This window comes from Sphaeramia orbicularis, chromosome 20, assembly GCF_902148855.1.
Source record: "Sphaeramia orbicularis chromosome 20, fSphaOr1.1, whole genome shotgun sequence".
NCBI classification, from domain to species: Eukaryota; Metazoa; Chordata; class Actinopteri; order Kurtiformes; family Apogonidae; genus Sphaeramia; species Sphaeramia orbicularis.
The window spans coordinates 44457574-44570597 of NC_043976.1; the positions used below are offsets into that span (position 1 = coordinate 44457574).

Sequence of the window (113024 nt, forward strand, 5' to 3'; positions counted from 1 at the left end):
TACATCAGTGTCTCCTGTGGATTCTAAATGTAGAATCTGTGGCAGTGGAATCTCATGCTTTTACAGTGTTCTGTGTGCTCCACTTAGGTTGATACTTTTTTTCACTCAGTTTGAATCATCTCATAATAATCAGATCAGATGTCATAAAGCAGGTGTTCCAGGTCTAAAGCTTCTACTCCACTGTGGTCTGAGTCTGTAAAAAGTACCAGGCCTTTAACTGTGGGAGGATTCTATTCGAACTAAGCCTTTACTTCTGATTTTCTCTATTTTATATGAAACAGTTGGAAGCTCTATGAAACCTATGACGGCGTATTAGGGCCACATAATAAAATAAAACACCTGTCACTACAGGAAGAAAGTCGTAAAATATCAAGATAAAACCCATAATTTTATGAAAATAAAGTCAAATACAAATAGAGTCCAAATTTTATGAGAAAAAAAGTCATAATTTAAAATAATGTTGTAGTTTTAAAGTTGATTGAAGTTGTAATATTTTGAAAATAAATCCGCAATAGTTCGATGAAAAGTCATACTTTAAAAATTGAAAGCCTTAAGTAAGTTCAGTAATTTGTTCCAAATTCGTTCAGTTCATACGATGAAACAAACCCAAACGTGTGTGTGAACTGTCTTCAAAGTCCTTCGACTAATGCTAATGTGTTGATGATGGGCGGGGCTAACAGTCTCAGTATTTGGTGGGCGGGGCTAATAGTCTCAGTATTTGTCCTGTGTGCATAAACCCCAAATGACAGTAGAACGTCACAGAATGTTCCAGTTCTACATTATCAGACCAGTGGGTGTGACTGCATTCTGGAAATTCTGATATTTTTTACACGTTTTTAAATTGTGATATTATTCCCATAATATTATGGCTTTGTTCTCATAAAAGTACAACGTTACCTTCATTAAATTATGATTTTTTTTTTTTAACTAGGAGTTTATTCTCATAAAATTACAGGTTTTATCTCAATATTTTACCACTTCATTCTTGTAGTAACAGGTGTTTTTATTTCCTCATATGGCTTAATACGCCGTCATAGTGGGAGGAGTGTATGTGAAGTAAGCCTTTACTTCTGATTTTCTCTCTTTAATATGAAATGATCGTATTTAGTCACAGCTTCCACTGTGTGATGTTCTAGACACTGGACTGAACGTTCCACCAGCACTTCCTTAACCTCCTAAGACCCAGGAAATGTCAGCAAAGTACCAGCTTTTTTGTTTTGTATTAAATAAGTGCCTCTATTGGAAACATCATGATGCAGCAGTTTTTTCAGATGCAGTTTTTAAAGTTTTTATGGAATGTCCTTTGTGGTGGACAGTTTTCTTTTCTTTTTTTGTATAAAGTTGTGAAACTCTTGTCCACAAATGTGGACAGAAAACCCATAGCTGGGTCTGAGGAGGTTAAATAAAATGCAAATAACTGCTCATCAACCCCTTTTACTGTGAAAACCCTGACTTCCTGTTTGTTAGACGCACACACACACCTGCAGTGACTGAAGTGCTGCTGCAGATTTACAATAACAGACATACAGCTGTTGAAAACAACTGGATTATATGGTTGAATGTTTGTGACTCCTGGTGTTTATTTAAGGAAATACAGTAATTCAACAATAATTCAAAGTCATGTTTTTGTAACTTCACAGTCATAATATTTTGTGAAAAAAGGCCATAATATTGCAATATTTTAGAAAAACTAAAATGAACTTTATTCATATACAATAATACCATTTATTACATATACAATTACAATTAGATTCTTGAATTTGGAGGTTTTATTATGACTTTATTCTTCAAACATGATAGTTTTATTCTCCCAAATATCGTCTGTTTCTTGATTCAGTCTAATTCATGTATAAATGTGTTAAAACCATAATAAATGTGATACATACTGTCCAACAGATCCTTGATTTTGTCCAAATAAATTTCAAAATAAGACACCTGCAAAGTAAAAGCACTAATGAGACCGACTGGGACTGAAATATGTGAGTGGACCATGTGATCAGCTGGGACGGAGGCGGACCTACTTTAATATGAAACTCCAGGTTCTCATCCATGGAATAAATATAGTTAAAGATGTCCTGGACGATCCTGGGGATGATTCCCATCATGTCTTGGTCATGAAGTTTCCCCTGTAGGATACAGACACACTGTAAAAAAAATCTGTAATTTAACAGAATTTTCACTGTTTATTTTACAGATTTTTCCTGTATTTTTAAGATACAGGAAAATATCAATGAAATTACAAAAATAGGCTTTGATTTTACACATGAAATATAAAATAACACCAAAAAAAACCCTGTAACTGTGAATAACCATAAAATTTCCATTTTTTAAAAGAATTTTTTTCTTTTTTCACAGAAGACAACAGTTAAAATACATTTGCAAATGTATCATAATTTCACAAATATTTCTTTTCTATTTATGAGATTAAACTGTTAATTTAAAGTTTAATACTGTAAAAATAAATAAATAAATAAATAAATAAATAAATAAAATTACTGACAGTTAACCATAAAAGAAGTATTTGTTCTGTCAGTTGAACCAGACTTGTTTGTTAATTGACAAATATCTTGTGTAATTACAGGAGGTTTCAAAACAAAAATGTTGAATTAATGTATTTTTGTGAATGTATAACATGTATAAGCACTGATAAACTGTCCAAATACAGTTTTTATCAGTGGATTGTACAACTGAGTCTCATTGAAAATTATTTTTATATATATTTATCAGTAATTTGATTGTTTTAATACAAGTAAATATTCTTTATTAAACATTAAAAAGTCAAAAAAAATATGCAAAATGTCACGTAAAGTTAGGGCAAAAAACCCTGTATTTTAATTATGTAAAATGACCGTATTTTTATGAGATGGTTATTTTCCGTTATTTTACAGTATTTTTTTGGCACCCCTGCCGCCGGAATATTACCATTTTTTTACGGATTCTTTTTCTTTTTACAGTGTGTATGAATGACTCATCCACTGAATGTTCTGGTGGCAGATCAGCTGATGCTTCATATTACCTCCATTGTGTGGGTCTTCCCTGAGGACGTTTGCCCGTAGGCGAATATGGTCCCGTTGTAGCCCTCTAGAACATCTGCGGACAAAGCAGCATAAAGACACAGCACAGATGGGCGGGGCTTGGACGGGCGCTCCACATGTCACTCACTGAACTCTGCTTACCCCTGACGATCTTCTGGGCCACGGCGTTGTAGAACTGCTCCTGGGTGGTGTTGGACTGGAACACCTGGTCAAAGTAGTATGGTTTACCCTGACAACAACAAGAAGAACAAGAAGAACAGGTGGGACACGTCAGTCACAGGATGCCAGGACAACACCCCCCCCATCACTCTGAAACTGTCCTTGTACACGTTCGTTTCCAGAAATACTGAAACCACTCACGCACAACTACATATTTACACACTAGTTTATCTACATTTAAACAGATTAATCATATTTGTCCAGGACATATTGGAGAAATTACTCTTCTAAGTGTGATTAATACAATGTTTAATATGTAGATTTAGTATAAATAAATAAATAAATAAATAAATAAATAAATATTAGTGCTTTCAAACGATTATAATTTTTAATCAGATTAATCACAGAGTTGCTGTGGATTCATTTCAATTAATCACGATTAAATTTCATTAATTTTTAATCTATATTAATAGCGTTTCATTTTGCATGAACAAACAGACTCAAGAAAGAAGGGATTAAATATGTGTTTCTTAAACACCTTCAACTGTTTCAACTAAACAACTGGAACCAACTGTTCTGTCTTGGTTTTATATATATATATATACACACACATATACACACACACACACATATATATATATATATATATATATATATATATATATATATATATATATATATATATATATATACACACACACACACACACACACACACACACACACGCTACCGGTCAAAAGTTTTAGGAAACCCCAATTTTTCCAGTTTTGTATTGAAATTGAAGCAGTTCCAGTCCGATTAACAGCTTGAAATGGTACAAAGGTAAGCGGTGAACCGCCAGATGTTAAAAAAAAAAAAGGTAAGGTTAAACAAAACTAAAAAATAATGTACATTTCAGAATTATACAAAAAGGTGAACAAGAAATGGGTTAACAACTTAAAGCAGTTCTGCAGCAATGGAGGTTGATCAAGTCTGGAAAGTTGGTGCTACCAGTTCCTGCAGGTGTCCCAACGTTTCTTAATTACTTAACACCCCCTGTGTCTGCAGAAAAGTAGTATTGGAACACACTTTGGTACCACACCATTGGAGCATTATTTGAACAGTATTGGACTGCAGAAAGGAGTGTGTTACTATAAAAATGGAAAAGAGGAAAAGGCAATTAACCATAGAAGAGAGACAGAGCATCAGAAGAGTGAAAAATGGAGGTGTGCCCTCCAGAGAAATGTCCAAGAAAGTCCAGGTGTCAGGAAGTCCAGTTTCCTTCAGCATCCAAAGCCACTCAGAAACTGGACTGGAAATGCAGACAGAAGAGGTCTGGAAGAAGCAAAGACACAACAGAAGAAGAAGAAGAGTTTCTGACAGAAAACAGCTGGAGTGAGAGGAGACTGACAGGACAACAGCTGAAAGAAGAGAGAAGAGAGAGGAGGAGGAAGAGAGGAAGAGCTTACACTGGGAACAGACTGAGCAGTTGCAGGTCTGATGGGTCCAGTTGCAGCAAGAAAGCCATTGCTGAGACTTCAGAATAAGAAAAAGAGGCTTGTTTGTCTGTTTATTTGTTTGTTTGTTTATCTGTTTGTTTGTCTGCTAGCAAGATAACTCAAAAAATTATGGATGGATTTGGATGAAAATTTCAGGAAATGCTGACACTGGCACAAGAAACAAATGATTACATTTTGGTGGTGATGGGGGGGGGGGCTGATCTGCCTGGGCAGAGGTCTGCGCTCTCTGAGTGCTTTTCTAGTTTCCAATGTGACTTCTGTCTGAATGCCCAGGTTGCATTTATCCAACGTTTACGTCATTGAAATGCGACAAACATCCCAGTTCTTCGTCCTCCATATTTCCTTCTGTAAACACAGTGTGTGTCTGCGTGGTCTGGTATTCCATCAGGACCTCTTTAATGCATGTGGGTCACTTCAGGACCTCTTTAGTGCATGTGGGTCACTTCAGTTTCACATTCAGTTCAGACTCAAAACTGATAGAAGTCGCATGTAATGTAGAATATGAACCAACACACACAGAAAAAAGAAGTTGGGGTTAGTGTAGTGCTGATGGTGGGCTGACAGTATTTAGACCAAATGCATTTACACAGTGATGTTAAAAATACTGCAGTACACTGTTCCACAAATAAAATACTTCCTTTCACATTTGAAAATAAAACCCCTCAAGCGGATAAAAGACAGACAGAGCTGTAAGCGTACAAAGGAGTGTCTGTGTGTGGTTCATGTGCACAAAGTTGAAAATAACTGGATTCTACTGTTGGAATAAAACACTGTTCTCATGAAATGATTGGGACCAAGGTTATTATCGCTAATGAAAAATAACAAAATGACAAAAACTAGAACTGTAAAAACATTTTCATTGACTGAAATAAATAAAAATAGGACCAATGGCCCTGTACCTTACCGGCCAAATTCAAAGCTTTGGGAAATGTATCCAGATGCCATTTATTCTCACCCAGTTGTGTGTATTTATTCTATTACAGAAATAGCCCATGTTTTGGTCATATTCCAATCAGATCTGTAAAAAATTCAAATTCCAACTTGATATCATTGGTACTTACTGATTTATTGGATCAATCCACTTCCTATCTGTTATAATGGGGAAATTTTTCAAAGTGGCACCAAATCCAGAATCAGATCCAGATGGAAATAATTTCATTAACTTTTATTGACATCATCATAAAGAAGCTGTATACCAAGTTTGAAGTCAATCGGAATTGTAGACGATTGAAAGTTTTGTAACAGATGATGACGACAACAACGACGGATGCTACATGACGTCGGCCGGTAAGCTAAAAACAGACAACAGCCCAAAAAATTATCCACTATAAGAAAAAAAAGAGAACAGCCCAAAAAATTATCCACTATAAGAAAAAAAAGAGAACAGCCCCAAAAAATTATCCATTATAAGAAAAAAAAGAGAACAGGCCAAAACAATTATCCACAGTAAGAAAAAAAAGAAGAGCCCAAAAAATTATCCACTATAAGAAAAAAAAGAGAACAGCCCAAAAAATTATCCACAGTAAGAAAAAAAAGAGAACAGCCCAAAAAATTATCCACTATAAGAAAAAAAGAGAACAGCCCAAAAAAATTATCCACTATAAGAAAAAAAAGAGAACAGCCCAAAAAATCATCTTACAAATTTTCAGCCTATGCTTTTATTTTTTGTGGTGGCCTTAATTATAACGCAAGAGACCATTTGGGTAAACAGCGCCCCCTTAATTGAAAAGGTGGATGATGTTTTTTTTTTTCTTACAGTGGATAATTATTGGGGCTGTTGTCCGTTTTTTCTCATAGTGGATAATTTTTTTGGGCTGTTACACCTCTCGGCCACCGCAGTATTGTGATATATCGCGATATATCGTATTGTGATTTGTATTGTATCACCAGAGTCTTGCCGATACACAACCCTAGTCGAGGCTGACATTACGCACACTGAACTTTGTGTCATTAAACTTCACAGACTGACGCTGCTTTTACCTCAGGCTTGAATGGGACCCGAACTCACCGCGATCTGTACACAGTCGTCGCCCTTAAACTTGGGGATGTACTTGTCTCCTCGCGCCACCTCAGCGCTGTTGAGCGGCCGGAAGCGGCACACCACCCTGATACTGGTCTGGGCCGCGTCAGCCATGGTCTGCGCCGCTGAGGGTGGACGGAGCTCTGCGTCCTCCCGTTACCTCCACACAGAGGACAGAAGACACCAAACCCACCAAAGGGGACCGAGATCCAGAGCAAAGCCGCACCCCCTAATGCAGAAGGTCCACCTCCACAGTAAGTCCACCAAGAAGAACCAGAACCGGGTCCGAACCTACAGGACTTCTACTGAACCTGGGTTTGTCGGCGGAACTCAGGAGACGAGATGTGCAAACATGGACAGAGTTCAAGCAGAGTGATCCTTCAAACAACTGACACGTCCAACTGTACAAGACATTTAAATAAAAAAAAAAAACTAAAGGTAGTCAACAGTGAGGTAGAGTTAAAACAAACTAAAGTGAGCTCAGACTGCAGACAGAGCCAGGAGGAACGGAAGGACTGGTTTACAGCTCAGATCATATGAGAAGAACAAGAACAGTCACATGGGACGATGAATGAAGACACTCTGACGTCAGCTCAGTGGGTTTGGGGTTTTCTTATTTCCTACTGAAGGCAGAACACTACGGAAGTAAATCTGTCTCATCAGACTTTGAATTATAAAAGCCACTGAATGTCTTGCACTGATTTTTTTTTGCACTGAAATTAAGTATCTGAATTTTTTGTCTCTGAATTCAACTATGTTCATAAATTTAGAATAATCTTTTTTACATCTGATTTTTTTGCTTTTGAAATTTTTTTATCTGAATTTTTTAAATTCTAAATTTATGAACATAGTTGAATTCAGAGACAAAAAATTCAGATACTTAATTTCAGTGCAAAAAAATTCAGTGCTAGAAATTCAATAGCTTTTATAATTCTAAATCTGATGAGACAGCTTTACTTCCATAGAACACACTCTAAAAAAAAATAAGTTGGCTCAACGTAAATAATTGATGTAACAGTTTCCATTCATCTTTTTAAGTTATTTCAACTTGGCCATAATTGCTTAAATGTCACAAGACTTCTCTAGTTCTGTAAACTCTATTACTTTAGTACAAACAACATGATTTGCTTTTTATTCTATAAACTTAATTAAGTCGAACCGACTTAATTTTAATTGTGTAAAAACTACTCCATTTAGTTATACTGACTTATTGTTTTACTTTATTTCACTCAAAAATGTCCATACAAGTAGTTGCCTTAATTTTTTGAGTTGGCCTAATTTATTTCTGTCCATCAGAACAAATTCCACATGGAAATTCCAGTCATATGATCATGCTGCTTATTATTTCTCTATGCATCTTAATTATTAAATCTGTCTGCATATTGATATCTCAGCTGTACACAATGCTGTTGTCCCCATTCTATTAAGAACAGGAAATGACATTTGTCATGCAGTGAAGAGTTGCATTGAACAATATAATTACAGTTGTCAATAAACAGGAAAGGCATGGTTGGCTCTGACTCATGGTCAGTTCAAAGAAAATGTGAAATGGTCAGATTATGGAATCGAATTATTAATATGCCAGATAATCGAATACCCAAAAAAGTATTTGGCTGGAGTAGGACAAGGTCCCCTTGGGCGGCAGAGGTCAGAGGTGTCTTTGCGGAAGCGCAACTTAAATATATATTTCACAACAACCTTTCATGTAGCATTAACAGGTCAGAGCTAACCTAATGTCTGCTTTTGAAGAAAACTGGGTGAATGGGATCCAGACTAAACTGAAGCTGCGGACATACGTTCAACTAAAAAACACAAACAAAACAGAGTTTTATGTCAGCGCAAACTGGACCAGGAACCAAAGGTCCCTGACTGCTCAGTTGTGTACAGCAATCCTTCCCTTGGCTTTAGAAACTGGAAGCTTCACCCAAACCCCAGAAGAAAACAGACTTTGTGGACTGTGTGATTTGGGGAAAGTGGAAAATGAATCCCATGTTCTTTTGTATTGTCCTCTGTATGATGAACTGAGAGCCTCTGTGTTTGATGACATGTTTATCTGAAATCCTGATCTGTTCTGGAGCACTGATGATGACCAGATGAAATGGTTGTTTAGTTCAAATGTATTTAAATTAGCATTATTTGTTTGTAAAGCCTGGAAAAAGCAGCAGATATGTTTGTTTAAATAGGTCAGTATTTGGTTTTGTTGATGCACTGTGCCTATTGTCTGGTTTTTGATCTTTGGTCTGTATTTATGGTGTCTTATAAGTCCAGGTAAGGGCTGGGCATGTCTGTGTGCAAGACACAATAATAAAAACATTCATTCATTCATTCATTCATTCATTCATTCATTCATGGTGCAGTGCTATAAAATACAAAAATAAACTCAAAAAGGACAATAAACATTAGCATGCACACATTAACTCCAAATTAACACCAACACCACAACACTGCTGAACCCCTGCAAATAAAATAACACGTTTTCAATAATATACCCAATACCCACAATGCACTGCTGCAAACACACCACACTATGTACTACAATTTTAAATTAGAAAGGAGCAAAATGTGTATTATTCAGTCCTTGAATTATTAAAACTACTGTTGCAGAAATTCAGTACCAATTAATAACCATAACACCATTCATCTTCCATAAAACCAGATCTAACCAGACTAATGTTATGGTCGAATTCCTACATCACCTAGCTAAAAGTCTTACGTTACTAGCTTAAACGTTACCACCTCTAGCTAAGGAAAAGACTTTAGTGTGGTGTAAAAATGATTTCTTGTCATGTGTGTTGATAGTTATTAGCTGAATTAAACAAAGCTAAATTCTATCAAGCCTTAAAGTTTAGTACAGTTCTGTGTAAAATCGTGTTTCTCCTTACTTTTTTTTTCTGTGTTTCCCTCCATTTCTGGTGGTGGGCGTGGTCTGTCAGTAAAACATGTCCAGGCACGTCAGCTTTATACTCAGCTTTTAGAGGGAGATTACAAGATTTTTAAGTTGTACTAACTTAATATACTTCTTTGTTAAATTAAAGGCAGAAATGTCTGTTCAAAATCGATATGTTACTAAGTTAAGACGGTTTCACTTATTTTTCATTTAGACCAGGGGTCTCAAACATGCGGCCCGGGGGCCATATGCGTCCCGCCAAAGGTTCCAATCTGGCCCGTGGGATATTTTTGCAAAAATTCCACAGTCTTGAACTGAATAAAACTAAAAAAAAATTAGCTTGAATTAAGGAAAAAATGTTGAATTAAGCCAAAAAAAAAAATCTTCAATTAAGTAAAAAAATCTTCAATTAAACAAAAAAAAATCTTAAATTAAGTAAAAAACAATCTTAAATTTAGCCAAAAAATCTTGAATCCAAACTAATCCAATCCAACTTTATTTATAAAGCACTTTAAAACAACCAAAGTGGACCAAAGTGCTGTACAGAAGAATAAAAGTACAATACAAATTAATCAAATTGAATTAAGCAAAAAATCTTTAATTAACAACTTCAATTTTTTTGTCTCAGTTTTAGTGAAAAAAAATAACATTAAATTAAGAGAATATTTACATTTACAAACTATCCTGCAACAATAAAATGTGAATTACCTGAACAAATATGAACAAACTGAAATTTCTAAAGAAAATTACAAAGTGTTTAGTGTCGTAGCTCTGATCCATAATGTACATGTATAAATGATAAGTTGAGGCAGAATACTGTTAAAATTACACTTATCTTTCTTAAGAAATTTCATTTTTTTCAGGTTATTCACGTCTTTTTTGTTTGGATAGTTGATAAAAGTAAGTATTTTCATAATTTAATGTTTGTTTGTTTTTTTGCACTAAAACAAAGACAAAAAATTTGAGTTGTCATTATTTATATGTTATTCTGTTCTTATTTTACTGGTTCGGCCCACTGCAGATCAAATCGGGCTGAATGTGGAACCTGAAAGGAAATGAGTTTGAGAGCCCTGGTTTAGACCAACTTCATAAAATAACTTATCAACTGATTACAATGTGTACATGTAACAAACTTAATTTTTTAAGCAGAAAAAGCTCTTGATTTTGAGCTTAATTTACTAACCCCATGAATCATTTGTTAGAGAGCAGAGTCCACGGTCTGATGGAGATTTCACAGCACTGAATGGATCAATGGAGAGGATGAAGATGCTGTCCTTCATCATCACTGAGCAGAGGCCTGGCATGTTTTCTCCTGCTGAGTGGGTCTGTGGCGCCCCCCTGTGAAAAACGATCCTTTGTTTATTAATCAGTCCTCTTTGCTCATGAGTTGAAAACTTTTGCTAGGCAGGAAGTTAGCTCAGTGTAATTAGTCAGTACAGGAAGTGCTTTTAATTTGGCAAGACATAAAAATTTACATTAAATAAGAAAATCCCAGATGAACAGTAAATCCACAGTTCTTCCTCTGGCTCTGACTCATGGTGCAGCTGTACAAAAATACAAAAACAAACACAAAAAGGCCAATAAACACTGACATACACATAGGGATGTAACGATTACAGTATGACGATAAACCACAGTAAAATTGCAGACAGTTAGTATTACCATTTAAATTCTAATTCTCATGATAACCGTGTTAGATTTCCGCACTTTTAGGGGAAAAAAACGTATGTAAAGATCTGCTTTTATGTCAAATATTTGAGCATAGTTTCAATTTATTACAATTTTGATTTTATATAAGTAATATTTAGAATCAATATTCACTTTTAAAGTCTTTGAAAAGGTTCGTTAAACATCTGTGTGTTATTTATGCAATAAATTATATACATTTTTCAAATCGGATTTTTTTATTTTTTGTGTGTTTTTTGTCCTTTTATGTTTTTATAGTAGGTTAAAGTGAAAAAATAATAGACAGATGATATAGATGAAGTTGTGCTGAAAAAACAGATCCCAAACATGGGTATAGTAAACATTTGTTTATATAGTATATAAAGGCAAAATCAAAAGGACTGAAAAACAGACAAAATAGACTCAGACCACTAAGGGTTAATATTTGAATGTTTCTGACACAGAAGGGACATTGTGCCCATTATTTTATTTGTTTTTGGGTTTGTTTGTTTTTTTCAAAATACACCTTGGTTAAATTATTTCAGTGTGTGTGTTAGTACTTTTTGAACATTTTGAGCACAATTTCAACAATACCGCGATAATAATGACAACCCTTATAATTTTGGTCACAGTAACTGTGATGTGAAATTTTCGTATCGTTACATCCTACATACACACATTCAGTCCAAATGAACACTAACAGCACAACCCCACTGAACCCCTGCACAGAAAAAGAACACATGTTCAACAACATGAACACTACCCACGATGCAATGCACAGATAAAAAGGTGTGGTCAGGACTAAAACTGAGTGATTTAAATCCATTCAACTGAAACTTTTTCATACTTTCGACTATGTCGACAAATTAGTAGAATGTACTGAACATTTTATAGTAACGGAATAAAACTGAAATCATTGAAGTACATTGGAATGAACCCTTTCATGCATAGTGGTCACTACAGTGTACAGCTGTTCTACAGCTGTTCTCTTGTATATTCATGGGTTTTGTTGCTTCACTTGCATGTCAGCCAACACAGTGGACGCTTACTGGTCAAAACACAGTAATGTCCCGTCAGACAGCGAACTTCAGTTGATTGCCATTCCAACATTTATTTCAATATAAAGTAGCTCCTTGTTTGAGGTAATCCCTTATGATCCAACTAAAGCAAAAATTAATTTAAAAGTAAAACTGTGGGTCATTTAGCAACACTACTCTGTCAAATTGTCCCTAAAATGTCATGTCAGAGAGATTTTGAATACTGTGTTTTGAGCCTTATGCACCATCCTATACACTGCAATTCATACCATGACTGTAACTTTCCTGTTCTTGATAAACCTCATCTGCAGTAAAATATTTGAGTGCAAATAAATTGCTAATTGTTATTAGTCTGTAATTAACCCATTTTTTAAAAACAAAAAGTTTTGTTTTTGTTGCATATTATCTGAGTGAGTAACAGCTAGTATCATAGTATGTTAAAAATGTGAGAAAACATCAGATTAGCAGCATTAAAAAAATTAATTTCATACTTTCAGTCAGTAAATACATGTTTCTTTACTTCAAAAATTAAATGCATGGTGTCCAGCTGAGTGGATTTTTTTGTAACTCCATGAAAAATAGGTTCATAAAAAAAAAAAAAATTCAATCTTATTGTTTTTGTCCATGCATAAAGAGGAATAAAAACACTCAGAAAAAAAAATCTTGACTAAGGTTCTCATAATTCAAACATGAAAGGGTTAAAGCATTTTAGTAAATACAAAGTCCGGTCTCACAGTCTATGCAGAATAGTCATGTTATGTAACCTGAACCATGTTAGTTATCTTGACACTGTTGATCGTTTCATGATTATTATATTACTAAGTAGACCCAACCTGTTGACACAGAGCTTAGTGTGTGGTTGTTTCCACTGTTTCTGTTTTTATACTGAGCAAAGCCGTGTGAACGCCTAAAAAACAGACTTATTTATTTATATTTGCAGTATTCAGACGGTGAACTCCACCGAACTGTGGTCATTCCAAAAACAGCTCAGAATGTTGTGTTACTCATCTCACAGTCACAGTATTAAAGATTCCTGAACCAGCGGTCACATAATAATGACCAGACTGAAGATCACATGTCCGCTGGTGTCCCACATGTATGACATCATCACTGACACAAAGACAGTGAGTCCACGATGATCTGTGACGGCTCAGGTCAGTGTTCCACAGTGGATACAGTCTGTAAAAGGCTGCGTCGTCCTGCTTTATTTAACATCAGTGTGTTGGTGTCAGATCTGAACTGTGCATCCTGTCCACCAGGTGGCGCTGCTGACCAGTGAACACAGCTGATGTCTTTTTTCCCAGCATGCACCACCTTCAGATGGAAAAGTAAACCTGGTTTCAAAAAAGAATGACTCCAGATTTTCTCTCAGTTTGATGTGGATAAAAATATTACATTATGTCTATAAATAATGACAACTTCAATTTTTTGTTTTTATTTTAGTGCAAAAATAACATTAAATGATGAAAATATTTACGTTTACAAACTATCCTGTAACAATAAAATGTGAATAACCTGAACAAATATGAACAACCTGAAATGTCTAAGAAAAATTCAGCCCAGTTTGAACTCTTTTCTTCCTGTTCCTCAGTGTTTAGTGTCTTTGTAGATCTGATCCAGAATGCACATGGACTAATGATTCAGATTCAGATTTATTAATTGTCATTCAGTAAAAACATCCCAGACGCTTTTACAGAATGAAATGGCAAAATGTGCAGCACGAAATAAATGGTTGGTTGGATGTTACCAAAGACTCCATGGTCGGAGGGGAATTCTGTGTTCTGAACTCCCATTCACTTTATGTGGACAATCTGTGTGTCACAGTTTGACATCTGACAGATGTCACCATTAGCTGATGCTGATCAGCTGAGCTCCACCTGTCTGTTCTATCATCTGTCTGCAGCTGAGAACTGAAGAGCTGTGTGTGTGTGTGTGTGTGTGTGTGTGTGAGAGAGAGAGAGAGAGAGAGAGAGAGAGAACCAGTTTATTCTATCAGGAATAGGAGGAGAAGTAGGCTATCTGTCTGTCTGTCTGTCTGTCTGTCGTTCGTTCGTTCGTTCTGTCGTTCGTTCGTTCGTTCTGTCATTTTATCTATCGTTCTACCTATCTATCCTTCTATCTATCATTGTATCGTTCTGTCATTCTATAACCTTCTAAAATGTTAACCACAGTTAACCTAAAGTGTATTTTATTGCTGTATTTTTTGAACTGTGCCTTGAACTTCAGGGCTCCTTTTGGATGTTCTTCTGTGGATTGAACTGGACTGTGGGTCAAACTGGACCCCAGCTTCATCCTCAGTGGTCCAGCGTCTGTGGGACTCTTTCTCTGATGGTCTAATCAGCTGTTGTGACCCTAGTGAGGACAGGACGTCCACCTTCAAAGCTCCTTTTCCTGTAGTTCCTGGTTTTCCTCTTCATCCTCCTCCACAAATGTATTTATTATTTATTTATTGTTCGGTCCATTTCAATAAAACTGAACCTTCTCAGGGTGAAAATGCCTCACGTCCATGTATTCACTTTATTTTTCTGCTTTTAGTGTTTTGTTTTGGTTTTTTTTGTGGTTCCGATCCGTGCAATCCCGTTTTATTGACCCTGATGCGTCTGTTTCTTTTATTCCCATAAAAGAAGAAATAAATCTGTAACAGCTAATGTAGGACGAGGCACACTGCACCTTTAAATAATTTGTCATGGCTTTGGTCCCTTTGAAAGACACAGCTTAGCATTTCCACTGTGTATTATTGAATTATTGATTGAAGCAATTTGAATTATTTACTGTTAAGTTGACATGACAGTGAGGTTTGAAGAAGTGGAGGTTACGACTGTGGATCTGAAGAACAGCCCATCCATGTGCATGTGGATGTGAAGGCAACGCTGGGATAGGTTTTATCTAGAATTATTTCAACATCCAACAACAGTATTATATTCATTTGGATTTGTGTTTGAAGACTCCAATTCTAAGTCCAGTAATCCCTCAGACAGCAGTAACTGGCTCTGGTTGGGTTTCCATCAGCTCTGTGGATCCAGATCCAAACCACACACTTTAAATACAGAATCAAGCAATAACAAATCGACTTAAACCATGGATTTTACTGAGAAAATGGGGTTTTCTTTTGCTTTTTCTTTTAGGCTCCGCCCACATATCAGGGCTTAATGTGCAGTTCAGATTTTTAGGTGAAATCTGATTTTTCTGTGTGTTGGTTCTTACTCCACATTAAATGCGAATTCTATCAGTTTTGAGTCTGAACTGAATGTGGCCCTGAAGTGACCCACATGCACTAAAGAGGTCCTGAAGTGACCCACATGCACTAAAGAGGTCCTGATGGAATACCAGACCACGCAGACACACACTGTGTTTACAAAAGGAAATATGGTTTTCCTCCGCTCCGACCAACAACTGGGACGTTTGTCGCATTTCAATGACGTAAAGGTCAGATAAATGTGACCTGGACGTTCAGACTGAAGTCACTTCAGAAAATATCAGATCTGGATCAGATTTAGGACCACATATGAAAGTGGTCTGGGTCACATTTAGGACCGCATATGAAAGTGGTCCAGGTCAGATTTAGGACCGCATATAAAAGTGGTCCGGGTCAGATTTAGGACCACATATGAAAGTGGTCCGGGTCAGATTAGTGCTGTTCAGACTGTCTGTAACAGATCAGATCCAGATGCAGCATCCTCTGCAGAACCTCCAGATTCGCAGACAGTTTTTCCCCCTGGCCATAAGACTGTTGAACAGCCAAAGAAAACAGGACCTGTTCCAGACCTGCTGCTGCCCCGTTAGTGCAATAATTTGAAGCACTTTATTGCACTATGCACTTTAGTTTTTAGTGTTTTAGTCTTTTACATTTTTATACATATACATATATATTTTAAATGTTTACAGTATTTTAGGCTACTTTTATATTTTGCGAGGTGTGTTTTTATTTATTTTTTTATAAACTGACACTGTGGTGAGCCAAGCACCGATATTTCGTTTAATAAGGAACTGATGGTGCATTTATTGAATGATAATAAAGCAAGTCTGAAGTCTCTTAGCCGATACCCCATGACTAGGAGGGGCGAAGTTTGATCATTGATTATCAGATCATAACAGCAGAACAGGTTTAACTTTGTTAAAGTACCAAAGCTACTTAAAGCTCTTTTAACTGCTGTCCTTGTCTTACAACCCAAACTGTGGTTAAATCTATTATGCACGTATTTAAGCGGATGCGCATGCTTTTAAAAGTCTGTCTTCCATGTGAGGATATGTCCGTGTAGAGGACCAAACATAAGGACCAGGACAAAGATGGTAAAATTAGGAAAAATTATAATTTAATAAAGTCAGAAAATGTTAACACAAGCTCCAAAAAAATGTCAGTTAACAAAATTTACAAAAATGGGCCCCAACTGAGTTCAACTAAACCAAATGGCAACAGAACAAAAACTGACCGAACCAGACAAAGAACCAAGGTGGGCTTAAATGGAAAGGGACTAACCCAAGTCAAACACAACGGGGGGCATTACACTATGAAATTAAACCAAACCATTAACTTTGTCAAAATAACAAAAACAAATAATCATAACTAGACACAAAATACTAACTGTGTGAAACCAATGTGATTTAAACCAAGAATTTAAACATCTAAATTAACACAAAGAAACAAACGGTGTTTCCCCCCTTCAGTCTTTTGGTATTAGTTCCTTCCCCCGTCTTAAATGCTTAGCCAAGCCCCTTTTTCTGGGCTTTTGTCTGCGAAATGACGAAAAATGTGAGTAAATAATTCAAACATAACTAATATGTGTGCACCCCAAGGTTATTATCGTTAACAAAAACTAATGAAATGATGAAAACTAGAAATGAAAAAACATTTTGTTAACTGAAATAAATAAAAACTATAATTAAAAGAACAAAACAATAACTAATTGAAACTGTAATGTGTGTTTACAAAACTAACTAAAACGGATAAAAATTATGGATAAAATTCCCTTCGTTTCCGTTTTTGTCAATGTCAATTGATATGAAATTGATTTATTTAACTTGAGCAATTTTAGCTGCTGTCTCCATACGACACTTTTTGCTCCGTCACTTGTGTTCACTTGTGGTTTCCAGTCGTCTTCTGGTCCCCACTCTACCTGGAAACATGGAGACTAAAGTTGGGAGAAAGCAGCAGAGTCCTGTCTGGGATTTATTTGAATACGACGACAGAGAAGAAGAGAAAAGAGACGACTGAACTAAAACTAAACTAAAACTAAGCATTTAGAAAATAACAAAAACTAATAAAAACTATCAAACCTGCTGTAAAAACAAATTAAAACTAACTGAATTACAGAAAAAAAAGTCAAAACTAAATAAAACTAAACTAGAATGAAAAATCCAAAACTATTAGAACCTTGGTGCACCCACATTAGAATGTTTAAATAAAATACTTCAACTAAACTGTGTCATGTAATCATTAACTGTAACTGAACAAAAACACATGAAACAAATCAATCAATCTTTATTTATATAGCACTTTTCATACAGAAAGGATGTAGCACAAAGTGCTTTACATATAAGTTTAAAAATCAGTACAACCCCCCCCCCCCCCACACACACACACACACACACACGCACACATATGCACACCTACAAACTCACACATACTTAAAAAGACTAACTGAGCACGGGAGGACCAGAAAGAAAAAGTAAAAGTAAAAGAGGAGGTGCTGTCTTAGGGAGCCATCCGCACCAGGAGGCAGCCGCCGACCCCGGCAACCAGGCGCCAGCGCCGCATCCCAACCAGTGGGAGAGGGCCAACTGGGACCCCCACCCACCAGAAAGCCGCCCCCTGGCATGGAGGGCTCCCTCTGATGAAACACTGGAGAATATAGATAAGAAACATTAAAAAGATATAAAAGAATTGATTAAAAGAAGCTAAATGTAAGACATATATAAATATAAATATTAAACATTAAAATGATAAAACAGAAGCACTGGTTAAAAGAATGTTAAGATATATATATATATATATATATATATATATATATGTATATATATATATATATATATATATATATATATATATATATATATATATATATATATATATATATGAAAATATAACTATAAAACATCAAAAACTCCTCACATAAGATGGTGGTGGGTTAGGGATCCACCACAGTCCATGTATGCTCTGAGACGGTGTGTATGTGTGTTGGTCCGTTCTCCCACAGCTCTTCCACATCCTGCTTAAGCTCTGTTAGTTCTGCCTTCAGATTCCACTGGAGCAGAGATAAGCTCCCACAAAGTCAACGCCTCCATTTAGGTCACTTCATTGACCTACTTTTAACCCAAATGATGCTAATAACACTTGGCAATGCTAACAAGTTTGGTTACACTTCAACAGAAACAAAGCAATTGACAATGATGGGGAAAATCGGAGGTTTTAGGGGGGAATAGAGACAAGAATTTCTGGAAAGGGAGACAAAAAAGTGTATAAATATGTGTGAAATTAAAGCTGTATGAGAAAGCTTTCATCTCAACAAATACATCTACATAATGACAGAGCCGGATGTGGAGTCACAGAGAAGTAGGAACTCCAGCTGAAACCGACACACATCCGCTTGAATCCACTAAAAACTAATGATTCCATGACACTTTTCCTGAATCGAAGCTTCGTTTATCGACTTTTTCTGCTGTTAAACATTGGTTCCACTGTTGCGTTTCACACGGACGCTTATTGTGACGCACACGACGCCAGGATCAACACAAACAGCAGAAGAGACGAGGACAAAAAGAGCACATATTGTTTGTACATGTCATTTTAATTAATTGTATAGAAATATTTGGAAGGAGCCATTAAATGTGCATCACTAGTGGCTTTTCCATCAGATATCTGCGCAAAACTTTACCCATATTTACCAAATGTGTAAAAAAAACAGAAGTGCGTAATGTCGGTTTTTCCATTAAATCATAAATGCGATGACTTATTTATTTATTATCACGAGATGACACGAGAAGTCATTCCATAAACATGGAGACGAATGTAAATCTGGTGTTGATTTACAGATATATTCATTATTATTTTATATTCCCCCTCTACCTCCTACTAAATTCTAAAATGATGTGGTTTCCTGGTGTGTCCACACATACACACGTTTCTTCTTCTTCGCTTGATGTAACGTACATCAACATCCGTTTTTTTAATTCACCTGACTCTAGTTGCGAAAAAGGTCTTTCCATTGCAGTTTTGCGTGATATACCATTTGTGCTCCGCCCGAAAAACCACCTCTTGCCAGCTCAAAACATTTTAATCGAAAAATGAGACTTCTGGCGAAATAGTTGTTTTCCATTAGGTCAATTTTTATGCACAAGTTATATTTGCACAATTTGTGGATCAATGGAAAAGCGACTAATGTCAGGTTTCCACCGTCTCAGAATTGTCAAACTTTACTAATGCTGGTTTATAATCACTGACAACTAATTATTAATAATTATCAATATTATGGTCATTATGTAACAATTATCAGTCGTGATTTTTAGGTTTATTTTTTGGAAGGAGCCATTAAATGTGCATCACTAGTGGCTTTTCCATCGGACATCTGCGCAAAACTTTACCCGTATTTACTAAATGTGGAAAAAACAGAAGTGTGTAATGCCGGTTTTTCCATTAAATCACAAATACGACGACTTTATTTATTATCGCGAGATGACACGAAAAGTCATTCCATAAACATGACAACGAACATAAATCTGGTGTTGATTTACAGATATATTCATTATTATTCTATATTCCCCCTTTATCTTGTACTAAATTCTAAAATGATGTGGTTTCCTGGTGTGTCCACACATACACACGTTTCTTCTTCTTCTTCACTTGTTGTAATGTCCGTCAACATCCGTTTTTTTAATTCACCTGACTCTAGTTACGGAAAAAGGTCTTTCTATTGCAGTTTTGTGTGATATACCATTTGCGCTACGCCCGAAAAACCACCTCTTGCCAGCGCAACAAGTTTTAATCGAAAATGAGACTTTTGGCGAAATTGTTACCTCCGCCAGGAGGTATTGTGATCACTTTGCTTTGTGTGTTTGTTTGTTTGTTCAACTTTAGTGGAAAACTCTTCCACCCATCTTTCCCAAATCTTCCCCACAGATAGGCCTAGGCCCTGGGACCAACCCAGTACATTTTGGTCCCAGTAGGACAAAGTTCAAGGTCACAGCAAGGTCACAACATCTACAATTTTCCTATCTGTCATCATTGACAATTTTCCAAAATTCATCAAAAATTCAAAACAACTCTGATTAGCCTCCAGTTTGATCCACCTGTAGCTTAGAACAATCTCTTGTATCTGGCACAAAATTGTCCACATCCACTGTGGAATGTGGACTCTGTGGACAATTCCATTGAACATTGAAAATCCCATTTACCACACATTTAAAATTAGAACTCAACAAATATTGATTGGAATTTAATATAATTTGACAGACACATGACTGGTACCAAGCTTCAACTTTGTACAAAATATCGTTCTTCTTTCTGCACCAACTGACATAAAAGCAGTCGTTTAACCCTTTATAGTTCACTCATAGACAAATGCTGAAATTCAACATTTCAACCTTAATGTGTTTTTGGAGGAAACAACAAGACTGTATTTACCTCCAACGACAAGAAGGTTATGTTTTCATCTGGGTTTGTCTGTTTGTTTGTTTGTTTGTTAGCAAGATAACTCAAAAAGTTATGGACGGATTTGGATGAAATTTTCAACAAATGATACTGGCACAAGGAAGAAATGATTACATTTTGGTGGTGATGGGTGGGGGGTGGGGTGGACTGATCTGCCTTGGCAGAGGTCTGCGCTCTCCGAGTGCTTTTCTAGTTATAATATTTTCCTCAAATATTGATTGGAATTTAATATAATTGGACATACACATGACTGGTACCAAGCTTCAACTGTTTCTGCTGTATGGAACAACCTGGAAACTGTTGGATTTAAACAGAAATAGTTGATCCACACATGCACACCGCTCGGGGTGCTTGGCGGAGGTTTGCGTTCTCTGAACACTTGTTTTTCCATTAGGTCAATTTTTATGCATAAGTTATATTTGCGCAATTTGAGGGTCGATGGTAAAGAGACTGTTGTTCAATGTGGTCAGTTGGTATTTACGTCAGTGACACCGACATTTACTGCCACATATCCTACAGACAGCAGTGCATGGGACAGAAGAGGCAGCTGACATTTGGTGCTCAGTGACTTTCTAACGGTCGTTAAATGAATGGACTGGGCTGATTGGTCGTCTGGGTGAAGACTCAACAGAACCAATGAGGACGACGCGCTGTAATAAGATACATGTGGTTCAGAGGCCGGTGCTTTGGATCTGTCACCAGATAAAGGTTACGCTGCTGTGGGTTCTTCTTCAGCTCGTGTAAATGTGTCTGCGCTAAATGACCGTCGACGATCGGTGTCCTAAAGGTTAAAGGAAGTGATTGTGTCTCCATATCCGTCCTAATTGTGTCAGGGTTAATGTTGGCTTCGAAAGGGCACTGGTAGAAAGACCCAAACGTCCGCCTTTAACCCTTACAGACCCAAACGTCCACCTTTAACCCTTAAAGACCCAAACGTCCACCTTTAACCCTTAAAGACTCAAACGTCCACCTTTAACCCTTAAAGACCCAAACGTCCGCCTTTAACCCTTAAAGACCCAAATGTCCGCCTTTAACCCTTAAAGACCCAAACGTCCACCTTTAACCCTTACAGACCCAAACGTCCACCTTTAACCCTTAAAGACCCAAACGTCCACCTTCAACCCTTAAAGACCCAAACACCCGCCTTTAACCCTTAAAGACCCAAACGTCCACCTTTAACCCTTAAAGACCCAAATGTCCACCTTTAACCCTTACAGACCCAAACGTCCGCCTTTAACCCTTACAGACCCAAACGTCCGCCTTTAACCCTTAAAGACCCAAACGTCCGCCTTTAACCCTTACAGACCCAAACGTCCACCTTTAACCCTTACAGACCCAAACGTCCACCTTTAACCCTTACAGACCCAAACGTCCACCTTTAACCCTTACAGACCCAAACGTCCACCTTTAACCCTTAAAGACCCAAACGTCCACCTTTAACCCTTAAAGACCCAAACGTCCGCCTTTAACCCTTAAAGACCCAAACGTCCACCTTTAACCCTTACAGACCCAAACGTCCACCTTTAACCCTTAAAGACCCAAACACCCACCTTTAACCCTTAAAGACCCAAACGTCCACCTTTAACCCTTAAAGACCCAAACGTCCGCCTTTAACCCTTACAGACCCAAACGTCCACCTTTAACCCTTAAAGACCCAAACGTCCGCCTTTAACCCTTACAGACCCAAATGTCCACCTTTAACCCTTACAGACCCAAACGTCCGCCTTTAACCCTTACAGACCCAAACGTCCGCCTTTAACCCTTACAGACCCAAACGTCCACCTTTAACCCTTAAAGACCCAAACGTCCGCCTTTAACCCTTACAGACCCAAACGTCCGCCTTTAACCCTTACAGACCCAAATGTCCACCTTTAACCCTTAAAGACCCAAACGTCCACCTTTAACCCTTACAGACCCAAACGTCCGCCTTTAACCCTTACAGACCCAAATGTCCACCTTTAACCCTTAAAGACCCAAACGTCCACCTTTAACCCTTACAGACCCAAACGTCCGCCTTTAACCCTTAAACACCCAAACGTCCACCTTTAACTCATGCAAACTCCACATGGAATGGTCCCACCCCCATGGACTGGTGTTGGAATCAAACCCAGGACCTTCTGTCTGCGAGGAACGAACGCTATCTACTGAACCACTGTGTCACCCAATGAACATGATCAGTGAATTAAATATAGATGTGTGAAAAAGATGTGATTTTCACTGAAAAAAACACACCAAATACAGAGGATAATATTATAACAAATGGTGATAAATCACTTAAGAAAATTCATTTGGAACCTGCCACTAAAGTAGCTCTGGGTGTTTATGGGTTAATGGAACAGCTGCTTTAATCGTACACCCACCAAATCAGGTCTCAGATCAGCTTTATGTGTGTCCTCCTACTATAGTCAGTCTGCCTGGATGGGACATACTGTGTTCTGGTGTTCTGTTCGTCCATTTGAAAAGTGTGTTTATATCAGGTGTCGGCAACCTTTGCCGCCTAAAGAGCCATTTTTGTCTCCAAAAAAAGAAAGAAATCTGACCGAAGCCATGAACAAAAAATGTAAACCCATCTACATTTGACCATGAGGTGGCTGCTCTGCTGTAGCCTATTTGGGATTAGTTTGCTTTTTAACTTTGTATTTCCATGACAATAATGCCATGTCTGGTGCATTTATGACATTATACAACTACAAGAAAGAAAACATTCAAGATTTGTACAATTTTTTAATGATGGACACTATTTCCAGAACATAATTAAGTAGTGCAATGGAGAAAAAGCGCAACTTTCATGTATAGTGGCTTACTTACAAATAATAATAATAATAATAATAATAATAATAATAATGGACTGGATTTATACAGTGCTTTTCTAGACACCCAAAGCGCTTTACATTATTGACCCATTATTCATTCGCTCTCACATTCACAAACTATGAACAAATGCAAATTGAACATCTTGTATTGAATTTGGGAAGAAACTAATCCCTTTTGGTTTTTATGCTGTCAAAAAATGATTTTATTCCATGTGAAGCCTTTGCATTTTTGCAGATGGACAAAGTTAGAATAGATTTAGGCCGATAACAATGTGAAAAAGTAATGACTCATTCAGTTCATTTCAAAATGTTCCTTATGTATTTTGGTCAAAGGAGCCATAGACAGATGCTAAAGAGCCATATGTGGCCCTGGAGCCACAGGCTGCAGATCCCTGGTTTATATGGATGTATGTGTGGGGATGCCACCTGGAAGGGGGGGGGGGGGGGCGGGGGGGGGGGGGGGTACAAGTTCACAAATTGTATAAGAAATGCCTTAATGATGTAAAGGTTATGGAAAAATGATAAAAGTTGTTTAATTAAATAAATAAATAAATAAATAAATAAACACACAGACTTTATGTCCGCTCCAGTGGAACCGTCCTCATGAATGGAAGTGTGTTTGTCGTCGTCCGTTGTCACGTGCACATGTTTAAACACACTCTACCTCGGGTCCAAACCTGTGTGTATCTGCTGTCGCTCTGTGCTAACCACAAAGCTAAGCTGAAATTTGGCCTTGCTGTGACCCTGCTGTAGAACCCCCCCCCCACACACACACACATGCAGTTGTTTGCAGACGTGTTTGTCCAGAAAATGAAGGAAACTGTTGGTTGGACAGATGACACCAGGACACAAAGGCCTCATTCATCCCCAGTTCAAGCTCTATATTAATTACCCACACTTCTCATCCTCTCTTGCCGTCTCCATCTTCCTTCCCCCAGGTTGCCATAGCAACAGGGTCCCTGTCTCAGTGTATATTGTCTCAAAATGAAAAAGCAAAAGCTCTGTGCCTTGAGCTGGAAGCACAGTGAGATGACCGAAGCCCCCCCCCAAATATTACAGTTATTGGGTCATGAAGCTCCATTTGGAAACCATGCTAATGACAGGACACGAAGAAAAGGAAAACTGGATTTTTTTTCTCAAGAACAGCCTCAGTTTATGCATAAGTCATACAGAGAGTGAACAGGGAGGGAATGCCCCCCCCCCCGTGGGTTTTACAGCTGCTCCCCTCGTCCTACTTTCTATTACTGAAATGTTCAAAAGCAAAGCAGGAGACAGAGAAGCCCTAATGAAAACACCAGAGATCCTGTGAAGCACCCAGGCCTGTCGGAGATGCCTCAACAACAAACCCCGCCCACTCCTGTTATTGACACTTCAGTCATGAGTAGGGATGGGAATCGACAAGAATTTAACGATTCTGATTCCATTATCGATTTTGCTTATCGATCTGATTCTCTTATCGATTCTCATTGGGTGAGGGAATAAAAGACTACAAACGGGGGTGTTTGCATTAACTGTCTTTTATATTTCCATCTGCACAGAAAATAGAACATATACAGTATATACAAATAATAACAGATGACGCCGGGCCTGGTTTGGGGGGAGGGGGGGGCGTACAGTGAAAGTGAAACTACAGACTCTTTACTAATTCCTGTATTGCTGCATTTCCACTATTCAGCTAATAACTGGTTCGACTCTGCTCGTCTCCTGTTGTTGTGCACCTCATTTCCTTTCCCCTACCTTTGGAAACTTGTATTTAAGGGGGTATGACGTTTGTTCCCCGCACCGGAACCAGAACTGGGCCCAGAAGACGGCCTGGTGTTCACTCTGCCACTAGATTCACAAGCAGCGCTGAGTAGAGAATCAAATGAATCACATGTTGTGGACAAATGTTTGAACAGATTGAAAGGATTCCACCTTTAGAAGAAATGGAAGCTTTGACAGAGTTCAACTGGACCTGGTGTGGTCTGTTTGGACCTGGTGTGGTCTGTTTAGACCTGGTGTGGTCTGTTGGGACCTGGTGTGGTCTGTTTGGACCTGGTGTGGTCTGTTGGGACCTGGTGTGGTCTGTTTGGACCTGGTGTGGTCTGTTTAGACCTGGTGTGGTCTGTTTGGACCTGGTGTGGTCTGTATAGACCTGGTGCGGTCTGTATAGACCTGGTGCGGTCTGTATAGACCTGGTGTGGTCTGTTTGGACCTGGTGTGGTCTGTATAGACCTGGTGTGGTCTGTTTGGACCTGGTGCGGTCTGTTTAGACCTGGTGTGGTCTGTTTAGACCTGGTGTGGTCTGTTTGGACCTGGTGTGGTCTGTTTGGACCTGGTGCGGTCTGTTTGGACCTGGTGTGGTCTGTTTAGACCTGGTGTGGTCTGTTTGGACCTGGTGTGGTCTGTTTGGACCTGGTGTGGTCTGTTTAGACCTGGTGTGGTCTGTTGGGACCTGGTGTGGTCTGTTGGGACCTGGTGTGGTCTGTTTGGACCTGGTGTGGTCTGTTTGGACCTGGTGTGGTCTGTTTGGACCTGGTGTCATCTTTTCAGACCGTTTCTGCCTCAACACCATGTTGACCACGTTCTGACCAAAACAATGCAGCATATGTGTGACATCATCACGCATGCACAATGAAGGCGGAATCAATAAGCAGAATCGTTAAGCAGGCAAACAATTCCAAGGAATCGAGCTACTGGGATCCGGTTCTCAAAAAGAACCAGTTCTTGATTCCCATCCCTATTTAGGTCTGAGTGGAATCCGCCACAGGTCTGAAATGACAACAGTCATAAAGAAACAACACCAACTGGTTTCAATAGCAAACATTTATTCCAATCATTTAGACAATTTGCACAATTTGTCGTCTCCCCTGATCGATGTGCTCTCAGAACTGTGTGTTCGCTGGGATCAGCTGTCTTTAGTCTTATCGGTTCTTCACTATATTTAACATTACACAAAAACAGAACTTTGGAGCCTTTCCTCTGTTTGAACTCAACTGATTGACTTGATGGTAAATCCATTTCAACAGGTTTATTTATTTATTTATTTTTCTTGCTGCATAGGATTCATACAGCTGATCACAGTATCAGAAAACATGTATTATTCATCCAGGGACAAACACAGGAGGCTACACATGCAGAGAGCATCCATTCACAGTTCTACCCATTTGATCTACATTTTCTACCCAAGTGTCACATGATCACACTCTTTGATTCCACAGGCCGTTGGGACGGACGATAAATCAGACAAATCATTTTAAACAATGTCACAGAAATATTCGTGTTACAGCTTTGTTTTACTTTAGAGCCAATCTGTGTGTATGTGTGTGTGTGTGTGTGTGTGTCATCCTAAAGGGATTAGGAACAATGGTAAGGCTTTGATCTGACACTGTAACTTGACATGTTGCACTCTTATTGAGTTATAATTTGTAACCAGTCGTACAGACGTTTTTTTTTTTTTTTTACAGATAGGAACTGTGTATGTACAAACAAACAAACAAAAAAACCCCAGCATGAATGCAACATCCTTTCAGTTTGCAGCTGCACTGTGAGAAAGGCTTGAGTGCAATTTATTTAGTTTAGTGTTAAGTCTTAAATATGAGTCTGTATTCGCTTTTGTTAACGGTTCCATATGTTCTTACTAGGAGTGTAAGAAAATATCGGTTCTGCAATATATCACGATATTTCATTTCACAATACTGTATCAATATTAAAAAGTACTGTATGGATATTTTTAGGTATTTATTCAAATGCAGATATGGTGGCGGTTCATTTTTTTTTTTTTTTTTTTCTTTATTGTTTATATTTTATTTATTATTTAAGACTGTTTTATTAAATAATAGCTATTTGAAGCATCTTAAAAGCACTTTTTACTGTCTGAGAGGCAGATGGGAGTTCCTTTGTTGGGACTGAACAAAAATACTGTTCTGATCTGACTGTTAGTTGTGAACTAATAGAATCTGAACATTTGAACAGGATCTGAAACTGTAATGTCTGTAAAACAGAATTTCAGTTTGAACACAGGAACATTCTGTGATAAAACATTAGATCCTGTTGGGATCAAATAAAAATGTGTTTAGTATTTGTGCAGATTTATGGTGTAATTCAATCATTAAAAAAAAAAAAAAAAAGAAAAAGAAAAAAAATTGCTTTTTTAACAGTATCGTGATATATCGTGATATATCGTATTGGGATCCTAGTATTGTGATTTGTATCGTATCGCCAGATTCTTACCAATACACAGCCCTAGTTCTTACTAGTCACTTTTCCATTGAGCCTTGAATTGCGCGAATATAACTTACACATAAAAATGTGTCTAATGGAAAAACTACAATTTCACCAAAACTCTTGTTTTTCGATGAAAAGTTTTTGTATTTGTTCCAGGTGTTTTTTCGTAGTTAAATTGTTCTTTGACCCAAAACTGTACGGCAAAGACCTTTGAGTCCAACTAGAGTCACATGACCAAAACAAACAGATGTGGATGGATGTTAGAACAAGAGAAGAAGAGCTTTTCCCAAACATGTGTGTGTATGTGTGGACACAGCAGGAAACCACATCAGTTTAGAATTTAGGAGGAGATAGAGGAGGAACCAGCATTGTAGATTCAAACCAACACAGATTTCTGTTCCTGTTTATGGAAGGACTGACACTGACATCTACCACAAGAAAGAAACTCAGCAGCACAGCAGGGACTGAATAGACAAACCAACAGTACACACTTGTGTTTGGAACACATTTATAGAAATATGGGGACAGCTGAGCTCAGATGGACCATGGACCAAAGAGACTAGTGCCTGTGTTGTGCTGAGCGCTGCCTATTTTTTTCATGTTGCCAAACTCCATTTCTGTCGTCTCAGCCTACATCCATGACAATAACCACAAAACACTGTTTTATAAAATAAGGACTTAAGCCAGATTTTACAAAAATCCATGAAAATCCTTGTGTTTGCTACCAAATTCTTCATTTCAATTCGTTTCATTTCTTGTTTGCAGATAAATGACAGTAGTCAACACACTAGTCTCTTTTCCAGTGACCCTTAAATTATGTGAATATAACTTAAACATAAAAATCTGGCTAATGGAAAAATGACAATTTCGCCAAAACTCTTGTTTTTCGATGAAAAGTTTTTGCGCTTACAAGAGGTGGTTTTTGGGGCGTAGCGCAACTGGTATATTGCGCAAACCTGCAATGAAATGATCTTTTTGTGCAACTAGAGTCACATGAACAAAAAAAAAAAAAACAGATGATGGATGTTAATGAGGTGGGTAACGAGTATTCTAGATTCAAACCAACACAAATTTATGTTCCCGTTCATGGAAGGACTTCTACTGACATCCACCACAAGAAAGAAACTAATCAGCACATTTGGGATTGAATGTGATTTTCGACATTTAGAAAAATATTAGTAAAGTTTTTGCTCATATGTCCAATGGAAAAGCCACTAGTGTCCCCTCCAAACACAGATCTTTGTCCTTTAGATCATTACATTTCTTTCTAAAATGTTGCCACTGAAACATGTCAGCGTTGTCAAATGTTATGTGATAGCTTCACATTAAACGTTCCTTTCCATCCAACATCTAATGTTGAGAGTTTAAAGCTAAATGTACCCACTCCTGTTTAAACACTGGAACACTCAAAGACTGAACTGTGAAATTTTCCTCATGTCTGTATTTAAAATACTTTATGCACCTGGAGTCATGTAAAAATACATCTTTTTCACCACATTATTTAAGAGTTTTACTCATTTCTAATCTCAAACTTGGATATATTTACCGGTGTCTGTAAAATTATACCACACATACACACACACACACACACACACACACACACACACACACACACACACACACACACACACACACAAAAACAAAGATTTTCATTGAACTCTTATGAGACATAGAATTAGATCCTCAACCAAACACCTCAGAAAGCTCATAAATAAATTAAATGCATGATAAAAAATGCAGTGGTATGCAATATAGAAGTGGCCATGCAAATGTTACTGGGTTATAGAATAAATCATGTACAATATAATGCAGGCTTTTGCTGTACATTACTGAACATTTACGTCTGAACATTTATCATTTACCTCATAAAAATGCTTACTTTGGCAAATCTCATACTGAAAAGTCACTCTAGCAAAATACTTTGATAGACCTATGTGTGCCAGCACCAGGGCAGTAGTATCAAATTCATTTAATATCCAGTGGGTGCTTCACTAACCACTGAGATCGACACTGATATGCATTAAATTGTAAACTGCTGTACAATATTTTTGTAATTCTATGGATGACATGCTGTCGTCTGTCAGCGTTCACCATCTGTCGTGTACGTACGAAGTGTAAATCGAGACAAAAATGGTCACCGTAAAGAAAGAGGACCGAAGACAGGACTGAAAACCTCTACTGGCCTGAACAGGGTATTTGATGCACCGGGTTCGATTTGGCAAAGATATCTGCTGGTTGCTTCATGGCACAAAGGTAGATTTCACATACAGCACAGAACCGGACCAAGGTCTGGTTCTTCAACACACGACAACTGATGGAAACTCTGCACGGAAATAATGAATGACTTGTTTTCAGTGCTTAGTCTATTCAGCAATATGCAAACATGTCTTCATTCCAGAGGCGATTTCTCTCAGACTGCAGTGGAAGCTCAGCTTCCCCTAAAACTACACAAATTAAATGCTCAAATCTGTTCAGTTGTGTTGACATTTCATTGACTACAAATGTGTTAGAACATGTTCATCTCACAGACCAGTTGGTTCAGAATCAACTTTTTCCCAAATCAGTGGACTGGATGTTGTTCACTTCTCCTCCATTCCCGTGTCTGTGTTTTCTCCTCCATCTCTGCTCAGTGCATTTGTCCGTAGACGCTCAGCGTCCATGCACTTCAATGGGACTGAGTGGAACTGGTTTTTTCATTGCCTCAAAACTGGACGGTAATTGGATAAATGCCATGTTGTTGATGTTGTCCCGCCCCCGGACGCTCAGCGTCTCTGGGGGTGAATGGAGCTGTGGGCGGAGCTTGGCTGGGCTGTACGCTGAGCTTCCACGTGCTGATTGGAGGATCGGTCTAAAGGCTGAATCCCATTTGATTGACAGCTGTTCTCAGATCTGCTCCTTCACTGACACAGTTCAGTTTAATACCGTCACACATTCTGCTGTGGAATCGATAGAGAAACCACTACGAAATTATTTGTTCATTTCTTGCACTGTAAATAAAACACACTCATTGTACTTCCTTGTTTCAATTTAACATAATTGCAACATTTCCTTGTTTCAGTTACATAATGTAATCATTTTTTGTTCCAGTTTAATATCATTGCCTGTTGTCACTAGTGTCAACAGTGTCAGCTCCATGTGCAGGAGTAAAAGGAGCTTCTCTAGTTTCAAAGGCTCCAGTCCTACGCCTACTACACACTGGGCCAAGGCCGTCTAAGCAGCCGAGCTCTGCTGGACATTCAGAGGACACTGGTCCAGTCCCTGGAAAAGACGCCTACTTGGTACGATATAAGGTCACTGACCATTTTCCTATAAAGGAATGGAGAGCCGAATTTCTGTTTAAATAACTTGACAATTTTTTTGATGTAAGCCGACAATGAGCTTCCCCTGTCTGAAAGACGAGCAGCCGCCACTGCTTCATTCAAAACGATCATTACAGTGAAGTACCATTTAGTAGTAGTGCCAGGTTTTTTTTGTTAAAAACTGCTACATATAACACCTGCAAATGCAGGCTTCAACAAATCAAGTCAAATTTTTGCTTCGATGAACCATCTATTAGTGTGCTCGCTGCTTTGAAGAGCATTTTACTGTTAATAAACCGCTAACATTCAGACTGCAGACAAATGGGGCCCAAATCTGATTTTTCTGCCTATATGTGACCTGGATCTGATCTATTACAGACAGTCTGAACAGCACTAATCTGACCCAGACCACTTTCATATGTGGTCCTAAATCTGACCCGGACCACTTTCATATGTGGTCCTGAATCTGACCCGGACCACTTTCATATGTGGTCCTAAATCTGACCCGGACCACTTTCATATGTGGTCCTAAATCTGACCCAGACCACTTTCATATGTGGTCCTGAATCTGATTCGGACCATTTTCATATGCGGTCCTAAATCTGATCCAGACCTCATATTTTCTGATATGACTTCAGTCTGAACAAAGCCTTGGATGTTTGGCGAGTACAGCGCTATAATAACCATTACTGTTCACTGTCACTGATTTAGAGACGACTGACAAGAACTTGAACATACTAATAATGGTCTGCAGCTGTAATTAAAATGTTGGAACAAATGCTACATTTACCCAGAATGGATCTAAGTTTCTAATCTTGTCAGAGTAGATTTTAACTTCTGCATGTTTGAGGTGGACAGAACATCCTTTTTATATAAATGACTGGATGATTCTTTTTGGAAATACACCTTTGGAATAACTGAAGAAAAAGAAGTGACATCTACAGTCACAGGATATTGTCTATGCAAAACATAAAGGACCCTTGAATGGCTTTTGGTCTGGACACCTTTTATTCTACACTACCGGTCAAAAGTTTTAGAACACCCCAATTTTTCCAGTTTCGTATTGAAATTCAAGCCGTTCTAGTCCAATGAACAGCTTGAAATGGTACAAAGGTAAGCGGTGAACTGCCAGAGGTAAAAAAAACAAAACAAAGGTAAGGTTAAACAAAACTGAAAAATAATGTATATTTCAGAATTCTACAAAAAGGCGAACAAGAAATGGGTTAACAACTTAAAGCAGTTCTGCAGCAATGGAGGCTGATGAAGCCTGGAAAGTTGGTGCTACCAATTCCTTTCAGTTTCTCCTCAACTGCGAAGAGAAGACTTCCAGTTGCAGGTTTGATCAGTCTAGAACACCTTCTTCCAGTCTTCAGTAGTCCACTGGCGCTGTTTCATGGTCCAGCCAAGCCTCTTTTTCTTATTCTGAAGTCTCAGCAATGGCTTTAGCTGCAACTGGACCCATCAGACCTGCAACTGGAAGTCTTGTGTTCACAGTTGAAACTGAGACTGTGCTTTCAGCTGTTGTCCTGTCAGTCTCCTCTCCTCCTCCTCTATGACCTCCTCTCTTCCTCCTCCTCTCTCTTCTCTCTTCTTTCAGCTGTTGTCCTGTCAGTCTCCTCTCACTCCAGCTGTTTTCTGTCAGAAACTCTTCTTCTGCTTCTGTTGTGTCTTTGCTTCTTCCAGACCTCTTCTGTCTGCATTTCCAGTCCAGTTTCAGTGCCTTTGGATGCTGAAGGAAAGTGGACTTCCTGACACCTGGACTTTCTTGGACATTTCTCTGGAGGACACACCTCCATTTTTCACTCTTCTGATGCTCTGTCTCTCTTCTATGGTTAATTGCCCTTTCCTCTTTTCCATTTTTATAGTAACACACTCCTTTCTTCAGTCCAATCGTGTTCCAATAATGCTCCATGGGTCTGGTTCCAAAGTGTGTTCAACACTCCTTTTCTGCAGACACAGGGGGTTGAAGGAATTCACCAACATTGGGACACCTGCAGGAATTGAACCACCAACTTTCCAGACTTGATCAACCTCCGTTGCTGCAGAACTGCTTTAAGTTGTTAACCCATTTCTTGTTCGCCTTTTTGTAGAATTCTGAAATGTACATTATTTTTTAGTTTTGTTTAACCTAACCTTTTTTTTTTTTTTACCTCTGGCAGTTCACCGCTTACCTTTGTACCATTTCAAGCTGTTCATTGGACTGGAACTGCTTCAATTTCAATACAAAACTGGAAAAACTGGGGTGTTCTAAAACTTTTGACCGGTAGTGTATGTCCCTGATACTTACTCTGTGATTCTCCTCACATTTGGCAGTGTCTTTGAGAGCAACAAACCTACTTTAAGTATTCCTTTAAAAAATGAGACTAACTTAAACCAGCTAATTTTAGTAGGAACGCTCAAATTCCCGTATTGAATTTTGGCAGTATGTCGGATGTAATACCTTATGGTATGAAAAGCAAAACCTATGAAACCAGATCTCTACTTCTTGTGCTGTAGATATAGGACTGACATAAACATCCAAATGTAAGTACATGATACGATTAAAGATAAGGTCAAGGTTTACAGTATACAAGGTACAGTAAACGCATGTTTCAGTGCAAGTCACAGCATATTTGACTTTGTAGCTACAGAAGGAATGCTAAGCACACTTATGGTTCAAAACAGTATTCTGTTGAGTATGTGGTATCTGTACAGAAAAAGAGACAAAATACAAAACATATCTCTGCCACATATTAATGTCATAGTTGTTCACTCTTGGTAAAATAATTTATCCTTTATCTCTATAGTAAATAGTATTTTTCTGGTGTTAGCACCTTTTCAAACATACACAGTATTTACAGTTTCGGGAAGTAAACATTGGTTTCACAGCTATGATACAGTTATTTTGCAGTAATTTGCTACAGTTTGAATGTTTCTGTGCTACTTGTTTTTTTCTTTTCTTCATATATGCTGCATTTCCACTACGTGGTACCGGCACCGGTACCGGTACTCGACTCGACTCGACTCGACTCGGCCTTTTTGTGTTTCCATTACGAAAAAGGGCCTGGAATCTGGTACCCGGTACTAGTTTTTTGGTATCACCTCTGTTGAGGTTCCAGGACTGGGGATCTAGAGCCCGACCTATTAATTGGCTGGCAGATTAATCGGTCTGATTATAGCTCATCACCGATTAATCAACATCGGCCAATATGTAGCTGATGTATTAACTTTTTTGCTGCGGACATTCTGTCGTTCACTGCTCCTGTGTGTGTGTGTGTGTGTGTGTGTGTGTGTGTGCTGCCCGGAGAGTTAGAGGAACAGTAAAGCTTGTCAGTTTCACTTTCACTTCTGCTCGGACAATCACGCTATCACCCCCCCACACAAGCACACACACAATCATGGAATTACAGACCGATACCCCCCGGTTCCGACAAGAATGGACCACTAATCTCTCTCCCCCTACCCCCACCCGCTTCGACCCCCCCCGTCCGAAAATCACGGACCCCCCCCCCCCCCCCCCCCCCGAGTCTTATGAACTATTCATCCTGTTAATTTTTTATTCACCCTGCAACTGTTAATCCACCTGTCCACAATTATCTAAGATAAGATTATTAAATCCTGTGTAGATCAATGTTCTTATTTCATATATCGGCCAATTTATCGGTTATCGGCCAATATCGGATATCGGCCATTATAATGGACATCGGCTTTTTTTAGCCCCAATATCGGTATTGGCATTGGCCCCAAAAATCCCATATCAGTCGGCTCTATGGGGACCAGATACTAAAAGGTGACATGTAAACACTGCAGACCACTGATTGGTCAGAGTTGTGTCTGTGACCTGCCCTTTTACAAAAAAACAGATGCAGAGGTTTACAGTAAATATGTCGGTAGGTTAATCCACATGATGACAGCCCAGAAAACTACACTATGGTTTGTTGAGGAGGTTCAGACGTAAAAATTCATCATGAGCTTGATGAGACAACTCGCAACGAGCAAGTTTATCTGCAACTCTGAGCAGATGACACAGAAGTAACGCGCCGCATCGCTACGATGACCAGGTACTGTAAAGTTGGTAGTATCCTGTGATGGAAATGGTCTGGAGTAGGACCTGGTACCAGAGTCGAGTCGAGCCGAGTCAAGCCGGTACCACGAAGTGGAAACGCAGCAATAGATAACCAAACAAACAGAACTGTTTTAAAAAAGGTTCCCCTGTTCCAAAAACCACCGGCAGAGCATCGACATTACAACAGGTATCCTTCGGAGTGACCACAAAAGAACACAGTGATTCCTACAACACGTCAAAGGTTGTGCTTTAGTGTAAACACGTACAAAAATGTCATGCTGAATAAAACCTTTTTCTTTTAAAGTTAGAATGATATATATATATATACAACGAATGATAATACTGACTTTTGTTAGAGATATGGAAAATCTGCTTAAGATACATTTTTTTTTGTGTGTAATTGTCTGTTACTCCTTGAAAGTCGGTGTTATCGACGTCCCCTTGTAGAAAATATTCCGTGTGTTATCTGGACTGTTGGCTCTCTCTGGAATCAGGATGACATTATTGCCCTTCCGCCGTAGTGTCGACTCGCGGCTGGAGGCGACCGACGGGGTGTCCGACGTGGTCTCTCCGCCCGCACCTCCTGCTACTCCGCCCCCCCCAGACCCAGAAGTGCAGCTGTCTCCTGGAGTGACCCGGATGGTGGACAGGCCCTGTGGGTGGAGCCTCTGCTCGTACTGGCCGGTGTTCTGCGTGTGGACGGTAACTATGGGCGGGGTGCTGACGGTGGCGGTGGTGGTAACAATGTGATTGGCACGTTTTCGATCGATGGACCCTTCACGTACTGAGTCTGAGCTTTCGGAGTCTCTGTTGAGATCATTGAGCTCAAACGACTGCCTCAAGTTTCCGCCTCCTGCACTCCCTGTACCCCCACTACCACCACCACCAGCTCCAGTGCCGTGATCCAGAGACCGCCACCTCCACGACCCGCTTCCGTCTGTGGATGGAGGTTGGATCACTGGCTTGTTGTTCTCAGGGTGGGCTTCGACTCTGACGATGGCTCCAGTACTCCCGCAGATACTGCCCACAGAGCTGGCTCCTGTGGTGCTGGCGCCATCTTGATCGGTCAGAGCTTTGAAGCGAGCGGAAGTCTGACAGCTGGCGGTTGTACCGCAGCCGATGCTGCTCTCATCTAAGCTCTTGGAGTGGGTTTGGAGTAGGCCCTGCTGCTTGGACATTGCGATCACCTGCATGATGCGTGGCTGTGGGACTGGAATGCCGTCATTAGTCCTGCAGGCGGCGCTCTTCTCTGCCGCCCTTTGCCAGTTCGCCTGGACTGTGCTGTTTACTGTGGATATGGTGTCGCCTCCCATTGTCCTCGGTGATGCGGCGTTGTAATTCTCATGAGCTTCTTCTGGTATGTGAACTAACTGTGAGGACCCAGGTCTGGACTGCATGGCTATCCGGGCCCCTCCTGTGATGCCGCTACAGTTACTGGGTAAGGTGGTGCTGGCACCTGTCGGCAGCTTGGACATGTATGCATGACCGTCGAAGCCTCCGTTCAGACCCATCGCTGACGGCTCAGAGCTGGACCGGAGTTCCATGCTCCCGTGGTGGTGCGGGTGCTGCGAGGACTGGCCCGAGGACGAATCTACAGAGGAGGAAAAGGAGTCGGGCACCTGGAGGGAACATTTATGGTTATTATTTTTGCTTTTCCACTGAGAAAGAAGCTGCTTGGAGCGGCTGGAGTCCATGGAGGCGTGGTGGAGGGTGGCGGCGTGGCGTCTGGCCGCTTCCTCGTATGCCGCCATGGCCTGGGGGGTGTGGACTCGTGGAAGAGTGTGACTGAAGGTGGCGAAGGCGTCTTTGTTCTGCGGGCTACGGGGGGAGATGGCGTCGGCGTCAGCGCCGGGGCGTTTCAAAGTGTCCTCGGGTCTCTGCTGCTGCAGGCCGCGGTGGAGGAGGCCTTCGGAGTGGGAGGTGGGAAGGCCCGGCTCTGCGGCCATGCTGGCTTTCATCTGCAGGTGGTGGAGGACGGCCTCCTGGCTGATGTGAGGCAAAGAGCAGGGGGGTCGGTGGAGCTGTGGGGGGGGGCTGGTGCTGGCGTCCTCACTAGGCTGAAAGTTTCCGAACTGCGTACAGACCCTGGCAACACAGATCAGACAAGATTCAGACCAAGGTTATTATTGTTAATGAAAACTAAAGAAATGACCAAAACTAGAACTGTAAAAACATTTTTGTTAACTGAAATAAATAAAAACTATAATTAAAAGAAAAAATGATAACTTCACTGTAAAAAAAAACAAAACAAAACATAAAAAAACCATAATATTCCAGCAGCAGGGGTGCCGAAAAAATACTGTTAAATAACGGAAAATAACCATCTCATAAAAATACGGTAATTTTCCATAATTAAAATACAGTTTTTTGCCCTAACTTTACATGAGATTTAACAAATTCTTTCGACTTTTTAATGTTTAATAAAGAATATTTACATGCATTAAAACTATCAAATTACCGATAAATATATATATATAAATAATTTTCAATGAGACTCCGTTGTCCAATCCACTGATAAAAACTGTATTTGGACAGTTTATCAGTGCTTATACATGTTATACATTCACAAAAATACATTTATTCAACATTTTTGTTGTGAAACCTCCTGTAATTACACAAGATATTTGTCAATTAACAAACAAGTCTGGTTCAACTGACAGAACAAATGCTTCTTTTACAGTTAATTGTCAGTAATTTTATCTGGTTACTGGTACAGTATTAAACTTTAAATTAACAGTTTAATCTCATAAATAGAAAAGAAATATTTGCGAAAAATCGATAAATTTGCAAATGTATTTTAACTATTTTTCTGTGAAGAAAGAAAAAAGTCTCTTACAAAATGGAAATTTTTTGGTTATTCAGTTACAGTTTTTTCATGTTATTTTACATTTAGCATGTAAAATCACAGTCTATTTGTGGAATTTCATTGACATTTTCCTGTGTCTTAAAAATAAAGGAACAATCTGTAAAATAAACAGTGAAAATTCTGTTAAATTACAGATTTTTTTTTTAAAGTGTACTATATAAACAAATGTTCACTATACCCATGTTTGGGATCTTTTTTTTTCAGCAAAACTTCATCTAGCTCATCTGTCTATTATTTTTTCACTTTAACCTACTATAAAAACATAAAAGGACAAAAAACACAAAAAATATATAAAATCCAATTTGAAAAATGTATATACTTTATTGCATAAATAACACACAGATGCTTAACGAAACCTTTTCAAAGACTTTAAAAGTGAATATTGCTTCCAAATATTAGGTATAGAAAATAAAAATTGTAATAAATTAAAACTATACTCAAATATTTGACATAAAAGCAGATCTTTCCATAGGGTTTTTTCCCCTAAAAGTGCGGTAATCAAACACGGTTATCATGAGAATTAGAATTTAAACGATAATACCGTCTGCAATTTTACCGCAGTTTATCGTTATACCAGTAATCATTACATCCCTAGTTGTGATGTGCATTTACTCTGAGAAGTAGATACTGTACCAGATAAACAGCGATGGCGCCTCCAAGCAGAAAGCCCAGGTAGACGTCAATGGCGTGGTTCTTATACTGAATGATCCTGGTCAAACCACAAATGATGGCACAGATGATGAACGAGAAGACCAGCAGGGGTTTGAGCAGTTTGGACGAGTCTGTCAGCGTGCTGTTGAAATACATCTGTGGACACACGGGACATTCACACAGTTATTCTGCTGCAGATACTAGGGCTGTGTATCAGCAAGAACCTGGCCATACGATTCAAATCAGAACATTAGGATCATGATGCGATATATCACGATACACTATAAAAAAAAAACCATAAAAAAACCTGTATTATTCCGGCAGCAAGGGTGCCGAAAAATACTGTAAAATAACGGAAAATGTAGAAATGATAAGTTACTACTCAAAATCACCTAAATTCACAAAAAAAGTACCTGAAAAACCACCTAAAAATTACTCAAAAAACACCTACAAATCACCCAAAAATCCCCCAAAAAACACCTAACATGATGCCTGTAAATAATGACAACTTCAAATTTTAGTGCAAAAAATAACATTAAATTACGAAAATATTGACATTTACAACTCTCCTGTAACAATAAAATGTGAATAACCTGAACAAATATGAACAACCTGAAATGTCTAAAGAAAATTCAGCCCAGTTTGAACTCTTTTCTTCCTGTTCCTCAGTGTTTAGTGTCTTTGTAGATCTGATCCAGAATGCACATGGACTAATGAGAAGTTGACTCAGAATATTGTTAAAATTGCACTTATTTTTCTAAAGAAATTTCATTTTTTTCAGGTTATTCACATCTTTTTTGTTTGGATAGTTTGTAAAAGTAAGTATTTTCATAATTTAATGGGTTTTTTTTGCACTAAAACAAAGACAAAATTTGTAGTTGTCATTATTTATCGGTTATTGTGTTCTTATTTGACTGGTTCGGTCCACTGCAGATCAAATCAGGCTGAATGTGGAACCTGAAAGAACATGAGTTTGAGAGCCCTGCTTTAAGCAATTTCAGCATTTGATTGAATGTAACTACTACTATAAAAGAATTCAAAGTTCTTACACTAATACCGAGTGTAGGTCATTATTTTTTTACAGAGTTTCTTTATGTGATGTCAAGCTTCTGCCAAACTACAAATCTCTACTTGCAATGGAATAAATACCGGTCCTTGTGTGCGGAGATTATGCATAATTTATTAAAAAAAAAAAAAAAAAAAGATCAAAAAGATGAACAAAAGAAGAACAAAACCTTTAAATATTCATCATGATCCATGTTAAGGTTAGGGTTACGTTTGAGCTCCATTTAAACGGATGCAGTTAGGTTGTGTTTCAGCCAACTGTTAAGACACTACATGATTTTCCTTGTCAAACAAAGTGTAATAACGTTTAAAAAACCTAAAGTAAGAACAACAATGCAAAGTATGTGCATATAACAAGCTGTGGAGTGACTTTGTGGAAGAATCTAGAACAGGAGATAAAGGAAAGTACAAACATAAATATATTTAAAAAGAGGTATAAAGAATTGTTTCTAAATAGGTATATGGAGCATGAGGGATAAAAATAGTATTGTCTCAAATACCAGTCGTGGTTCTTGGAATTAAGACGAATACGAATATAATAATAGTAATACGAATTTCAGAGATTTTTAAATGTGTGAGTGGATTAAAGTGAGGACAAATGTGAAGTCTAGATGAACTGGGAGTGTGGGTGTGAAATTATGGGATGGACCTTATGATGCATTTAAGTTATTCACTCCTTTGGCAAAGTTTAAAAAAAATAAAAAATTAAATTAAATAATCGGTACAATGTCCCTTCTGTTGCAGAAACATTCAAATATTAACCCTTAGTGGTCTGAGCCTATTTTGTCTGTTTTTCAGTCCTTTTGATTTTGCCTTTATATACTATATAAACAAATGTTTACTATACCCATGTTTGGGATCTGTTTTTTCAGCACAACTTCATCTATATCATCTGTCTATTAATTTTTTCACTTTAACCTACTATAAAAACACAAAAGGACAAAAAACACACAAAAAATATAAAATCTGATTTGAAAAATGTATATAATTTATTGCATAAATAACACACAGATGTTTAACGAACCTTTTCAAAGACTTTAAAAGTGAATATTGGTTCCAAATATTAGGTATAGAAAATTAAAATTGTAATAAATTAAAACTATACTCAAATATTTGACATAAAAGCAGATCTTTACATAGAGTTTTCTCCCCTAAAAGTGCGGTAATCAAATACGGTTATCATGATAATTAGAATTTAAATGGTAATACTAACCGTCTGCAATTTTACCGCAGTTTATCGTTATATTGGTAATCATTATATCCCTAGTTGTGATGTGCAAAAAAAAAAAAAGTACCTTGAGTTTAAAATTATTCAGAAATATTGAACTGAGATGGTAGATATGTTTTTGTTATTATTATTATTATTATTATTATTATGGTATGAATGATCGATGCTGTACACATTTAAGTTGATGTATGCAGTGTATTAGTTGAAAAGGATAGGCAAAAAATAAGCTTTTGCTTCTAGCCTGTTTGTTTTTTGTTTTTTATGTTTATTACGATTAATGTACTGAGTACAATGATTGATGTAAAACCAAAAATGAATTCATTCATTTATGATATCTACATTTTGTCTATACAGTTGTTGTGATAAAAGCCTTTTCCAAACCCTATATTAGAGTTAGGAAAAAGAGTGGACGTTAAAAGATGGAACACTCCTTTAGCTTTGAGGCTTCTGAGTGTACAGACTGGTGTTGAAGCAAACGGAGCAGCTGTAAACAGATGTTAGCAGGACTGTTGTTCCGGCAGATGGTTCTGTTCATCGAGTTAAAAACAGGAGACGTGCCCATGGGTGAGACCATCAGACCACGGACGAAGTGTGTCAGAAAAGTTCCAGGACTGGAGTCACGAAAGATAGACTTCAAATCCAAACTACCAACCAAGGTTATTATCGTTAACGAAAACTAATGAAATGACCAAAATTAGAACTGTAAAAACATTTTCGTTAACTGAAATACATAAAAACTATAATTAAAAGAAAAAACAACAGCTAACTGAAACTGTGTTGTGTGCTTACAAAACTAGAACGGATAAAAATTATGGATAAAATTCTCTTCGTTTTCATCTTTGTTAATGTTGGATTGGATACGAAAGTGATTTATTTTGCTCTAGTAATTTTATCTGCTGTCACCATATGATATTTAAGGGTCCGTCAGTTGTGTTCACTTGTGGTTTCCAGTCGTCTTCTGGTCCCCACTCTACCTGGAAACATGGAGACTAAAGCAGCAGAGTCCTGTCTGGGATTGATTTGAATACGACGACAGAGAAGAAGAGAAAAGAGACGATTAAACTACAACTAAACTACAACTAAACTACAACTAATACTAAAACTATGAAATGAAATGGTTGTTTAGTTCAAATGTATTTAAATTAGCATTACTAGCGGCATTGTACCCGTGGTGCCATTGTATGACAGCATGAGAGGCTAAAATCACCCAGCATACCTCACAACATTTGAATATGGACATAAAATTGTGTCTAGTAGATCGTCAGGTAATGTTTGTATTCATTTGGTGAGTGTGGCGGTGATCGGGCCTGTGAAGGCTGAGGAAAACCTGGACAAACGCCCTCCTGTGCTGCAACATCGATCACACAACGATCCCACATTGATGGGACACGGGGCAGGGCCAGAACATGCATATATAGTAGGATTTGTTTGTAAAGCCTGGAAAAAGCATCAGAAATGTTTGTTTCAACAGGTCAGTGCTTTGTTACCTCCTCCAGGAGGTAGTGGGATCACTGTGCTTTGTGCGTGTGCATGTGTGTTTGGGTTTTTGTTTGTCTGTTAGCAAGATAACTCCAAAAGTTATGGACGGATTTTCATGAAATTTTCAGGAAATGTTGATACTGGCACAAGGAAGAAATGATTAAATTTTGGTGGTGATTGGGGGGGGGGGGGGCACAGATCTGTCTTGGCGTAGGTCTGCGCTTTCCGAGTGCTTTTCTTGTTCTGTTCATGTCTATGGTGTCTGTTGTCTGGCATTTGATTTCTGCTTTGTGTTTTTGGTGTCTTATAAGCCCATGTAAGGACTGGGCATGTTTTTTTTAATGAAAGACACTAATAAAACATATTCATTCATTCATTCATTCATTCAACTAAACTAAAACTAAGCATTTAGAAAAAAAATGAAAACTAATAAAAACTATCAAACCTGCTCTAAAAACGAATTAAAACGAACTGAATTAGAGAAAAAAAAAAAAAGTCAAAACTAAATAAAACTAAACTATAATGAAAAATCCAAAACTATTAGAACCTTGGCTTGTAGTTTGGATTTGAAGTCTATTTTTTGTGAGACCAGTCCTGGAACATTTGTGACACACCTCGTATGTCAAAGAACAAGCCAAGACTGAGCGTATTTCTGTTTAAAACAGGAATATATGCTGATTAAGTCTGTTTTTCATATTAGTTTGGACAGAAAAACCTTTTTAAATCCTTCAGAAGTGCTTTAGAATTTCACTTTGATAAGAACTCTCCTAAAACGCTGACAGTTTGGACAAGACCAGCTCTTACAGTGTAAAGCAAAAATAAGCTAATATTAAAAAAAGAGCATGCGAACGGTTAATCTGGACTAATTCCACCATCAAACACCCACTACTTTGCTGTGTTCACTTCCTACTGTATCATCGAGTGCTTGATGGGCAGGGGGGGGTTAAGTGTTAGCTCGAACTGTTACTTACCGAAACATAGACAGCGGCGAAAGATGCTAGCGTGGCGTGCTGCGATGGGAAGGATTTTCTGCAAGAAATGAAGGAACAGAAATAGACTGCACTGTAAAAAAAAATCTGTAATTGAACAGAATTTTCACTGTTTATTTTACAGATTTTTCCTGTATTTTAAGATACAGGAAAATATCAATGAAATGACAAAAACAGACTGTGATTTTATACGTCAAATGTAAAATAACACGAAAAAACTGTAACTGTGAAAAACCATAAAATTTCTGTTTTTTTAAAAGAATTTTTTCTTTTTTCACAGAAAAATACAGCGGCGAAAGATCCTAGCATAATTTCACAAATATTTTTCGTAATTTCACAAACATTTCTTTTCTATTTATGAGCTTTAACTGTTTATTTAAAATTTAATCCTGTAAAAAAAAAATAAAACGAGATAAAATTACTGACAATTAACCGTAACAGAAGTATTAGTTCTGTCAGTTGAACCAGACTTGTTTGTTAATTGACAAATATCTTGTGTAATTACAGGAGGTTTCACAACAAAAATGTTGAATAAATGTATTTTTGTGAATGTATAACATGTATAAGCACTGATAAACTGTCCAAATACAGTTTTTATCAGTGGATTGGACAACTGAGTCTCATTGAAAATTATTTATATATATATTTATAGGTAATTTGATTGTTTTAATGCATGTAAATATTTTTTATTAAACAATAAAAAGTAAAAAAAATATGCAAAATCTCATGCAAAGTTAGGGCAAAAAACTGTATTTTAATTATGGAAAATTACTGTATTTTTATGAGACGGTTATTTTCCGTTATTTAACAGTATTTTTTTGGCACCCCTGCTGCTGGAATATTACTGGTTTTTTACAGGTGTTTTTTTTTTTTTTTTTTTTTTTTTTTTACAGTGTGAGTGAATACATGTTTAGAAATACATGTTTCTTTACTTCAAAAATAAAAAAACGCATGGTGTAGCTGAGTGGACATTTTTGTAACTACATGAAAAAAAAACTCGATCACATTGTTTTTTCATGCCTAAGGGGAATAAAAACACTCAAGAAAAAAAATCTTCATGAATGTTCTCATAATTCATGCATGAAAGGGTTAATATAACAACATGAACAGAACAGTATCGGTTATGAGAAGCAGGAAGTTATCGGTATCGGTTATAAAAACTGCTATCGTCCATCCCAACATAAAACCATAAATGACGATGCTGTAAAGGCTGTTTGGTTTGTGGAGGTGTGAACATTTCCTGTCTGGGTTAGACTTAGCCCTAACCCCAGCCTAAACAGTGGTAGAACACCCTCCCCCCCCAGTGTGTTAGATATCTGTGCTACAGGCTGATCTCCAGTGTTTGTGCAGCTGCAGCAGAGGTGAACCCCCCCCCCCCCCGTTTGTGCAGCAGCAGCTTCTTCCCTCTGTGCTCCAGAATGAAAGTGAACCTGTGGCCCAGTTTCTCACTCAGCTCCATCCCAATGACCTATTTCTGACGACTGATACTTCAGCCCTGAGCCTTCCTCCTGACTCTGCATATGTGTGTGTGTGTGTGTGTGTGTGCGCGCTCTTTGTAAGTAACATATACAACATCTGTGAAATCAGAAACATTTTAGATGCAACTGAATTCTGGAAACGTGTGAATGAACTGACCCACTTCAGCACTGAAACTGCCAAACACAAACACACATGCAAACATTATTACATTATTAGTAGTGCTGGGCAGCGACTATAGTTTTTAATCGTAATTAATCGCGTGAATTTCTGCGATTAATCACGATTTATTGCATAGTTCTGTGGGGGGGGGGGGGGGGGGGGGGATCAACAGTGTGTATTTCCTTTCAGTGATATTTCAGACTGAAGTACTCCAGTGATTAAAACAATTGCACATGTCAGTGCTTCCAAACACCTGTGTCCTTCTCCCCCCCACCATCTGAAGACATTTAAAATGAAAATGTCGATGGAAAAGACCGGTACTTTTCTCCGTGTTTATGTCCACACCAGTTTATTTCCGGTTGTGAGTGACTGACAGGAGTCTTAGTCCCACTAATCAGTACTAATACTAATAAGCCCAATAATATGTGATGTTCAGTTGGTCAAAGTAAACAAAGGGGGCCCTCTAGTGGTGGGAGTAAGTTGCACTAACGTATGTTTTGTTCTTGCGGTGTTCCCGTAGTCAGTTCAGACATAAGAAGGAACTAACAGACACGTTTCTTTCACTCTGTTTGTATGGCCCCAAAAACGTTTGCCTGTGAGTATTTTCTGTTCAGTTGTCGTCAGAATGAATAGTATCAAATATCTCTGATGTGAACCTTTGTTGCTGGATAAAAAGACGTAAATCTTAAATTAATGTATAAATGCTAATCGTTAGCGTGTCTATGGATTTTCCCATTCAAGTTAGCATCGAGCTAGTGATCTTTTTCCCATTCATTTAAATGTATAATGCCATGTAAATGTACTAAGGCAGTGAACAGAACTCAGACATATTTTGTTTGTATGTTGCAGTTTTACAGTGAGTCTACAGGAACAGATTTGGCCACAAGTTTTGGGCGTCCGACTTTTCTTGGTAAACCTGTTGTCTATCTGCCGAGCTAATGCTACATGCACACAAGCAGAAGAATAGGAGTTAGAATAAAACGGCATTAACGTGAGATTAAAAAAATTGTCTGCATTATTTAATGAATGTGTTAACGCGGTAATAACGTGTTAATTTGCCCAGCCCTAACTAAAACAAATTCAAACAAACTGAATTAGAGAGAAAAAAAAAAGTCAAAACTAAATAAAACTAAACTAGAATGAAAAATCCAAAACTATTAGAACCTTGGTCCAGACTCATTGCTGGAGCTTCAAATAAAAGAACACGTTAGCAGTTCCATCTTTCCATCCACATGTTTTCATGTGTGTGGCAGGCTGAACTACAAAAAGGCTTAACGTGTCAAAAGATCGAAACAAAAGAATACATTCATTTAACCCATAAAAACCCAGCACTAGGTGTGATATACCAATTTAACTATGAAAAAACACCTCTAACAACAACAACTATTCAGAGAAAAACTAGAGTTCGGGTGAAACGGTCATTTTTCCACTGGACAAATTTTTATGGACAAGTTCTACTCACACAGTTTGAGGGTCACTGGAAAAGGGACTAGTGTAATTTAATGTGCAGTCACAGGTTTGAGGTCCATCTCACAGAGCTTATGTTATGGATACAATTAATTTCCCAGAGGATTAGTTTTCTACATCAGTTTAGTGAAAAGTCTGAAGCAAAACTGAAACTATTTTAACCCATAAAGACCCAAACATCCACCAAAATCATCTACTGATCTAAAGTGTTTAAGAACTTTACAACCACTAATCCTATCGATACGTTAAAATAATTGGTCTAAAATACAGTGCTTCATCTTTTCATGGTCATCAGATATGACCATATTTGGACGTTCAGAGGCCCCGTAGTTACTGTGGAAACACTGTCATCTTCTACAACATTAATTCCCCAGTAAAACCCATGTGTTTTCAGTAACGGTAGTGATTGGAGATGCTTGTTTTTACGTTCAGTCATTGATATCTTTGCTGAAAAAGTCCGTTTTTCTTCAGTTTTCTCTGTTTCTGATACAATAAACCTCAACTTTAATCTAAGCAATAATAATAATAATACTAATAATAGTAATAATAGATTAGATTTCTATAGCGCTTTACAAGGCACCCAAAGCTCTTTTACATTATTTATTTATCTTTAATAAACATCTACATGATCAGTGAATTAAATACAGGAAAATACCTGATTTATACTGAAAACATGCAAAATACAGAGGATAATATTAAAATAAATGATGATAAATCATTTAAGAAAGGTGAAATAGACCGAAATATTCATTTTGGAACTGCTCCAAAAATAGTGCTGGGTCTGTATGGGTTAAATGAATGTATTCTTTTGTTTTGATATTTTATTTCATATTTTCATAATTTAATGGGGTTTTTTGCACTAAAACGAAGACATAAATTTGTACTTGTCATTATTTCTAGGTTATTCTGTTATTATTTTACTGGTCCAGCCCACTGCAGATCAAATCAGGCTGAAAGAACATGAGTTTGAGAGCCCTGAACTACGGTATTGAAAGGACTAAACCCTGGCAAACACATGCAAAAAGATGCATCTCTGTATGAAAACTTGCATTTTTGGGTGTGTAGCTGCAGCGTGGAGGTTGTTTGACTTATCGGGGGGAGGGTTGAAGCAGAAGGGAAGGGTTGGAATGGGAAGGTTCCCCCCGTTCCTGCACAAACACACACAGGTACAGACGCTCGGAGGCTGCCTCTGCTGTTAAAATAGGTTAATAAGAACCCTGGTGCACAAGCGCAGCAGATTTTTTTTCTTTTTTTTCTTTTCTTTTTGACGCACTGGAAATGAGACTGAAGCTCATGGTGCCACTGAGAGAACAGAAGCCAGTGTTGATGCCAGGAGCACTGGGTTATATTTAGAGCACTGATCTGCAGCCAAAACTCCACGTGTCCCAGAAGCTCAGGTCAAAGCTGGCCTCGTCCCCTCGTCCACAGCTCACACCTCCATTATTATGATGGATCTTTCCGGTTTAATCAGAGGAAGTGTGGTTTACGGGTGTGGGAGGACAAAAACAGTAACATCCTAGTAGGGATGTAACGATACGAAAATTTCATATCACGGTTATTGTGACTAAAATTATCACGGTTATCATTATTATTGCGGTATTATTGAAACTGTGCTCAAAATGTTCAAAAAGTACTAATACACACACTGAAATAATTTAACCAAGTTGTATTTTGAAAAAAACAAAACAAAACAAAACAATAAAATAATCGGCACAATGTACCTTCTGTTGGCAGAAACATTCAAATATTAATCCTCACTGTAAAAAAACCCCGTAAAAAACAGTAATATCCTGGCAGCAGGGGTGCCGAAAAAATACAGTTAAATAACGGAAAATAACCGTCTCATAAAAGTACGGTAATTTTCCATAAGTAAAATACAGTTTTTTGCCCTAACTTTACATGAGATTTTGAGTATTTTTTTTTACTTTTTAATATTTAATAAAGAATATTTACATGTATTAAAACAATCAAATTCCCTATAAATACACATATATATAATTTTCAGTCAGACTCAGTTGTCCAATCTACTGATAAAAACTGTATTTGGACAGTTTATCAGTGCTTATACATGTTATACATTCAAAAAAATACATTTATTCAACATTTTTGTTGTATTCAACATTATTGACTAAAATTATTACGGTTATCATTATTATTGCGGTATTATTGAAATTGTGCTCAAAATGTTCAAAAAGTACTAACACACACACTGAAATAATTTAACCAAGTTGTATTTTGAACAAAAAAAACCCAAAACTAATAAAACAGGCAGAATGTACTTTCTGTTGCAGAAACATTCAAATACTAACATGTAAACATCAAACATACAAATGTGCACTAAAGATGGAACCTTATGGACATTTTTTGACCATTTTCCAGATCAAGTTTGAGTTGTTTTAGTTTTTCACAGATCGATAGTCTCTCTCTCTCTCTGTGCGCTTGGACTGGGTCTCTCTCTCTCTCTCTCTCTCTCTCTCTCTTTCTAAGTGCGGTAATCAAACACGGTTATCATGATAATTAGAATTTAAATGGTAATACTATCCATCTGGAATTTTACTGTGGTTTATTGTTATACTGGTAACCGTTACATACCTACATCCTATTATCGTTTTTCCAATCACTAGTCTCTTTTCCATTGGACGTATGTGCAAAACTTTACCCATATTTACTAATAAGGATGTAACGATTACCGCTATAACAATAAACAGCGTTAAAATCACAGACGGTTAGTATTACTGTTTAAATTCTAATTGTCATGATAACCGTGTTTGATTTCCGCACTTTTAGGGGAAAACCCCTATGGAAAGATCTGCTTTAATGTCAAATATTTGAGTATAGTTTTAGTTTATTACAATTTTAATTTTCTATACCTAATATTTGGAACCAATATTGACTTTTAAAGTCTTTGAAAAGGTTTGTTAAGCATCTGTGTGTTATTTATGCAATAAATTATATACATTTTTCAAATCGGATTTTATATATATATATTTTTTTGGTGTTTTTTGTCCTTTTGTGTTTTTATAGTAGGTTAAAGTGAAAAAAATAATAGACAGATGATATAGATGAAGCTGTGCTGAAAAAAAACATATCAAACATGGGTATAGTTTTCACCAAAACTATTGTTTATTGATGAAAAGTTTCTGCACTGGCAAGAGGTGTTTTTTCGTAGTTAAATTGGTCTATGACCCAAAACTGTACTGGAAAGACCTTTGAGTCCAACTAGAGTCACATGACCAAAACAAACAGATGTGGATGGATGTTAGAACAAGAGAAGAAGAAGAGTTTTTCCCAAACGTGTGTGTATGTGTGGACACAGCAGGAAACCACATCAGTTTAGAATTTAGGAGGAGATAGAGGAGGAAGCAGCATTGTAGATTCAAACCAACACAGATTTCTGTTCCTGTTTATGGAAGGACTGACACTGACATCTGCCACAAGAAAGAAACTCAGCAGCACAGCAGGGATTCAGGCAACAGTTTTGGCTTAATTCAAGATTTTTTTTTTCCTTAATTAAAGATTTTTTTTTTTTTTTTTTGGTTAACTCAAGATATTCTTTGCTTTATTCAAGATTTTTTTTGCTTAATTCAACATTTTTTGCTTAATTCAACTTTTTTTTTTTTTTTTTTGCTTAATTCACAATGTTTTTGGTCAATTCAAAAACAATTTTTTTTGCTTAATTTAAGAATTTTTTTGCTTAATTAAAGATTTTTTTTTCTCAATTCAAAATTGTTTCCTTAATTTAAGATTTTTTTTTGCCTAATTCAAAATTATTTGCTTAATTCAAGATTTTTTATTATTTTTTTTCTTAATTCAAGATTTTTTATTTTTGCTCAATTCAAGATGTTTTTGGGGGGCTTAATTCAAGCAACAAAAAAAAGGTCTGCCAATGAAACAAGTGAAAACGATCTTGTTCAGATTTGTTGGAATCAGATTTTCCAGATCTGTTGTCTATAAATCAGTTCTTATTTCTCACTGAAAAGTTCCTCTGTAGGTGATTCTGTCTGATTTTAAGTGTGATCAGATAGTTGGACTAGAAATGAAACAAATACACTTTGACAGATTTAGATTTTTTTCCAGTGGAACCAGCATTCTAGATTCAAACCAACCCAGATTCATGTTCCTGTTTATAGAAGGACTGACACTGACATCTACCACAAGAAAGAAACTCAGCAGCACAGCAGGGACTGAATGGACAAACCAACTTTACACACTTGTGTTTGGAACACATTTAGATAAATATGGGGACAGTTTAGAACAGATGGACCATGGAACAGAGACTAATGAGGAGAACTAAACTACAGACCGTCTGTTCATGGTTCCACTGCTGTTGTTCTGCACATGCTCAATCTGTCTCTCTCTCCTTATTCTGGTGAAATGCACTTGTGGTTGGTCTAGGATGTGGGGGAAGGCACCGATTTTTTCACATGCATTAGTGTAACCAAGGATGCACTGGTGGCACTGAAGTACAAGACCCAATTAGACAAATAAATAATCCATGACAGCAGTTCTCATTAATTATACAGACAGTGGAGGCCAAGGTATCTAAATGAGGCCCAACAAACTGAAAATATGTGAGGAGCAGACTCCGTCCGTCCACCGTGGTCCGTCCACATGAGGGTTTGGTCAGTTAAGATGGTCAGTCTGTTACATTAGACATGGACATATTGTTTTCTAAAGTTTTGTGACATAATTACGAAGCACATTCTGGTAACCTACTACATTATTATCCTCATATCATAACTGTCGAACTCCTAATTTAAAAACAGGTGTAAAAATATCCTAATTTCCAGAATACAGTCGTATCCACTGGTCTGATAATGAAGAACTGGAACATTCTGTGAGGTTCTACTTTCATTTGGGGTTTACGCACAAAGGCCAAATACTGAGACTATTAGCCCCGCCCACCAAATACTAAGTAAGTAAGTAAGGCTTTATTTATGTAACACTTTTTACAACATGTTACAAAGTGCTTCACATAAAGGGGAGATAGATCAAATCAAATCAAATTTTAAGCCAATTTACAGAAACCCAACAGAATCCTCCAGGAGCAAACACTTATGACTGGTGACAGTGTACTGAGCCTATTAGCCCCGCCCACCATCAACACATTAGCATTAGTCGTCCGCTCTGACAGAAGTGAAAGTTGATGCTTCGCTTGTTGCATTCGCTGTAACTGGAAACTCTGTCATCAACAAGGATTAAGGCTTAAGATTTATAAACTATGACTTTATTGTACTATTGAAAATTTATTTTCAAAATATTACAACTTTAATCTCTTAAAAGTACGACATTATTTTCTTAGAATTATAATTATTACCTCAACCAGGAGGTACTGTGATCACTTTGTGTGTTTGTTTGTGTGTTTGTGTGTTTGTTTGTTTGTTTGTTTGTTTGTTTGTTTGTTTGTTTGTTTGTTAGCAACTTTAGGGGAAAACTCTTCCACCCATCTTTCCCAAATCTTCCCCACAGATAGGCCTAGGCCCTGGGACCAACCCATTCCATTTTGGTCCCAGTAGGACAAAGTTCAAGGTCACAGCAAGGTCACAACATCTACAATTTTCCTATCTCTCATCATTGAGCAATTTTCCAAAATTCATCAAAAATTCAAAATGACTCCGATTAGCCTCCAATTTGATCCACCTGTAGCTTAGAACAATATCTTGTATCTGGCACAAAATTGTCCACATCCACTGTGGAATGTGGACTCTGTGGACATTTACATTTAACATTGAAAATCCCATTTACCACACATTTAAAATTAGAACTCAACTAATATTGATGTGAATTGAATATAATTTGACAGACACATGACTGGTACCAAGCTTCAACTGTTTCTGCTGTATGGAACAACCTGGAAACTGTGGAATTTAAACAGAAATAGTCGGTCCACACATGCACACCGTTCAGGGTGCTTGGCGGAGGTTTGCGTTCTCTGAACACTTGTGTCCTTCTGTGGCCCGTATACACCGTCGTACATCTCTATTCTGTTTGACAGTAGACATTAAAGCCATGGTCTTCTAGAGGCTGGGGGAAGCTGTGGGCGTGGCCTGTGAGTGGGTGATCAGTGCGGTCATGTGGAAGCTGTGAGTGGAGGTCTTCTCACCTGCCCTGGTTGATGGCTGCAGGGTCGGGGCCTGAGCAGATGTCCTCCATGACGTAGGGGTTCTGCTCACAGCTGACGTTCAGGGTGGTGTAGTTAGGTTTACACACAGTGAGGAAGTAGGGGGTGGGGTAGCCCGTCATCAGCTGGAGGATGTCCGTGATGAGCGCCGTCGCACACAGACCAAAGGCATGGACGCCTGCACACGGACAACACTGATGTCAACACCGTCCAACAGTCTGACTTTAGGGGGTAAAGGTGGACGTTTGGGTCTGTAAGGGTTAAAGGTGGACGTTTGGGTCTTTAAGGGTTAAAGGTGGACGTTTGGGTCTGTAAGGGTTAAAGGTGGACGTTTGGGTCTGTAAGGGTTAAAGGTGGACGTTTGGGTCTTTAAGGGTTAAAGGAGGATGTTTGGGTCTTTAAGGGTTAAAGGTGGAGGTTTGGGTCTGTAAGGGTTAAAGGTGGACGTTTGGGTCTTTAAGGGTTAAAGGTGGACGTTTGGGTCTTTAAGGGTTAAGGTGGACGTTTGGGTCTGTAAGGGTTAAAGGTGGACGTTGGGGTCTGTAAGGGTTAAAGGTGGACGTCTGGGTCTTTAAGGGTTAAAGGTGGACATTTGGGTCTTTAAGGGTTAAAGGTGGACATTTGGGTCTTTAAGGGTTAAAGGTGGACGTTTGGGTCTGTAAGGGTTAAAGGTGGACGTTTGGGTCTGTAAGGATTAAAGATGGACGTTTGGGTCTTTAAGGGTTAAAGGTGGACGTTTGGGTCTTTAAGGGTTAAAGGCGGGTGTTTGGGTCTTTAAGGGTTAAAGGTGGACGTTTGGGTCTTTAAGGGTTAAAGGTGGATGTTTGGGTCTGTAAGGGTTAAAGGTGGACGTTTGGGTCTGTAAGGATTAAAGATGGACGTTTGGGTCTTTAAGGGTTAAAGGTGGAGGTTTGGGTCTGTAAGGATTAAAGATGGACGTTTGGGTCTTTAAGGGTTAAAGGTGGACGTTTGGGTCTTTAAGGGTTATAGGAGGATGTTTGGGTCTTTAAGGGTTAAAGGTGGACATTTGGGTCTTTAAGGGTTAAAGGTGGAGGTTTGGGTCTGTAAGGGTTAAAGGTGGAGGTTTGGGTCTTTAAGGGTTAAAGGTGGACATTTGGGTCTTTAAGGGTTAAAGGTGGAGGTTTGGGTCTGTAAGGGTTAAAGGTGGAGGTTTGGGTCTGTAAGGGTTAAAGGTGGATGTTTGAGCCAGACCAGTCCAAGGCTAATAACCTATTAATAATCATCTAATTTTCTCTTTATTTTAGTGTGAAAAACATAAAATGACATTATGAAAATGTGAATAATCTGAAATTTATTAAGAAAATTAAGTTCAACTTCCACAAAACCGTACCTGAGCTCATTATTAACATAATTTGCTGATGACAGTGGAACTAAAAATTCACAAAACGTTTATTAACAGCCATTATATTGTTAACATTTTCTTAAGATGTTTCAGGTTAATATTCTTTCATGTTATTCACATTTCACTGTGAAGGGATCGTTTCTAAATGTAAATATTTTCATAACAAACATTAAACCAATAAAAATATTTGGGGTAATTCTTACTTTATATTATCGTCCTTATTTCTAGTTTATTCTTTTATTTTGAAGAGTTAGACTGAACCCTTTGGTGGGCCGGTTTTGGCCCATGGGCCACATGTTTGACACCCCTGGTCTAACCCAAAGCCACATGAGTAAAGTGTGTACCGACGAAGCGGACAGCTCTGCGGATGAACGAGTTGAAGTTACATCCAGCGGCGTTGATGTTGGCCTCGGCTCCGGCACCGCTCTTCCTCCGGGACAGACAGCAGAACAGGATGGCCTCTCCGATCATGATCTGGAAACACACAGAACACACGGAACACATGCTTAGAACCATGTGTGTCCACAGACACTGAAGGACAGACAGAATTAAGGTGGAATTGCACATCCATTCTGAGCCTAACTTCACCCACTGAATGGGTCTAAAAAAAAACTACCTCCACTAGGTTCAGCACTGGACAGCGCCATGGCTTCCTGTGCTTTATAGACAGGTTCAGCACTGGACAGCGCCATGGCTTCCTGTGCTTTATAGACAGGTTCAGCACTGGACAGCACCAATACAGCTCTGTTCAGTGCATTAGACAGAATGCAGTTGAGCAAATATATGCAGCCTGAAAAGAACAAAAAAAGAGAAAAAAATGGTTCCAACTCCCAGGTAGGAGCCAGCTCCAGTCACTCACTTGACAAAGCCAGCTCTAAGAGCTGCTGTGTTTGCGACCAGCACATCACTTATCAGAATACAGGCTTTAACCTCATCTACTAGCAAATGGAACTGACGTTTTAAACCTTTTGCCATTATTTTATTGAGCAACAAAAAATTAAACATATTTTATCTTAATGGTAAAAGATCACCATAATCTTCAAATTTAGAATTACATTTTAAAAAACTAACAAACTAAACTAAAATAAATTTAAATACTCATTATTCATATTCCCAAAACCACAGGGAGCCGCAGCAGAGGAATGAAAGAGCCACATGTTGATGACCCCTGGTCTAGATGATCCAGGGGCTCGTTTCTGCACTAGCTCGTTAAATCGTTAAGCCCAGTGCAATGCAAAATGTGTCCATTTAACGCATTTTGTGGTATCCTGTTTCTGGGCTCGCTCTTTGTTCGTTAACCCCAACACAACGCAAAATGCGCTATCCCGTTTCTGGGCTAGTTGGTTAAAAGTGTGCGCTCGCCTAGTTCCTCTTTCCAGGGCTGACTTTAACGTGGACCTCGGAGGTCTGCGTTAGAAGGAGGATGTACTCTTGTAGCGTCATTTCAGTTCATTACTGTCATGTATTACATTTGAAATATTATTTACATTTGAAAAAGAAGATTTTTAAAACAAGTTTGACAACATCTTTAATGATATCAGATTTTTTCCATGGACATTTTGCACTGATAAAAACTAATTTACCGAGTGAGGATTGATCTGCTCACTGAATTGTATTCTCTGTCAATTTATGGATAAATATAGATTAGTTCAGGACAAAGTGTGTGTGGCTTTGAGAGATGAATGAATGAATGAATGAATGAATGAATGAACGAATGAATGAATGAGAACTGTATGGGGCCAGAGCTAGTGAACTGGTGCCACACACACCAGTGTGTGTGTGTGTGTGTGTGTGTGTGGGGGGGGGGGGGGGGGGGGCACATGCAGACAGCGTAGGGGGTTCATCTATAGTCAGATGAGGGTGAGGAGGTCCGTCTAGACAGGTGAGGGTAAGGGAGGAGGTCCGAGCTCACAGATATCCTCTAATACATCTTCCTTCGAACCATAATACTGTCAGATCAGATGACTGGAAACAGCAGTAGCGGAGGCGTTCTTCTGAGTTAAATAGTGAACGCACCCGTTTTGCGCACCCTTGAAAGCAAATAGTGAGTGAACGATGGCTTAGCAAACGCAACGAGCGCAGAAAAGGATTTTGCATTCGTTAAGCCTCTGCGTTCGCCAACTCATCGTTTGCTCTCTATTTGCGCTGAAGGGCGCGCAAATGGCTGCGTTCACTATTTAACCCAGAAACAAGCCCCAGGTCTGTTGTTCCTCCATAGCAGGTAAATCTTTACACTGATGTCTTGTTCAGACCTCAGACTGGATAAAAGAACAGACTGTGTCCATTAGAACGTCCTCCATTTAGTGTCTGAACCCTTAAATGTGCAGTTTTACCGTCGGACTAACCAGATCTGACCACTTCCTGCTCCAAAAAGCATGGCTCAAATATTGTCTTTGATGGGTGACCTTCACTGGAGGTCTACAGGAACCAGTGGAGGCGGTGGTTTCATAAATGTGCAGATGTTGGCAGGTCTGTACGTATGAACACATTTTGTTCTGTGTGCGTTTGTGCTCATATTAGCAGTGGAATAGGTTCACATAGATGTAGAAGGAGGAGGAACGGGAAGGGGAGCCTCCATGATGGACAGACAGAGGGATTAGGAGTGCTTAGAGGACGGCCTCAGGGATCGGCATAATACTCCAACTGACACTCCGTCTCACTAAGCCGCACTTTCTGTGGGAAACGCAGACCATATTTTCAGTGCGGAGGTTATTCTTGTCAGTTTATACACATTACAGTTTTTTGTTCTAATATTTTACAGTATTAATAAAATCTGCTTTAATTTAGATATGATAAGTGACTGTTGTGAGCAGCCTGTTTAACATATGCTGATGTAGGACCGCCTCCTCTTTACTGCTGTCCGACTGAAATTAGCAGCTGTTTTTTAGCAGCAACTAAAGCTGCATTCAAACTGTAGGTAAATGTGTCCATATGTGACCTGGATCTGATCTGATACAGGCAGTCTGAACAGCACTAATCTGACCCAGACCACTTTCATATGTGGTCCTAAATCTGACCCAGACTATTTAACATTGGTGGCAACACCTGGGGAATCCATACCAATATTGGCACCAGCAGCCGTACGTCCGCACCTCAGACAGAGAGAGAGACCCTGTCTTATATACTATTTACTGTATGAATATTAGAACTGGGACAAATTTCCATCATTGCTGCAAGGAATGACTTTCATGGAAAACATGAGTGTTTTGGACTCGTTATGTTTATTCATCACGACCCCTGTTACATAAAGGTCTTTACACTACAAACACTGTTCAAAGATTGAATTATACAAATGTTCCGTGAGTTTACAGCTTTATTATTTCAGTAGGCTAGCATTTAGCATCAGCTCAACCATTCTTGCCTTTCCCCAACTCCTTACATGTCCAAATATGGTCATTTCTGCCTTCAATAACCTAATCCTGCCCCCCCCCAAAAGACTGTGACTGTAAACACAACTGTTTACTGGACGTTCATTCAGTCAACAATAGACTGAACAGGGACAGTGAGTGGTGAAGCACAAAAAAAAACAACAAAACCATCTTTTACTGATTGTGTCATCGCACTTTTACAGATATTCCATTTTCCACCAGAACAGAGACATTTTTCTTTTTGTTTTTTTTCTTAAGGTGGCAAGAACAAGAACAAAGTTTGTTTTGGACATTTCATACTTCAGATAAACTCCAGTGCAGAACTCCTGAGCAGTCCTGCACTTCCCTTTTATTCAGTCACACTGGAGTCTTTGTGTTGAGTTTACCGTTTGTTTCCTCTGGTCTGCCCCCCCCCCCCCCCATTAAAACAAGAACATATTAACATATTAGAGCTGCAACGACTACTCCAGTAATTCTAGTACAAAAAAATCCTCAAATCATTGTTTTTGCCTCAAGTATTCATTTAATTATTAATTTCGTTTAAGGAGCCACTTGTGTTCCGCCCTAAGGATTATGTTCTACACGGACTGTAAACAGTGACGCACGCGACTCAGATGACTCAAACTTAAAAAAACAGAGGCCGTTTCTCAACATGCGTTCTTGTCTGTTCTTCCGTTCTCATGAAACATCATCAGTCGTGGCCCAGTTACTGTTCCAACTGCAAGTTCGCATAAACCTAGAACCCATGGAATACCTGGATGTTGTTCTTGTCTGCTAGCTTAAACCAAGGATGCACTGGGTGGTGACTGGTGCAGACTGGGCTGGGAAATAATTCCCAAGATGCAGTTGATGCCGGCTTGACCTGGACCAAGGCAGCTGTGCCCGACTGAACCGACAACATGAAGTACAGTTTAGAAAAATATACAAAATGTATGAATACATGTAAATACTAGAACAAATGTATTGAAATCAAATCAGTGACACCAGTGATTTAAGGTCAATATGTTCTGGAACAGATGGAGTAAAAACAGCAGAGACAGGGAGGAAAGAACACAAGTACCAGGGATGCAAATGATTTATTAATCTACTAATCATTAGATGGCTGACCTTATCGATCGATTAACAATTATTGGATAAGCAGCGATTTTCCTGAGAACCTGAATTTCTTTTTCAATACGGCCTATAAGAATAAAAGCTAAATATTGTTTCTATACTTCATGAAAAAACCATGTCATATTCCTTAATGATTGATTTATTGAACCATTGGATACAGTCAGTGTTTCCTGTGGAATTCATCTGTTGGTGTGGCGGTGTGGAATGGGGGGGGTACATGCGAGTGCGTTTCATCGGTGTGTGTGTGTGTGTGTGTGTGGGGGGGGGGGTACTCGGCCACGTGTGCATGTGTGTTGGTTGGTAACCACGTGCGTGTGTCCCTTTCCGTCCTACTTCTAATACTATGGGGGTATGAGGCGGTGCAGTCCGTGCCCCCGCAGAAGTGAATGTGAAAGTTTTCACTCATTTATCTTTTCCTCACCTCCTGAAGCTTCGCAAACTTTAATTTGCATCACTAACAAGTACGCAACCGTTTAATTACAGATAGACTTGCATTCTTGGGAAGTACGTTCTCTGGGACCGTTCTTACCAAGACTGTACTCACCAAGTTCGCAAGACTGTACTCTGCGTTTCTTGGTCTTGAGAAACAGCCAGAGAATGGGATGTGATGTGTGAACGTCCACATCTGAAGGCAGCATGAGGGAAACACCTGTGTCTTCCACTCAACAGTACGCTAACATTAGCCCATTTAAGGTGATCACTAACTGAGAAACACAACAGCACCGGATAGAACGCAAGCTATGCATCTGTTATCGTCTGTAACACAGGTGTCAAACATGCACCCCGGGGGCCAAATCCGGCCCACCAAAGGGTCCAGTCCGGCCCTTGGGATGAATTTGTGAAATGCAAAAATTCCACTAAGACATGAACAATCCTTTTAGTTCAGGTTCCACATTCAGACCAATTCAATCTGCAGTGGGCAGGACCAGTCAAATACGATCATAATAACATAGAAATAATGACAACTCCAAACGTTTCTCTTTGTAAATGTAAATATTTTCATGTATTTACACTAAAACAAAGTATAATTTTGCAAAAAATGTGAATAACCTGAACAAATATGAACAAACTGAAATGTCATAAGAGACGTAAGTAAAATTTTAATAATATTCTGTCTGTTATTAAATGTTTTGTGTGTTTGTAGATCCACTGTGATCTGTAAGTTCTAATGAACATGTGGAAATGATAAACTGAGGCAGAATAGTGTTAAAATTACACTGATTTTTTCAGTTTGTTCATGTTATTCACATCTTCTGAAAGGATAGTTTGTAGATGGAAACCTGTTCATTATGTAAATTTACTTTTTTTGCTCTAAAACACAGAGAAAAGTTTGGAGTTGACACTATTTATATATTATTTTGTTATTATTGTACTGGTTCGGCCCACTGCAGATCAAATTTAGCTGAATGTGGAACTGAACTAAAATGAGTTTGACAGCCCTGGTCTGTAATAACGAGTCTCCATGACAGCTTTGATGATAAAATCTGGTTACTCGATTAATGGCTGAAATATGTGGTAGAATACTCGACTTCAAAAAGACTCGATAGCTGCAGCCCTAGTGCATACAGGTTCCTTCTCCTGGTGGAACCCACGACCATGGGGCTGCTGAAGATCTAGGCCCAATCCAAATTCACCCCTTGGCCCCTCCCCCTTACCCCTCCCCCTGTCCCTTGCACTTGCCCCTCCCCCTTTAACCCCAGTTCTATGGGGGCAGTGGTGTACTCATTCCTATCTGAAATGGTCCAACCCTTCCAGACCTGTTGCGTCATCATCAGTCGTCGATGTCACTATAAACAGATGTTGTAACTTTGTTTGGGACAGAATTCTCCATGTCGTCAGCAGCTGGAACCGTCTGTGTTCCACAGGCTTTGGTCATCTGTGTACCACTGTCTACCACAAACCACCGCACAAATGACATCTAAACACACTGAAATGACACTAAACAGACGAACACATTATTCAGTTATTTACGAAGTAAATCTGTTCATTTGTGTGCTTCTTTGGTCACTGCTGCTCTTTTTGACTGTGTTTACCTCCATCTGACTGATGATTGGAACTGAATTGTGGGAGATCCAACAGCGTTCGGGGTAAAACTACACTGAGATGGACTGTCAGTCTGTACCACAGGTGCCAAACATGCGGCCCAGGGGCCAAATCCGGCCCGCTAAAGGGTCCAATCTGGCCCGGAGGATGAATTTGTGAAATGCAAAAATTACACTGAAGATATTAACCATCAATAGTGTAAAAATCATTTTATTTCAGGTTCCATACATACACATATAAACCAATTAGATCTTAATTGGGTCAGACCAGAAAAAACCTGTCATAATAACCTATAAATAATGACAACTGCAGATTTTATCTTTGTTTTAGTGTAAAAAAAAAAAAAAAAAAAAAAAGAATGTTTACATTAACAAACTATCTTTTTACAAAAAATGTGAATAACCTGAAGAAATATGAACAACGTGAAATGTCTTGAGAAAAGTAAATGCAATTTTATCAATATTATGTGTATTCATCATTGTAATGTAAGTTGTAATGCACATGTGTAAACGATAAACTGATAAACTGATAAACTGATAAACTGATAAACTAAGGAAGAATAGAGTTAAAACTGCACTTGTTTTTCTTAAGACATTTCAAGTTGTTCACGTTATTCAGATTTTTAAGGAAATTATGTAGATATAAACATTATCATAAAGTAATTGTACTTTTTTCACTGGTATTATTTTACTGGTCTGGTCCACTGGAGATCATACTGGGGTGAATGTGAAACTGAACCAAAATGAGTTTGACAGCCCTGGTCTATGCAGTGTATTTAAGGAACATGATCCATATTCTGCTTTTAACTCTTACCGTCATTAATTTAAGCTGATTTAGATTCTTCAGTGCAAATAACTGTTGATGTGTTCACAGAGACTCAGTAAAAGAGAGCGCTGGCTTGCTGTCAATCGCAGTCACTAGAGACAAAGTATTGAAGGCTTTGCTTCATTTTTGTTAGCACAAAACGTGCTTGAGCCCATGGTTTTAGTGCGCTTACTGTGAACATGCCCTACAATTTGAATATGGAAATGAAGCGGTGCTGGGCTTCAGACAAGCTGCTCCGGTCCAGATGGGACACCGAGAACGCCTGAACACGGTTTAGAGTTAACCCACTGATGCTGATCTCCTGTGTTTACGGCCAGACTTCTGAAGGAGGCAGAGTGTGTGTGAAGTGACGGAGCAGAGCTACAGTGGTACACACACACACACACACACACACACACACACACACACACACACAAACACACACACACACACACACACACACACGGTATGAGGCTGTGCACTATTACTGTTCATTAGGGTGTTTTGTTTACTATCTCCCTGCGTCAATTAAAAATCTCAGTGCTTGTGTAATTACTTGCGGCAGCTTTCATGGTGTGCCAATAAGTCTGAAATATCTTCAAATAAAGATGCTTCTGGAATTCCATCTTTTGCAGGGGTGTCAAACATGCATCCCGGGGGTCAAATGCGTCCCGCCAAAGGTTCCAATCCGACCCCTGGGATGAATTTACAAAGTGTCAAAATTCCACAGTCCAGGCTGTGGAACTCATTTTAGTTCAGGTTCCACATACAGACCAATCTGATCTACAGTCAAATAAGAACAGAATAATGTATAAAAAATAATGACTATATTTTCTTCTGGGTTTGATGTGAAAAAAATATTATTACATTATGTCTATAAATAATGACAACTTCAAATTTTTGCCTTTGTTTTAGTGCAAAAAATAACATTAAATTATGAAAATATTTCCATTTACAAACGATACTGTAAGAATAAAATGTGAATAACCTGAACAAATATGAACAACCTGAAATGTCTAAAGAAAATTCAGCCCAATTTGAACTCTTTTCTTCCTGTTCCTCAGTGTTTAGTGTCTTTGTAGATCTGATCCAGAATGCACATGAAGAAATGAGAAGTTACTACTCAAAAATCACCCAAATTCCCCCCAAAATTACCCCAAAACCACCTAAAAATTACTCAAAAAAACACCAAAAAACCAACCAAAAATCACCCAAAAAAAACATCTAACATTATGCCTATAAATAATGACAACTTCAAATTTTAGTGCAAAAAAATGACATTCAACTATGAAAATATTTACATTTCCAAACTCTCCTGTAGCAATAAAATGTGAATAACCTGAACAAATATGCCCAACCTGAAATGTCTGTATTAAATTCAGTCCAGTTTGAACTCTTTTCTTCCTGTTCCTCAGTGTTTAGTGTCTTTGGAGATCTGATCCAGAATGCACATGGACTAATGAGAAGTGGAGGCAGAAGATTGTTAAAACTGCACTGATTTTTCTGAAGAAATGTCAGTTTTTTCAGGTTATTCACATCTTTTTTGTTTGGATAGTTTATAAAAATAAGTATTTTCATAATTTAATGGTTTCTTTTGCACTAAAACAAAGAAAAATTTGGAGTTGTCATTATTTCTAGGTTATTCTGTTCTGATTTTACTGGTCCAGTCCACTGCAGATCAAATCAGGCTGAATGTGGAACCTGAAAAAAAATGAGTTCGAGAGTCCTGATCTATTGGAAAATGCTCGACTGTATTTTGTCACAAAACCAACAGAACCGTGATTCCTGTCTAATGAAACGATCACTGGGGATGTCAGAAAATACCGTTTTCACAATATATCGTGATATTTCCTTTCACAATACTGTGTCGATATTAAAAAGTACTGTATTGATATTTTTAGGTATTTATTCAAATGCAGATATTGTGGAGGTTCATTTCTGTTTTTTGGTTTTCTTTATTGTTTATATTTTATTTATTATTATTATTTAACACTGTTTTATTAAATAATGGTTATGTGAAGCATCCTTAAAGCACTTTTTACTGTCTGAGAGGCAGATGGTAGTTCCTGTGGAAACTAGGAGAATTAGAAACATTTTGTGATATAACATTAGTTCCTGTTCTGATCAAATATAAATGTGTTTAGTATCTGTACGTATTTCTGATGTAATTCAATTTTTACAGGAAAACAAACAAACAAACAAACAAACAAACAAACAAGAAACTGCCTTTTTAACAGTATCATGATATATGGTGATATATCGTATCATAATCCTAGTATTGTGATTTGTATCGTACCGCCAGATTCTTGCCGATACACAGCCCTAACGATCACTGGTTCTCAACACGTCTCACATCAGACCCACATTTTCCAAGTTGTGACCCACTTTTATAGAAAACAAAGCAGCACATTTAGGTTTCAAACAGAAGAAAGAAACGCATCCAAATCTGCTTTTTTCTACAGAGGCACAATAAGTATCAGCACCGATATTTAGTGGTCCGACATTGGTGATGTCCCTAACCCTAACCAAAACAGTGTTCCCTAACCCTAACCCTAACCCTAACCCTAACCCTAACCCTAACCAAAGCAGTGTTCCCTAACCCTAACCCTAACTCTAACCCTAACCCTAACCAAAACAGTGTTCCCTAACCCTAACCCTAACCAAAGCAGTGTTCCCTAACCCTAACCCTAACTCTAACCAAAGCAGGTCTACAGTGATGCCATATTCTGATCAAATACATACAATACACTTAATGTACGACTGAACTCATTCAACAGTTTACACAGATTTATTTATTGTACAACTACAGACTAATATAAACACAGATCTGTCTGAGTCACATGGATAATTTGACACCAACCTAACCCCAAACCTACCTCTGTAACAGGTCCATTGTAACTTTAAACTTGGCAAAAACATCCACTGGACCATGAAAGGGCTGGATTTTTATCTCCTAAAGTTGAAGGTTTAGGTCACTGGGTCCTATAAATGAAACATCTCAAGAATTCATACACTAGTTATCTAATGTTATCTATATTATCTATATCTATAATATTATGAGAAAAAAGTCACAATATAACTAAAGATATTAATGAATGAAACTGTGCTGACTCCTCACAACACAACAAACCAAACCAAAGTCTGTCAAGTGCACTAAATGATCTGACTTTATTTTCCAAATGTTGTCATTTAATTCTAATAAAATTTGTACCTTTCATATATCAGTCAGATTTGAACCCACAACCACCGGGGTACATGATGGAGCCACCAGGTTCCTCTGCTCTACTAAATAAACCACCTCAGGGGTCGTGGCCACGCCCATCATGTTACAACATTTTAGTTCCAATCGGTTTGTTTTTAAAAGGCTTTATAGTCACTACAGACAGTGTTTGCTCAGCGCTCATACCATGTGACCTTCGATAGCTCAGTTGGTAGAGCGGAGGACTGTAGTGGCATCCCAGGCATCCTTAGGTCGCTGGTTCAAATCCGGCTCGAAGGAGTTGTTTTTTTTAAAATTTTATTTATATCTCCACCTATAAACAAAGGCAGTGTGAAAACAGTCCCTACCGTGATGGCAGGTCCAGCGAAGGCCAGGCTGAGCAGCATCAACAGGGGGATGACCTCATGGTTGGGGTCGACGTAGGGCAGGCTGAGGCTCCGGTCGTGGCAGTTAAAACCAGACTTGACCGGTTTGAACACGTCGGTCCACTCCAGGAAATACAAACTGACGACAAACGACACCAGTATTGGCATCTGTTAACGGAACAGAGAGAAAAGCACAGGAGACAAAGTTCAGAGTCAATAAGGACCGACGACAGGACGATGTACACCAGGGCTGTCAAACTCATGTTAGTTCAGTTCCACATACAGCCTAATATGATCTACAGTGGGCCGGACCAATGAAATAATATAAATAATAAGATTATAACTGATAAATAATGTTAACTCCACAGTTTTGTTCTCTGTTTTTCAGTAAAAAAAAGTCAAATTCCATAATGAAAATATTTACATCTATGAACCGTACTTGAATATAACATAAACAAATATGAAGTCTGTGGAATTGTACCAATATTCTGCCTGTTACTACATGTTTTGTGTATTTGTAGATCCACTGTGATCTGTAAGTTGTGATGCACATGTATAAATGATAAAACTAAGGTGTAATATTATTCAAATTGCACTTATTTTTCTTTAAAATTTTCAGGTTATCCACATTTTTTGTAAAAGGCTTGTCTGTAAATGTAAACATTTTTGTGTAATTTTACTTTTTTTTTTTTACGCGACAACAAAGAGAAAAATTTGCAGTTTTCATTATTGATAGGTTATTATGATAGTATTTTACTGGTCTGATCCACTTTAGGTTGAACTGACCTAAAATGATTCTAACATCCTTGATTGTTAATATCTTCTGTGTAATTTTTGCATTTCACAAATTCATTCCAGAGGCCAGACTGGACCCTGTAGCGGGCCGAATTTGGCCCCCGGGCCGCATGTTTGACACCTGTGATGTAAACACTAGGGCTGTGTATCAGCAAGAATCTGTCGATACGATACAAATCCCAATACTAGGATCACGATATGATATTATCATGATACTGTTAAAAGGCAATTTTTTGTTAGTTTCTTTTTTAAAATGATTATTTCCTTGAAGAATTGAATTACAGCAGAAATCTGCACAAATACTAAACACATTTTTATTTGATCCCAACAGGATCTAACGGTGTATCACCACATTTTCCTGTGTTCAAAAAGAAATTCAGTTTTACAGACATTACAGTTTCAGATCCTGTTCAAATGTTCATATTCTATTAGTTCAGAACTAACATCATAATATTATTTTTGTCCCAACAAAGGAACTCCCATCTGCCTCTCAGATAATAAAAACTGCTTTTAGGATGCTTCAAATAACCATTATTTAATAAAACAGTTTTAAATAATAATAAATAAGATAGAAACAACAAAGAAAAACAAAAACAAAAAACAAAAAACAACCTCTGCCATATCTGCATTTGAATAAATATCTAAAAATATCGATACAGTATTGTGAAATGAAATATCGTGATATATTGCGGAATCGATCTTTTCTAACAGCCCTAGTAAACAGATAAACAGGCAGTGAATCCTGTAAACGTCCCCATAAACCTACGGTCCAGTGAGCGCGCTCATTTACTCTGATAATGAAAACAGAGGCATGGAAAACAGTTTCCATGACCTAAGGCTGGGTGAAGACGCTGCTGCAGAGGGTGATGGGAAATGGCATGTGGAATTAATTGCTCTTATGAACATAAAATGCTCCCACTAATCCCAAATCTCAGCCCCAGATCTGGTCTAACTACCCCCCCTGAAAATGAGAAACAGTCAGTTTGTGTTCGTTAGAGCCGTCTTGACGTCTTAAAATCACAGCCATAACCCAGCAGTTTAATCAGAGCCGTGAAATAAAGTGAGGGTAATAAAACTGGTGTTGATCCGTCAGCCGAGCGAACGAAATGAAAGCGCTTCAGCGGACGGAGGATCAGCTCTGCAGCGCTGCTTATGTAAATGTGTGCTTTGGACACGCACAGGGGCTGCAGCCCACCCTTCCACCGCTGACCCCTGGGGTCCATGCACAGACGAGCTGAGCTGGTGGCTCTTCAGTCATGTCCACGGCACCGGTGGAGCTGAAGAGATGAGGAGTCAGCGGCGCTAGGACAGCGTATCTGTGGGTTTCACTGTGACCGTCTGAAGCCTGACTGAAGCCTGAGGGAACTGGGAATAAGTCCGGTTTGTCACACATGACCCAGAAACGGTGTGAAACTATTGAGTTTGAGCACCGCTTCTACGGGTTTTCTGTCAACAACAGCTGAGGCGACACCGGAGTGGCACTGGAATCCAATAAACAAAGGCAACCAGAGTTAAGTTTTCTGTCAGGTTTAGTTGAGAAGAAGAAATGTGGTCCTAAATCTGACCCAGACCGCTTTCATATGTGGTCCTAAATCTGACCCGGACCGCTTTCATATGTGGTCCTAAATCTGACCCGGACCGCTTTCATATATGGTCCTAAATCTGATCCAGATCTGATATTTTCCAATGTGACTTCAGTCTGAATGTCCAGCTCGCATTTATCCGACCTTTACGTCATTGAAATGCGACAAACGTCCCAGTTGTTGGTCGAAGAGGAGGAAAACCATATTTCCTTCTGTAAACACAGTGTGTGTCTGCGTGGTCTGGTATTCCATCAGGACCTCTTTAGTGCATGTGGGTCACTTCAGGACCTCTTTAGTGTATGTGGGTCACTTCAGGGTCACATTCAGTTCAGACTCAAAACTGATAGAAGTCGCATTTAATGTAGAATAAGAACCAACACACAAACAAATCAGATTTAACCCAAAAATCCAAACTGTGCTTTAGACCTGCTGTGTGGACGCAGTTTTAGGTAATCATGGTCTGAGGTTAAAGATCTGCTGATATGAAGCTCATGAAACTCATCCATGTGTACTGTGTCTGTACAGGACGACTAAACAGGAAAATGTTTTCTAACCTCCCATAAGAAGGAGGATACGACTGATGTAGAACAACAGGTAGATGAGATTGGTAATAACGTTAACGTGACCATTGGGGACAATAAACAGAATAAAACTGTTCTGATATAATTTTACTGCTTTAAAAAGAAGGAAAAACATCCATTCATTCGCACGACAAAATTCTACAGTGTTTTTTTTTTTTTAATAATTATTGTTATTTTGCAAATGTTTTCTAAGAACCACGAAGGCTTGGCTTAGTGGTGTCATTAAAGAGCCCCACAGAGGAGCGAGGTGAGAAGCTGACGTGTAATTGAAGGCAGTAACGTGTCCACAGAGGACTGGGCCGATGCCTCAGTGGGAGTGGGAATGTGCCTCGCAGCATCATGGGCTTCATCATGCAGCTTAATGCCCTGATTCAGAGGAACGCTGGCCTGGCTAATGCTAAGCAGAGCAGAGGAGAGGAGGAGAGGAGGAGAGGAGGAGGAGGGTCAGATCCAACAGAGAGGAGCTCTGCAAGGAAACCCACCAGGAGAGGAGGAGAGGAGGGGTAGGCCCAACAGAGGAGAGAAACCCACCAGGAGCAGAGGAGGAGGAGAGGAGGAGGTTTAGGCCCAACAGAGGAGAGGAGGAGAGGAGTGGAGGAGGAGAGTCAGATCCAACAGAGAGGAGCTCTGCAAGGAAACCCACCAGGAGAGGAGGAGAGGAGGGGTAGGCCCAACAGAGGAGAGAAACCCACCAGGAGCACAGGAGGTTTAGGCCCAACAGAGAGAAACCCACCAGGGGCAGAGGAGAGGAGGAGGTTTAGGCCCAACAGAGGAGCGAAACCCACCAGGAGCACAGGAGGATTAGGCCCAACAGAGGGGAGGAACCCACCAGGAGCAGAGGAGGAGGAGAGGAGGAGGTTTAGGCCCAACAGAGGGGAGGAACCCACCAGGAGCAGAGGAGGAGGAGAGGAGGAGGTTTAGGCCCAACAGAGGGGAGGAACCCACCAGGAGCAGAGGAGGAGGAGAGGAGGAGGTTTAGGCCCAACAGAGGAGCGAAACCCACCAGGAGCAGAGGAGGAGGAGAGGAGGAGGATTAGGCCCAACAGAGGGGAGGAACCCACCAGGAGCAGAGGAGGAGGAGGAGAGGAGGAGGTTTAGGCCCAACAGAGGGGAGCTCTGCAAGGTACCCCACCAGGAGCAGGAGCTGCTTGTTTGGTGTAGTGATGAGCTCGGCAGATAGACAACAGAAAAGCCAAACACCTAAAACTTCTCTCCAAAGCTTTTACTTGAAACTCACTGTAAAACTGCAACAAACGTACAAGTCACACGTCTCAGTTACGTTCACTGCCTTAGTCCACAGGTGTCAAACATGCGTTCCGGGGCCCAAATCCGGCCCGCCAAAGGGTTCAGTCTGGCCCTTGGCATGAATTAGTGAAATGCAAGAATTACACTGAAGATATGAACAATCCATTCAGTTCAGGTTCCACATTCAGACCAATTCGATCTGCAGTGGGCAGGATTCAGTCAAATACTGTCGTAATAACAGAAAAATAATGACAAAACCAAATGTTTCTGTTTGTAAAGGTCGATATTTTCATGCATGTACTCTAAAACAAAGTATAATTTTGCAAAAAATGTGAATAACCTGAAATGTCTTAAGAGAAGTAAATACAATTTTAACAATATTCTGCCTGATATTAAATGTGTGTTTGTAGATCCACTGTGATCTGTAAGTTATAATGTACATGTGGAAATGATAAACTGAGGCAGAATATTGTTAAAATTACACTTATTTTTTCAGTTTGTTCAAGTTATTCACATCTTTTGAAAGGATAGTTTGTAGATGGAAACATTTTCATAATGTAAATTTACTTTTTTTTTGCTCTAAAACATAGACAAAAGTTTGGAGTTGACATTATTTCTATATTATTCTGTTATTATTTTACTGGTTTGACCCACTGCAGATCAAATTTAGCTGAATCTGGCCCCTCAACTAAAATGCGTTTGACAGCCCTGATTTAGTACATTTACATGGCATTATACATTGAAATGAACGGGGAAAAAATTGCTAGCTTGATGCTAACTTGAATGGGAAAATCCATAGACACGCTAACGATTAGCATTTACATATTCACTTAAGATTTATAACGTCTTTTTATCCAGCAACGAAGGTTCACATCAGAGATAGTTTTTACTATTCATTCCTACAACAACTGAACATAAAATGCTCACAGGCAAATGTTTTCCTGCCCATATAAACAGAGTGAAAGAAACGTGTCTGTTAGTTCCTTCTTATGTCTGAACTGGCTATGGGAACACCGAAAGGACAAAACATGTGTTAGAGCAATTTATTCCAATCACTGGAGGGCCCCCTTTGCTTGCTTTAAACATAGACATTAGTGATTGGACTTTTGGCTCTTTGAAGGGAGTCGTTCACTGAAAAGAGTCGTTCAACAGACTGGCTCTGTTATGTTTTTTGCATTCTTTTGAAACACCAATGTTTGAATGACTAAATAGGCTACATGTGATGATTGACATTACATTTTAAAGGTGTTTAATTGGCGCGGCAGTAAATATTATCTTACCGTAAAAAAGAATCGTAAGTTCAAGTGTGTGGGTAAATCCATGACATGAGAGGTGACATTAGACAAATGATGGAACTGGACCAAAAACATCCCAGTACATTATGTGGACTAGTCTGTAGGCTGAAAATGAAGAAGAAAATAAAACATTTTCTTATGAAATAATATTTTGTTCTCCTCAAAACAAGAACAATAAATGTGTGTAAACATACGGAAAAAACGGCACAAAACACAACAGTGATTAATCACTGCAATTTCGGTTTCCTCCAGTCTTCCAGCTCCGCCTCCTCCAGTATGCTCACCTCAGACTGTTGCTTTTTTGCTAACTTCTTGCCATGAGACATGCGCAGTGCACAAGCACTCTTTTTTTTCTGCTCAAACATTCTCCTCCTGCCCAATGCCTCCCTAGTGACGCTATATTGACAGGCAAGCGAGCACTCCCTCCTTAAAAAAAAAAAAAAAAAAAAAAAATGAACGGCTCTTTACAAAGACTCGGTTCCCATCGTTCATTTCAAAGAGCCGTTCAAAAGATTAGATTCGTTCATGAACGTCACATCACTAAGATTTAATGCGCAGTAGCAGCAAGTAGCACTGGACCAAGATGGCCGCCCTGTAGACACGTCCCTCCAATGGGCAGGAGCAGCTGATGCGGCGTCTACGTATATATGTCTGTGTCTTTTAACAACAGAACATCACAGCTTTTGTCATTGAACGGTTTCAGATTTGAAGCGGATCCGCCAGCTTCACAAACACACGTTTCACAGCCTTTTCCACTTTGACTACCTTTCAGAAACTGAGTCATTGCCTTTACTTTTAGAAGTCTGTTTTGACTCTAATATCTGTTCTTCTACTGCAGTCACGTGTTTTCATCTGTGGTTTCTTCAAACCCAACAGTCACTCCATCCTGCAGAACAGAACACACCAACAGTTTCCAAATATTCAAGACGTTTTACATTTCATGCCTTCACTCAGCGACGGAAGGAGCCACGTCTTCATCTAACTACAGCAAAAGTCATCTGAGTTATCAAACATTACAGACACATAAACCTTGTTTATTGATCAATGGCATTAATATTTTTAGCTTGAGTTGTAATAACAAGTATATACGCAATGCACTGCATGAAAAGAGGAGCATTTCCCCAAGAGGTAAAGCATTCTGGAATTCAACTTTCTCTAAAACTGAGTGGTCAAAAACACGGACATTACCATATAAATACTGTATTACAAACAAAATTAGAATTATACATCTCCAGATTTTACATAACGTAAATCCCTCTAACACTATTTTGTCTCGATTTTCTGACGTGGAATAAATGTGTAACTTTTGTCATTCTTGTCCTGAAACTACTCTAACACTTATTCTTTCTGTGTGAACACTCTTCTAACTTCTGGTCTAAAATTGAAAAAAATATATCGTATCTAAAAGTAATGAAAAAATAACTATAACATCTCAAAATGTAATTACATATTTTGAACATGGCATTCATAATTTAGAATTTGTTGTAAATTTGATGATTTTATTTGGAAAATTTCATAGACTCAAAAATAAATATACCAAAACACCCACGTTTTAAAATATTTCTGATGGAATTTGAAAAATATATTAAATCATTAGAGTTTATCTTTTACAAAAAAAAAGCACTAGCACCCTGGCAATTTATAAAGAATTCTTTAAAATAGACCAAACTCTCTGATGTATTTATTTATTTATTTATTTTTGTTAGATATGTTTTTTTTTTTTTTTTACACACTATTATTTATCTATTCTGCTTTGTGTCTTTAAATCTATGCATTTTTTTCTTCAGTTTATTTGTTCAAATGCTTTTTCTTTTTGACATCTTGGTATTTCTTTGTTCAAAATTTATATCTCTTGTATTCCTAAATATTTTCAATAAAGTTGAGGGGGAAAAAAATCATCTAGCTCCGGCTCCATGTTGCTTCAAAGCTGTGGGAAGGGCAGAAGATGAAACCCACATTCCTCCTGAGTTTTCACATAAACAGCAGTGACAGCAAACCTTATCTGACGCCCAGGACTTCACCAACTTCAAAGGAACATGTGGAACCCAAGTGGTTCGACTCTAAAGCTCAGTTCAGGACAACTGTAGGCAAACACAGGCAGGTTTGAAGAACTCCACCATGTAAGGTGGATTAAGGCTTAAAGTTCGAAATAACTGGGGGAGTGGTCACCTTGAGTGACAGCTTTCACAGCCTCTGTGTCAGTGGTTCCAACCTTTTTTACCTCTGCCAGGAGGTATTGTGATCACTTTGCTTTGTGTGTTTGTTTGTTTGCGTGTTGGTTTGTTTGTTAGCAACTTTACGGGAAAACTATTCCAACCATCTTTACCAAATTTTACTCACACTGTAAAAAAAAAAATCTGTAGAAAAAACTGTATTATTCCAGCAGCAGGGGTGCCGAAAAAATACTGTTAAATAACGAAAAATAACCATCTCATAAAAACACAGTAATTTTCCATAATTAAAACACAGTTTTTGCCCTAACTTTACATGAGATTTTGCATAATTTTTTGACTTTTTAATGTTTATTAAATAATAATTTCATGTATTAAAACAATCAAATTACCTATAAATATATATATAAATAATTTTCAATGAGACTCAGTTGTCCAATCCACTGATAAAAACTGTATTTGGACAGTTTATCAGTGCTTATACATGTTATACATTCACAAAAATACATTTATTCAACATTTTTGTTGTGAAACCTCCTGTAATTACACAAGATATTTGTCAATGAACAAAAGTCTTGTTAAACTTACAGAACAAACACTTCTTTTACGGTTAATTGTCAGTAATTTTATCCTGTTTTTTTTTTTTTTTTTTTTTTTACAGTATTAAACTTTAAATTTACAGTTAAATCTCATAAATAGAAAAGAAATATTTGTGAAATTATGATATATTTGCAAATGTATTTTAACTGTATTTTTCTGTGGAAAAAGAAAAAAAAATCTTTTAAAACAACTGAAATTTTTTGGTTATTCACAGTTACAGTTTTTTCATGTCATTTAACATTTGACATGTAAAATCACAGTCTGTTTTTGTCATTTCACTGATATTTTCCTGTATCTTAAAAATACAGGAAAAATCTGTAAAATAAACAGTGAAAATTCTGTTCAATTACAGATTTTATTTACAGCGTAGTGCATTTCCTACACCTTCGTGGTGCCTAAAGTGCTTTACAATTCTCACATTCACCCATTCACACACACATACTCATATACCAGTGGGCAGCTGCTGGAGCAATTTAGTTCAGATTCTTGCCCAAGGACACTTCGACATGTGGACAGTCGGAGCCAGGATTCGAACCGTTGACCCTTTGGTCACTGGGCGACCCGCTCTACCAACTGAGCCACAATAATGAGCCCAATGATGAAGCTAACGTTAGCATTAACTCATATTGGATTATATGGTCTGTCAGTAGACCTGCTAATTAGACATGCTAACTCTATCTGCCGTGTATCTACCAGGGGCCTTGCTAACATGATTCGTCGGTGTTCAATATGAGTTAGTTTTCATTGTAGTTGGTGTTTTCATTACGTCGGCCCATCCTCTGATCCAAATATAGGCCGATCTGCCTCCATATATAGACTACAGAGGTATTCAAAAAGCCAAACTACAGGCACAAAGGCATGGATTATGGATGACACTATAGAGCAGGGCTGTCAAACATGCGTCCCAGGGTCCAAATGCAGCCCACTAAAGGTTCCAATCCGACCCCTGGGATGAATTTACAAAGTGTATAAATTCCACAGTTAAAGCTGTGGAAGTCATTTTAGTTGCGGTTCCACATACAGACCAATCTGATCTACAGTCAAATAATAACAGCAGAAGAACCGACAAAAAAGAACGACTGCAGATTTGGGTTCGATGTGAAAAAAAAAAACCAAAATCTTACATTATGTCTGTAAATAATGACAAATTTTTTGCCTTTGTTTTAGTGCAAAAATAACATTAACTTATGAAAATATTTACATTTCCAAACTATCCTGTAACAATAAAATGTGAATAATCTGAACAAATATGAACAACCTGAAATGTGTAAAGAAAATTCAGTCCAGTTTGAACTCTTCTTCCTGTTCCTCAGTGTTTAGTGTCTTTGTAGATCTGATCCAGAATGCACATGGACTAATGAGGAGTTGAGGCAAAATATTGTTAAAATTGCACTGATTTTTCTTAAGAATTTCAGTTTTTTCACATCTTTTTTGTTTGAATAGTTTATAAAAGTAAGTATTTTCATAATTTAATGGGTTTTTTTTGCACCAAAACAAAGACAAAAGTTTGAAGTTATCATTATTCATAGGCACAGTGTAATAGAATTGTTGTTATAGCTTATTATGCAATTATTTTACTGGTCCGGCCCACTTGAGATCAAATCGGGCTGAATGAGGCCCCTGAAAGAACATGAGTTTCAGACCACTGCTCTTATCCAAATATAGGCCGATCTGCCTCCAAACAGACTACAGAGGTATTCAAAAAGTCCAAACACAGGCACAAAGGCATGGATTATGACACTATAGAGGATGAAAGCCAGTGGGACAAACAGACATGAATTAGATTAAATTTATCAAATTCATTCAAAGGTTTTAAAGGCAAATGTGTAAGAGCTAATGAAAGTGTGATATGTTCATTATGACGGAGCTCAAACCACATATTCAGATGTAGAGATGTAACGATAAGAACATTTTATATTACGGTTATCATGATTATTGCAGAATTGTTGAAATTGTGCTCAAAATGTTCAAAAAGTACTAATACACAAACTGAAATGATTTAACCAAGTTGTATTTTAGAAAATAAATAAATAAATAAATAAACTAATAGGCACTATGTACGTTTTGTTGGCAGAAACATTCAAATATTAACCTGTAAACATCAAACATACAAATGTGCATTAAAGATGGAGCCTTATGGAAACTGTTTGAGCATTTTCAATATCAAGTTGGAGTGGTTTTAGTTTCTTTTTCATAGATAGAAAGATAGCCTCTCTCTCTCTCAAGGCAGATCAGCCCCCCCCCCCCCCCCACGACCACCACCAAAATGTAGTTACTTGTTCCTTGTGCCAGTATCAACATTTCCTGAAAATTTCATTAAAATCCGTTCATAACTTTTTGAGTTATCTTGCTAACAAACAAACAAACAAACCCCAATGAAAACATAACCTCCACCATTCCTTGGCGGAGGTAAAAATCCAAAACTATTCTAACCTTGCCTCTGACCTCTGACCTCTGACCCCTACACCCATCTTTACGCTCTGTTTCTGGGATTAGAACTCCACTCCTCCCCTCTTGTGAAAATCCAGAATATAGGTCAGCAGTATGGGCGCTCACACTGCATCTGTAGATCTGTAGATGAAGCTGTTCTGGCACCGTCCTGCCTCCGTACTCTTCAAAACAGATTTCTGGAGGACGTTTTATGTCACATCCTGTTAGTTACTGTCAGAGCACAGATCGAGTAGCTGCGTCCAGTAGCAGTTAATCACATTTGATGCGCTTCAGCGTCTTTACACACGCCTGTAAACACACGCCTGTCATTTGTCAGGGTGCGAAAAAAGTTTCATTTAAAGCGAAAACAAACTAATGAACACAAACACAATGAAAACCATCATACATCAGCTGGGCCATAAAATGATCTCAAACTGGGATTTGGATCAAATCTGTGTCAATAACAATGATAACCTGTTTACTAGTGTTTGTCAGAGTGGGTTCATACAGACGTGTGTGCAGAGTTCAGTCTGAAGGTTTTCGCACCTTCACCAAGTTGGAACATTTCCCTGAGTTTAGGTCAAGGTTCTAATAGTTTTGGATTTTTCATTATGGTTTAGTTTAATTTAGTTCTGACTTTTTTCTCTAATTCAGTTAGTTTTAATTTGTTTTTAGAGCAGGTTTGCAAGTTTTTATTAGTTTTCTTTTTTTTCTAAATGCTTAGTTTTAGTATTAATTTTAGTTTAGTCGTCTCTTTTCTCTTCTTCTCTGTCGTCGTATTCAAATAAATCCGGGACAGGACTCTGCTGCTTTCTCCCAACTTTAGTCTCCATGTTTCCAGGTAGAGTGGGGACCAGAAGACGACTGGAAACCACAAGTGAACACAAGTGATGGACCAAAAAGTGTCGTATGGAGACAGCACAGAAAACTGAAAGAGCGAGATAAATCGCTTTCGTATCAATCTGACATTGACAAAGACGAAAACGAAGAGAATTTTATCCATAATTTTTGTACATTTTAGTTAGTTTTGTAAACACACAATACAGTTTCAGTTAGTTATCGTTTTTTCTTTCAATTATGGTTTTTATTTATTTCAGTTAACAAAAAGGTATTTTCAATTCTAGTTTTCATCATTCCATTAGTTATTGTTAACGATAATAACCTTGGTTTAAGTTGACTAGGGCTGCATTAAAGGACTGCCTGCAGTGGGGGGGGGGGGGGGGGGGGGGGGTGTCCATCAGAAGCGATTTCTCTTAGACTGCAAGGGAAGCTCAGCTTCCCCTTAAATTACGAAAATGGTCAAATCCGTTCGGTTGTGTTTTCATTTCATTGACTCCAAATGTGTTAGAACACGTTCATCTCACAGACGAGTTCATTCAGAATCAGTTTGATCCCAAATTGGTGGACTGGATGTTGTTCACTTCTCCTCCATTCCCGTGTCTGTGTTTTCTCCTCCATCTCTGCTCAGTGCATTTGTCTGTAGACGCTCAGCGTCCATGCACTTCAATGGGACTGAGTGGAACTGGTTTTTTCATTGACTCTAAACTGGACAGTAACTGGATAAACGCCACCATGTTGTCCCGCCCCCTGGACGCTCAGCGTCTCTGGGGGTGAATGGAGCTGTGGGTGGAGCTTGGCCAGGCTGAACGCCGGGCTTCCACGTGCTGATTGGAGGATCAGTCGAAAGGCTGAATCCTGTTTGATTGACAGCTGTTTTCAGATCTGCTCCTTCACTGACACAGTTCAGTTTAATACCGTCGCACATTCTGCTGTGAAATCACAGAAACCACTACGAATTTACTTGTTCATTTCTTGCACTGTAAATAAAACACACTCATTGTACTTCCTTGTATCAATTTCACATAATTTCAGCATTTTCTTGTTTACTTGGTATGATAAGGTCACTGACCATTTTCTTAAAAAGGAACGGAGGGACGAATTTATGTTTAAATAACTAGACCATTTTTTTTTTATGTAAGCCGACACTGAGCTTCCCCTCTGAAAGATGAGCAGATGCCACTGGTGTCCATATATCCATACTCACACATGACTCATGTGAGGATCGATTATGCTACTAAAGTATCAATATTAATTAATAAATGTGAGATAAAAGTGCCTGCGTCACGTCTGAATCTTATTGGGCAGGGCTGTCAAACATGTGTCCCCCCAAAGGTTCCAGTCCGACCCCTGGGATGAATTTACAAAGTGTAAAAATTCCACAGTCAAGGTTGTGGAACTCATTTTAGTTGTGGTTCCACATACAGACCAATATGATGTACAGTCAAATAATAACAGCAGAAGAACCGACAAAAAATGCAGGGTTTAAATCTGGATGACTGTTGGGCCTGGTGCCAAACAACTCCTCTGAAAGTTCTCCGTGCAATAATCCGTCCACTGGTTCTCCGTGATTACAGAGATGAGAGAACGGGGAAGAGACAGTGAAGTCTGAATAATGGATGTGTAAAAATGGAAAGCGGGCTCAAGTGGGCATTGGCTGGCAGTTATTTTTGGTTGGCTTCAGAGCCAACGGCACTGACAGACATGGAGCCCTCTCAGTGGCGATTCCGGCGAATGAAGACGCAACGGGACGCTCGACAGAAACGTCAAAGGGTGGTTTTACTTTAGATGCTATAAATATCATCTAAATGTAGTCCTGCATTATTGAAAATTCTGGCCCAGAGTAAAATACACAAGTAACAGCATGAGAACAATGTCCATAAATCCTAAACTAAGACAATGGAAATAAATCTGTAACGTCGGAGCGACAGAGTGCCGACTGCTGCTTGGAGTTCTCAGCTCATCTGTAGGACTGAAGCGTGTCTCCTCTCAGATCTGTTCATACATGTTTTTAGGAAACATTACATTTCACGTCTGATTTTGAGGGACTAAAAACTCACCAAACTGCAAATGCATTAGAAGTGGTGAAAGTTTGGATGTTTTAAGGGTCCTGGCAAAGGCACCGCTACCAGTTATGGGCCCCATGGAAGCATAATCGTCATGGATCCTACAGAAATTGAGCATGTTCTCAATCTCTCAGACTCGGGGGAGGGGTACATTTGCGTGCAGTCCATAAATAACGGCACTTACGATACCATTAAGATGAAAATGACACTTAACATTCATAGGTTTCAACGTTTGCCTCCCGACTTCTACAACTCTCTTATACAACACAAAATTATCACCATAAATAACTATTAAAAAGTATAAGACTTGAACTTTCCAACACTGACCCAACTGGACATGGACTGCCCTTCCCATGATCCTCTACTGCAGGGGTGTCAAACATGCATCCCGGGGCCCAAATGCGTCCCGCCACAGGGTCCAATCCAGCCCATGGGATGAATTAGCAAAATGTAAAAATTCCACAGTCCAGGCTGTGGAACTCATTTTAGTGTTGGTTCCACATCCAGACCAATCTGATCTACAGTCCAATAATAACAGCAGAAGAACCCACACAAAAGAATGACTGCAGGTTTACTACTGGGTTTGATGGGAAAAAAATTATATTACATTATGTCTATAAATAATGACAACTTCAAATTTTTGTCTTTGTTTTAGTGCAAAAAATAACGTTAAATTCTGAAAATATTTACATTTCCAAACTCTCCTGTAACAATAAAATGTGAATAACCTGAACAAATATGAACAACCTGAAATGTCTAAAGAAAATTCTGCCCAATTTGAACTCTTTTCTTCTGTTCCTCAGTGTTTAGTGTCTTTGTAGATCTGATCCAGAATGCACATGGACTAATGAGAAGTGGAGGAAGAAGACTGAGAAAATTGCACTGATTTTTTAGTTTTTTCAGATTATTCACATCTCGTTTTTGGGATAGTTTAGAAAAGTAAGTATTTTCATCATTTAATTTTTTTTTGCACTAAAACACAGACAACAAATTGCAGATGTTATTATTTCTAGTTTATTCTGTTATTATTTTACTGGTTCGACCCACTGCAGATCAAATCAGGCTAAATGTGGAACCTGAATTAACATGAGTTTGACACCCCTGCTCAGTGGGATTTCCTCTTTCGGTAAAAACAATGGACTGTAGACAATCAGCGCTTAAACCCAACACTAACCCATACATCAGATGTATGTTACCCTTTCTGTGCACTGTTCTTTATCGGAGCTGATGGCGATGTCCCTCCCTACAATTCTACATGTGATAGAATCTCTTTGTTTTTGCCCAGTTGGAGATAACAGTTGTTCAGCCCTCCTCATGCTTCCATTTGTTCCACTTTGGAGGGAACGCTGCCTGAGGCGTCACACTGGAGCCTGCCTGCATTTCACCACTCAGACGACCAAACTAAAGTAGAGCAGCTCGCCTGTTCCAAACAGCACACACATCAGATCAGTAGACCACACTCAACACCACAGAGGGAATTTCAATAGAACAGGGATCTGCAACCTGTGGCTCTGGGGCCACATATGGCTCTGTAGCATCTGTCTATGGCTCCTCTGGTCAAAAAACATAAGGACCATTTAGAAATGAACTAAATGAGTCATTACTTTTGTACACTGTTAGAGGCCTACTACATCTATTCTAACTTTGCCCATCTGCAAAAATGTGCAGGCTTTACACGGAACAAAATAATTTTTTGACAGCATAAAAAGCAAAATGGATTATTTTCTTGTCGAATTCAATACAAGATGATCAATTTGCATTTGTTCCTTTTTTAGTAAGTAAGCCACTATACATGAAAGTTGCACTTTTTCTCCATTACACAATGTAATTATATCCTGGAAATAGTGTCCATCATTAAAAAAAACTGTACAAATCTTGAATGTATTCTCTCTTTAGTTGTGTAATTTCATAAATGCTCCAGACATTGCATTATTAAAATGGAAATACAAAGTTAAATAGCAAACTAATCCTAAATAGGCTACAGCAGAGCAGCCACCTCATGGTCAAATGGAGATGGGTTTAAAAAAATTTGTCATGGCTCCAGTCAGATTTCTTTCTTTTTTTCCAGACAAAAATGGCTCTTTAGGCTGTAAAGGTTGATAACCTCACCCCCTACTCCTAAGGCCCTTTACAATACACACACACACACACACACACACACATATATATATATATATATATATATATATGTGTGTGTGTGTATATATATATATATATATACACACACACACACACACACACACACACACACATATATATATATATATATATATATATATATATATATATATATATATATATATATATATATATATATATATATATGCGAAACTTGCACAAGTGTTCCTCAAATATTGGGGTGACAACTTCTCCCATTCTTCTTTAATAGTATCTTCCATTGATTGATTGATTGATTGACTGATTGATTGATCGGTCTAAATCACCCATAGGGTTGAACATGAGTCAGTGGTTGTTCGTCTCTCTGGTCCTGCTTTCTCCTGTTGTTGCTCTTATGGGCTCTGGCGTCCCCACGACCCAATGGATGGTGAAACATTTTGGAAATTGACTGAATGAATATTAAAGTCATGACACTGACTGTTCAGTGTTCTAATGGGATGGTTAAAGCTCAACTCATTTAAACTAGAAACTCTGTAAAAAGAGATTCACGTCACCTCATCTGGACCAAGGTTCTAATAGTTTTGGATTTTTCATTATAGATTAGTTTTATTTAGTTTTTACTTTTTTTTCTCTAATTCAGTTAGTTTTAATTAGTTTTTAGAGCAGGTTTGATAGTTTTTATTAGTTTTAGTTTTTTTCTACATGCTTAGTTTTAGTTTAGTTTTAATTTTTTCCATATCTTTTCTCTTGTTCTCCATCGTATTCACATAAATCCCAGACAGGACTCTGCTGCTTTAGTCTTCATGTTTCCAACTATAAACCAAGTGATGGACTGTTAAGTGTCATATGGTGCCGCTAGCTAAAATTGATGGAGTGAAATAAATCAATTTCATATCAATCCGACATTGACAAAAACGAAGAGAATTTTATCCATAATTTTTATCCGTTTTAGTTAGTTTTGTAAACACACAATACAGTTTCAATTAGCTATCATTTTTTTCTTTTAATTATAATTTTCATTTATTTCAGTTAACGAAAATGTTTTTTCAATTCTAGTGTTCGTCATTTCGTTAGTTTTTGTTAACGATAATAACCTTGATCTGGACCCAGCGTTATAAACTATGGATGCAGATGAGCATGAACAGGGCTTTAGCCATACATATAAACATCTGAAGGTAGTTCAGAAGTCATACTGGATTTGTACTGGTACTGGTACCGGTACCAGTACCGGTGGCTGGTTTGTTCATGTTCAGTACCACCTCTGGCTGGGTCTGGTTGGGACCTGCTTCTTCTCCTGAACTCAGTTTTCCTGGGGCAGAGGAAAGCTCTGAGTCTGGATTGCAGAGGTAGAACTCTGGGAGGCGGGGCCTGTTCTGATTGGCTCCCTTGGATCTATCCTTGGACGCAGCAGAGCAGGATGGGATGGAGCTGACGGGCCACACCAGCCCCGCTCTAACACACTCAGCCTGTAAAGTCGGATTCTATGCATAGTTCGCCGGGTAGAATTCACTTTCAGCACTGACCTACTTTAAATGTCTCCTGCTGTTTGTAAAAAAATACAGAGCAAGAATCCTTCAGCGAACAGCAGCTTTAGCAACTTTCAAACCTCGAGGCTGAAATGTCAACTTCAGACACATTAACTGAAGTGTGTGTGTGTGTGTGTGTGTGTTCTAATAACAGAACAAACCTGAAAAAATGAGGGAATCCCGTGTCTTAACATCAGACTAGGGATGTAACGATTATCGATATAACGATAAACTGTAGTAAAATCGCAGATGGTTAGTATTACCGTTTAAATCCTAATTGTCATGATAACCGTGTTTGATTACCGCACTTATAGAGGAAAAAACCCTACGGAAAGATCTGCTTTTATGTCAAATATTCGAGTATAGTTTTAATTTATTACAATTTGTATTTTCTATACCTAATGTTTGGAACCAATATTCACTTTTAAAGTCTTTGAAAAGGTTCGTTAAGCATCTGTGTGTTATTTATGCAGTAAATTATATACATTTTTCAAATCGGATTTTATATTCTTTTGTGTGTTTTCTGGCCTTTTGTGTTTTTATAGTAGGTTAAAGTGAAAAAATTAATAGGCAGATGATATAAATGAAGTTGTGCTGAAAAACAGATCCCAAACATGGGTATAGTAAACATTTCTTTATATAGGATATAAAGGCAAAATCAAAAGTACTGAAAAACGGACAAAATAGACTCAGACCACTAAGGGTTAATATTTGAATGTTTCTGCAACAGAAGGGACATTATGCCTATTTATTTATTTATTTATTTATTTTCAAAATACAACTTGGTTCAATTATTTCAGTGTGTGTTTTAGTACTTTTTGAATATTTTGAGCACAATTTCAACAATACTGCGATAATAATGATAACCGTAATTATTTTATTCGCAGTAACCGTGATATGAAATTTTCATCGTTACATCCCTACATCAGACTAAGAAAGGCAGGATCCATCAGACCCATCCAGTCATCCCAGCAGCATCCATCACTTTAGAGGCAAATCTATCTTTCATGATGCTTGTTTAATGGTGTAGCCACAGGCCTCTGGTGAATTAGAGCGTGCATAAAGTGCACAGCAGTGGAACGAGGGACAGCCACCACAAGCTGTATGTGATTTGGACCGAAATGTGCGAAATCATCATTAGATCTATAGGCACACATCGGAAACATCATCTTATGACGCCGATCACAGGCGCCACAGCCACGACAGGCGCTGGTTCAACACAGGGAGACGAGTGGAAACAGATGCACATCCACACCCAGGGGCAGTTTACAGGCACTAATTAACCTGTGAGCCGAAGGAGTGTTCAAGGAAACCCCCCACGCCAACACAGGGAGAAGTAGGATCCACAGAAACACCACGGAAAAACTACTGAAACTCCACGGAAACACCATGGTAACACCACTGAAACACCACTGAAACACCACAGAAACACTACCGAAACACCACTGAAACACCACAGAAACACCACAGAAACACAACCGAAACACCATGGAAACACCACAGAAACACCACAGAAACACAACCGAAACACCATGGAAACACCACAGAAACACCACCGAAACACCACCGAAACACCACAAAAACACTACCGAAACACCACGGAAACACCACGGAAACACCACAAAAACACTACCGAAACACCACGGAAACACCACGGAAACACCACAGAAACACCACAAAAACACCACAGAAACACCACCAAAACACCACAGAAACACTACCGAAACACCACTGAAACACCACAGAAACACCACAGAAACACCACAGAAACACAACCGAAACACCACTGAAAACACCACAGAAACACCACAGAAACACAACCGAAACACCATGGAAACACCACAGAAACACCACCGAAACACCACCGAAACACCACAAAAACACTACCGAAACACCACGGAAACACCACGGAAACACCACAAAAACACTACCGAAACACCACGGAAACACCACGGAAACACCACAGAAACACCACAAAAACACCACAGAAACACCACCAAAACACCACAGAAACACTACCGAAACACCACAGAAACACCACCAAAACACCACGGAAACACCACAAAAACACCACAGAAACACTACCGAAACACCACAGAAACACCACCAAAACACCACGGAAACACCACAAAAACACCACAGAAACACTACCAAAACACCACAGAAACACTACCAAAACACCACAGAAACACCACCAAAACACCACAGAAACACTACCAAAACACCACAGAAACACCACAGAAACACCACAGAAACACCACAGAAAAACTACAGAAACACCACAGAAACACCACAGAAACACCACAGAAACACCACAGAAACACCACAGAAAAACTACAGAAACACCACAGAAAAACTACAGAAACACCACTGAAAAACTACAGAAACACCACACACTCCAGCCAAACACCAAGGACTGGACCAAACATCTGTACTGCAAAAAGGCCTGTCCAAACTTAGAAAATTAAAGTCATTACTGGGTTCAAATGTCTAGAGATGTCCAGCTCTACAGAAGATAAGAAGGGGCAGTGCCCCCTTAAACAAACATCCTGCCCCCTTAAACAAACATCCTGCCCCCTTAAACAAACATCCTGCCCCCTTAAACAAATGTCCTGCCCCCTTAAACAAGCATCCTGCCCCCTTAAACAAATGTCCTACCCCCTTAAACAAACATCCTACCCCCTTAAAAAAACGTCCTACCCCCTTAAACAAACGTCGTGCCCCCTTAAACTAAGTTTGTGAAGTTGCAGGAGGTTGGGAAAAAGTAAATGAGCTTCTCAACAGCAGGAGACGTAGAGGAAGTAGGAATTGGCTACTGGAACAAGACACTGATGGAGCAGGGCAGAGAACATGGTACTGATGGAGTGGTACTACGGATGTAACCCCAGTGAGACAGGGTACATGCAGAGGATGTGGGAGAAATGGATGCTTCCAAACCCCACATCCTCACCGACTAAGAAACGGCTCTTAGCTCAGTGTTCAAATATCCGCAATAAAAAGTTGCTATCACAGCTAGAAATTGATGAGGTTCAGAGTTGGACCTCATCCACGGTACAAAGATACTACAGTGAGGGGGAGGAGCCAGGACGACAGGTCGGCCTGGGGGTGGTTTCACCATCACCCCCAAATATGGAGACTGGGTACCAAGACCCAAAGACAGATGGACTGGAAAAAAAAAAAAAAAAAGACAGACGGACTGAATGAAGTCCTGGGGGAACTCAACTACCTCCTCAACAAGGCTAAACAATATCTATCTATCTATCTATCTATCTATCTATCTATCTATCTATCTATCTATCTATCTATCTATCTATCTATCTATCTATCTATCTATCTATCTATCTATCTATCGTTTTATTGTTCTATCTACTTTATGTTGCTTAAAACACCTTTGTGCTCTCTGTCTTCTTACCGTAGGGGGATCTAGACTCGTTCAGCGGTTCAATAAACTCAGCGATTTGCAAAGCAATTCAGCGAGTCATCGATATGTGTACGATTCAGCGAGTCAGTGACTTGGCTCAACACAGTTCTACTCGGTTCTACTCAACCGCTCTTTCATTCAGTGCTTCACTACCTCCGCTCGGTCCGTCCATCACTGGTAACTAGTCTTGTGATACAATCAAAGATGTTGCCATGGAGACAACCTGCTGCACAGTCCGTCACACAGCACTTCCACCTCCGACTGAATGGTTCTGACTAGTTTATGTGATAATAAACTAAATATTAGCAAAGTGCTGCTGAATCGAATCAGCTGTGTTCGCGAATCACTTCAACTCCTTCCACTTAAATTAATTGATTCTTTTGAACAGTTCATTCGTGAACCGCACATCAGTAGTGGTGAACCATGAGCACTACTGGGACTTCACCTCTGCAATGACCACCAACAAAACAGGTCTTCACTGACAAAAAAACTAAAACAACAGTACAATGAACTGAAAACGCTCAAACAGCTGGAATCCTCTAATTAACCATGACGAGGATGTTATGATGTCAGTGTTCAGTCTGTGAATCCATGGATCCTCTGCTTCATATATGTCTGTGACGTGGGGACACATTTGTGACAGTACAGTCCCGTTGGTTCGTATTGGTGATGAAGGAAAGAACAATCATAGAGTTGGATTTCCTGTTTGTAATTCTGTCTAAACTTATTCATTCATTTTCTGATCAAATACACACATACTATATGACTGAACTCATTCAACAGTTTACACAGATGTATTTATGTCCAACTACAGACTCATGTGAACACACATCTGTCTGATGGACAGGAGTATCTGGACACAAACCTAACCCCATATAAGGTCTTCATTTTTTTTATCCCACCCACTTAAATTCAAACCATGATTGGTCAGTTCACCTGTCACTCTGAAACCAAAGCACACACCTCGGCCTTCTGCCAGGCTCATGAAGTCTTAACCAATCAAACCAGGTCTAGATACATACTGACCCTTCTGATTGGATCAGCTGTTTTCAGGACAGTAACCCTTTCATTACTTATGTGAAGTTGACAGTAGGTTTAACTTTAGTGTAAGTGTATCACCTTTTGTATGTGTATATGTAGCAGTGGCGGCTGCTCGTCTTTCAGACAGGGGAAGCTCATTGTCAGCTTACATCAAAAAAATTGTCAAGTTATTTAAACATAAATTCGGCCCTCCGTTCCATTAGCATTGTCTGCCATCATGTGCACCTTGCTAGATAGCTAGTTCACTCTGACCTAGCCATTAGTATGATTGATTTAACTATCTACAAAACGATATTAAACTCGAACAAGAAATGATTAAATTATGGAACTGAAACAAGAAAAGATTGAAATTATGTTAAATTGAAACAAGGAAGTACAATGAGTGTGTTTTATTTACAGTGCAAGAAATGAACAAGTAAATTCGTAGTGGTTTCTGTGATTTCACAGCAGAATGTGTGACGGTATTAAACTGAACTGTGTCAGTGAAGGAGCAGATCTGAAAACAGCTGTCAATCAAACGGGATTCAGCCTTTGGACTGATCCTCCAATCAGCACGTGGAAGCTCAGCATCCAGCCCACAGCTCCATTCACCCCCAGAGACGCTGAGCGTCTGGGGGCGGGACAACATGGTGTCATTTATCCAATTAGAGTCCAGTTTTGAGGCAATGAAAAAACCAGTTCCACTCAGTCCCATTGAAGTGCATGGACGCTGAGCGTTTACGGACAAATGCACTGAGCAGAGATGGAGGAGAAAACACAGACACGGGAATGGAGGAGAAGTGAACAACATCCAGTCCACTGATCTGGGATCAAACTGATTCTGAACCAACTGGTCTGAGAGATGAACGTGTTCCAACACATTTGGAGTCAATGAAATGTCAACACAACTGAACAGATTTGAGCATTTAATTTGAGTCATTTTAGGGGAAACTGAGCTTCCACTGCAGTCTGAGAGAAAACACCTCTGATATGTATATATGTGGTATTTGTATACAGTATATATTCACACTTTTCTTTTCTTTCTTTTAAACTGCTTTGCAGTACTAGAGTTGTCTCTTTTAATTTCATTGTACATATGTATAATGACAATAAAGGCATTCTATTCTATTCTATTATTATTATTATTACTATTATTATTATTATTATTATTATCATCTGTGTGATTATAAATGCACCATCAGTTCCAATCATATGAAACACAGACGTCAGCTCCTGTTTGATGCCGTTGAACAGAAATAAAGGGTCAACTAAATAAAGGCTAAACCCACTCCGCTGTAACTTTGTTCTTTGAATTATTGATCGTCTGTATGAGTATTTTCCCATATTGAAGGGATGACCTATTTCTATCCACATTCACACAGACTTCAGTTCCATGTGGGTCTAAAATCTGGACTGAATCTGCACTGATATGGGACAGAACATGAAGAAGCTGCACTGATTTAGACTTTAATGTCAGCTGATGGATGGATCATTGAAGTGGCCCTTGTTCTGATTCCCATTCATCTGGTTTCTAATCCACAACAGGAGTCAAGTGAACATCATCACACAGGCTCAGCTCATTTGCATATTCCCTCAGCGCTCGTGCGTTTTTCCTCTTTGACCTATTTAAGATGAATGGAACTAGTCTGAGTGGAGTCACGTGAGGGCTGGTCCTCGGAGGGACACAGCTGCATGCGGTGGCTCGGTCCAGATGATGATGATGATGGACACCCACCCGGGGGACGGACACGCGCGTCCACACTCACCTCCACAAAATAGAAGCACGGCAGCAGGCTGACGCTGTCTTTGGTCAGGACGCCCTTGTCTCGCGCAGACATGTTTCAGGCCGCAGATATTCCAACAGATCCACAGATGAAGAAAAACAGGCGTCCTGATGCACGCAGCCGGATCAGGACCGCTCCATGCCGCCGCGTGCGTGCGTGCGTCTACCGGGGATGCTCGAGACAGACCTGGGATCGATCCACGACACGGACACACAGACGCGCGCGCACACACGCTCCACCCGGTACCGAGACCCGCACTTACAGCCCCGTTTGTGTGCACGAGTGGAGAGGTTCGGCCGCGTGCATGTGTTCAGAGGAGATGTCAGGTGGAGAAGGAGGAGAGGGAGAGAGAGAGAGAGAGAGAGAGAGAGAGAGAGAGAGAGAGAGAGAGAGGGGCGCAGGCGCACTGAGGACCAGCGAGAATACAGCATATGGTAGTGTTTTTCAACCTTGGGGTCGGGACCCCACGTGAGGTCGCCTGATTTTTATTGTAATTGATGATGATAATAATAATAATAATAATAATAATAATAATAATAATAATAATAATATCAATAATAATAAACTTCCTAATAAAATATATGTTGAGTTGACAGAGACAATCACAATACATAAACAAGACTAGAAGCACTCGCAGAGCGCAGACCTCCGCCAAGGCAGATCAGTGGACCCCCGTGGCCCCCCCACCCCACCCCCGATCACCACCAAAATTAACATTTATGCATTTGGCAGAGGCTTTTTTCCAAAGTGACTTACAGGGGAAAACCAATCAAATCAATCAGTCAGTCAAATTTTATTTATGTAGCGCCAAATCACAACAAAAGTTATCTCATGACACTCTGCATATAGAGTTGGTTTACCATTTGTTCCTTGTGCCAGTATCAACATTTCCTGAAATTTTCATCCAAATCCATCCATAACTTTTTGAGTTATCTTGCTGACAGACAGACAAACAAACCAACCCTCCAACTCCCCCCCATCACCACCAAAATTTAATCATTTCTTCCTTGTGCCAGTATCAACATTTCCTGAAAATTTCATGAAAATCCGTCCTTAACTTTTTGAGTTATCTTGCTAAAAAACAAACAGACACATGCACGCACACAAAGCAAAGTGATCACAATCCCTCCTGGCGAAGACAAAGACATGACAAACTCTGAAGCTGAAACTGCAGCACTGTGGTTCTGTTTATCTGTCAAATGTTCATAATGGTTGGTTTGTATTAATTGATTCAAAATTCCTTAATTGTTCAGTAATTCATTGTCCTCCTTGTAAATCACAGCTGGACTGACTGTACATATCCTGACCAAGGAAAACAGGAATTCTACCTTTGTGCAGTAATTCGTTCATTCATTCATTCATTTGTTTGTTTATTTCGAGCATTTACAGAATACATGCAAATTCAAAATAAATTTTTTTTAAAAAGAAATCATTCATCTATACTCGAAAAGGAGTGGGAAGAAGAAAAACTTATTTAATGCCACCCCCATTCTCATCATCAAATAACTGAACATAAGAACATTTTAAATCCTCACTCCTGTCCTTTGACTTCAAGCCAGAGCAATGAACAAAACAGAACAAAACAGGCCTAAACCAACTTAGAATGAACTCATTTGACAGTATTTACATTGTGGAACCAAAATGTCTGCGAAAAATAAAAACAAAGTACATTCCTGGTGGTGTTGCCATGGCAACAGTTAACCATCAACTTACATGATAATAATTACAGACCAACAATGGTAAAAACAAAAAACTACAATAGCACTAGTGGTAAAGGGCAGCACATCCCAGCGATGGTAAGAACAATAGCAGATGGTAATGGACAACACAGAGCAACTAGATGAGGAACAACAAACACACATGAACATTTAAGACAGAATATGCATGGAACATCAGTATTAAGACCTTCCATCTTTAATCTTTAGACTGGGACCAGACCATATTTTTGTATAACAGTTTCAAAAGTCAAAAATAATATACATTACATAGACTAAATGTCATCTAAAATGAATGTTTATGTGCAGCATAGTACAGCAAACTATAACAGAATCAAAAACAAGTTAATTTTAGCAAAAAAAAGTCTCTGTTTTGAATGTCTGGGGTCGACAGAATTTTGTGATGTTAAAATGGGGTCAGGAACCGGAAAAGGCTGGAACCACTGGCATATGGTTTGGACTGCTGACACCAACAGTGGACGGATCCGACCCAGTCTACACTCAAAAAAATTATTCTTGGCTCTAATAAACATGAAGTAATATTTTAAAGTAAAATGTAACTGAAATATATGAAATTTAAAGTTTATTTATCCGAAAAAGTCAAACATAATGTGAATATGCTTAGTATAAAGTGAATCTAAACAAATAAAGTAGACTTTATTAACTAGATCACACTGAGCGTCACAGTCAAACACAGTTTATGTAAAAATTTGCATTAACTAAAGCAAATCGGACTGAAGGTATTTAATTTATTCATATTGACTCAATATGATAGAGAAAACATTGTATTAAATGCAACTCTTTACATTAAACTTATATAATAAAATTACATGGAAAATTTACATGTAATTGAAATACATAAAGTCAACATTTTTGGCTTAATTATTTTTTTGAGTGTACGTCAAGGTTTCCGTGTCCTCAGAACATGTGAAGGTTCTCCACCCCTGCAGGTCCAGACTGACACCGATCCAAACGGAACCTTCTGTAAAAAGGACAAACACAGATAGTTTGGACCAGGGCCGGTTCTAGGATCAGAGGTTCAGGGGGGCTGAGCACCCAGAGTGCTGTCCAGACAGGCATGAGAAATGTCAGTGTTTTGTACATTTTAACACAATTTTGGACCATCGTTCCCTCATTTGTGAAAGAAAAGTGTAACATTTTTTTGGGTTTGAGAAACTCTGTGAGTAAACCATCAAATCTGATCAAAGTTATCTAAATGCTGAGCCACAATAAAAGAGGAATGGACTGGAATCATAACAGAAATAAACCCTAACTCTAATTTCTGGTGGAAGACAATCCTCCATTTTGATACAGCAGCTCCTCTACCTATACCTATACATATACATATACATATACATATACATGTACATATACATATACATATATTATTAAAAAAAAAAAAAACAGTAAAAAAAAAACAGTAATATTCCAGCAGCAGGGGCGCCAAAAAAATACTGTTAAATAACAGAAAATAACCATCCCATAAAAATACAGTAATTTTCCACAATTAAAATACATTTTTTTGCCCTAACTTTAAATGAGATTTTTCTTTTTTTTCTTTTTTTTTTTTTTTTTTACTTTTTAATGTTTAATATGATTAATACAGACTATTTACATGTATTAAAACAATCAAATGTATGTATATATATGTGTGTACTGTATATATATATATATATATATATATATATATATATATATATATATATATATATATATATATATATATATATATATATATATATATATATATATATATATATATATATATATATATATATATATATATATACATATATATATACATACATACATACATACATATATATATATATATATATATATATATATATATATATACATATATATATACACACACATATATATATATACACATATATATACATATATATATACACATACATATATATATACATATACATATATATACATATAATATATATATATACACACATATATATATATACACACACACACACATATATATATATATATATATATATATATATATATATACATATATATATATATATATATATATATATATATATATATATATATATATATATATGTACACGCTTAAAATAAAAGTTGTCCAATCCCCTGATAAAAACTGTATTTGGACAGTTTATTGGTGCTTATACATGTTATACATTCACAAAAATACATTTATTAATACAGTTAAGATACATTTGCAAATGTATCGTAATTTCACAAATATTTCTTTTCTATTTATGAGATTAAACTGTTCATTTAAAGTTTAATATTTAAAAAAAATAATAAAATGAGATGAAATTACTGACAATTAACTGTAAAAGAAGTATCTGTTCTGTCAGTTGAACCAGACTTGTTTGTTAATTGACAAATATCTTGTGTAATTACAGGAGGTTTCACAACAAAAATGTTGAATAAATGTATTTTTGTGAATGTATAACATGTATAAGCACTGATAAACTGTCCAAATACAGTTTTCATCAGTGGATTGGACAACTTTTATTTTAAACATAGATAGATAGATAGATAGATAGATAGATAGATAGATAGATAGATAGATAGATAGATAGATAGATAGATAGATAGATAGATAATTTGATTGTTTTAATACATGTAAATATTCTTTATTAAACATTAAAATGTAAAAAAAATATATATATATGCAAAATCTCATGTAAAGTTAGGGCAAAAAAATATACTTTAATTATGGAAAATTTCCGTGTTTTTATGAGATGGTTATTTTCCATTATTTAACAGTGTTTTTTCGCGCCCCTGCTGCTGGAATAATACTGTTTTTTTTTTTTTTTTAACTTTTTTTTTTTTTTACATTGTGGAACATTTCCTACACAGAAAAAACATCCGCTAACTCCCACCTAACAGCATAAACAGTGATCTATGTTTCAATACAGCACAAACTGGGACTGGTGTTGATAATAATGTGTTGGTATTCAATGGTTGAAGTAAACAAACGTGTCACATGTCCTGGTCTAAACCCAGTACTTCCACCACTACCATACTCCAACTCTGGAAGGCAGCACCTGCACACTGCTCTGTACAGGTGGAGCCCAGAGTCTGAATGGAGGAAAAAGGGGAGGGACAGGAAGGATCAAACCATTTTCAAGACAAGACAAGGAGTGTGTGTGTGTGTGTGTGTGTGTGTGTGTGTGGGGGGGGGGGGGCTGTATTTTTGTTGTTAAAATATTACGTTTCAACCATGTTCTGTATATGGTTTGGACATTTTTCTACCATGTTAAGAGTGGACATAAAGTAAACAAGAAAAAAGAAAAATTTCAGCAATCATAAAATATTTTAGGGAATCCATTTAAGGGTTCTTCAGCACCCCCAAAAATGGGCTTAAAACGCCCATGGTTCTGATAAACTATAGAATTCAGAAATGACTGTATGAACAGTTAATGGATGAACCCCACATGTTGAGGATGATGTCACCTTGGTCTCTCCTCGTCCTTCTACACACTCCACCGCAGTGTTTCTACGTCTGTAGTGTCTTTTCTGTGACACCTGAGCGTCCGTCCAGGGTTTCAGTGCCACTACGCTGTGACCGCTGGCCCCACTGTGTAAGTGGACACCGGTCTGCAGAGTCAGGGGATCAGTGGGACTCCAGTTACTGCTGGAGGTCACACAGGTAAGGAGGGATGATGCCTTCAGGGACCGCTTGGAAAACTCAGACATGTTACAAATCTGAAAGTCCTCTGGTGAGAGACCGGTATTTGATTAACTTTATTATTATTTTGGGTAAATATTACATTCATACTTGTAAGAGGAAAAACACAAACCCATCCTTTAACTTGTTTTTATGTGATTTTAGTAAGTATTACAAATCTCTTCAGCATATTGTAAATATGTCAACAAAAAAAAACAAACAAAAAAAAAACCCAGAAAACTTTATTTTAGTTTATCCAAGTCCTTGCTGTTTTAATTGTATCTTGCCTTAGTCCTTTGTGCTCTATTGTCCAGTCAGATTTATTAATTTATTTTTCTTTCTGTTTCAATATTTTCATTACATTTCAAATGTCTTAATCTTTTTGTTTACTTTGTTTCAGATAGTTGTAACAGTTGTGTTTAACCATTCCCCACCATGTCTCCAAATGTATTTCTATCTAACTGTTCTGTAATATTTTCCCATTCTTGTTTTGTAAATTTGCTTTGTGGCACTAAAAAAAATAATAATTAAAAAAAAAAAAAAAAAAAAAGAGAGAGAGAGAGACATGTATTTGAAAAACTATTCCAATTTTAATAGGATTGACTCAAAAGATTTGTAGGTATGTGTTGATCTTTTCAGATTTACATTTTCCTTGAAAAAAATAAAAAATAAAAGAATATGCCTACATGTAGAAAACAATTTCTCTGCCTCTGTAGATCAGAAAGGCCTCCTCCTTTTTGTTTGTTTTTAAATCTCTTCTTAAAACCCACCTGTTCCCCCTTGGCCTTTTAACACTCGTGCAATGTTGATATTTTGTTCCCGTTTTTATATTTTACCTTGTTTTATTTATTTATCTTCATTTGATTTTAATGTTTTTTTAATGCTTTCATTAATTTTTTTTTTTTATTGTGCTTTCAGTCTTCTGTACAGCCCTTTGGTCCACTGTTGTTGTTTTAAAGTGATTTATTTATTTATTTGTTTGGTTGGTTGTTTAAAACTTTATTTACATAATGCTGTATACAAAATAGATCAACAGCAGTCAACAGTAATAAACATAACATAGAAAACATAATGCTCGAGGTGAGGCAGGAAGAAATTAAATATAAATACATAGATAGGTAAGTAAATTAAATAAATAGATAAACGTAAAAATAAATAAGTAAAATAAAATAAAATTACAACTTAAATTCGTTTAATAAGGCTTTAGTTTTCACAGCTTTAGAGTTAGTGCAAAAGTTAAGAGTGTCTTTAAAGTGCTTTATAAATAAAGTTGGATTGGATCCCTGATGAGTTTTTTTTTTTTTTTTTACTTCACTGGTGGTTTACTTTGACTTTTTAAACAATTTGTGCCTCATTTATATACTTAACAAATAAAAACCCAAGATGCTGCTGATTTTTAGCCTAAATTCAATAGTATGTCGATTTTTTTATGACGGGTTTTCTTATTTCATATTATTTCCCGGTCACTTGAATGCAGCACTCACCTCAGCTCAGCAGAGACTAGAGACCGACCTCAGTGACGCATGCGCCCTAACAGCGGGACCTCAGCGCGTGCACCGCGGAGGCTCCGGTAATTACAACGACGAAGATGCGGAAAAGTATGGAGAGCTGCCCGGTACCGGAGCCGGTGTAAGCGGCGGACATGACAGCCACTGTGGCCGTGTGAGAGGCATCAGACCCGGGGCTGAGTGAGTCCAGAGGCTCCTGGAGCTGTCCAAGGTAGGAGGTCCACCCCCGGGCTGTGTAGCCGCAGGGCGAGCACACAGGACCGGCTGAGAGGAGCAGGAAGAGCCGGTGTTGGGGTCACATCCGGTGCACAGTGAAGACAAGTTCACTGAGCTTTTTTGGGAACCTTTGGGTCATTATTTTACTGAACAAAAACCAAGTGAAAAAAAAAAAAAAAAAAAAAAAAAAGACCATCCTATTGTTAGTGCTGTAGTTTTTGTAGTGTTCAGGTGGAACAGCTGACTTTACCTGGGGTCGGTGTTGTAACCCAGCAGACAGCCAGAGCCATACAGAGAGAGGGTTGCGACATACTTTCATGTGATCACGTGGTTCATGTAACCGTAACCCTGATGGAGGCGTGGCTGCCAATTCCCACCTACGGCCCCTCCCATCACCACTGAACATTCAAACTCATTCATACATCAGGGTGAGTGACACTGGAAGGAAAGGGGGGGTGGGGGGTGGGGGGGGGGGGGGGGGGGGGGGGGTCTGACCTAAGGACACAACAGCACATGAGTAGGACAGAGGGATTCGAACCACCGACCCTTTGACTATTGGATGACCTGCTCTGGAGCAGTGTTGGGAATAACGGCGTTAAAAATAGCAGTGTTACTACCGCTGTTATGTTTTCCAGTAACGGGTAATCTAAGGCACAGGTGTCAAACATGCGTCCCGGGGGCCACATTCGGCCCGCCAAGGGTCCAGTCCGGCCCTGGGATGAATTTGTGAAATGCAAGAAATTACACCGAAGATATTAACAATCAATGGTGTGAAAATCCTTTTAATTCAGGTTCCACATACAGACACACACAGTCCAATTAGATTTGAAGTGGGTCAGAACCAGAAAAATATGATCATAATAACCTGTAAATAATGACAACCCCAAATTTTCTTTGGTTTTTTTGGTGTAAAAAAGTAAAATTACATGAAAATGTTTACAGTACCAAACTCTGCTTTTACAAAAAATGTGAATAACCTGAACAAATACGATCAAACAGAAATGTCTTAAGAAAAGTAAATGCAATTTAACCAATATTCTGCCTGTTACTAAATGTTTTGTGTGATTGTAACGCACATGTGTAAATAATGAACTGATAAACTGAGGCAGAATATTGTTAAAATGTTAAAATTGCACTTGTTTTTAGCTTACCGGCCGACAGGCCATAAACTATTGTCGTCATGCGGCGTCTGTCATCTGTCGTCCATTACAAAAATTTCAATCGTCGTCTTCTCCGAAACTACAATTCTGATTGACTTCAAACTTGGTATACAGCTTCTTTATGATGATGTCAACAAAAGTTAGTGAAATTATTTGGATCTGGATCTGATTCTGGATTTGGTGCCACTTTGAAAAATGTTCCCATTGTAACAGATAGGAAGTGGATTGATCCAATTAATCAGTATCAGTGATATCAAGTTGGAATTTTAATTTTTTACAGATGTGATTGGAATATGAGCAAAACATGGGCTATTTCTGTAACAGAATAAATACACAGAACTGGGGGAGAAGAAATGGCATCTGGATTCATTTCCCAAAGCTTTGAATTTGGCCGGTAAGCTACAGGGCCATTGGTCCGATTTTTCTTATGACAATTCAGTTGTTCAAGTTATTTAGATTTTTAGGGAAACTTTGTATGTGTAAACCTGTTCATAATATAATTTTACTTTTTTCACTGTTGTTATTTTTCTGGTCCGGCCCACTGGAGATCAAATTGGGCTGAATGTGGAACTGAACTAAAATGAGTTTGACAGCCCTGATCTAATGAATTCTGTTTGAAATGTTCCAACGCCGTTGCCGTTACCGGCAGTGAAATGTGGTGCGTTACTATGCACAGAGATCTAACAGCTGTTCTCTGTCCTGACTCGCTCAGCCAGGCACAAGAGGTGTGTGACGTTTACAGACGAGTCGAGTCTTTTGAACGGCTCTTTTCAGTGAACGATAAGAACTGATTCGTTTATGAGCCGTTCGTTTATATATTATATATTATATTCAAATTACCCACACTGCCGTCATGCTTCACCTGTGTGTCCATGAGTCTGAGTTGTCCACGCCCCCTTCACCTGAATGACTGATGACATCTGCGAGTTTGAGTTGTCCCAGCACAACACAGGCACCTGAACGCAGCTACATGTAGCTAATTTAGAGGAGGAGTTATCAGCTAATTTAGAGGAGGAGTTATCAGCTAATTTAGGGGAGGAGTTATCAGCTAATTTAGAGGAGGAGTTATCAGCTAATTTAGAGGAGGAGTTATCAGCTAATTTAGAGGAGGAGTTATCAGCTAATTTAGAGGAGGAGCTATCAGCTAATTTAGAGGAGGAGTTATCAGCTAATTTAGAGGAGGAGTTATCAGCTAATTTAGGGGAGGAGTTATCAGCTAATTTAGAGGAGGAGTTATCAGCTAATTTAGAGGAGGAGTTATCAGCTAATTTAGAGGAGGAGCTATCAGCTAATTTAGAGGAGGAGCTATCAGCTAATTTAGAGGAGGAGTTATCAGCTAATTTAGGGGAGGAGTTATCAGCTAATTTAGAGGAGGAGTTATCAGCTAATTTAGAGGAGGAGTTATCAGCTAATTTAGAGGAGGAGTTATCAGCTAATTTAGAGGAGGAGTTATCCGCTAATTTAGAGGAGGAGTTATCAGCTAATTTAGAGGAGGAGTTATCCGCTAATTTAGAGGAGGAGTTATCAGTCCGGCTGACTGGACTGCAGACATTTACTGCTGTATCAGGAGTATTTTCTAAGACAGGACTAATATTATCAGACAGAAGTCGCCTCAAGACACTAAAGTGAGATCACTGGTTTTCTTTAACTCAGATTTGCCAAACACTGCTTTGTTATTTCAGGGATGTTTTTAATTTTGTTCACACTCCAATAAATATTAATTTATATATATTAAAAAGTGAAGTACCTGTTTATGCTGTTCTACTCTATGCAACTGGCCTGTGAAAAAAATCTTTTTTTTTTTTTTTTACATATTTGAAGGTTTTTGTTTTTTTTATAAAAGTAATGCAATAATTACTTTTGCTGGTAACTAGTTACATTTATGAAGGAGTAATTCCGTTACTAATTCAATTACTTTTTTGGGAAAGTAACTAGTAACTATATCTAATTACTTTTTAAATTAATTTGCCCAACACTGCTCTTGAGTCATGCCCGCCTGTGTTCATCCTGCTGTGTGTGTGTGTGTGTGTGTGTTCATCCAGTTGTGTCTTTTCTGTGTGAAACAGAACAAACTGTGGACTCGTCCCAGTGTCCTGTGGATGTTTAAGGTCTGTGTCAGTGGGTTTGGAGGAGGAGGAGACGATAGATGTGGTAACAGTGGTGTGTGTGTGTGTGTGTGTGTGTGTGTGTGTGTGTGTGTGTCAGTGATGCTGGAACAGGCTGCAGATCACTGATGGACTGTGGTGTAATGAGGACGACCAGACCGCTGCTCAGCATGACAAAGGTCAAGCTGGGTGTGTATGTGTGTGTGTGTGTTTGTGTGTGTGTGTGTGTGTATTTAAATGCCATCTTCAGCTTCTCCTGGGGTTTCATGTCCTCCACATCATCAGACCTTGGAGGTTCCATCCCATTATTCATTCAGATGAATGTGACTGAAGCCCTTTGTGTTTCTGTGTATGACCTTAAAAGACACTTCTGGGCTTTTTTAACTCAAACACTAGGGACGTAACGATTACCAGTTTAACGATAAACCGTGGTAAAACTGCAGACGGTTAGTATCACCGTTTAAATTCTGATTCTCATGATAACCGTGTTTGATTACCGCACTTTTAGGGGAAAAAACCCTGCGTAAAGATCTGCTTTTATGTCAAATATTTGAGTATAGTTTTAATTTATTACAATTTTTATTTTCTATACCTAATATTTGGAACCAATGTTCACTTTTAAAGTCTTTGAAAAGGTTCGTTAAGCATCTGTGTGTTATTTATGCAATAAATTATATACATTTTTCTAATCAGATTTTATATATTGTTGTGTTTTTTGTTCTTTTGTGTTTTTATTGTAGGTTAAAGTGAAAAAATAATAGACAGATGATATAGATGAAGTTGTGCTGAAAAAAACAGATCCCACACATGTGTATAGTAAACATTTGTTTATATAGTATATAAAGGCAAAATCAAAAGGACTGAAAAACGGACAAAAAAGGCTCAGAACTGGAGGAAACGACTGTGGTTTTTCTTCCTTTTTTTGTAGAATTGTAAACGGAGGCACATCTCTTGAACTGAAGTGATCTGGACAGCTGAGAGCAGAAGGACCTTTGACCTGGTTGGACTCTAAGACAGAAGCATCCGGTCCCAGGTGTGTGTAGACGCAGGTCCAGCAGGACCAGGTCCAGAAGGACCAGGTCCAACCAAAGCTAAAGTTACAGTTCCACCTATCATTTATCAAATAGGCTCATTTTTTAGTTTAAGAACTCTATTTTATGGAAGTGTTTACAACGTTTCAGTATCACTTGTAGAAAAAAGATGTAACAAGAAAAGCACTCTGAGAGCGCAGACCTCTGCCAAGACAGATCTGCCCCCCCCCCCCCCCATCACCACCAAAATGTAATCATTTCTTCCTTGTGCCAGTATCAACATTTCCTGAAACTTTTGTGAAAATCCATCCATAACTTTTTGAGTTATCTTGCTAACAGACAAACAAAGAAACACGCACGCACGCAAACACACAAAGCAAAGTGATCACAATACCTCCTGGGGGAGATAATAAAAATATAATCAATATAAAATAAAACCTAATAAGGAGTCAAATATGTAAATGTGTTATGGACTTGAAGTGCAGTGCACCGATGATTCTGCAGCGGTGATTACCCACGGACACGGAAATGACACACTACTGTTTTTGTTTTGTTTCTGTTTTTTATAAATTCAATACGTCCACCAGGAGCTACTGTGATCACTTTGCTTTGTGTGTTTGTTTGTTTGTTTGTTTGTTAGCAACTTTAGGGGAAAACTCTTCCACCCATCTTTCCCAAATCTTCCCCACAGATAGGCCTAGGCCCTGGGACCAACCCAGTACAGTTTGGTCCCAGTAGGCCACAGTTCAAGGTCACAGTAAGGTCACAACATCTACAGTTTTCCATCTGTCATCACTGAGACATTTTCCAAAATTCATCAAAAATTCAAAAAGACTCTGATTAGCCTCCAGTTGGATCCACCTGTAGCTTAGAACAATATCTTGTGTCTGGCACAAAATTGTCCACATCCACTGTGGAATGTGGACTCTGTGGACATTTACATTTAACATGAAAATCCCATTTACCACACATTTAAAATTAGAACTCAACTAATATTGATTGGAATTGAATATAATTTGACAGACACATGACTGGTACCAAGCTTCAACTGTTTCTGCTGTATGGAACAACCTGGAAACTGTTGAATTTAAACAGTAGTAGTCGATCCACACATGCACACCATACAGGGTTCTTGGTGGAGGTTTGTGTTCAATGAACACTTGTTGTTTTTTTCTTTTAATTATAGTTTTTATTTATTTCAGTTAACGAAAATGTTTTTACAATTCTAGTTTTTGTCATTTCATTAGTTTTCCTTAACAATAATAACCTTGACACGGGCATACTCACACACACACACACACACACACACACACACACGATCCCATAAGTAACATCAGACTGTAACATAAATGTTTCTGCGTAGATTCCAGCAGGTGGCAGAATTTCACTTCTTTCTCTTCTTTCTCTTCCATCCTTTCAGACGTGTTTCTTTTCTTGCAGTGAATGAACAGTGAGTGACCATGGCTGAAAAACGCCTCAGTAGAAAACAGCGGAGGCAGCTGTACCGCTCCCTGGCAGTAGAGGTAGGTTTCACCGATACAGGTTCAGTTCAATGTTTGTGTGTTTGGTTGTGTTCTGGTTTTCTGTGTCATTTGAGTCAGCTCTAACGTGTGTGCAGCTGAAGACGTTGTTTTGATTTTACAAATAAAAATGTCTCCATCTAGTGTCAGGAAAACAGAATCACAGCTTATGAAAAGGGAAAGTCCCACAGTGGGTTCAGTGAAGGGCCACGTCCAACCAAACATCAGTGTCATAAACTGAAGTTCCATTTGTCATTTATCAAATAGACCCATTTTTTTAGTTCAACAACTCTGTTTTATGGAACTGTTCACAACATTTCAGTATCACCTGTAGAAAAAACAAAATAAAGATACTAGTGTGTTGACCTGTGTGAATCCACAGGTTCTAGAAACAGTAGAGTGGATCAGATGAGGAGCAGAGTTTATGTCGAAGTTGGACCGAAGTTATGGACAGTTTGTAAAAGTTTAGTGGTGGAACACACAGATTAGGAACAAATAGAACGGACTCCTTTAGTTTAGTATGGACGCAGACGTGGACGTGGACGTGGACCAGAGACTTTTACACAGGACTGAACATGATGGTTTATTGCAGGGGTCTCAAACTCAATTTACCTGGGGGCCGCTGAAGGTAGAGTCTGGGTGAGGCTGGGCCGCATCATATACTCCACAACAAGAACACTTCTTCTGACCATGAACATTTCTTCAAACATAAACGTTTCTTTAGAACAGGCTTCTATTGATTACTTGTTGCTACCAGACGTCTGGCAGCGCTTCCTCTTACACAGATGAACCACCTTTGGCTTGAGGGAGGAAGCAGCTGAGACCCTCAATATGTCTTGAAGATGCTCATCATGCCAAGTTGAATAATGATGTTTGATGTTGTATTCTGTGTACACGGCAACTTTTTCTGTGTATATAAGACATGTCGGGATCCCCCTGTGCTCAACAAAAAAATGTTCTTTCTCCCACTTCTCCTGGAACTGTCTGTGCTCCTCGTTAATCTTTCTCTTCACGGTGGGTTTTGAAAAAGCCGTGACGGGGGCAGGATACATTTTTATGTCACTTACTTCTCACGTCCTCCTTCATTAATTGCGCTTACATGAGGTGCGTTCACGGGCATCGGAATTCTGAACATCAACATTAATGAAGGGGAATGTAACAAGTAGCTATAAATAACTACTTTTTAAATAAATTCCCCCACAAAAAATAGATCCTGTGAGAAAAACTTGTGGGCCGCACTAACATTAATCTTTGGTATCAAGTGGGGGACCACAAATTCACCTGCTACGGGCCGCAAATGGCCCGTGGGCCACGAGTTTGAGACCCCTGGTTTATTGGGACTCAGGAAATTCTGGATCCACAACTGGTTGGTGAATTCCTGCTGTCCACCTGTGTCCCATAAATCCATGGTGCCATCGCGTCCATAAATGTGGTTCCTTGGTCCGATTCTGCGTTCCCTTCTTCTGTAGTCGAAGACGGTCAGTGCAATAGCAGCAGATGAACCCAGACTACAGTGGACGCACCAGGAGGTTCTGATCCAACTGAGGCAAACATCTGCCTTCAACCAGAACCAGAACACAACCACAATGAACGCATGTGGACAGACGGGACTGGACTAGAACCACAGCAGAACCAAACACTGTTCAATGGAAACACCTACAAGGACCAACTGGACTGGGTCCAAACTGGACCAGTTGTCACAATGTCCCTTCTGTTGCAGAAACATTCAAATATTAACCCTTAGTGGTCTGAGTCTATTTTGTCTGTTTTTCAGTCCTTTTGATTTGGCCTTTATATACTATATAAACAAATGTTTACTATACCCATGTTTGGGATCTGTTTTTTTCAGCACAACTTCATCTATATCATCTGTCTATTATTTTTTCACTTTAACCTACTATAAAAACATAAAAGGCCAGAAAACACAAAATATATATAAAATCCGATTTGAAAAATGTATATAATTTATTGCATAAATAACACACAGATGTTTAACGAACCTTTTCAGAGACTTTAAAAGTAAATATTTGTTCCAAATATTAGGTATATACAGTCAAAATTGTAATAAATTAAAACTATACTCATATATTTGACATAAAAGCAGATCTTTCCATAGGGTTTTTTCCCCTAAAAGTGCTGTAATCAAACATAATTATCATGAGAATTAGAATTTTAACGGTAATACTAACCGTCTGTGATTTTACCGCCGTTTATCGTTATACCGGTAATCCTTACATCCCTATCATGTGCAGAGCCCTGAAAAGCCTAAACTCACCTTTCATTAGTCACATACTGATCACTGGTGCAGGTTCTGTTGTTTCTGTGCTTTGAAATAAACTTGTCAAAAGTATACGTTAAAGTGTCAGCAGACGCAGCAGAGCGGTTTGTATGGAGGACAGCAGACGTTTGAGCTCAACTGAAAAAGTTCTGCAAACGGTTCCTTTGTGATTGCACTTCAGGAACGTTCCCATCCTATTTATTAAATATATGTGCTGCGCTCCGTGTCAGGGAAGAAAAAAATCTGACTCTGGTAGCTGCTTTTGCTTTGTCACTTTGTGCTTTTGAAACACACCTCATTACTGATACATGGAACCCTAGACGTGAACTTGTCAGCGTCTGCGTAACGGCAGCGGAGACGAAGGAGACGTAGACGACAGGACGTGAGAAGAACCCTGTCAGATGAAAAACACAACGGCAATGAGTCAAGGAATTGACAATCACAGTACTTTATTAATCCAAGGGGGAAGTTCTTGGGTGTTACAGTTGCTCTGTTTGTGTAGAATAAACAGTATCAGGAAAGAAATTATCAACACAACAGGAAAAGAAACACATACACATAAAAAGCTTTAAATATGCAAACATATACCCCCCCACACCCCCACACCCCCATTGCTCAGTTTAGTAATAGTGAGTTATTCCACTATAACACAGGTGTCAAACATGTGTCCCGGGGGCCAAAGGGTCCAGCTCAGCCCCTGGGATGAATTTGTGAAATGCAAAAATGACACTAAAATATGAACAATCCTTTTAGTTCAGGTTCCACATTCAGACCAATTCAATCTGCAGTGGGCAGGACCAGTCAAATACTATCATAAGAACATAGAAATAATGACAACTTCAATTTTTTCTCTTTGTAAATGTAAATATTTTCATGTGTTTACACTAAAACAAAGTATAATTTAGCAAAAAATGCAAATAACCTGAAATGTCTTAAGAGAAGTAAGTACAATTTTAACAATATTCTGTCTGTTACTCATTGTTTTGTGTGTTTGTAGATCCACTGTGATCTGTAAGTTCTAATGTACATGTGTAAATGATAAACTGAGGCAGAATATTGTTAAAATTACACTGATTTTTTTCAGTTCATGTTATTCACATCTTTTGAAAGGATAGTTTGTAGATGGAAACATTTTCATTGTTTAATTTTACTTTTTTCGCTTTAAAACAGAGAAAAGTTTGGAGTTGACATTATTTCGATATTATTCTGTAATTATTTTACTGGTTCGGCCCACTGCAGATCAAATTTAGCTGGATGTGGAACTGAACTAAAAATGAGTTCGACAGCCCTGCCTTAAATGTTCCACTCTGTTCTATTGCAGTCATTTGATAAAATCATTTCAGTTCATTTTTTTCCTCATTAACGTTCACGCGTTCAGCTCATTTAGACGGAAACAAAATGAACTGGACACATTTATGCAGATTTATTAAAACAGACAAACGTAAACATCCCATGTCCATCAGTTTTCAGAGCCTTTGTTCAGTACTGAGTAGATCCACCCTTTGGAGATAAAACCAACAGGAACTTCTATGAATGATGGAACCAGTCTGTCACTCCTGGGTTTGGGGATCCTGTGCCATTGGTCCTTGTAGATCCGGTCCGTTGTGTCCGATTGGATGGTGGACGTTGGTGGACGGCCATGTTCAGGTCAGGTTGGATGGTGGACGTTGGTGGACGGCCATGTTCAGGTCAGGTTGGATGGTGGACGTTGGTGGATGGCCATGTTCAGGTCAGGTTGGATGGTGGACGTTGGTGGACGGCCATGTTCAGGTCAGGTTGGATGGTGGACGTTGGTGGACGGCCATGTTCAGGTCAGGTTGGATGGTGGACGTTGGTGGACGGCCATGTTCAGGTCAGGTTGGATGGTGGACGTTGGTGGACGGCCATGTTCAGGTCAGGCTGGATGGTGGACATTGGTGGACGGCCATGGATGGTGGACGTTGGTGGACGGCCATGTTCAGGTCAGGCTGGATGGTGGACATTGGTGGACGGCCATGTTCAGGTCAGGTTGGATGGTGGACGTTGGTGGATGGCCATGTTCAGGTCAGGTTGGATGGTGGACATTGGTGGACGGCCATGTTCAGGTCAGGTTGGATGGTGGACATTGGTGGACGGCCATGTTCAGGTCAGGTTGGATGGTGGACGTTGGTGGAAAGCCACATTCTCTTCAAAGTTCTTCCATCTTCTCACTGCATCTGTGGAGCTCAGCCACAGTGATCTTTGGTTCTTCTGGACCTCTCTCACCCCCCATTGCTCAGTTTGGGAATAGTGAGTTATTCCACTATAATAACCAAAGTACAAACCTCAATACATAAATGAATTAAGTAAATAATTAAAGGAAAAGAAGCAAATCCTCACATTTTTTTCTGCTGGAACCATATGTTTCATATTCTTACACAAAATGACTATTATGGTCTGTTTTGACTCAAAGAAGCAGAAATGTATTTATTAAAATCTAAATGACACACGAACTTACAGTGGAAGCCATCCTAAACTGTTGAAGATTCTAAGATTGTAACATTTCTGTTCCCAATCCTCCAAATGTTACATATTATTGATTGTTTGTCAGTGGAGTTTTCCACATAAATAACCGAATGGCTTCAATGGCAGGTCACTCCTAATGTATCCTGTGTCTTATGCTTATGCTTATGCTAATGCTAATGCTAATGCTCTTTTTACTATGTATGTTTTAGGATGGGTAAAGTGCAGAGACCTAATCTGGAGGATAATAAGGCCAGTTCACGGTCTTAACCTGGTGGACGGATAGACTCCCATCAGTGTAGATCAGGGCTCTCAAACTCATGTTCTTTCAGGTTCCACATTCAGCCTGATATGATCTCCAGTGGGCTGGACCAGTAAAATAATAACAGAATAACCTAGAAATAATGACAACTGATAATTTTTGTCTTTGTTAAATTATGGAAATACTTACTTTTATAAACTATCCAAACAAAAAAGATGTGAATAACCTGAAAAAAAGTGAAATTTCTTAAGAAAAATCAGTGCAATTTTAACAATATTATGGATTGGATCTACAAAGGCAACAGGAACAGGCCGAAAAGAGTTCAAATTGGGCTGAATTTTCTTTAGACATTTCAGGTTGTTCATATTTGTTTAGAGTATTCACATTTTATTGTTACTGGATATTTTGTAAATGCAAATATTTTCATAATTTAATGTTATTTTTTGCACTAAAACAAAGAAAACAATTTGAAGTTGTGAATTCAAGATTTTTCTTAATTCAAGATTTTTTTTTGCTTAATTCTCTGTTTTTTTTGCTCAATTCAAAATTTTTTCTTAATTCTAATTTTTTTTTACTTAATTGAAGATTTTTTTATTTTTTATTTTTGCTTAATTCAACATTTTTTTGTTAAGTCAACTTTTTTTTTCCTTAATTCAAGCAATTTTTTTTCCGCTTAATTCAATTCAAGCTTAGTTGTTTTAGTGCAAAAAAACCCAATTAAATTCTGAAAATACTTACTTTTATAAACTATCCAAACAAAAAAGATGTGAATAACCTGAAAAAACTGAAATTTCTTAAGAAAAATCAGTGCAATTTTAACAGACTTCTGCCTCCACTTCTCATTAGTCCATGTGCATTCTGGATCAGATCTACAAAGACACTAAACACTGAGGAACAGGAAGAAAAGAGTTCAAACTGGACTGAATTTAATACAGACATTTCAGGTTGTTCACATTTGTTCAGGTTTTTCACATTTTATTGGTACAGGAGAGTTTGGAAATGTAAATATTTTCATGATTTAATGTTATTTTTTTGCACTAAAACAAAGACAAAACTTTGAAGTTGTCATTGTTTACAGACATAATGTAATATTATTTTTCCCATCAAACCCAGTAGTAAATCTGCAGTCATTCTTTTTCGTGGGTTCTTCTGCTGTTCTTATTTGACTGTAGATCAGATTGGTCTGGATGTGGAACCCACACTAAAATGAGTTCCACAGCCTGGACTGTGGAATTTATACACTTTGTAAATTCATCCCAGGGGTCGGACTGGAACCTTTGGGGGGGACGCATTTGGGCCCCGGGACGCATGTTTGACAGCCCTGCTCTATATATTAGGATGGTTCAGTGCAGAGACCTAATCTGGAGGATAATAAGGCCAGTTCACGGTCTTAACCTGGTGGACGGATAGACTGTCATCAGTGTAGAGTGAAGCTGTGCATTCAAGGTGAAATGATCTGAAGCGGAGTGTGTCTCAGTAATAGTTGGACTTGTGCTCATTCAGACACAAACGCTGACAGGAATGAATGATGCTGGTGCAGTTTGACAAGGCTGTTCAATTATTCACCACTAGAGGGCACAACCTGTCCACACACCAGACACCAGGGATGGACTGACACTCATGTCCATCAGAGACACTCCTCAACTTTTTTTTTTTTACCTTTATTGAAGCGACACCAAGTGACAAAGAGATTTATGTATACTATTATACAATATTTACATTACATCATCATAATGTGTGTGTGTGTGTGTGTGTGTGTGTTGGGGGGGGGGTTAAGATATATGGCATGTAATATACAAAAGACACACATGTTAGTCAGTAATAAAAACCACTGTCCTGTCCTGGTTGTGTAAAAGTTCTGTGTGTGGTGGAGTGTGTCAGATGTGTGTGTGGTGTGACTGTTGTGATGTGGACTTGTCAAGAAAAATAAAAGAAAAAAAGAAAAAGAAAAATCAGGGATATGACCAAATACAATCATTACGTAACTGAAACTAAGTGAGATGAGGACAAAGGAAAAGGAGAGAGAGAGAGAGAGAGAAAAGAGGAAAATGAGGGGTTAATAAAAATAAATAAGTAAATAAATGAAAATAACCAAATGACATTCAAAGTACACTTTATTTACATTTAATGCCATTGCCCCCGCTGCCTCGCCTCACCATCACAGCACTGCTGCAACTTTATTTATTTAACCCATTTAAAAAAAAGATACTTGTCAACATGTGCTCTTATGCTACACTGTAAAAAAAAAAATCTGTAATTTAACAGAATTTTCACTGTTTATTTTACAGATTTTTCCTGTATTTTTAAGATACAGGAAAATATCAATGAAACGACAAAAACAGACTGTGATTTTACATGTCAAATGTAAAATAACAAAAAACTGTAACTGTGGATAACCAAAAAATGTCCATTTTTTTAAAAGAATTTTTCTTTTTTCACAGAAAAATACAGTTAAAATACAATTGCAAATGTATCATAATTCACAAATATTTCTTTTCTGTTTATGAGATCAAACTGTTAATTTAAAGTTAAATACTGTAAAAAAAAATAAATAAATAAATAAAACAAGATAAAATTATTGACAATTAACCATAACAGAAGTATTTGTTCTGTCAGTTGAACCACACTTGTTTAACTGACAAATATCTTGTGTAATTACAGGAGGTTTCACAACAAAAATGTTGAATAAATGTATTTGTGTGAATGTATAACATGTATAAGCACTGATAAACTGTCCAAATACAGTTTTTATCAGTGGATTGGACAACTGAGTCTGATTGAAAATTCTTTATATGTATATATTTATAGGGAATTGGATTGTTTTAATACATGTAAATATTCTTTATTAAACATTAAAAAGTAAAAAAAAACAAAACCGCAAAATCTCATGTAAAGTTAGGGCAAAAAACTATATTTTAATTATGGAAAATTACCGTATTTTTATGAGATGGTTATTTTCCATTATTTTACTGTATTTTTTTGGCACCCCTGCTGCTGGAATATTACCGTTTTTTTGTTTGTTTGTTTTTTTACAGTGGAATGTTAGCTCTAAACATATGTATGCTTATTTAACTGACTGACAGGTCAGTAGTAGTGTGTACTCTACAGGTCAGTAGTAATATGTACTCTACAGGTCAGTAGTAGTGTGTACTCTACAGGTCAGTGGTAATATGTACTCTACAGGTCAGTAGTAGTGTGTACTCTACAGGTCAGTAGTAATATTTACTCTACAGGTCAGTAGTAGTGTGTACTCTACAGGTCAGTAGTAATATGTACTCTACAGGTCAGTAGTAGTGTGTACTCTACAGGTCAGTGGTAATATTTACTCTACAGGTCAGTAGTAGTGTGTACTCTACAGGTCAGTGGTAATATTTACTCTACAGGTCAGTAGTAGTGTGTACTCTACAGGTCATTAGTAATATGTACTCTACAGGTCAGTAGTAGTGTGTACTCTACAGGTCAGTAGTAGTGTGTACTCTACAGGTCAGTGGTAATATTTACTCTACAGGTCAGTAGTAGTGTGTACTCTACAGGTCAGTGGTAATATTTACTCTACAGGTCAGTAGTAGGGTGTACTCTACAGGTCAGTGGTAATATTTACTCTACAGGTCAGTAGTAGTGTGTACTCTACAGGTCAGTGGTAATATTTACTCTACAGGTCAGTAGTAGTGTGTACTCTACAGGTCAGTGGTAATATTTACTCTACAGGTCAGTAGTAGTGTGTACTCTACAGGTCAGTGGTAATATTTACTCTACAGGTCAGTAGTAGTGTGTACTCTACAGGTCAGTGGTAATATTTACTCTACAGGTCAGTAGTAGTGTGTACTCTGCAGTTTTATAAACACACAATACAGTTTCAGTTAGTTATTGTTTCTTTCTTGTAATTCTACTTTTTATTTATTTCAGTTAATGAAACTGTTTTTCCAGTTCCAGTTTTGGTCATGTCGTTAGTTTTGGTTAACGATAATAGTCTTGGTCCAAACTGAAGTTGGTGTTTGTGGAAGGGTCCTCCGTGTTCCTCGCTGCCGTCTTGTGCACTTCCTGCGGGGCTTGTTGGATTTGCTGAGTGAGGACAGATTGAGTCGTTACGAACACATGGCTGTGTTTTTTCCTGAGAGGGCTGAGGAATCAATTAGTTTAGATTACAAAGCTAATGCTGTGATTAGATGATAGAAGCCAGAGCATATGCTGCCGTCTTCCACTCCAGGAGCTCAGCTTCAGACACACATTGTCTCATCTGTAACAGTGAGATCAAAGCTCCTCCATATATAATGGATGAGCGCAGTGGAAAAAACAGTGTGGTGAACTTTTACTGGTCGACTGTTCTGAGCCTGTGATTTCCTCTGAGCTCAGAGTGTTCATATCTGAGCGTCTGCCAGGATGGAGAGTCTGAAAGAGGCAATACTGAAAGGTCAGGGGTTTGGAGGGTCTCAGTGCACAACGTCAGACAGAATTGAAAATCCAAAAGTTCTGATCGACTGAACAACAAACAACTAGAGATGGAACCATATGAAAATTTCATATCACGGTTATTGTGTCTAAAATTATCACGGTTATCATTATTATCGGGGTATTGTTGAAATTGTGCTCAAAAATGTTCAAAAAGTACTAATACACACACTGAAATAATTTAACCCTGCGGTATCCCATCCACCAAGGCCCTTACTAAGCACCAAGTGTGCCTTTTTGGCACACTTGTGGAATAATGTCAAAAAAATGTTCATACAGTTTGTTTTTAATTCTTTTACACTTTTTTTCTATTTCATCAACTTGAGCTGTAAATAAAAATACCAAATACTCAATAATTGTCGCATTTTTTTAAAACTTTAAATGCCGTGACGCCAAACCATTTTTTTGGACGCAAAAAACAAAAAAATCATTTTTTTTTCAATATACTACATCAAAAGTGGATCACATATTAGATTTTTTTCATCCTGGCATATGTCAGTGATTAACTCCAACATTGGTTAATTTGCATTATTAGTTTTGGCGCTAGGTCAAATATTAAAAAATACTAGCATCTGTCACCAAGTGTGCGTAAAATGCACATCTATAAATCAAACTATTAAATATTATATATTGATTTATTTTTCTGCTCTTATTTGATTTTATTTTAGTAAATCCAGGTCAGCCCTAATCATACAGATCAAATGTTAGAAATAGTGCGTTTTAGGCACACTTGGCAGACAGATGCTAGTCTGGTCATTTTCTTTTGTTTACAATGTGCACATTTTAGTTGGTGGACAGAATTTTATAGATCACGAAAAAATGAACAACTTTTGAATTCTCACCTTATTTAAATTATGAAAAATAATATGAAGTTTTTTAACACGAAGTGCAAAGTGTGCCTGAAAGGTGCACCTGGATACCAGAGGGTTAACCAAGTTGTATTTAAAAACAAAAACAAATAAAATAATTGGCACAATGTTCCTTCTGTTGCAGAAACATTCAAATATTAACCCTTAGTGGTCTGAGCCTATTTTGTCCGTTTTTCAGTCCTTTTGATTTTGCCTTTATATACTATATAAACAAATGTTTACTATACACATGTTTGGGATCTGTTTTTTCAGCACAACTTCATCTATCTCATCTGTCTATTATTTTTTCACTTTAACCTACTATAAAAACAAAATAGGACAAAAAATACAAAAAAATATAAAATCCAATTTTAAAAATGTACATAATTTATTGCATAAATAACCCACAGATGCTAAACAAGCCTTTTCAAAGACTTTAAAAGTGAATATTGGTTCCAAATATTAGGTATAGAAAATTAAAATTGTAACAAATTAAAACTATACTCAAATATTTGACATAAAAGCAGATCTTTCCATAGGGTTTTTTCCCCTAAAAGTGCAGTAATCAAACACAGTTATCATGACAATTAGAGTTTAAACGGTAATACTAACCGTCTGTGATTTTACTGCAGTTTATCGTTATACCGGTAATCATTACATCACTACAAACAACATGAGTCCACCTTGTTCCTGTGAGTCCTCTGATTGGCTCAGAGCTTCAGGTCCAGATTCCTGCACAAGCCTGACCTCTGTCCACAAACTTTCCATGGTTTGGCTCTGGGTCTGGCCTGTATATAAGGCTCCGCCCACACAGCAGGTCTAACGCACTATTCCGATTTTTTTGGGTAAATCTGATTTTTTTGTGTCTTATCGTACGCAGCAGAGGGATCGAATATTTATAAACTGACAGAAGTGAAATAGTTCCTGTGAAAAAGTAAAAGTCTTCTTTGGGTAGGGCCCAGTCCAGCTGGACTTTGGCCCAGTCTGTACTGGGATCAGCTCCAGTCCATGACACCCTGGACTGGATCAGCAGTTTATGGAAAGAGAGATGGATGGATGGATGGATGGATGGATGGATGGATGGATGAGTAGCTGTGTTCACTCTGCTTCTCCAAAAACCCACAGTGAACTGAATGTTAAAGTGTGAATCTGCAGAGAAACCACTGTTCAAACTCCACTTCCTACTGTCTGTGTAAATGGATCCATTAACTTGAACT

General features: G+C 38.3%; 2 protein-coding genes, 1 long non-coding RNA gene and 1 other non-coding gene across 4 annotated transcripts in view; 2 read left to right on the top strand and 2 right to left on the bottom strand.

Annotated features, from left to right (window-relative positions):
- The window catches only part of LOC115411556 (kinesin-1 heavy chain-like), a 26663-nt gene extending 19721 nt beyond the window's left edge, over window positions 1-6942 (bottom strand). The window contains exons 1-5 of the mRNA XM_030123744.1: window positions 6702-6942; window positions 3177-3264; window positions 3017-3090; window positions 2022-2126; window positions 1887-1935 (exon numbers count right to left, since the gene is read on the bottom strand). Coding sequence (XP_029979604.1) covers window positions 1887-1935; window positions 2022-2126; window positions 3017-3090; window positions 3177-3264; window positions 6702-6827 — 442 coding nt within the window. The 5' untranslated portion in view covers window positions 6828-6942. The remainder of the gene's footprint in view (window positions 1-1886; window positions 1936-2021; window positions 2127-3016; window positions 3091-3176; window positions 3265-6701) is intronic.
- Window positions 6943-26555: 19613 nt separating this feature from the next.
- Window positions 26556-47107, top strand: LOC115411558 (uncharacterized). The gene is made up of 3 exons (XR_003934234.1): window positions 26556-27054; window positions 31643-31645; window positions 47096-47107. It is a non-coding gene; the product is annotated as an uncharacterized LOC115411558 (long non-coding RNA).
- LOC115411557 (phospholipid phosphatase-related protein type 4-like) lies at window positions 35414-88894 on the bottom strand. The gene is given in 8 exon segments (XM_030123745.1): window positions 35414-37378; window positions 37380-37394; window positions 38809-38982; window positions 43570-43627; window positions 52796-52991; window positions 54521-54650; window positions 65072-65257; window positions 88544-88894. Coding segments are annotated over 8 exon segments (2493 nt in total). The 5' UTR covers window positions 88616-88894; the 3' UTR covers window positions 35414-35716.
- trnay-gua (transfer RNA tyrosine (anticodon GUA)) lies at window positions 64918-65003 on the top strand. The gene is given in 2 exon segments: window positions 64918-64954; window positions 64968-65003. It is a non-coding gene; the product is annotated as a tRNA-Tyr (tRNA).
- Window positions 88895-113024: the final 24130 nt, after the last annotated feature.